This window comes from Cervus canadensis, chromosome 14, assembly GCF_019320065.1.
Source record: "Cervus canadensis isolate Bull #8, Minnesota chromosome 14, ASM1932006v1, whole genome shotgun sequence".
NCBI classification, from domain to species: domain Eukaryota; kingdom Metazoa; phylum Chordata; class Mammalia; order Artiodactyla; family Cervidae; genus Cervus; species Cervus canadensis.
This window is the reverse complement of record NC_057399.1, coordinates 58,093,049-58,237,227: the sequence shown is the minus strand read 5'-3', so window position 1 is coordinate 58,237,227 and position 144,179 is coordinate 58,093,049.

The window sequence follows — 144,179 nt, the reverse complement described above, 5'->3', positions numbered from 1 at the left end:
GTGTGTATATATATATATATATATATATATATATATATAATGATTCTCCAAAATGCTGAGCTTTATTTCTTAGGATGAAGTAGCTATAATTCTTCCAAGCTTCTGACATACAGAGTTAGAAACTAGAAATCCCTTTTGATTCTTTAAATATTATTTCCTTCAGTTATTTGAAAATTGTTAAAAATAGATGGTTAAATTTTTTTTTATAATTTCACTAATAAGTTTCGTCAGAGATAATCTTGATTAATTACTTTTTTGTCTGTATGTGTCATGCTTTCCTGTTGCTTTGTGTTTCTCATGTATATATATATATATATATATGTATATGAACATATATACATTTATCTTTTTATATATATCGATTTTTATGAAATGACATTTTGAATAGTATAATGTTTCAGTTTTAGAAATCTGATTCCCACCTACTTAGAGTTTCTTTTTGTTATAGTTTATTGTCATTAACATTCATTTAGTGAATTTGCTGAACTAGTTCTTAAAGATCGATATTCCTTCTCCTGTGATTTGCAAACTGTCTTAGTTTTCACCTCCTGCTTGACCATGTCCTTGAATTCAGTCAGAGGGAAGAGCTTCGGGCCTTTGCCTATGTTTCCTGGGCACACATATAGCCCTATGCACGTGGATTTCCACATCCCCTGGAATATGTCAGAGCTTATCAAATTCCCTGTTCTCATTCACCAGTTTTCTCTTTTTTTTTTTTGATTCTTTGATAAGACATTTGACCCACCTGGTCTCACTACCTCAGGCAACTGTTTGGTTAACAGATGCCCCAGATTGATTTCAACAAATACCTTGGAGATTAGACTGTTAATAAGCAAGTTCTGAGTCAGGTCAAATAAAAACAAATTCTATGAATGGCACCTTTTCAGGAATCTTCCAGGCAATAGAAAACAGTCTCTGGGAGAAGATATTTACAAATCATATATCCCATGAGTTAATATACAAAATATATAAACAACTCATACAATTCAACACAACAAAAACCAAACAACCTGATTAAAAAATGGGCAGAGAGGCTAAATAGACATTTTTCCAAAGAAATACAGATGGACAGTAGATACATGAAAATATGTTCAACATCACTAATCATCTGTGAAATGCAGATCAAAACCACAATTAGATATCACCTCATGCCTGTTAGATTGGCTATTATCAGAAATGCAAGAAATAATAAGGTGAGGATGTGGAGAAAAAAGAACATTCTTCCACTATTTATGGGTATGTAAATTGGTGCAACCACTACAGAAAATAGCATGGAGATTCCTCAAAAAAATAAAAATAAAACTACCATATGATCCAGCAATTCCACTTCTGGGTATTAATCCAAAGAATATGAAAACACTAATTCAAAAGCATATATGTACCCCTATGATCATTGCAGCATTGTTAACAATAGCCAAGATATGGAAACAACCTGAAACAATATGAATGGATAAAAATGATGTGATAAACACACACACACATTGGAATACTACTTAGCCATTAAGAAGATAAAATCTTGTCATTTGCAACAATGTGGATGAAACTTGAGAGTACTGTGCTAAGTGGAATAAGTCAGGTGGAGGAAGACAAATACCATATGCTTTCACTCATGTGGTCTATAAAAAGCAACCAAGCAAGCAAACAAAAACCTCAAATAAATGAACAGACCAAACAAAAATAAGCGTGTAGATACAGAGAACAGAGCAGTGTAAATTATCAAAGGGGGGAGGAATAGGACAAACACTAAATGGGTAAAAAGTTATCAACATTACTAACTGTGCAGTAATGAATGGAAATTAAATTTTTGGTGATGTGCACCCTGTAGTATATACAGAAGTAGAAATATAGGGTTATACACATGAAATTTATATAATGTCATAAACCAGTTTTACCTCAATAAAAAACAGTAAATTTTTAGGAGGTGGACTTTTGGCGGAAGTCCCAAACCTGTTCTGTCTCTTATGGTGGCTCCTGGGTAGCTAGTATGTAACTATTATAGTTGTGAGGTTATTTTTCAAGGCTTCTGTGAAGCTGGGGCTTCCCAGATAGCACTAGTGATAAAGAACCTGCTTGCCAATACAGGAGACATAAAAGACCTGTGTTCTATCCCTGGGTTGGGAAGATCCCCTGAAGGTGGAATTGGCTACCCACTCTGGTATTCTTGCCTGGAAAAGTCCATGGAAGAGGAGCCTGGCAGGCTATAGTCCATAGGGTTACAAACAGTTGGATTCAGCTGAAGTGACTTAACATGAACACACATGGAATTGGGGAACAGGGATGAGAATGCACAATGGTGCACATTAAATGCTATGAAGCTCTCTGTTCTTGTAAAACTCAGTCATTTTTCTGATGTGTTCAATGGGAGACCATGGGTGTAAGAGTTTGAACAGATTGTTCCTTGGATTGCTGCCTTTGGTTAATTTACAGAATTTTGAAAAAGTTGATTTTAATCATTTATGCCAGCATTCTCATTACTTTTATAGATGAAGTGAATTTTGGACATCTTTACTCTGCTGTCCCAGTAGGGCCTCAGTGTGTGCATGTTCTTATGGACCACTGCTTTTATTTCTGTGGGTTAGAATTCTAAAAGCAGGATTGCTGGGTTGAGGGATATAACTGTATTTAGTTACATTAATTATTACAATTTTCTTTGTACAGTAGCTCCAAAAATTCACATTTTATGAAAAACATTGAGGCTAATATTGTCCTCTTTTTGTTTTAATCTAAGAGATTCAAAGTCTTATTGAATTTATTGAAATTAAAAGTCTTTTCACAGGTTCATTGAATATTTGGGTTTGAGTCATCATAGTTTTCTTTTGCCTATTCATCTAGTAAACTGTCTATTTTAATGCATATTAAATACTTTGAAATTAAATATCTATCTGTGTTTATCTATGCTAGTGGATTAGAGGGAAATTTTTTATAGTGAAAGAATTTCATATGCTTATACATTTCATGGAATTTTTCTAACAAAAGAAGATAGGGCATGTGGAAGGAGGTCCAGGAGAGAGGGGATATATGAATCCAGATAACTGATTTACTTCATCACACAGGAGAAACTAACATAACACTGTACAGCCATTATACTTCAATTAAAAAAAGAGTAACTGTTAAAAAAGCTGGTGAGGATACAACTTGGTATGGAGAAGAAAATAAACACAAGAAAGAAAATTACATGATGTTAATTTCAGAGCAGCTTTCTCTCACAATAAAGTGTTTAAAATGCAATGTGTTTTATTTCTACTCCATTCTCTGAGTTGCAGAGAAAGTTCCAGAAACTCATTTTTTTCTCTACCCTTCAATACCTACTGCCTTGAACTTACCAGAATAAATGCCACTATGTCATATCAGACAGTAAAGGATACCTGGATTTTCTGGTCACCCTTCTCTTACTGTGGCCTAATCTCCATAAAGTACTATAGATCTCCTATTCTTTCTACACGTCCCACTAACTCCTTGCACTGTCCTCTGAAATTATTTGTTACCAAAAAATACTCTGTATCTTCAACCTATGTCTGGAATTTACCTTCTCTTTCCTTCTAGGGAAGTTCCCTTACAGCCTTGGCCCTCCTTTGAAGACATCGCTTCCCCTAGCACTCTCTCGTGATGGCTGTTTCTTCCTCTGTCCTTATTTCAGTGTCTTCCCTGACACCTTCAGAACATTCTCTTTCTCGTTACATCCCTAGCTTTGAATCTTAAGCATCAGATTTGATCACACACTCTGTGTTCCATCAACCCCTGTGTTCCATCAGCTGTCTATTGTAGTAGCTCCTGGTTCCCCATCTCTCTCTCTCCAGTGATCATCTCTTGAGTGATCTTGCCTTCTACCCTACCTCCTGCCTACATACTCCTCTGAATACCACCTCCTGACTTCTAGCTTACTCTGTTTAGTACCCTAGCTCTTATAATCCATTGGCTTTTTCCAGGATTTCCAATGCACTGGTCCTAACACCTTTTTACTTTTCCTTGCAACCAAAATGTCCTCCTTTCCCTCTAGGCCCAGAGTAAATCTCATGATGAATCACGATAAAAGCAATCTATGTATACCTCAACTCTCTTTTCCCATGATCCTTCATTATATTTGCTCTTGGAAAAACAATATAAGGTTCCTCAAAAAATTAAAAATAGAACTGTCATATGATCTAGCCATCCACTTCTGAATATATATCCAAAAGAACTGAAATCAAGGTCTCAAAGAGAAATTAATTTAATTTTCTTAAGAGACTGAATTTAATTTCTTGAATTGTCTGGTTAAAGACAACCATCCACCTTTAGTCTACCTTTATACTTGTGAAGCTAAATACTGCTAGAAAAGAACATACCATCAAACTGACTAATCATTCACAAGATAGATTTAGTGCTATCAGGTATTCATACATTCCCCCTTCCATTTGACTGGTTGATTAATTTCTATGTATCCCTAAGTTCACAATGCTTTTTCTTCCATCCTTACTCCCACTTGATGGTTGATCTGTATTTCAACTTAACTGAGAAAAATGTTTGAAATCAGCAGAAAACATCCACATACAGACCTATCAATGTCTGACCACAACATTTTTTTCTGTTTTCCTGCCTATTACCAGAGACAGGTTGTTGATGGCTCTATCTGAAGCCAATTACAGCACTCATATAGTAGATACTTCCCTGCTTTCCTGTACAAGGTTGCTATTCCAGAAAGCCTTTTCTCTCCTATGTGGTTCTACTGCATTCATGTGGGCCATTAACAATCTCATCTTCCTAAAAAAAAATTCAAAAAATCTATCTTGACCCACTTCCAATGCCTACAAGTCTGTTCTATCATTTGTGAAAAAATTCCTGTAAACATTTTCAACACTTTAAATCCTATTCCACTTGTTCATACTTTTCCTGTCAATACCTGGCCCCCTAAATTCCCCAGAATGTTTCCATTCACATATAATGAATACCGTCATGCAAAACCCAATGACTATTTTTGGCTTTAACATTACTTAACCTATCAGAAGTGTTTTAAAAAAGTTTATCACTCATTTCTATTTTATGTAATTTACTCACTTGGTTTATATTACATAGCAGTCTCAGTTTACTTATGATTGCTGATTATTTCTTTTTCTCTTCTCCTGGCTCCTTCACAAATCCTTGGCTTCATGATGTTAGGATGCCAATGGTCCCTTACTTAGCCTTTGCACATCTTTATCTGCACAGACCACATTGGTGATATTATTCAGTTTCATGCTTTAAGTACCTGTATATCAGCTCCATGTAGATAATTTCTTAATTTATATCTCCAGCTTAGACATCTCTCCCAAGCTCCATATATATGTGTGTGTTTGTATGTATATGCTTGCAAACACATGCACACATACGTGCATCTTCCTGTTCAACACCTCCGTTGAAATGTCTAATACCACGGCAGTAGACATGTCTGTGGAACATGGGAAGATATGCAGTTTCATATAGTCCCTGAGTTAGAAAGAATAATTAAGCCGAGGGCAGGTGTGATGAGATGGTGGAAAACATTTGGTTTGGTCAATCATTACCAACCCAGTTGGGCAGGAATTTGTAAATATCGATAACAACAGATTCTTACCAAAGGAAGAACCAGTTACCTCTTCCCTCATCACTTATCCCTAAACTCAAAGTATAGCATTCTTAGGATGAGTTCAGCTATTGATGGAAGTTTTATAATTACCCCTTTGAGATAAGAATTTAATTGCATCAAAACCACTTATTCCTCCAGAATGGAATATGCCTCAGTACCTCTTAGCAAGAAGAATGTATTTGTGGTCCCACTGAGTGGCCAGCATTTAGTCACCGCATTTTGTGTGTTACACACCTTTTGTTCACCATCCTAACCAGCCCCTAATCATATACTCATTTCTCAAAGTGCAAATCATCAAAAGTAGTACCTGATTTTCAGGGAACTATCCCCCTTGAGGTTAACACATCCAATTGACTATTTATTAATTGAAATTCAAATGTATTAGTAGTGGTGGACAAATGATTGTTGCCTAAGAATCTTTCTCTTGTTTATGGCTCAAAATTTATTTATATTAGATGTTGAAAGATTTTTATAGTTAGATTGGCTGACCTGCATAACTTCTCATTTCTAGGAATGGAGAAGGGGAGGGAGGGAAATCTATACACACTATATTGTACGGCACATCTCTAGAACTTATTCATTTGGCATAACAAACTTTCTGCATTTTGGGCAATAGCTCTCCATTTTCTCCTCCCCTGAGCCCCTGGAAACCACCATTATACTCTCTGCTTCTATAAGTTTGACAATTTTAAGTACCCAATATCATGAGTTGGGCTACCTAGGTAGCTCAATGGTAAAGAATCTGCCTGCCAATGCAGGAGACACAGGTTCAATCCCTGGGTTGGCAAAATCCCCTGAAGAAGGGAATGACTACCCATTCTAGTATTCTTGCCTGGGAAATCCCATGGACAGAGGAGCCTGGTGGGCTACTGTCTGTGGTGTCGCAAAGAGTTGGACATGACTGAGAGACTGAGAACCATTATGCATATGTCACATTTTCTTTATTCGCTCATTTACTGATGTATATTTAGATTGTTTCTTTATCTTGGTTATTTGTGAATAGTGCTGAAGTAAATATGGGATTTCAGATTTGGGCATTGCAGTGACTTTTTGGGTATGACATCAAAGCATCAGAAACAGTTAGGTAAGTAGAGCTACATCCAACTAAAAAAAAATAAAAGCTTCTGCCTAGCAAACAAAACAAAAGAAACAAAACGAAACTGGAAACCCTATCAACAAAACTAAGAGGCAACCTATAGAACAGGAGAAAATATGTCTAAACCATATGTCTTATATAGAGATTAATGTACAAAACATATAGGAAACTCCTATGTCAGTAACAAAAACAAAACAAAAGACCTGATTAAGAAAATAGACAAAGGACTTGAATAGCATTTCTCTAAAGAAAATATGCAAATGATCAACATGTACATGGAAAATACAAATCAAATCCACAATGAGATATCACCTGATATATATCAGGTTGCTCCTGCTGCTGCTAAGTTGCTTCAGTCATGTCCAACTCTACGCGACCCCATAGACGGCAGCCCACCAGGCTCCCCCGTCCCTGGGGTTCTCCAGGGAAGAATACTGGAGTGGGTTGCCATTTCCTTCTCCAGTGCATGAAAGTAAAAAGTGAAAGTGAAGTCGCTCAGTCTTCTCCAACTCTTCGCGACGCCATGGACTGCAGCCTACCAGGCTCCTCCATCCATAGGATTTTCCAGGCAAGATTAGTGGAGTGGGGTGCCATTGCCTTCTCCGACATATTAGGTTAGCTAGTCTCAAAGATTAAAAAGTAAAAATTACACATTGGTGTAATTGGTGATGACTGGAGAAATTGAAACCGTGTGCACTGGTGACTCAGACAGTAAAGAATCTGCCTGCAATGGGGGAGACCTGAGTTCAATCCCTGGGTTGAGAAGGTTCCTTGGAGGAGGGCATGGCAACCCACTCCAGTTTTCTTGCTTGGAGAATCCCTATGGACAGAGGAGCCTTGCTGGCTACAGTCCACAGAACTGCAGAGTCAGACACGACTGAGCAGCTAAGCACAGCACAGCACTGTTGGTGGGAATGTAAAATGTCGCAGCTGCTGTGGAAAACAGTATAGAGGTTTCTCAAAAAATTAAAAAGAGGACTACCTATGATCTAGTCATCCACTTCTGAATATATATCCAAAAGAAATGAAATTAAGGTCTCAAAGAGAAAAGTAATTTAATTTCCTTAAGAGACTGAATTTAATTTCTTGAGTTGCCAGATTACCAGGGAGGAAAGCAAGATACTCTTTTGAGAGATGCCCCTGGAGCTGATATCAAACTATACTTTCCAAGAACCAGTGTGTATAGCACAGCTCATGCTCTATATGGGTGGCAAAGATAAGATTTCTTCAGTAGCGTCTGCAGATACCTGAGATGTACATATTCATTAAGATCTCTGTGTATATATCATTATGCTTTGGTTTTGCTTTTGCCTTTTGGCGGTACATTTGTTTATTTTCAACATGTTAATTAGTAGAGCTAGCACTATATTTGAAATAAAAGAGAATATATATAGTTAAAACATAATTGTACATTTAGAGAGATATTCAATAAAATATTAATACAGATATTGAAATTATGGATTAGTTTTCATTTGTCTGTGTTTTTTGTGTTATTCTAGTTTTTATAGTCAGCATGTACAATTTATATAAACATATAGTATGAAAAATTGTTTATACTAATGAGACATTTACATAGGTGGTAAGAAAAAACAGATTAACTGGAAGACTTAATCCCACTCTCAGAAAACTCCCTTGATACAGTAGCATTCCATAAATTTGACTAGAAACAGAATGATAATTTCAAGGTTAATTTCACTCATTTAGATTGATAGGGTTATTTGGAATATGGAATTCAGTGCATACGGCACATCTTTCAGCAGATTATTTCTGACAATATCCCTAAAGACTTGATTGGGAAGTGCTGGCAGGATTTCAGTGTGTTTAGGTGGAGTCATAGTTTTTAAATGATCACCAGAAAGTAGGTAGATTGATGTTTAATGTCAACCCAAGGGAGGGTCTGTGGCAGAGTTCTAAATCTGACTATATTTTATTTAACAATTTCATTAGTGAAAACAGATGACATGATTATCATAATTTAAATAATAAGGTACCCAACCAGCTGACATCAGACCAAAGAAGACAAGGTCTGATGTCTAACAAGCATTATGTGGTTTTAGATAGAGCAAGAAGTTGAAAAGTGATTGTATTTCTCTGAATTTGTAGACATGGGTATTAAAAGTTGTGGCCCAACAAAAAAGTTGTTGGCTTCAAGTCTAGGACAGTTAGTTGCTTATAAAGACAATAAGGAGGTGATGTCAGAAAACTTGATGTATAATGGATAAAGTCAACAAATCATGTATACATGGACATAAAATATATAAAACCTGACATGTCTTGAGTATGAGTTTTTCTAAGAACAGTTAGGAACCCATTTTAAGTCTACACAGTTCATGTTGTGTGTGTGTTTACATTTCTGAGTCTCAATGTGACTTAACAGTGAGATGTGTGGATTATTTCTGCAAGTGTCCTTCTTGCCAAATACTCATAAATTGTGTGTAGGTTCACTGAGAGGCTTCTGTATAAATTTATGGGCTATCAATTTTCTGGTTAATTGATCTTGTATTTGATGATTCCAAACATGTTCAGCTCCATTAAATGCAATGTCACTCTTTTCCCAGGGGCCAGTTGATGTCAGTGTCGATAAAAGGTTGCTATATAAAAAAAGCAAGTTTTTCTATAATGCTTTACTCTACTACCACACACAAATTACAAAAAGTCATATCATCTCGGGAGTAGGAATTTTGTTTCAAAGCATGACACAAAGCCTATGGATCATAAAGGGATAAAAAAGCAAATGCACTTTGTAACACATACACATGCACACAATAAATAAAGCAATAAGGGAAAATGTATTTGCAAGACATTTGAAAAAGGGCTAATATTGTCTATAAACACTGATGTGATCTGTAAAAGGAAAACTGGAAAGGTATAGACAAAATGATTCTCAAGAATTATGCAAAGAGAAACAAATATTTGACTTTTACTTCCTACACTTTCATATTTTTAGCAAATCATTTGCATTATTTTGCAATAAAATGCACTTTCAGGCTGAAATCTTGTCACCCTCTGTACATTTTTTTGGTCTATTTACTCTTTCTCTATTTTAACAATTTATAAAGAAGAAAACAACCTATATGGAAAAATGTTCTATCTATTCATGTGATTCCTCAGGGAATGTGCTTATCTGTGAGCATTTTGTGGGGATTGTTTTTATTTCCTGTTTTCCTATTGCACACTTACTCCATGCATGGATATCTTAAAATAAAGAAAATATTTATTGGCCCTAGATCAAGAACCCAGAGACTTGCTTGACCCTGCAGAAGATTTCCAGCACAGAAATGGGTGAGAATGGGGGTGGAAATATTCAGATGTGAGAAAAGACAGTGACCATGTGTCTGTTCACCCTGATGGGTGATAGACATCACTGATCAGAGGCCACAAGACTAGGGTGTTCTGGGGTCAGCATACTTCCTTTGGAATATCGGTCACATGGACCAGTATCTAGATTACAAGAAGAAGAGGTTAGAAAAGGTATTCACAGCTGGAGGGTGTGTCCTGCAAAACCCTGTGGGCAAGAGAATGCAAATGCTACTGAAATGCATGTGGCAAGCAGAGGATGTGGGTGGGCAGTGATGGCAGCAGATGGGGTTAGAGCAGAGGAAGCAAATCATGGTGTGACTCAGGGGCTGAGGTGTCTCCTGTAGGCTCACTGGGTGCTGGCTGCTGTTCTTGGAGAGTTCCTCACATCCGAAGAATGTTCAGTTATGTTCTTCACTTTTTTTTTTTAAATTGTTATTGAAGTATAGTAGCTTTACAATGTAGTGCTAGTTTCTGGGGTACAGCAAAGCAAATCAGCCATATGTATACATATATCCCCTGTTTCTTGGATTTCCTTTCCATTTAGGTCACTACAGAGGATTGAGCAGAGATTCCTGTGCTATACAGTAGGTTCTCATGAGTTATTTATCTCATACATAGTACTGTGTGTGTGTGTGTGTGTGTGTGTGTGTGTGTGTGTCTGTAGGCTTCCCAGGTGGCAGAGTGGTAAAGAACCCACCTGCCAATGTGTGAGACACAAGAGACCTGGGTTCCATTCCTGGGTGGAGAAGATCTCCTGGAGGAGGAACTGGCAATCCACTCCAGTATTCTTGCCTGGAGAATCCCACGGACAGAGGCGCCTGGCGGGCTACAGGCCATGGGGTTGCAAGGAGTTGGACACTGTTGAGCATGAATGCAAATGAGCATAAATGCATCAATCCCAGCCTCCTGATTCATCTCACCTCCTCTCCCCGCTTTGTATCCATACGTTTGCTCTTTACATCTGTGTCTCTATTTCTGCTTTGCAAATAGGTTCATCTGTATCATTTTTCCTAGATTCTACATAATCACGTTTAACCTGCAATATTTGAGTAATAAGAGGAAGTGACATCACAGCTAGAAGAGCAAGAGGGCAGTCTGGGTGTCCGTTTATGAGTGATTTATTTCACTCTGCATAAAGCTTTCCAAGTTTATCCACAGGTAGCAAGGAGGCACACTCGTTTCCTCATTCTTGCAGTATCTTCATTGACGAAAACAAAGACTCACTCTTATCTGAGAACTTCTTCAATCGGTTGAACTTCTCAATTCTTCTGGCCCTCAGTGTAGCTGATGGAACGGATTGAAGAAGTTCACCTTTTTACACTGTTCCAAATCACCATCCAAAGACAAACAACAACAAAAATGCATAATTCCTTTCTCTTCCTTTTAAAAGAAATCATATGAGAAATTATTTTTATTATAATTTTGTTGATAACATAATTATTTTTAAAAACTCCATTTAGAGATAGTTCCACAAGAAAAATTTGCTTTGTATTCAATTCTTGGCCTTTTCTGATGATGCTAACAATAATAGAAATGGAAAGTCTATAGAAAATTCAAAATACCTGTTTTCTGGTAAGTTGAGATTGCTGAGGTAGGAGATGTGATCTGGGTGTGTTGGGATAAGTGAAATGTGTTCATATTCAAAAGGGTGCTTTGGAGAATAAAAGAAGTATAGAAGTATTCAGTGTTTAGGAAAAAGTACAGAACAGTGTATTGGATAAGATACCAATTTTGGAAAGAGGAAAAGCTACCTCTACAAACATATCTTGCGTGTGTGTGTGTGTGTGTGTGTCTGTGTGTGTAGAGAGAGAGTGTGTGTGTATATACACATACATATGTGTGTATGTATGTACAAAACTGACATAAATCTATTTTCTCTGGGAAATAAGATAGTACTACTGGGGGCAAGAGATGAGTTCATGATTTATTTATAACTGTATGATTTTAATTTATCTTTAAAAAGTGCCTTTATTTCACTATTATGGAGGAAAAGTGTATGTAATAAATTTGTGCTATGACAAGTGAAAGCACAAATTTATTAAACACATTTTTAATACTTGAAAATATACTTGGTAGCTGAGTTTTCAGGGAGAAATATTATTAAAATGAAATATTAAATCTTAAGGAAGCATTCATATACTATTGACAGCAATGTAAGCATGTATAGGGTTCTGGGAAAATAGTTTGATGTTAAATATTAAACACTTAAAATTTTTTAAATTGTTCTAGATCCTCCTTCTGAGGAGACTAAATAGAAAGTTCCCCAAACATATATGTAGTTGGTGTGAATGCTAGGATTTAAATTCAGAAGTCATAAATATTTCCTGTAGTATTATTTATAATAACCAAAGGTGTAAACAATCAAAATTTCCTGCAGCAGGTATATGGTTAAATAAATTGTAGCTAAGTGCTCACAATGTCTTTTAAACCAATATTTATTAATATAGGAATGTGGTCATGATATAGCAATTTTGTTTTTCACAAACTTGCAAATGGAATTCACAAAATGTTACATTTTATAAATATATACTCATATATAGGAAAATAAGAGAAGAATATATAATAAATTGCTACTTGATCTTATCCCTGGGTGATGAGGCCTTGTATATGGTTTTTAATTTTGTTTGAAAAGAAATGTATACTCTCTAATTGAAGAAAATGAGATTGCGTTTCCTTTGTCATAAAAAATGAAATGAGAGAGGAATATGTTTTAAAAGGGGAAATTATATTTCCTATAGGATTTATTTTCAATTCATAAAGATTAATGAGGCTTTCTAAGTTGTTTATTGGCCTTGAGTTTCCGGCAGTTCTTAAAGATAGATATTATTTTTCATATTTATCAAGAAGATGAATGCTGTGAGTAATAATATTTATGTAGAAAAATAATTTTTCTTTACTATTTAGCAAAGAGGAGCTATTTCTCACCATCCACAGAAGAGAAGGACAGTAAATCTCTAGTATTTTACAACGATCAGGTCAATTCAGCACATTTTTCTATCAAAGAACGTGCCAAACTGTGAGGATGTATAATCCTTGCAAATGCTTCTATAGAAAAATGCCAATAGCTTCTCCCCATAAACAGAGAGAGAACGATGCTGTGTCATGAATGATGAGGAGAGGAAAGCACTATGTCAATAAAGTGACATTTTTAGAATTTCAACTGCATGAAAAAAGAGATGTCAGGGTGAATTTTTTTGGTCATGTTGTTAAGAATTTATAGTCTTAGATGTCACTTATATATTGCTATTATTTTACTATACTAATTCTTTCAAGCCCATTCGTATAATCAGAAACCATTTAGTGATACTTATTAAATAACTGCCTGTGCCAGGCACTGTTCTTAACCTTGGGAATACAAATTTAATTGGCTCCAGAGAAACTCACAGTTAAGAAGATCTCATTGCACCTACATCCAAAAAGGATTTGAAGCAATTACAGAGAAAATGCAAGACAATTATAATGCCTGTGCCTGCCTTTGTTACCAGGAAACAATTAGATTTAAAGCATCATAAATATCCCCATATCCTGGATCAGGTCCCATTCCTTCTCCTTTCATTTAATCTGGTATCTTGATGTACACAGATTTGTTGACACAAAACCATAAGCACGTTAAACTTAATTTGGTAGCTGGTATGTGAAGCAGGCAATTCCCATTTCACCCATCCAAATATTGGAATATCCATCACCTCAATCATAAATGTTCGAAGAGTGGGCTCCATGGGTGACTTATTGACTTAACAGCATGCCCATTTAAAACCTGCCTCAAGGGAGCATAGTGGAATCTCATTTAATATCAATTATGATTATTGCAATATTTACTGTCAATTCTTTTTACCAATTTACAGAGAAACAACTATACATTATCAATAAATGCAATGAAATTTTTCTCTAGCCCTTAAATCAAAAAATAAAGCAAAATGAGATTATAAACATCTTAGTGAACATTTAAAACATTTATATCCAGTTTACATGAAGATAGGAGAATTGTTAACTCTCATTTGCAAATTTATACAAGTTTTCTTTTTTTTTTTTTGCAGAGCAATTTGACAGGGGCTCTCATGTTAAGGTGGAAATTCTACCCTCTCTACCACTGGGTACCTACCATAAAAGCCTTTTTTTCCTTTCTCTTTCCTCTTCTCTTTCGTCCTTGCTATTCTGCCTGCCTCACTTCTTTCAGTGGCCAAAGAGTTGACAACTTCCTTATTTATCCATGAAGGACAGAGTACATTTAATAACATTTGCTTGGAGGAAGACAATGCAACCCATTCCAGTGTTCTTGCCTAGAGAATACCGTGGACAGAGGAGCCTGGCAGGCTATAGTCCATAGGGTCGCCAAGAGTCAGACATGACTGAAGCAACTTAGCACACATACGTAATATATTATTGGATGGGCCAAAAAGGTTGTTCAGGTTTTTCCATAACATCTTACGAAAAAACATATTTTGGGTCTGATCCACTACAATATTTATTGTATATACAAAAAAACCCCAAAAACCCAAACAAAACTTTTGCTGCTGGAGTAGCTTTCCTCACAACAGGATATTATGGATCTCCATCATTTGGAGCATATTCAGAGTGTCTCTTATATTATCTCTTTATATACCAAATGATGTACTTGGAGTCTATTTCCTATGTATATCATGCATATATTTCTGCTATTCTTTACCATGGTTATATTAGATTTCAGTGGGAGAAAGAGTCTTTTCTTATCTCCAGCCCTAGGCCATTTTGGTGCTTCAAAGATGAGACACTGACATTACCATACTTGGTCCCAGGTTTAGGCTGAAGTTATTTCCTGTGTGACATGGTCCTTCTACATCTGATATCTGAACCTCCATCTTCATGTTAGGAAGTCCTTACAGAGAATGGGGGTTAGAATGAGTCGTCTGCTCTAAGACTTTGCTGTACTATTGGTCAGAATGCTTCTGTGTTTGTGAGCACCTGCAGAAAGAAAGAAATTCAATACTTCATGGAAAGAGAATCTAGCAGACCCCTGAGGACTAGCAATAAATAATCCAAGGTAAAGAGGAATAATCAAATCCAGCACATTTACTGAGGGAGGTCCCAGAGTATCCTTGGCTGAGACTATGAGATCAGACTTATGATCTGATCTCATATGTGGAGTAATATAAATACAGGGGAACACAGTAATGGTATTTAGAAACAAAGAGTACATTTCTCTGAATGCTTTTCAGGAAACTATCTTGTGATAAAGATGGATCTAACTGGTAATAACAGAGGGGCAGATGTAATTTTGACAATCTCTAAATTGCATCAAAGATAAAAGCATTATTCATTATTATGGTGACGTTTGTATGCAAACTTGGTATCATTAAAAGTCAAAGACTGTTTTTTAGTCAATCTTGGTTAAGTGAGCTAGATCATTTTAAGTAAACCTAAGGACTATTACTTACTACCAAGGGATCAAGTAGTTCCTCTATGTTCTGGTATGTTCTATCTCTGAGAAACACTATTATTAAAAGGTACTGACATAGTTCTTTATGAAAGTGAGAGTGAAAAATTTGGGTTAAAACTCAACATCCAGAAAACTAAGATCATGGCATCTGGTCTCATCACTTCATGGAAAACATGGGGAAACAATGGAAACAATGACAGACTGTTTTTTGGGCTCTCAAATCACTGCAGATGGTGACTGCAGCCATGAAATTAAAAGACCCTTGCTCCTTAGAAGAAGAGTTATGACCAACCTAGACAAAATATTAAAAAGTAGAGACATTACTTTGCCAACAAAGGTCCATCTAGTCAAAGCTATGGTTTTTGCAATAGTCATGTATGGATGTGAGAGTTGGACTATAAAGAAAGCTGAGAGCTGAAGAATTGATGCTTTTGAACTGCAGTGTTGGAGAAGACTCTTGAGAGTCTCTTAGACTGCAAGGAGATCCAACCAGTCCACCCTAAAGGAAATCAGTCCTGAATATTCATTGGAAGGACTGATGCTGAAGCTGAAACTCCAATACTTTGGCCACCTGATGCGAAGAACTGACTCATTTGAAAAGACTCTGATGCCGGGAAAGACTGAAAGCAGGGGAAGGGGATGATAGAGGATAAGATGGTTGGATGGCATCACTGAGTCAATGGACATGAGTTTTGGTAAACTCCAGGAGTTGGTGATAGACAGGGAGGTCTGGTGTGCTGCAGTCCATGGGGTTGCAAAGAGTTGGACACAACTGAGCAACTGAACTGAACTGAACTGATACACATGCACACATATATCTACAGAAGAGAACTGTGACACACAGTTGATAATCTCAGGGGTTTTCTCTACATATACACAAAATCTAATCTAGTCTACACTTATTTTTGTTACAGTTCAACAGTTTCTCTTTGGCAAAATAACTTTAGTTTAGACATATATATATATATATATAATTTCTCACATCCCCTTTATCCTTTACCTATTGATGAACACTTAGGTGGTTTCCTTATCTTGATTATTAAAAATAAAGCTACTAAGAATATTGGCGTGCCTATATTTTTTTTGAGTTAGTATTTTTTTGTTTGTTTGTTTGTTCAGATTTGTACCGAGAGTGGAATTGCTGGATCATATTATATTTTTAAATTTTGGAGGAATCTCCATACTGTTTTCCATAATGTCTGTACCAATTTACATTTCTACCAACAGTATACAGGGTTTCCTTTTCTCCACATTCTCACCAACAGTTATTATTTTGTCTTTTTGGTGAAAGCCATCTGGCATCTGCAAGGTGACATTTCATCATGGTTTTGATTTTCATTTTCCTGATGATTAGTGACATTGACCATATTTTCATGTGCATGTTGACCATCTGTATGTATTTGGAAAAAAGTCTAGTCAAGTCTTCTGCCTATTTTTTTAGGTTATTGTTTATATTGTTTGATATTCAGTTGTATGAGCTCTTTATGTATTTTGAATATTAATCCCTTGTCAGACATATCATTTGCAAATATCTTCTCCCATTCAGTAGGCTATCTATTTTGTTGGTTTCCTTCACTGTGCAAAAGCTTTTAACTTTAATTATATCCCATTTGTTTATTTATTTATTTTTGTGTCCCTTGCCTGAGTAGACAAATCCAAAAAAGCATTAATAAGGCTGATGTCAAAGAGGGTACTGCCTATGTTTTATTTTAGGAGTTCTAAGGTTTCTGGTCTTACATTTAGGTCTGTAGTCCATTTTGAGTTTATTTTTGAATGTGGTAGGAGAAAATGTTCTAATCTCATTCTTTTGCATATAGATGTCTTGTTTTTCCAGCCACTTATTGAAGAACCTGTTGTTTCCCCATTGTATACTTTTGCCTCCTTTGTTATAGATTGATTGACCATATGTGTGTAGGTTTATTTCTGGGCTTTCTATTCTGTTCCACTAAGCTATGTGTCTGTTTTTGTACCAACACTGTGCTGTTTTGATTAATGTAGCTTTGTAGTATGGTCTGAAGTCAGGAAGTGTGATACCCCCAGCTTTGTTCTTTTTCTCAAGATTGCTTTGACTATTTGGAGTCGTTTGTGGTTCCATACAAACTTTAGGATTGTTTGTCCTAGTTCTATTTAAAAAAAAAGTCTGGGTATTTTGATAGGAATTACATTGACTCTGTAGATTGCTTTGAGCGGTATGGACATTTAACAAAATGGATTCTTCTAATCCTTGAACATGAGCTATCTTTCCATTTGTTTGTTTTGTCTTCAACTGCCCTTATCAATGTCTTAGAGTTTTCAAGTCTTTCACCTCCTTGATTCAGTTTACTCCTAAGTATTCTTTTTGATGTTTGATATGATTGTAAATGGGGTTGTTTTCTTGCTTTCTCTCTCTGCTAGTTCATTATCAGTGTGTAGAAAAACAAAATACTTCTGTATGTTAATCTTTTGTTCTGTAACTTGACTGAATCCATTTACTAATGGGGGAGACTGTGGGGTTTTCTGTATGCAATATCATGTCATCTGCAAATAGTGACAGTTTTACTTCTTCCTTTCTAACTTGGATGCCTTTTATTTCTTTTTCTTCTGTGATTGCTGTGGCTAGGACTTCCTACACTGTTAAATATAGATGATGAGAGTGGGAATCCTTCCTAATTTTAGAGGAAAAGCTTCCAGTTTTTTACCATTGATAATGGTATTTTAAAATGATATACTCAGTTTGCTATGTAGTTCCTGTTTAAAAACTCTAAAAGATACACGTGAGCACTGGGAAAGAAAGGGTCAAAAGATTTAGCTTCCCTCAAAAAGACACAAGAGTAGCACATGATTCATTGTCTTTTTCAAGTTTTTGTGACAACTGAAATATATTTCAATTTTTCCCCAACTTTCAGACCTGGTCATCATCAACTGTGTGTTTTTCAGCAACTACATTAAAATTTGTGCTGCTAAAATTGCCACCTTTAGCTTGAGTCAAATTTTATGAAAAGCTTAATTGTCTTTGTTTTGACTTTTCCATGCTTATTTAAATTTATGAAGATATTTTTTATTCTCTCATATTATCAAAGTCCAAACAACAATTTTTCTAAAGAGGAATGCCTCAGGGTCAGTTGTTACAGCAATTATCAATTACATTTGGCTTCATTTAATTGTTTGCAAAATTAGCTTTTGAAAGTACCATTTAATTTTCTTTCCAGTCTCGCTTCTCAAGAAGGTAATTAATGGACTAACTCTAATTAAACATGAATGATAAAGCACAGGGAACTTTTAAATTAAATCATCATTGAACTTCTTCTGTGCTATCTATCAGTTGGTACTCAGGTACTGAGGGCGTTGAATACATTAGAGAATTCAGTGCTCTCCTACTCACACTACCCCATCCAATTTTATCACTGCTTGTAGTTATATGTCTAATTTATTAATGTAATCAGAATGTCCCATGTGAGTTCATTTCTTAAATCTGTGAGCTCTCAGAAATGTATTTAAAAATACTCTAGTAGGAGTTGCAAAAAATAATGTCAACATTGATCTGTCTAATCCCTGTGAAATAAATAACTATGTCCCTGATGCTTAGGCCCTGGTAAGAAAAATATGTCCTGCTGCAAAAATATGTGAGCATCCATTTTATACTGTAGGTGGGAGCTATACCTGCAGCCTGCACCTCCTATCTCATGTTGAGGTATACAACTGAGAAGTACAAAAAGGAACTTCTCGTCAGAAAACTTTGGGGCAACCCACTAAAAATATCTCTGAATCTCATTTTTGGAAGGGTATAGATATATAAGGAGAAGGCAATGGCACCCCACTCCAGTACTCTTGCCTGGGAAATCCCATGGATGGAGGAGCCTGGTAGGCTGCAGTCCACTGGGTCGCTGCAAGTCAGATATGACTGAGCAATTTCACTTTCACTTTTCACTTTCACACATTGGAGAAGGAAATGGCAACCCACTCCAGTGTTCTTGCCTTGAGAATCCCAGGGATGGGGGAGCCTGGTGGGCTGCCATCTGTGGGGTTGCATAGGGTCGGACACGACTGCAGTGACTTAGCAGCCCAGCAGCATAGATATATAAAATAATGTCTGTTACCTTGATTGTGGTAATGTTTTCACAGGTATATGCATATCTTCAAACCAGTATATATTTAAATATGGACAGTTTTCTGTATGCCAGTTTATACCTTGATAAAGCTGTTTAAAAAATAGAATTAGTCTTGAAGTGGTTCTTCATTTCCTGTCCTTTTGAATACATTACCACAAGTTTGGCACCTTAGGACCAAACTCCTTTATTAACTCACAGTGTGGTCGGGCAGACACCTGGGCTGAGGTGGCTGGGTTCCCTGCTCAGGTGCTTGTAAGGCTGAAACCTGTGTGCTCTCATTCAGATTCCAAGGCTCTACGTTGGGTTGGGTCAGGATTCACTTCCTTGCAGTTATAGAACTAGCATTCCTGTTCCCTTGATGGCTGTCAGCTGGAGGCCACTGTCCATGTTCCCCTGTTGTGTGACCCTCTCAGTCTTCAAAACATTCCATGGAAAATCTTTTGACTCTGCTTGGGATGCCACAATGAAAGCACCGCAGGCTAGGTCGCTTAAACAACAGAAATTCATTTTCTCACTGCTCTGGAGGCTATAAGTCCAAGACCAAGGTGCTTTCTGGGTTGGTTTCTGGTGAGAGACTCTCTTCCTGATTCACAGATGTCTGCCCTCTTGTTGTGGCCTCTATGTGTGTGCAGAAAAGGGACTGGACTCTGGTGTCTCTGCCTCTTACAAAGACACTAGTTATATTGCATTAAGCCCCCACACTATGACCTCACCTAACATTCATTGCCTTCTTACAGGCCTTGTCTCTAAATACAGTCACGCTGGGGGTTAGGGTCTCACCATATACATTTTGGTGGAAAACCATTCAGTCTGTGATACTTCCTCCTATCAAATTCTCTCATGTTTTGAAACTTTCTCACCAGGGAAAGTCTTGCATCTTTTAAGGGCTCATATGGTCCAATCAGTCCATCCTAAAGCAAATCAGTCCTGGGTGTTCATTGGAAGGACTGATGCTGAAGCTGAAATTCCAATACTTTGGCCACCTCATGGGAAGAGTTGACTTGTTGGAAAAGACCCTGATGCTGGGAGGGGCTGGGGGCAGGAGGAGAAGGGGATGACAGAGGATGAGATGGCTGGATGGCATCACCAACTCGATGGATATGGGTTTGAGTAAACTCCAGGAGTTTGGTGATGGACAGGGAGGCCTGGCGTGCTGCGATTCATGGGGTTGCGAAGAGTCAGGCACGACTGAGTGACTGAATTGAACTGAACTGAACTGATGGTCATATCAGATCCACGATAATCTCTGTCTCTGAAAGTCAGTTGATTTGGGACCTTATTTACTTCTGGAATACTCCTTCAGAGCACTGCCTAGACTTTAGTTTTAAACAGAATAATGCAAAATTCATGGGGTGAATCGAAAAGGTGTGTCATACTGGGGGTGAGAATCTTGGGGTCGATCTTAGAATGGGCCAGCCCCACATGAGTCAAAGCCCCACATGATGAATATTGCCATATAGCACTGGTGTAGTATTTTATTTATTTTTAAAATTTCTTTATTTTTGGCTGCACTGGGTCTTTTGTTGTTGTGGACAGGCTATCTCTAGTTGCGGTGAGCCGGGGTTACACTTTGCTGGCGGTGCTGGGACTTCTCATTGTGGCGGCTTCTCTTGTTGCTGAGCATGGGCTCTGGGCTCATAGGCTTTAGTCGTCACAGCGTGTGGGCTCCGTAGTTGTGGCTGGCAGGCTCTCAAGTGCATACGCAGGAGTTGTTGCACATGGGATTAGTTGCTCCATGGCATATGGAATCTTCCTGGACCAGGGATCGAACCTGTGTCCTCTGCATTGGCAGGCAGATTCTTATCCACTGTACCACCAGGGAAGTCCCTGGAGTGGCATTTTAAGACTGGGGGTAGACTGGACAGTGAATATTAGCCCTGCTACTGACTGACTGGGAAAGTCATGTTACCTCTCTGGGCTTTAGTTTTCTTGCCTGAAAAAAGAGACTAATGACCCCTGTTGTTTTAATTTGACTTGATATGTTGGGTTTTTTTTTTTTTCTTTTCTATTTATTTTTGGTCTTTGTTGCAGAGCGCAGGCTTCTCACTGCCGTGGCCTCTCTCACTGTGGAGCATGGGCTCTAGATTGAGGGTTTTAGAGTTGTGGCCTGTGGGCTTAACTGCCCCATGGCATGCGGAATTATCCTGGACCAGGAATTGAGCCTGTGTCTCCTGAATTGGCAGGCAGATCTTAACCACTGGACCACCATGGAAGTCCTGACCTGATACGTTAATTTTTAGGAGGCAAGAATTACCATTTTGTTCTGCTTAGCAGCTTTCCTTTCTTTTGCATTTTGTCTAAACTTGTCCATTTTGCTGTGCACTGACAACAGTGATGATTTCCTCAAAGTTTAAGATGGAATAACGTCACAAAGGTGAACAAAAGTATAGCTTAACTCTCCCCTTCTAAAAAGCCTCATGATGCAGAGCATTCCCAGGGCGCTTTAGATAGCCTCCTGACTTGTAATCTGCCCCTGTGGCTCCTTTAGATGGTAGTAGCTCATGTCCACGAAGCTATATTTCAACACCGGATGACAGACATTTGGAGAGATTTTAGTATTTTTCCGTTTTGCCCTTGTCATTTAACAGGCTCCTTCAAAAGAGTGGTGCACAGCATGGTGGTACAGAGTTCTGTGCTGTGAATGTCTGATCTCCTGCTTTCGCATTGCATGACTACCACCTAACTCCTGAGGATTCATGATGCTTATTTTCCCATACTAATTTATCAGCACCACCTCTGCTTTTCTCTTCAGGGCTTCCACTCCCCTGTGGCGCTCACCAATGCATTGTCAACAGCCTTTCTTGAATTTACACAGTGCTGCCAGTCATCGTGACTGCCCAAAGCAAAAGAAGAAGGAATTCACTTCCATCTTCATTCTTTGTCAGCTTCTAGCAATTCCTGTTAAACAACAACAAACCTCTTAAGCTCTTCAAACAGAATGGATGTGAATCATCCATTGTTTTATGTTGTCCGCTTGTATATTTACATAAGTTCTTCAAGGAATACAGGGTGTTTGCATACTATTTCAGTGGTCCTTGAGTACTTGTCCCTGTTTGCAATCAATGCAGAGAAGTGTTAGTGATGCGTAACTGGCTCTATTCTTTGAGATAATGGCGGTTGATTATCCTAGTGGACAGCTATAATTTCCATCTTAATATTGCATTATAGGCCTGGTTTACCTCCACCCATGTAGCAGGTGATGATGATGGTGGTGTCTGCTAACTTCTGAGGGCATTTCCTTGGTGTCCGGTGCTGGACTAAGTACTTTATATATCTTACTCTACATATATTACATACTCCTCATAAAACTACAATTAAGTAGGTATTGTGATTATTCTGTTACATATGAAGAAATTGAATTCAGAGAGCCGAAGTAATCATGTCCAGTCACAGAAACAATGGATTGCAAATATAGTGGATGGACCAATTATTTCTTAAACCACAGATTATTCTCTGTTGGACCACATCATAAAATATTCTAACAGGTTTTAAAACCTTTTGCCTAGAAACATAATCTGGTAGGCCAGCCAGAGCAAAGGTTAAGGAGCCACACAGAACTGAATTCAAATTCCATTCCAGTCATTTACTAATTTTATGTCTGTGTCTAAAGTATTTACTCTTTATACTTTGGTTTCCTTATTTCTCAAAGAGGAAATAAAACATTTCATGATGAGTGTATATATATATTTTTATTTCACATGTCATACACAGAGATGGGAATACCAGACCATTTTACCTGTCTCCTGAGAGACCTGCTTATGCGGGTCAATAAGCAACAGTTAGAACCTGTATGGAACAACTGATTAGATCAGCATTGAGAAAGGAGTACAACAAGGCTGTCTGTTGTTACCCTGTTTATTTAACTTACATGCTGAGCACATCATGAGAAATGCTGGGGTGGATGAGTTATAAGCTGGGGTCAAGATAGGTGGGAGAAACATCAACAACCTCAGATAGGCGAATGTTACCACTTTAATGGCAGAAAGTGAAGAGGAACTAAAGAACCTCTTGATGAGGGTAAAGGAGGAGAGTAAAAAAGCTGCCCTAAAAACTAAATATTAAAAAAAATTTAAGATCATGGTATCCAGCCCCATTGCTTCATGGCAAATAGAAGGGGAAAAAGTGAAAATAGTGACAGATTTCCTCTTCTTGGGCTCTAAAATCACTGCAGATGGTGACTGAAGCCATAAAATCAGAAGACTATTACTTCTTGGCAGAAAGCAATGACAAATCTAGACAGTGTGTTGAAAAGCAGAAACGTTACTCTGCTGACAAAAGTCTGTGTAGTCAAGGCTATGGTCTTCCCAGTGGTCACATATAGTTTTGACAGCTGGATGGTAAAGAAGGCAGAGGGGCAAAAAATTAATACCTTGGAACTGTGGTGCTGGAGAAGAATCCTGAGAGTCCCTTGGACAGCGAGGAGATCAAACCAGTCAATCTTAAAGGAAATTAACCCTGAATACTCACTGGAAGGACTAATGCTGAAGCTGAAGCTCCAGTATCTTGGTCGCCTGATGTGAACAACCGACTCATTGGAAAAGTCTCTGATGCTGGGAATGATGGAGGGCAGAAGAAGAAGAGGGTATCAGAGGATGAGATGGCTTGATGGCTTCACTAATGCAATGGACACAAATTTGGACAAATTCCAGGAGATGGTAAGGGACAGGGAGGCCTGACGTGCTATAGTCCATTGGGTTGCAAATAGTTGGACATGACAGAATGACTGATAAACAACAACATGTAGTCAATTAAGAATGGCTAATGGATGCTGTTGCCATTTCAATAGGAAACTATTGTGATGAATTCATGGTCAGCAAATACTTAGTTCTTTAGAGTCACCATGGATACTCCATATTGGCTTTCCCTAGGTTAGTACATAATGGAACCTAAGAGGTAAGAGATAAGGGTTCCCTTTTCCTATTATCAAGTTTTCTAATTCTGCAACTGTATATTTAGAATGCAATTCCGCATTTAAGCTTTTGTTCATTGTCTAACATTGAGTGAGCTGCTATGTGAAATAAGATATGATCACTGGGTTTTAATAGTTCATGTTTAAGTCTAATTGTAGGATGGAAGAAGAAAGAAAAAAAAAGGCAGAAAGCAGCTAACTTTGCTTGGGTACCAAGCAAATTTTATGTACCACAAAAGTGCAAAAATTCTCTATTTTATATCAGAGTAATTACTTGCACCATAAGTCTAGAACTTTCATGGGAATTAGTAGGTAAAATGTCAGCAGCACCAAAGCATAATCTGACAGGTTAAAATTATTTTGCTTTCCTCTTTATAGTCTCAGCATATGTAAACTCTATAACACCTGCCTTCCCCTAATTTTTTTTTTAAATTATTTATTTGGCTGCATGGGGTCTTGGGTGCAGTGCACGGAATCTTTACTGGATCACGTGGAATCTTTGGTTGCGGCTCATGGATCCTCTAGTTGCGGCACACAGGCTCAAAGTTGCTGCCCGTCAGCTGGCTCCAGAGCACATAGGTTTCAGTAGAGTGCATGGGCTCTCAGGCTGTGGCACATGGGCTCTCGAGTTGTGGGGCATGGGCTCCAGAGCAAGCAGATTTAGCAGTTAGGGTACACAGGCTGAGCTGCTCCACAACATGTGAGATCTACTTCCTGGACCAAGGATCGAAGCCTCATCACCTTAACCACTGGACCACCAGGGAAGTCCCCCGTTCCCCTAATTTGTTTCCCTAGATGCTGTCCTATCTCAAATCCCTGACCCATTATACCTGAGCAGATAATGTCCTAGAGAAAGACTCAGACAAAAGCACTCCTGAGTAAATACTTGTAGGTGATTTCATGTCATTTGTCTCCAGGTCCAGACTGGCCCTAAAATAGGCATCAGTCTTCCCAGTGGCTCAGTGGTAAAGACTTCTGCAATGCAGGAGACCCAGGTTGGATCCTTGGGCTGGGAAGATCCCCATGGGAAGGAAATGGCAACCCACTCCAGTATTCTTGTCTGGGAAATCCCGTAGATAGAGGAGCCTGGTGGGCTACAGACTATGGGGTCGCAAAGAGTCAGACACAACTTGAACGCATCAGAGTACTCTCGAACTTGATATTGCGGGGCACTTCTTGGTGCTATGATTAGCCATGTGCAGCTCCCAGAGTCCTAGGAGGACTGCTGATGTAGACGGGCTGAGACTGAACTACATTTCCCAGCATCCTCCAGAAGTGATCGCATAGCTGATGCCCCTCAGAACCCAATACCCCGTTTGCCATCTCCTCGCCCTGGTGTGCCTGGGAACCAGTTCAACCTTCTTTTCTCAGATGTGACTTTTTTAAGGGACATTAAGTTCATTGGGTGAACGTTCATGGGCTAGATGGAAAAGGTCACATTCTAGACCTCAAATATCTTAGGAAAAGAAGGTATTGCCTTTCCTTCAAACTAGTATTTTATTTCCAAATACTATTTGGGGACTAGATGTCCTTGCATGTCTTTAGTGGTTTAACATAACCAGAGGTACACAGGTGGATAAATTATCATTCACTGACTTTGGGAGCATTTGGTTCATAGCCCTTATTAGAACTATTAATTTTAGCTCTTCACTTACGAGCTTGATGAAGTAAGTTGGCTCTGAAGCCAAGGAATGCATGTGCCTAAGTGTGAAATTGACCCTTGAGCAACACAGGGGGCTAAAGTGTCAACTCTCCACACAGTCAAAAATCTTCTTGTTACTTAATAATCAGTCCTTTGTATCCAAGGCTCCTCTGTATCTCCAGTTCCCTCTGTGGATTAAGTCAAGTGGGGATAGTTTATAGTTTAGTACTGTTGTACGTACTACTGAAAGATCTTCACATATAGGTGGACCCATGCAGTTTAAACCCATGTTGTTCAAAGGTCAACTGTATATGTGCATGTGTTTCATACAGTCTTTACCTAACCTATCTGGCTTCCTGTTGGGTATCTTTGTTCTTAGAGGCTCAGCAGGTTCTGTTATATTTGGGCTGTTTAATGGGAGGGAATCATGACTATGACTTTCTGCTTTAGTTTACATTAATTATGAACATAGATATATTGACTTCTTCTGTAACTTTTATAATTTTGTGAATGACTGCATTCATTTAGCATTTTCAGAGAAACTGGGTGTCTTTCAAAATCTCTGTTCTTCACTATCATGTCTAAATAATGATTACCTTCTTCTTCAAAGACAGAGGAATAAGATAGCTTGGCTCTCCTGGAAATATCCAACCCTGATAAGATCTTGCTGCTGCTGCTAAGTCACGTCAGTGGTGTCTGACTCTATGCGACCCCATAGACGGCAGCCCACCAGGCTCCCGTCCCTGGGATTCTCAAGGCAAGAATACTGGAGTGGGTTGCCATTTCCTTCTCCAGTGCATGAAAGGGAAAAGTGAAAATGAAGTCACTCAGCCGTGTCCGACAGTTAGCAACCCCATGGACTGTAGCCTACCAGGCTCCTCCATCCATGGGATTTCCCAGGTAAGAGTACTGGAGTGGGGTGCCACTGCCTTCTCCTAAGATCTTGCTAGCTTTTATCTTTCCCAAACTATGTATTGGGCTTACCCAATAGCTCAGCAGTGAAGAGTCCACCTGCAATGCAGGAGACATAGGATAAATGCACAAGATACAAGTCCGATCCCCGAGTTGGGAAGATCCTCTGGAGGAGGAAATGGCAATCCACTCCAGTATTGTTGCCTGAAAAATCCTGTGGATGTAGGAGCCTGATGGGCTGCAATCCAAAGCATCTCAAAGAGTCAGACATGACTGGGAGTGCATGAGCTATGCATTACTTGAGTCTAACATAAAAGTACCAATATTTTCACTTCAAGATGATTCAATCACATACACAAAATATATATTAACAATCTGATTATGCTTAGAATAATTTTTCCTAACTTTTAGGCTTTAATGTAATTAGCAAATTTCATTAGTCAAATATTTATGCACTTCAATATATGTGCCAGTCTCTGCTCTAAGCATTAGAGATACTATGTAAGTAGCACACTCACATAAACACACACAGTCACTCACTGTTGAGCTGCCTGTTTTTATTGCTACACTAACAAATTACCACAAGCTTTGTGGCTTAAAATACATTCATTATCTCACAGTTTGTTTGAGCAAGGATATGGTGTGGCTCAGTTAGTTCTTAGAATTTTTCAAGGTCAATTTAAGATGTCAGCTAGAGTACTTTCCTATCTGGAGGTTCTGTGGGAGAATCTTCTTTCCAAGCTCATTCAGATTGTTGACCAAACTTGATTCCATGCTGATCTCATCTTCTGGGAACTGCTGGCATTCCTTGGTTCATGGTCCTCCTCAAAGCCAAAAAAGGCAGAGAATCAGATTTCTAACTTTACCTCCTACCTCGTTCTGCTGTCTCTCTGACTCTATCCTTTTTCTTCTACATTTGAGGGCTCGTGTGATTATATTATAGCTTCCCAGGTGGCGCTAGTGGTAAAGAACCCACCTGCCGATGCAGGTAAACTGGGTCCCTGGGTCCGGAAGATCCCCTGGAGGAGGGCATGGAAGCTCCCTCCAGTATTCTCTGCTGCAGAATCCCATGGACAGAGAAGCCTGGGGAGCTGCAGTCCATAGCGTTGCAGAGTTGGATGCAACTGAAGCGACTTAGCCATCATCACATGATTATATTAACACATCTGGATCCAGGATAGTCTTTTTAAAGGTCAGCTGATTAGTGGCCTTAATCTCATCTACAGAGTCCCTTACAGCAGTATCTAGCTTACTATTCGATTAAATCATCAGGGCATCAGAATCTTGGAAGGCCATCAGACTTCTGTCTACCACCTACCTTTTCTCTATGGCATTTCTGAAGTTTTGTTTTGAGACAGTAGTTCAATTTATAGCCTACAAAAGTGCAGGTAACAATGAGAAGTGAGAAGCAGTCTGTTTTCATTGCCATTTTTCAGTCATCAGCAAGTATCTTAGAGGGTCACTTGTGTTTCCTTGTAACAAGTATACCAATGATGGAGCTGTCAAAGCAAACTTGTCTTTTATTTTATTTTGTTCTCGATAATAATAGTGAGAAGCGCATAACAGAGAGTCAGCTTTCAAAAAATTAAAAGATAATGAATAAATACTGGAAATGCAATTTGCTGTAAAGTGATATCTGACTCAGACTGAGTCTTATTGTTCCAAAAGTTTTCCAAGAGAAATTTTATTTGAATTGAATTGAAGAATATTTGGGGAAGGCAAGAAAAGTATCCTGAATCATTGGAGAAGATATTTGACATAATCTCTCAGATATTCCTCTACTTCTTTAGAGTCAGAGGTTAGGAGGGTCATTATCCCAATTCTGCCGAAAATGATCTCAAACTGTTCAAAATATTGTATGTCTGGTCATATGAGTAATCTTGACATCCTTGATAAGTCAGATTCTGACTTATCTTTTCTATAAACTTATATTTGAGGGTACATTGGGGTGGTGGAAGGGGCAGTGGTGATCATCAATGAGAGTGAAAGGGAAGGAAGATATTCATGCTGTTTGTGTGTGTATGTATTAGAATCTATATGTAATGAAATATTAGGATATTAGAAATGGAAAATATTTTGGATAAACCACTTAATTTTGATGCGTAAGTTATTTAAATTGTATTGTTATTTATTTCTAGTGGCTCAAATCAGTACGTGGTTGATTCTTTTTAATATTTTTATTAGTTTCACATAAAATAATCTGTATTTTATAGTTTATAAAATGATACTATCTCTTGTGTCAAGGAAAACATGGATGCTAAATGCAGTTTCCTTTAAAGTATATTCTTAGCTCTGTGACTATTCTTTCTCCTTTTAAAGCAGTAATATTCAAGATTAAAAATAATTTTCATGTGTCCACAAAATTTGTTACTGTCATTTAAGATTTCTAGTAATGATGTCAGTATTGTGAAACAACCATTCAAAAGGGCCAGTTTGTAGAAATAACATAAATAATTGAAATTTAGCCTGCTCTTTTTGTAAATTACATAGAAAATAACCTGTGAGAGACAGGGATGTGTGTGTGTGTGTGTCAAGGTGAACCTAATATTTCAAATCAAATTACATACCTATTCAACATTTAAGATAAGTTATCAAGTATCCAAAATGCACTCAGTGTATAGGTGTAGGGGAAATCATTTTGAAAGGGAGACATAATCCTGACCTTTCAGAATTAAATTTTAACTGGGCAAAAACTGGTTTAAAAAATCGAAAAACCTGGGGGAGGATGTGTATGTGAAAGTTTATAAAATGAGCATTATAGCTTAATAAAAAATAGCTTCACAGTGCTCTTCCCCTTCATTTTTATTGTTTAGTTGCCTTTTATTTTCCCTTAAATGTAAGAAGAGAGTCTAAAATTCTTTGTAGGTGCTTGTTTATAGGGAGGATACTCACACACACACACACACACACACACACACACACACACATACATGCACACACATGAAATAAATCCATTTACAGATGACCTTCAATTATTTTAACCAAGGCAATTATTTCAATTTACTTTTGAACAAATGTGCAATGGTGATGAAACCCAACAATGGTCTGTGCCGATGAAAGTTTCATTTGGTATTGGGAGATAATAATGAGAATCTGACTGAATGAGAATGTAAAAGCCACCAGTTCATTACAGTCCACCTACAAGTCCTTCTAGTTCTGTGCCTTCTGTGTTTATCTAGTCTCTATGATGAGTAGAACTTCTAACAAAAATAATGTGAATTAGTACAGAAGCTTAGATTGAATTAGCATCATAAAATTTTCCACTGATGAGCTTTCTAAGGAAAAAAAAGAGAATGTGACACAAACAGCTTTAAGAATATCGTTTTCAGTTCCAATACTGAAATTCTGAGGGTAGATTCACATTATTTTCTCAAGCTTTAATGTCAAGAAGGGAAAATAACTCATACTTGGAGATGGATTGGGAACATTTGAAGGACCCAAAATAAATGCATATCCTTTCATTGTATTTATGTAGAATTGCAGATTACAGAATTGTAATGCAAGATTAGCAAAGACCAATTGTCTACTGAAATTCTTTATTCCCTTATTTGAAAAGACAATATATACTTCCAAGGCTCCTTTGCTGTTAGGTGTGGCCATATATCTAAGTTCTCATCAGTGAGGGTGAATGCTAGTAATCTGAATCTCTCTCCTGCCTGGACCATAAAACACTGTGATGGACTGTCCCTCATACTTTTCCTCCTCTGCCAACTGGATCCAGAGGGAGATGGGGCCAAGGAGATGGCACAGCCAGAGATAGAAGAAAGTTGGATCCCTGAATTATTTTAGGGAGAAAGGCCCCCCTACTGAAGAAAATATACACAAAATTGTTACATGAGCAAAATAATGATTTTATTTGTTTTTAAACCACTGAAGTTTTAGAGTCTATTTGCTGTCAATGGAATATGACAAAATAGACTACCATCACTCAATCCAGAAAAGTGTCCCTTTTTTGAGGTCAATATTTATTATTTCTATTATATCCTGAGATGGAGTCTTCACAAGATCCCAAAATCAGTAATCAAAAAGCAGCTCTAAATGATGAGGAACTTTTTATTTAGTTAAGCCTAGATTTGCCTATTTGTAATAGTCACATTGGTTCCAAGTGAAACAATCAATACAAATTGCTGTGATTAATTCAAAGTGATTCTTTTCCTTGTCTATCTAGCCCTGCTTTCAGGCAGAACAGTATTTAACTCTTTACCCATCAATTTATCTACTTTGAGCAGGTTTTGTACTAAGTGCTAGAAGCACAGATGACCAAGGCAAGCACACCTCTATGATAAGGTTTGCATCCCTATAGGAGAAAGAAATTAAAGCAAGTAATTCCTATTTGTTCTATAGGAATCATACACAAAGAATGGTTAGGTTTCTAAAAGTACCTGCTCTCACCACAATAAAATCATAGGTTACACAGACTGGAAAGTAATACATATTATCTAATCAACTACTGCAATTCATAAGTGAGGGAACTGTAGCCTAATAAAGGTACTGGTTACCCTATATTCACTTATATTGTTAATCTTTCACTGAAAACTATATTTATACAATGAAATCGCACTGCCAAAGTTACATCAATAGGAAAACTTGGATATGCTTAATTGAAGCATGTATTTTATTTGAACTCTGTTTTATTAACATTGAGAATTTCTCTGTTCCTTAATAATACCTAAATTTTATTAAAAACTTGGTTATAACATATCTATTGAAATATCAAATATGTGGGATTTGACTCATAGTGGTCAAAATTGATTGGATAGTCCCTTGTTAACCAACTGGCTTTATCATCAGGCTGATATAGGTCTGGCATTAATTGGTCTTGTTATTTTAGCCAATATAGATAACTTCTCTATGATTAGTTTTATTTTATTAATAATCTAGGCAGATATAAATTGCATCCATTAGAAATGATTCAGATGAAAACAGAGAAATTTAGAAGTCAGCTCAAGGAAGAGGAGGCCTATTTATTTAGCTCACATACAGGAAGGTTGAGGTAACTGACTGCTGGCATCAGATCTGCATCACCAGCAGTGAAGTTATGGCCAGCATGTCCCTGATTACCTTCCTACCCCCATGCTCCAATACTTTGGCCACCTGATGCAAAGAGTCGACTTATTAGAAAAGACCCTGATGCTGGGAAAGATTGAAGGCAGGAGAAGAAGGGAACAGCAGAGGATGAGGTGGTTGGATGGCATCACTGACTCAATGGACATGAGTTTGAGCAAGCTCTGGGAGATGGTGAAGGACAAGGAAGCCTGGAGTGCTGCAGCCCATGGGGTTGCAAATAGTTCGACATGACTGAGTGACTGAACAACCCCTGATAACCATTGTATCACTTGATGTTATTTCTGCCTTCCATAGAAAGATGAGAGGAGAGTGAATGGCTTTGCCTTATTTATTTATATATTTTTTAAGGGGTGCTATTTTCAGAGAATTCCCCATACCATAGTTTAGCCTGAAGTTTTTCACCTGACTCCAAATAGTTATTATATAAGGATAATGTAAGCTTTATATACTGTTATCCCAGATGAAATCTCAGTTCTATAAATCACATCAGTATTGAGGGAATGGATGTTGGAAAGGCAAGTAGCAGTGTATGATAGAGCAGGGTACCTGCCACACAGACCAATATGAGAATTTGCTGAGATGACGGGATCAAAGCCCTCACCAGAGTGCCCTGAACAGAGTAATCTAACAGTACAGCAAGCTATTAGGTATTGTGATCTACCCAGGATCACTGAGCTTATCAAAATGCTATGTGTTTTAATATTATGTGTTAATATATAATATTGATATAAAATACAAGCTTCTTTTTTTTTTAAATACAAGCTTCTAAGTATCCCTTGTAGCACATGATAGGACTATACTTCCCTGTTCTCTTGCAATATGATCAATGAAATATGAGCAGAAGTAACTTGTGCTATGTCTAGATTGAAACTTTATTTTTTACTTTTTTTTAATTGGAAGGTAATTGCTTTACAATGCTGTATTAGTTTCTGCCGTACAACAAAGTGAAGCAGCTTCATGTATACATATATCCCTTCCCTCTTGAACCTCCCTCCCACCGCACTAGGTCATCACAGAGCACTGAGTTCCCTGTGCTATTCAGCAGCCTCCCACTAGCTATCTAGTCTACACTTGGGAGTATGTATGTATGTCAGTGTTACTTTAAAGTCAATATGCAACTCGCCAGGTTTCCATTTCCTTCCTTGGCAGGCTGGCAGTGTCCCAGGTGGATTTGTGAGCCTGGGTCCTGGAGCGTTATGGTGGAGCAGAGTGGGCAGTCGGCCAGCCAAACCTGAAGCTTGACTGGAGAATCAAGTGTGCAGTTTTAAGCCACAAATGTTTTGGAGTTGGTAATTGGCCATAGCATAGCTTGGAATGTCCTGATTGACACATATTTCATTAAATTCTCCTGCTAAATAGGCCTTGCTGTTTTTGTCAACTGCAAGTGGGTTTACAGAGTCAGAGGTTAATGATCTGCCATGAATCACACAACTAGCAAGCAATAGAATCCAGAATTGTACTCTAGTTTTCATGTTTTCATAGGTCATTCTGGTGAGCACTGCTGGCTGGCTTCAGGACAGTAATTGAAATGGAAGAGATGGCTTTAGTATATGAATTCTTACTTTGTAGCCTTTTATCAGGATTTTTATCAGTCATGGACTCAATGTTTCATTTTGTCACTGACAATTTTATGGTGACAAGGACCTTTTCTATTGAACAGTAAGATAAAAATAATGAGAAATAAGTCAGCTTAGGATTTATGGTATTTTACAATAATTTTCTTTAAACTTTTTCTATATTTTCTTACCTAAAAATTACGGGCTCTAGTTCTTAATAGGCTTTCACAAAGTACTTTGAGAATATCATATTAATGAGTTATGTCAAATAAAATATTTTCTTAAGTTTACACCTATTATTCTAATTTTTAAGTTATATCCAAACATTAACTATTATGTTCAAATAAATTATAGAACTAAAAAAAATCCCACTACATCTAAATAATCAAGTGTTACTTCTATAATCATCTTCCTTGGTGGCTCAGAGGTGAAGAATCTGCCTGCCACTGCAGGAGATGTGGGTTCAATCCCTGGGTGGGAAAGATGCCCTGGAGAAGGGACTGGCGACCCACTCCAGTATTCTTGCCTGGGAAATCCCATGGACAGAGGAGCCTGGTGGGCTACAGTTCATGGGGCTGCAAGAGTCAGACACAACTTAGTGACTGAACCACCACTATTTCTATAATATTAAAGGTCAGGGAGAAAATAGCAAAAGCAGGATTTAGTTTCTATGCAAACAGAATATATGTTTACCTTTTCAGATGAATAGGAACATTTACTGGGTTTGAATACCTTGTTGTCTTTCAAGGGGTTGAATGTTTACTGTATTCTCAATCAAACTACCTTTTGTCATATCTGATTCAGAACATATTTTCTAGTTTCAATCAAAGTTTATAGAGCATATCTGATGCCTATGTCCTTAAAGAAAGAGGGAAATTTTTTTACCTTTTATTGCAAAGGTATCTCTCCTTGAACAACATTCTCCAGGAAAAGAGAAAAATGGATTACTCATTTAACAAACATGTCAAGAGCCTTCTGTGTGCCAAAGATTGTCCTAGATACTGAATGTGTAAACAAAAGTATGAAGCGGCTTGTGCCCTGAAGTGTAGTAGTGGGGAATAATAGGCCAAATTATAGTTATCACAGTTATACTGTCTTAAGGGCCCCATGGAAGTACATGCTTAGGTAAAACAGGAATACTCACCTAGGCTTTACTGAGTCATGGGAAGCTCTATGAAAAAGAAAGCATGAGCCACCCTTTCAGGAATTATGTTGGTTGCCAATGGACATGAAAAGGAAGGCCATTCAGGAAGAGGTGTGCATCATGGATTAAGGATTGGTGGTATATTAAAATGCCATGTTCAAGGAAATCTAAGAAGTAGTTGTAGATGGCTCTTAGAATTCATTTAGAGGACTTATTGTAAGTGAAAAATATTTAAGAGAGTGACTGGCAAATATAAGGTACTCAGATCATGGAAGGCATATTCTGTTAAATCTGAATGGGTGCAATTCTTCCTACACTCAGTGGGTATGCATGCTTTTACACACTGTTCCTATGAACAGATTTATCTTTCAGAAACTTTACCTGAGCATCAGTATGAAAGTTGGATTTGTAGAGAATAAGGACCAGATTCTGTGGGACCATTTGAATACTGTTTCAAAACTTCAGAAGAGATATAATGAGGGTAGACCAGAGAATATAGAGAAGAATTGTGAATTGGAGACATAGGTAAGAAATATAATTGAAAGAAATTCATATTTTTTTCATGGAGAATAAAGGAGAGGTTAAAGAGGAATCACAGCTTTCTGATTTAGGAGATAAGGTAAGTGTTAAGCCATCTACCAGCACAGGAAATACAGAACAAGTCACATGTTGGGGCAAAGAAGAATGAGTTAAATTTGACATATATTGCAATTGACATTCCTGCTACAAATAATGTGAAGTTAACACAGGTTTGGTTATAATATAGGTCAGATTGTAATAGTCTGGTGAGTACATAGGAGATTTATTGTTTTAAAGGTGGCAGAAGAATCCCTGAATTTGCATATGGTAACCAGTACAATGAGAAGGGAAAATATGGGGAAAACATATTTCAAGCAATATAAAGAGAGAGATGATATAGAAGAGTGAGGAGGGTTATACAGACAGGGAAAGAATTAAGGCAAGTTAATGTTAAGTCATTGGAAAGCTATGTAGTTTCAACAGTGTTATTTTATATTTTATTTTTAATCGAAAGGACTTAAGCTTGCATATATGTGAAAGAAAGAAACCAGGAAAGTATTTGGACCATGTTAGTATTGTTGGTACAGCAAGAAAAATGCTGACTTAGGAGGGGATAGGATCTAGCACTTAGGTAAAAGAATGTGAAGATAGAGAAAGAGGTAGAATGTAGATGGAAACAGGTAATGGTGGTGACAGAACATTTCAGAATGAAAGCATTATTACCTTCAGTGATTTTATCTATAAAAGCAAAAAAAAAAAATAGTCATAGACTAATATTAACTCCAATTGTATTCAGACCTAAATTTATATCTGAAAATTATACAAATTCTAGAAGAACGTTGGAGAAAGTCTTTTTGACGTGAGGTTAAGCAAAGATTTCACAGCTGCACCAACTGCATGATCCATAAAAGAATAAATTGATAAACTGACATTTCTGAAATCACAATTTTCTGCTTTGTGAATGACACTAAGAAGAGAATAAAAAGATAAGACACAGACCAGGAGGACACATTTGCAAATCACCAATTTGATTTAAAAAAAGACTCATACTCAGAATGTAAAAAGAGCTCTCAAAATTCAGTAAAAAGAAAACAAGCAGCCCAATACAAAGTGCAAAAAACAAACTGAGTAGACACTTCGCCCAAGAAGACACACTTTTGGCAAATAAGCACATGAGAATATGCTCAATGCTGCTGTCTTAATATAATGACGATTAAAAAACACTGTGACATGCTACTGTATATCTATTATGAAAACTAAAATTTTTCAAGATTGACAACACCAATTTTGAATATGAGGCAACAGGAACTCTCAAAGACTTCTGGTGGGAATTTAAAATGCAATAGTCTTGGAAAACAGTTTAGCAGTTTCTTAAAAAGATAAACATGCACAGATCATATTATCCAGCCTTTCTAGTCCTAGATATTCACAGAAGATTAAAACACACACACACACATCTCCATGAAAAGACTTGTAAATAAATGTCCATATAAGCTTTATTTGTAGTAGTCCCAACCAGAGAACAACACAAATGTCTCGCATTAGGTGAATGGATGAATAAATTGAGGTATACACACTCAATGGAATATTGCTCAGGAATGAAAAAGAATGTGTTGATACAGCACACCATAGATGTATCTCAAAGAAGTAATGCTGAGTGAAAAAAATCCAGACCAAAGAGAGTACATTTCTATAGAACTCTAGAAAACTGAACCTGGGGTTCAGTGGCAAAGAACTTTCCCTGGTTGTTCAGTGGCAAAGAAGCCACCTGCCAATGCAGGAGACACAGGTTTGATCCCTGGGTTGGGAAGATGCCCTGGAGAAGGGAATGGCAGCCCACTCCAGTATTCGTGCCTGGGAAGTCCCATGGATAGCAGAGCCTAGGGGGCTACGGTCTATCATAGAGTCAGAGAGGGTCAGACACGACTTAGCGACTGAGCGCACACACGCTTGCAGAAAATTCAACCTAATCTGTAGTGACAGAAAGATAGTTGTGGCCTTGTTTGCTAGGGCTGTCCTAACAAAATACCACAGACTGGGTGGTTTAAACAATACAAATTCATTTTCTCACCATTCTGAGGACCGGAAGTCTGAGGTCAGGTTTCCGGCAAGGTTCATTTCATTCTGAGGCGTCTGTCTTTCGTTCGCAGAGGTCTACTTCTCCTGTGTCCTCACGTGGTCGTTCCTCTGTGCACACGTGGCCTTCCTGTCTCCTTGTGCGTCTGAATTTCTCCTTATTGTAAGAACACCAGTCAGGTGGATTAGGGTCCACCTTAATGACCTTAACTTAATCACCTCTTTAAAGACCTTGTGTCCAAGTGGAGTTATACTCTGTGGTACTGCGAGTTAGAGCTTCAACATACAGGTTTGAGGAGTGGGCTTCCCTGGTGATTCAGACAGTGAAGAATCTGCTGCCAATGCAAGAGACTCCGGTTTGATCTTTGGGTCAGGAAGATCTGCTGAAAAAGGGAATGGCAACCCACTTGCCTAGAAAATCCCACAGACAGAGGAGCCAGATGGGTTACAGTCCATGGAGTCTCAAAGAGTTGGAAGGGGGGCCACAATTCATCCTGTAACATCTGGGATGGAAAGCAGAGAGCAAGACTCCACAAGGACGGGAGGAAACTTGGGGGGACAACAGATACGTTCATCGTCTTGGTTATAATGATGGATTCATGGTAGCATATATATATGTGTGTGTTTTAAAAATGATTACATTGTGCATTTTAAATACATACAGCTTATTGTGTCAACTATATCTTAATAAAGCTGTGGAAATATGTTAGAAGAGATCTGACTTAGGCAATGTAAAATGTGTTATAGCACAAGAGTAAATTCTATCTGTACCATTTTAACATAGCAGGATATATTCCAAGCTGGATGCCAGATATCAGCTATTTTGGGGGTGACTTCTTTGGGCAAACCTTTGTCTGTTGAAGGAATACAAATCCCTTTCTCGAATCAGAGATCTCATGATCTGATTGTGAAGACATTCCATGATGTGTAAAAAGATGACGTAAGCAGTATTATCATAAATCTGTCCAAAATATTTACTGGGTGCCCAATCAATGTAAGCAATTGCTAGAGCTTTCATTGTTAGGAGAGATAAATTATAAAGAAAGGTCTCTGACATTCAGGAATCCTATGGTATAAACATGACTCCCTGTTACAAGTTCCACGTAGGTGACTTCACTGAAGTTTAGATGAAATACTTCCAGAGATACATGACTTCCTAGAGCAGCTCAGCCCAACTTGGAGAAATATCAACTTTTAGACTGCCGTGAAGGACAGAAAGCAAGAATCAGTGAAAAAAACCTTAGCACAGATGATACAAACAAGGATGAGTAACTGCTGAATTTACCACTGATAATTTTGCTGAGTGATATTACTATGGTCCAAGAGAGCCTCAATCCAACAGTCACACTGTTAAGAAATACCACTTTAGTAATGTGATGGGTTATTATTTGTGGGCTCAGCCTCAACAGCAAAATGGAAAACTATTAGATACTGACATAAAATGTACTGAGGTGACTGGTAAAATTTTTTGGACAAGTTTGGTTCAAAAATTAATAAAAGAGGAGAGGCAGAGAGTGCTCATGCTAGACAGCACTTTTATTAATATTTCTCAGATTATTTTATAAAGAGGGTGCAGGTTTTGTTTTACACTATTTTCTTCATTTTGATTTAGTCTAGATTCTTCTCCACGTTAGTAGAGACTGTGCTTAGCTGACACTAGATGGTATTGTGGCTCCTTCAATTCAAATGGCTTCTTGAGTGAGAGGCACTTTCTGTCCTCTGTGATTGGTGTGCTGTGTATGTATTTAATGTGAGATCAGGGCCTCCTAGAAAAAATAATCGCTCTTTGTTTATAAAAGATGGTTTAAGAAAATACAGGACCAGTCACCTTTCTAGTTTTAAACATAAACAAAATGGGTTTGTGACACGCACAGTGCATATTCTCAAATAACTAAATTTGTACTTTGTCAGTAAAATACTGTTGAAGAATATAAGAAACAAGGAACCAAAAAAAAAAAAAGAAACAAGGAACCTGGTAGGGCAAAGGAGAAAAGACAGTATGCTGCCTATTGTTGTTACGTTTAAATGCTACTGAAGCAGGTTAATCTGTCTCTGAGATAATACCATGGAAAGATCTATTATCCATTTATTTCTTTTTTTTTTTTAATGTAGTGAGGTGAGGTCTTCAAATTAGAATTTTTTTCTTAAAATGATCAACTATTAGTTAAATATAGTGCCAATGTTTGAATGCATGACTGACCAAATAATTTTATTACTGACCTAGATAACTGTCATAACATTTGCAATAACAATATATCCAGAAGTTAGTAACACCAAACGATAGTATTTAGTCTGGATACTTGGCTTACTAGTTTGTTCTCTTTATCAAGAAAACTCTTTTTCTTTTCTGCTTCAAAAACTATCTGCCCATATTTCAAAGTCATGTTAATGTTGCTTTCCCAGTGAACGCATTTGGATCATCCGGTCTGAGTTAACATCTCATGCTCTCATCACGCAAAATTTACTTCTTGCAGAACTTAAGAGCAGCCTGTTTTGTCACAGTTATCTTGGGGGATATGCATCTTCTCTATAAACATAAACATTTTGGAGCTAGGGAAATACTTTGCTCCCTGTTTTATTCATTGTCCTTGTTTTCTCAGTCATTCAGTCATGTCCGACTCTTTGAGACCCCATGGACTGTAGCCCTCCTGGCTCCTCTGTCCATGGAATTTTCCAGGCAAGAATACTGGAGCAGGTTGCCATTTCCTAATCCAGGGGTCTTCCTGACCCAGAGATCCAACCCACATCTCTTACATCTCTTGAACTGGCAGGTGGATTCTTTACCACTAGCACCACCTGGGAAGCCCATTCATTTTCCTTAAGGCAGAATGAAGACAAAGCCTTTAATGAATGTTCATAAAGTGATCCTTTTACCTAAAAAAAAAGACACATAAAGACAGAAATCTTGAATCAAACTCATATTTACTATTCTATGAATAGACTTTGAGAGTATAAAAATTACATCCACTCCATATATGTTGGTATTTTTTTATGATGAAGAATCTGTGGTTTATTAGAGAAGAATAATTTATAACCAAACTCTTCAATATATTTAGATAGTAAGTTCCCAGAGTACAGGACTATTTTGGCTCCATTTAAGACTCCTACATATTTCCATATGGTATGTTTTATTCTTGTCTGAGAAAGCCTTTTTCAAAGGCAATTAAATGTAGCCATTTTCCAAGTGTAGCAAAAACAACATATAGGAGATCCAGTTAGGGAACTAATTAACCTTCGGGTATAAATTAATTCAGTTAGCTAAAGTCTAAAAGGGAAAGGGGGAGCAGTTTTGCCATTAAAAAAATGAATAATACAGACAATTGTACAATTGCCTTTCTGGATTAGATGTTTCAGAGGAATGGGGTTGAGGAGAATTAGACCAATCCCATGGCCAGCTGCTGTGATAATTAACCAGAAACACTGAAAGGTGAGGAAAACTAGAAGTCTTGGGTGAATGTCTCAGAAATGCCTAATATTAGTATAAAGGGAACAGGAGTCAGCAAATGTTGCCAGAGAGGACCAGGAGTAAATATTTTTAGATTTGCTGGCCACATGGTTTCAGTTATGTTATTCAAATATGTCACTATCCTAAAATATACTTCAATAGTAAATAAATGGGGTGGCCAAATTTGGCCTTTGGTCTATATTTTGCTATGCCCTGAATAGTGTATAAGTAAACATAATATTTTTAGCAGGTCTGTATGAAAGAATAGATTTAAACAAGTTCTTAGATACTAAGTTTTAGTTAGAAATTGACCATATTTAACTTAAGCAATTGTATATTTCATTTATTTCAACTCTTACTAAAACTTCATGAAGCTTTTTAAAACTTTCCAGAATAAAGTAGTCTCCCCTCCTTTTCCCCAGTCATCTCATGTATCCTATTCCACAGTGTGTTTTTTACTGGTGTCCGTTTCATAAAGGTACTTTTCCTTCACTAAAATGTGAACTTCTTTAAATCAAGGATTATGTATTATTCACATTTGTTTCAAAACTTCAAAATATAAAGGCCATATTTTAATATCAAAATGTTCTATGGAATCTCAGATACATGAAATTGCATTTTAGTATCCATTGAAGAATGCCTAATAATAAAAAGCTATGAATTTAGAAATAGTTAAAACACATTATATTTAATTAGTTGTATTATCTAGATATATTTTTAAAAGGCATAAATTATCTAGGAAGCGTTATGTATTTAGTTCATAAATAGTACTTGGTGCAATTATGGGTTACGTGAAGTTTGCAAAGCTTCAAAATTCTTCAGGAGTAAACCAGGCCTACTCTTAAGCATTAATTTTAAATTGAGTAACTTCTTCAGTGATGGTGTGAATGTATCTCTGTAACACAATTTGTCATAATACATATTTATATTAAGTACAATCTTATGGATAAATATTACTGATTGAAAGTGTTAGTTGCTCAGTCATGTCTAACTCTTTGTGACCCATGGACTGAAGCTCACCAGGCTTCTCTGTCCATGGATTCTCCAGGCAAGAATCCTGGAGTGAGTTGCTATTTCATCCCCAGGGGATCTTCCTAACCCAAAGATTGAACCTGGGTCTTCTGCATTGTAGGCAGATTCTTTGTTGTCTGAACAATAAAGAACAATTAGAGGGCAGCCCTCTAATCAAAATAAATAATTTAAAAGGAGGCAATATACATATTATATTTAACAAATATAATAGCAATAGATTATATTTAATAATTATGTTTAAATTAAATTTGTCAGTCACCAACCTGATGGACACGAGTTTGAGTAAGCTCCAGGAGTTGGTGATGGACAGGGAAGCCTGGTGTGCTGTGGTCCATGGGGTCACAAAGAGTCAGACATGACTGAGCGACTGAACTGAACTGAATATACAGATACAAATGTGCTTTCCTAGTAATGAAAAATTGGAAATATTAGAAATATCTAGCTAAAGCCACTATAAGTGAGTACAGAGTGTTAAAGTAAGAGCCAAGGATATGGGCAAAAACTTGATTTAAAAAAAGAAAAAGTTATTAAAATGTCACAGATTGTGGCTGAGAAGCCAAGAAGAATGTAGAAGGAATTCAGAATTCAATTCATCAGCAAAGAAATGAGTTGAACTCAATGTGGATGGAACTGTAAATAAAGTCCAAGTAAATCATGTACCTAATTTGGACAATGAGGAATTGGATACTAGGGGTTTTCTGAGATGTAGGAGATATAAAATCTACTCAGTATGTCTACCTGAGGGCTGGGTAGGGACTGAAAACTGTTGCTTAGAGGTCAAAATAATTTTAGACCATCTGAGAGAGTAATTGTGTTAAGTGTATGAAAGAAAGTAAAAATGTTAGTCACTCAGTCATGTCCAACTCTTTGCGACCCTACGGACCATAGCCCACCAGGCTCCTCTGTGGAATTCTCCAGGCAAGAACACTAGAGTAGCCATTTCTTTCTTCAGTGTATCTTCCTGACCTAGGTATCAAACCCAGGTCTCCCTCATTGCAGACATATTCTTTACCATCTGAGACATCAGGGAAGCCCTCTTAAGTGTATAAGGGGTAAAGATTTGAGTATAGAGTTGGAATGATAACTAAAGTAAATATTCAGTTCAGTTCAGTCACTCAGTCACGTCTGACTCTTTGCAACCCCATGGACTGCCACACACCAGGCTTCCCTGTCCATCACCAACTCCCGAAGCTTACTCAAACTCACGTCCATCGAGTCAGTGATGCCATCCAACCATCTTATCCTCTGTCATCCCCTTCTCCTCCCGCCTTCAGTCTTTCCCAGGATTAGGGTCTTTTTCAATGAGTCAGTTCTTCACATCAGGTGGCCAAAGTATTGGAGTTTCAGCTTCAGCATCAGCCCTTCCAATGAATATTCAGGACTGATATCTTTTAAGATTGACTGTTTGGATCTCCTTACAGTCCAAGAGACTCTCAAGAGTCTTCTCCAACACCACAGTTCAAAAGCATCAATTCTTTGGCGCTCTGCTTTCTTTATAGTCCAATTCTCACATTCTTATATCTTATAAAAGTAAATATTAAATTTGTGTAAATTTGGGATAACGTGTCTTTAAAGTTACAATTCTGCTGTTTAGAGAATTCAGCATTTTAACTTTGGAGTTTCAGTTTGCAGGTCATCATTGATATTAAGCTTGTGATGTTAAGTTAGAAAAGATAAAGAAATCCTGATTATATATAAATTATTTGAATGTTTAAAATCAATTGATTTACTATATGTTTAATTTATTAGATTTATTCTATTAAAAGGTCACAAATATTTTGCTTCTTTGGGTTATATATTGGCAGGCACTCAAAGAGAAAATATATTAAATCTATAATTAAAATAATTTAAAGGAAGAAAAATTAAGGAAATTTGCCCAATTTTATAAATGGAGCTAAACATTTGAGGAAATTTAGTCTTTGTAATGTGAGACATTTAACATTGTTTAAAGAATAAGCTAAATGCTCTTTCTGTACAGAAATTGCTAAATTTTAGAAGTAGACAAGATTTATAGATTGAAGTCTTAAGAAAAATGAAGTTTATAAAGTTTTTGAAAGAAGACATACAGATAGCCAATAAACATGTGAAAAGATGTTCAACATAACTCATAATTAGAGAAATGCAAATCAAAACTACAATGAGGTATTACTTCACACCAGCCAGAATGGCCATCATCAAAAATTCTACACACAATAAATGCTGGAAATAAATTTAGAAACAGGGAACCTTCTTGCCCTGTTGGTGTGAATATAAATTGATATAGCCACTGTGGAGTACAGGATGGAAATTCCTTAAAATATTAGCGAAAAGACTACCATATAACACAGTGATCCCCCTAGTTGGCATATGCCCTGAGAAAACCACAATCAAAAAGACACACGTACCCCAATGTTCACTGAAGCACTATTTACAATAGCCAAGACATGGAAGCAACTTAGATGTCCATCAGTAGATGAAGGGATAAAGAAGCTGTAATATATGTATATGGTGGAATATACCCATATCCTACATATAATTATGACTGATTTGTGTTGTTGTATGGCAGAAAGCAATGCAACATTGTAAAACAACTATCCTCCAATTAAAAATAAAACAGAAATGTTTCAGTTTGCAACTTTAAAAAAAATCACTGTTAATTTTAAAATGAAGTTGGTCTATAGAGACTCCTCTCAACAAAATCTCTTTGGTTGCCAAGGGCTGGGGACGGGAGAAATGAGATGATGTTGGTCAAAGGATACATATTTTCATTTAAAAAGTAAATAAATTCTGAGGGTCAAATCATCACTCAGTTGTGTCTGACTCTTTGAGACCCCATAGACTGCAGCACACCAGTTTTCCCTGTCTATCACCAACTCCTGGAACTTGCTCAAACTCATGTCCATTGAGTCAGTGATGCCGTCCAGACATGTCATCCTCTGTTGTCCCCTTCTCCTCCTGCTCTCAATCTTCCCCAGCATCAGGGTCTTTTCCAATGAGTCAGTTCTTCACATCAGGTGGCCAAAGTATTGGAGTTTCAGCTTCAGCATCAGTCCTTCCAGTGAACAACCAGGACTGATCTCCTTTAGGATGGACTGGTTGGATCTCCTTGCAGTCCAAGGGACTCTCAAGAGTCTTCTCCAACACCACAGTTCAAAAGCATCAGTTCTTGAGTTCCAAAGCACAGATATGAATAATTGCTAATCGGGACAAGGAGGGGTTGCAACGAGAAGGAAGAAGCTGTCACAAAACCACCTGAGGCCAGTTTCTAGGAACCAGAGAAGGTCATCAAGATTAGCAGACCATCTGAGACCAGACCCTGCACACACCCTAATCTCATCAGCAGCCCCATCCTTGAACTACTGCTATAAAACCCCTCACCAAATCCTCCTAGATTCAGATACACAGCTTTTGAGGGCAGGAGTCTGCTGTGTCACCATTTGCCTGGCAAAGCAATAAAGCTATTCTTTTCTACTTCACCTAAAACTCTGTCTCCAAGATTCAATTGGGCACCAGTGTACAGAGGCCAAGTCAAAGAGCATCAATAGCTGTTTGAGAGATATCAAAGTGAAAAGAGATATGAGTCCTGTCTTCATTAAACTTATCATCTAGTGGAGCAAGATAGACATGATGCATTTAATAATACAGGGCAGAATACTGTTAATTTTGCAATGAGTAAGCAGTGGTTCTAGAAAAAACATCACAGGGTGATGGATTCCATCTTTAGAGAATGAGTCACTTTTTGGAAAAAGGTGTCTTGGAGCTAAGCTATTTGAAATTGTTTGAGTTTTACTTGGCAGAGAAAGTCAGACTGTTTTAGCTACAATTTTTCATCTGGAAAATATAGATAGCAGTATTTGTCTTTTTTACCAAAACAAACAAGCTAGTGGTTCACAGGATTACTCAAGGTAAGCTTCTAATTAAGTTACTAAACCACCTTGGTAATAGAAAGAGGAAAAATAACCTATTGATGAAGCCAGAGATGTAAGTATTGTTCTGCTGTATTACACAACGAGAGTTTAATGATGATCTTATGTCAACCTATCAACTCAAGCATGGTGTCTATTTTGCTAAAATAATAAATTATTTTTGTTGTTTAGTCACTAAGTTGTGTCCAACTCTCTGTGATTGTATGGACTGTAGCCTGCAAGTTTCCTCTGTCCATGTGATTTCCCAGGCAAGAATACAGGAGTGGTTTGCCATTTCCTACTCCAGGGGATCTCCCCCACACAGGGACTGAACCGGGATCTCCCACATTGCAGGCAGATTCTTCAGAGTCTGAACCACCTGAGTAAATACTGTCACAATTGATTTAAATTGTAGGACACTCAGCTAATACCAGAGAAAGGCTTGGTAAAGCAGGGAACCCTCCTCCCACACACACACTGGAACTGGGGACAGAAGCCTTTCCTGTGGTTTCATCTAGGGACCTTGGCTGCTCTGTAACCATTTGGCCTGTTCTAGTAGATAAGAGAGGTTGCCACATACTTTCAGATTGGAGAAATTAACCAAGGCTATAGATCTGATTCTCAAAAAGGGTCTCTTGAGGCTAGGGTCTACCATGACCACTGAGAAATCCCAGGAGGTTTCATTTCTCCACACACAATTAAACAAAGGATTTTTTCTTTAAAAGAATTAATACTTATAAATATGATTGTTCATGTATAATTTTATAATCAGCACAATATGGGAGCTTATAAATGAAAGATTTTACCTACATAAAACAGATTCATCAAAGTGAAGTTTTAAACCTTAAAGGACAATACTGGATTATTAACTCTACAAATAAACCCTACAAAAATTCCAAAAGATAAAAGAAATATATAATTTTAGTAGTTTTATTGAGTGTTGCTAGCATCAATATTAAAGAAAAATGATTGGTATCATAAAAACAAACTCATCATTGAATGTTATACCTTGTGCTTTAGGGACTCTGCAAATCACATTTCTCCTTTGCTGACTAGTCTCCTGTTGGATTCTGCCCACAGAGCGCACTAGAAAGAGACCAAAAGACTATAGGGGGAAGAATGGGCTTGCACCCACTTGCCTGTTGTTACAGTCAGCATCACCCCAGCAGTGTCCCTTTATTCTAGCAGCTGCAGTCAGCTCCTATAGCAGCAGATCACTCCAATTTCCAATGTTCTCTTAGACTCCCCCAGAGAGCCTCATGATACCCTTTCAAATATATGATTACTAGCCAGATAGCATCCAGCCTTACAGGTTTGAGAGCCAGGTTCTGACCTTCTGAGGCAAGATTCAGGCTTCTTTCTCAGGAGTCTGGACCCTAGCTTTGTTCTTTTAGCCTAAGGAGTGGTTAATTTTTCTTGCTGTTGCTTCTGTAACCCATTTTTCCCAGTTGAATATCCAGCATATGTTTAAGCATCTTCCTATATTAATTTTTTTCTTTAAAATAACTGGTATAGTTTCCATTTTCTGCTGTAACAATAATCTGTAGAGTTAAAAATTGGAGGGACCGCCTAGAGGAATAATGTGAACTTCAAAGTCAGCAAGATGAAGATTCAAGACTTGTAACCAAAACAGATGGAGAAGGAAATGGCAACCCACTTCAGTATACTTGCCTGGAAAATTCCATGGATGGGGGATCCTGGTGGGCTACAGTCCATGGTGTTGCAAAGAGTTGGTCAAAACTGAGTGACTTCACTTTCTTTCTTTCTATAGCTCCTTTTGGAGAAGGAAATGGCAACCCACTCCAGTGTTCTTGCCTGGAGAATCCCATGGATGGAGGGGCCTTGTGGGCTGCCGTTTATAGGGCTGCTAAGAGTCGGACATGACTAAGCAACTAACACACACACACACACAAGCAAGACAGATCCATAATAGAATCAAGATTTTATTTCTTAACTCTGAGCCTCAAAACATATGGATTTTAGTGTTAAGTAACCCAGGATCTGATGATGACTGGGATCAAATGGTTTAAATAATTTAGGACCCCTCTACTTGTTGTGAAATATTTGGACAAGAATATTTATTCATATTTAGCTCCAAAATTCCATTACACTTATTGAAAAATCTTTAAGGCTATGCTAAAATATAGTCACGTGTGAAAACATTTCTAATCAAAAGAGGTTTAACTTCAGGAGCAGCAGCATCACATCTAGTACACACACACACACACACACACACACACACACACACACACACGTACACACACGGACTCAGACTTTATGAGACTGAAAAGCACTCAGGAGTTAACAGATCTGGAACAATTAGAGTTAACCATATTCTTCACTCATCATAAGACAATTTATATGAAGCTCTTTTCTCTTCCCAACTGGAATTCCAAGAGAAAAATGAAAATACATCATACATACTTCACACATATGTGATGCAGTTATAATGAAATCTTTGCTTTTTGAAATTTTCACTTCTTATAAAAGACTTTCCTCATATATTTTCCTTAAAATATATTAAAATTAAGATAAAGGAGGTTCCTTTCCATCTTTATTTAACCTGTTTGGGAATTTATGTTTTTATATGTTACAATGTATTGATTTGGTGAATTGTCTTGCTCAATTATTGTGTTCCCTAAATGCTGATTCAGGCCAATTTTACATACAATTTGTCTTTGATAAGAGGTAACAGCAGGTAAAATAAAATATACAGAAGTACCAAAGCCACCTTCAACAATAAGTTATATACAATGTTGTACAGTGCATTCTGACAGCAGATTAATTTTTCTCTTTCCATAATCTTTATTTCCAAGGTGTCCCTTTTAAATGAATATTTCCAGACTAATAAATATCATGATAATTTAAAGTCAACAATTGCTTGGGGCTTTCATTTTGGCCATGTCTCAACAGACCCTGCATCAGTTTTCCATTAAAAATGAAGAATCTAAGGCATGTTCAAATCTTGCCTAACATAAAAGGAGTCTCTCCATTCTGCTTAAAGTTTCTGTCATTCACCTTTTCATTGGTGGATAGCCTGGTTTTTCTTGAAAGAAGCATTCATGCACTTGCCTGGGATGTTTAAATTTCTCATGAATTTTTTTTGTTGTTGTTATTGAATACTGGACACTTACATAATGTGGCTACCCTTTAAATCAGACTCTCCAAGCCTCAGGTTTTTGTGTAGCTGATATTTGTTGTTGTTATTAATAATGCTGTTTGTTAATTGGCTTTCCTGAACCAATTCCATTAAGTCTCTATTCTCGGTAATGTATGGCCAATGAAATCCTCACTTGGTTGGCTTAGTAGTCTACTAATGACTAGACAGAGATTTCATTAAACGTCTTGTTTCTGTTGGCCGCTCACCCTTGCTAAGGGGCTGTGTGTATCTTGGGAAAAACGTTTAATGCTCCGGCAGGCAGTTCATTTCTCTGCCTCACCTTCATTTCCACTTCTGCTAATGGAGAATTCATTCATGTTTTCCAGAATCTTTTCTAATAATTGTCTTTAATTCCACCTTTTCTCATTTTACTTGAACAAAATATTCATATAATCGAGATTATTTACCAGATCTCACTGTTGCTATGAATAAACATGTGCTCAATTTGGAGAGTGTTCAAATGAAACTGATCTTTGGGGGAAAACAGGAATGACTTACTAGGAAAAATATCCATGTAGCAGAAGTATGTATTTTTAAGATTTTTTCTCTTTTGCTACTGTAGTGGGATTGGGTAAACAGCATTATTGATCTTGTCTGTTTCTTACATTTGTCAGAGAACTCTGGGAACTCAATAAACACTTGTTGACTGATGACTTGGAAGTTCTTACTCTGTCTCAGGGGAGCCAAACAACCATTGTACATCATCTTTATTCATAGGACTATGCAGTGTCTTTATTTGTGTTCTGTTTATAAATCGATTTTGGAGGCAAATATATTAGTATGTACACACATATTTAGCTATGATTTCTCATATTTATATGTATGGGAATCAACTGTAATGTGTGTTTCTGTTTGTATCTATGTAATATTGTGAGTGAGATGGAGAAGAGAGAAAGGGGATGTCATGATTTATTCCTTAGGACACTATATGTGAATCTGCTTTTAAAATACGATGTTGCCTATACAGTTCTCATCAGTAATGAGTATCTGAGGAGGTAGATACTCTTTTAAATGCAGAAGGAATTGTTCATTCATTCTAGGTTATTAATTCCTTAAATATAAAATTATTTCAGATGAATCACCTATAGGTAATCTGTAAATCTCCACAAGACAAACCCAATACCAAGACAGCGTTACTGACAATCAATTCAGTTCAGTTGCGTCCAACTCTTTGTGACCCCATGGACTGCAGTACGCCAGTCTTCCCTGTCCACCAGCAACTCCTGGACCTTACTCAAACTCATGTCCATCGAGTTGGTGATGCCATCCAACCATCTCATCCTCTGTCATCCTCTTCTCCTCCTGACCTCAATCTTTCCCAGCATCAGGGTCTTTTCCAATGAGTCAGTTCTTTGCATTAGGTTGCCAAAGTATTGAAGTTTCAGCTTCAGCATCAGGCCTCTCAATGAATATTCAGGACTGATTTCCTTTGGGATTGACTGGTTGGATCTCCTTCCAGTCCAAGGGGCTCTCAAGAGTCTTCTCCAACACTGCAGTTCAAAAGCATCAATTCTTTGGCCCTCAGCCTTCCTTATGTTCCAAATCTCACATCAATATATGACTACTGGAAAAACCATAGCTTTGACTTGAAGGACCTTTGACAATAAGCCAACATAAATACTGTTACTGCACAGCTAAATTTAAACCCATAGCCACATCTACAAATTCACTGTTAGATACATTTGCATGTTTTGTCCACTGTTGTTTAATTTGCAACCACACGGACTGTAGCCCACCAGGCTCCTTTGCCCATGGAATTCTCCAGACAGGAATACTAGAGTGAGGCTGGAGTCTGTTTCCAACAAAGAAGAAATGGGAGCAGACAGGCTTCTATGCCCAGGAGCCCCACAAGGTTCTGCCACTCAGTCTAGGGGTTCACATCTATAGGCTGGTTGCAAAATCACAAATGTTAGTGACTTCTCTGGTGGTACAATGATTAAGACTATGTGCTTCCACCAAAGGTGGTTTCCACCCCTGGTCAGGGAACTAAGATCCTGCATGCCACATAGGGTGGTCAAAAAATATAAATAAATCATGAAGTTTCATATTAACTCCTTTTCCTTTTGCATTCATTCTGTGATAATCCCATACCTACCATCCCTTCTCCAGTCCAAAACATTACAACACCACACTCAAGCAAATCTGTTTAACTAGATGGAAGTATGCAGAAGGGAAACGGAGGAAGTCTTATCCCTGTGTGCAACACTTTCCCTCTGTAAATGGTGCAGTGAAGAGATGGATAAATGGGCACTGTGCACTGCTCTCAGAAATAATCCCTTCTTTATGTTTCTCACTAGAATTTTCTCTTTTATCTTTTCTATTTTGAAAAAAAAAAATGAACTGATGATTTACCTTTTCAGTTCAGTTCAGTTCAGTCACTTAGTCGTGTCCAACTCTTTGCAACTCTATGGACTGCAACACGCCAGGCTTCCCTGTCCATCACCAACTCCTGGTGCTTGCTCAAACTCATGTCCATCAGTCAGTAATGCCACCAACCACCTCATCCTCTGTCATCGCCTCCTCCTCCTGCCTTCAGTATTTCCCAATATCAGGGTCTTTTCCAATGAGTCAGTTCTTTTCATCAGGTGGCCAAAGTATTGGAGCTTCAGCTTCAGCATCAGTCCTTCCAATGAATATTCTGAACTGATTTCCTTTAGGATTGATTGGTTTGATCACCTTGCAGTCTAAAGGACTCTCAAGAGTCTTCTCCAACACCACAGCTCAGAAGTATCAATTCTTCGGCACTCAGCTTTCTTTATAGTCCAACTCTCACATCCATACATGACTAATGGAAAAACCAGAGCTTCGACTAGATGGACCTTTATCAGCAAAGTAATGTCTCTGCTTTTTATAATGCTATCTAGGTTGGTCATAGATTTTCTTCCAAGGATTAAGGATCTTTTATGTTCATGGCTGCAGTCACCATCTGCAGTGATTTTGGAGCCCAAAAACATAAAGTCTGTCACTGTTTCCATTGTTTCTCCATCTATTTCTCATGAAGAAATGGGACCAAATGACATGATCTTGGTTTTTGGAATGTTGAGTTTTAAGCCAGCTTTTTTACTCTTCTCTTTCAATTTCATCAAGAGGCTCTTTGGTTCTATCTCTTTAGTCCCTTAACAATCACCCCTCTTAGTTCAGGAATTTGTCTGCTAGCTCTTCTCCTCCAGGTAATCCTCTCATTCTTTTTTACATCCTCCTTAGTATGGGGAGAAACTACATATTTCTTACCAGACTGGAATTCCTTTACATTTAGGAAAACAGTCTATCCTAATGGAGTCATTGCAAAAGGCATGGTCTAATATTCCCTCTATTCATGGGGCCCATGCCTGCATTTTTTACCCTGACCTCAATTATAAGAATATTCAAACTACAAAATGCTCAAACTGCCAAAGAATGTTCAAACTATTGCATGAGTGCACTCATCTCACATGCTAGCAAAGGAATGCTCAAAATTATCCAATCCAGGCGTGAACTGTGAACTTCCAGATGTTCAAGCTGAATTTAGAAAAGGCAGAGGAACCAGAGATCAAATTGCCAACATCCACAGGATCATTGAAAAAGCAAAGAGAGTTCTAGAAAAACATCTTCTGCTTTATGGACTATGCCAATGCCTTTGACAGTATGGATCACAACAAAATGTGGAAAATTCTCTAAGAGATGGGAATACAAGACCACCTTACCTGCCTCCTGAGAAATCTGTATGCAGGTCAAAAGCAACAGTTAGAGCCAGACATGGAACAAGGGACCAAATTGGGATAGGAGTATATCAAGGGTGTTATATTGTCACCCTGCTTATTTAATTTATATACAGAGTACATTATGTGAAATGCCAGGCTGGATGAAGTGCAAGTTGAAATCAAAATTGCTAGGAGAAACATCAATAACCTCAGATACACAGATGACACCAGCCTTACGGCAGAAAGCAAAGAAGAACTAAAGAGCCTCTTGATGAAAGTGAAAGAGGAGAGTGAAAAAGCTGGTTTAAAACTCAACATTTAAAAAACCAAGATCATGGCATCTGGTCCCATCACTTCATGGCAAATAGATGGGGAAACAATGGAAACAGTGAGAGACTTTCTTTTTTTAGACTCTAAAATCACTCAGATTCTGACTGCAACCATGAAATTAAAAGATGTTTGCTCTTTCGAAGAAAATCTATGACCAAACTAGAAAGCATAATAAAAAACAGAGATGTTACTTCGCTGATGAGATGAAGGTCCATCTCATCAAAAAGCTATGGTTTTTCCAGTAGTCATGTATGGATGTGAGAGTTGGATTATAAAGAAATCTGAGTGCTAAAGAATTGATGGTTTTGAACTGTGGTGTTGGAGAAGACTCTTGAGTCCCTTGGACTGCAAGGAGATCGAACCAGTCAATCCTAAAGGAAATCAGTCCAGGATATTCATTGGAAGGACTGATGCTGAAGCTGAAACTCTAATACTTTGGCCACCTGATGAGAACTGACTCATTGGAAAAGACCCTGATGCTGGGAAATATTGAAGGCAGGAGGAGAAGGGGATGACAGAAGATGACATGGTTGAATGGTATTACCGACTTGATGGACATGAGTTTGAACAAGCTCCGGGAGTTGGTGATGGACAGGGAAGCCTGGCGTGCTGCAGTCCATGGAGTTGCAAAGAGTTGGACACAAGCGAGTGACTGAACTGAACTTTATTATGAGAAAACACATGCTGTGGACTGAATTGTGTGACACCCATTGCCCAAATGTATATGTTGAAGCCTTAACATCCAACAGTATAGTATTTGCAGATGTACCTTTGGGAGTTAATTCGACTTCATAAGGTCATGAGGGTGGGCCCTCATGATGGGATTAGTGCCCTTTAAGAAGAGACATCAGAGCGCTTGCTCTCTCTCTCTCTCTCTCCATATGGACACACTGAGGAAATGTTACGTGGACACTGTGAGAAAGAGCTGTCTGTAAGCCAGGAAGTGGATCTTCACTAGAACTTGATCATGCTGGCACCTGAAATCAGACTTCAGTCTTCAGAGCTGTGAGAAAGTAAGTTTCTGTTGCTTAAGCCATTACATGGTAATTGCCATAATATGGTAATCCACACAGATACTCCAGTACCCAATACCTTCACAGGTTATGTAGTTTTACATAATTTTCAAATTCTAGCTCTAAGTAAAGCATTTAAATGCATAGATACATTGGCACATTTTACCTTTAATAATTTTTAAATATGATATATTGATGTCCTTATTAAATATACTTTGCCATTAAATACATACTTATGCTCACTCATGTCCAACTCTTTGTGACCCTATGGACTCTAGCCTACCTACCAAGTTCCTCTGTCCATGGGATTCTCCAGGCAAGAATACCGGAGTGGGTTGCCACTTCCTCCTCCAGGAGATCTTCCCCACCCAGGGACCAAACTCACATCCCCTGAGTCTCCTGCATTGCAGGCAGGTTCTTTACCACTGAGCCATCACAGAAATCTCATAAAAGTCAATGCCTAAGATAGTGGAACTTTTGATTGTTTTATCTGTTTTGCATTCACTTTCTCACAAGTCATATTAATATGATCTTTTAAGTAGATAATTTTTTTCTTTTAAATGTTATTTTAGTATTAAACAAATGCTCATTGCAAAAAATATTTTGATGGTGCCAAGTATGATATACATGCTCAGTCATGTCCTACTTTGCAACCCCATGGACTGTTGCTGGCCCAGCTCCTCTGTCCATGAAATTTTCCTGGTGGGAATCCTGGAGTGAGTTTCCTCCTTCAGGGGATCTTTCTGACTAAAGGATCAAACCCTCATCTCTTGAGTCTCCTGCATTGGCAGGCAGGTTCTTTACCAGTGCTCCACCTGGGAAACCCCATTTCCAAGTTTACTCACTAACTGCAACATTTATTTTATGCTAGAAACTGAAATTAACTTACTTGCTAATACCCCCACTCAAATGAAAATTTTAATTTGAAAGCACAAATATTTATCTAATTTTTTTAAACTTGTGGTGTCTTAATACTGCTCTCATTATTATTTCTGTACTTCTTGTTGTTCTTACTTAAACAGAATCTTATGTATCAAACACTTAATCATTTAAGTAATTTAAAAATGATAAGCACATCAACATACTGTAGTAGATTGGGCAATCCTGACATTTTGTAGTATAACATAATCACTTGAATTCATAGAACTTTAAAAAAATTAATTATTACAGCATTGCTTCCTTAATATAATTCAGCACAAGTTTATTTTACACTTCTGCAATAGACTGAAACATCCAGAACATTTCACCACATATCTGGGCACTGGGTCCCAGCTAAGCTGACATATAAACTAGCCATCCAAAATTTGTCTGCTTTCTGTTATCCATCACAACTGACTCTTCAGATTGTATGTGATTATGTATATGGTCATTGGTGATATGGGGAACTGCAAAATGAAACGATCACTGAAGGTTGGCATATCTGGTAAGGGAGTCATTGATTTGTGTGATTTTCAAATTTAAAGTTACCGTGCAGAAGAATAAGAATTTACACCTCATCCCTGTGACAGCCACACTCATTCTGTAACCACAGCATGACTTGTCTCTCACATCACATCACTTCAAACAATTCACTATTGCACTTAGTAAAGTTAAACTTGCCCATCTTTGTAAATATCAAAGGAAGAAACAGGCTACTAGGCTGCACGGTATCTCTTCTGACCCTTCAGCTTCAGTGAGGCAGAATTCTAGGGACATATGTAGAGAGAAGTAGATGGCAGTAGAAAACTCACAAAGCTTGGTGAGGCTTCTCTGATCAAGCCTGGGTCCAGATTTAGCAGGGTGCCTGTCACATGGAAAATGTCTAATATAAAAATACCACACTGTTCTGTCTCCCAAGGGGCACAGACATCTAATATTTTAAGTTTTTCCAGCATCTCTCCCTCTCGCCCTACTAAAAAAGGTTTTGACTTATGTTGGGAGATCCCGAGAGCCGGAAACTAAACTGGGTGCTCTGGAAATGTGCATAAGTTCCTGAGATAATGACTAGGAAGGAACCCTCCCATCCATGACAAGTGGGGAAGATGGATAATTTTTAAGGCATATAGAATCATGGAAAATGTTAAGAGAGAGCAAGCTGATAAAGGAAAAATTACCATCATTTTATTGTTTAAAATGATGATGGGTTTTGGTGTCTTCATTGGTTTGTCGGATTTCTAAGATTACCCTTTTAGGTACATGAAAAGGTACATATATTTAAGATGCATGTTAATATTCTTTTTAATGGGCTCATGCTATATAGTCAACATAGTCATGCTTTCATTTTTAAAGCCAAAAACTCACAAAGAAATCTGTGCTTAATGTACTAATATTAGAATAAATATTTGACAGAATTCTGAAAGGTATTTACTCTTATTTGTCATTGTGAAGCTCTGATCATAATTATGCTAAAATACACATTTTACAATGGAATTTTCACTCTGTTTTGATGTCTGAAAGGACAGTGTTTAATATCCAGTATAAAACAATATTATTAAAGCTTTGTTGTCAGGGTACTATTGAAAATCTAGTGAATATTTTCTCAGAATATATGGACACTTGGAGCCTAGGTATAAGAATTTTAGTTGATGACTGAAAAATTTCTATTTTCATAATTTCCCAACAGAACACATCTCCAGAAGGCATATTCCAATTGGGTAACAAAAGTTCCTTGTTAAGAGAGACCATAAGGAAGCACTATATTTTAAATGATTTTGCATAAGACCACATGCAACTTCTGAAATTGCTGATGTTATAGAAATAATTCCAAAATAAGGGAGATATATGTTAAAACATAGAGGATCTTTAGTAATTATTAATAAAAGAAGGATATAGGATGGAAATTAGGCCAAGCATGGCTTTACTCACCATCTGTCTATATACTCATTTCAGTGAAATTTATATTAAGAGTAACAGGTGCTTTTGTGAATTATATTTTCTGTATAGAAGTATCAGAAGCCGAATGAAATTTGATGTTAAAAAAGTAACAACCAGTGTTTTTCAAAGCATGCTTTTTATAATATAGCCATTAGTTCAAAAGAGTGAGGTAACGTTACACTAAGGCAATAGAAAGTTGTGGTCATCTATTCAGGCTGCAGTATGTCTAATGTACTTTGTTCTGTTATTTGAAATGATCCAAAAATGCCATTAATGCTAGAAGAAGAGGAAGTAGAAGAGTGTGTTGAGTTACAGCTGTGTCTTCTTTAGCCCAAAAGAAGCTTTGTACCATCTAGAATCCTTGTGAATCACTCACCTATTCATTCCTAAGCGTCAAGAAATTCCAACTCATCTTTTACATACATTTAACATTAACAAAGAAAATCATGTTATTTTGCTCACATTTATGAATTTTGATCCCAAACTGGCCTTCAATGTATGCGCTCTATCTATCCTTTCAGCACCCAACTCCCTTTTTCCATCTTCTTTTCTATTGTTTGATCATTCAGTGTTGCAAGCAAATTTAAGGTTGCAAAATTCAAAGTTGAAATGATAGGTAAGAAGTGAATATATTTATAGAGAAACACACTTCACAGACAGAGTGTGGACCATCTCAGAAAGTGAGAGAGAAAGTCCTGAAATATGGCATGGTTAGTTTTTATGGGTTGGGTAATTTCATAGCCTTCCCTTGTAGCTCAGATAGTAAAGCATCCGCCTGCAATGCAGGAGACCCAGGTTTGATCTCTGGGTCAGGAAGATCCCCTGGAGAAGAAAATGGCAACCCAGTCCAATATTCTTGCCTGGAGAATTACATGGACAGAGGAGCCTAGTGGGCTGGCTACAGGCACACGACAATGAGTGGGAGGATTATTCCAGTTATATGGGGGAAGGAGCGGGGATTTCTACAAACTAGGCCACCTCCCACTTTTTGGCCTATTATGATTAGCCTCAGAACTGTCATGGCCTCGGTCAGTATGTCATTAGCATATGCTAATGTATTATGCCAAAGAATTGATGCTTTTGAGCTGTGGCACTGAAGAAGACTCTTGAGAATCCCTTGGACAGCAAGGAGATTAAACCAATCAATCCTAAAGGAAATTGATAGCATTCCTTACACAGTTTGACAGGAAATCCATTGGGCCCAGTCATGTAGTCACCTATGTCTTGGAATTTTGGCCATTTGGAATCTATGGCTCGTTCCTCACAACAGAAGTGAGGGCTGGGAAACTGGTTAGTTTATAATAAAGGAGCCATAGGAATTATGTTGTCAGGAGACCAAACTTCGTTACAATAACTAAAGGAAACAAACTGACCTAATGTTAACTGTCCAGTCCTATACAAAAGCTGTTTTTAGTAACAGGTCAAAAGGTATATAATCAGATGTCTTGAAGACTGCAGTTGGGTCTCTCCCCACCCTCTTCTGGTGTCTGCCAGAAGCTGTCTCTGTTACTTTCTGACTTTAAATAAAGCTGTAAATACCTGAGCAATTACATTCCTTTGGTCCCAGAGTGAATTCTTTCCTATGGAGATCATGAATTTGTAGCCAACACCAAACATCGTGAAACAAAATCAACCCTGAGTATTCATTGGAAGGACTGATGCTGAAGCTGCAGCTCCAATACTTTTCCACCTGATGCAAAGAGCCAGCTCATTGGAAAAGACCCTGATGCTGGGAAAGATTGAGGGCAGGAGGGGAAGGGGATGACTGAGGATGAGATGGTTGGATGCCATCATTGATTCGATGGACATGAGTCTGAGCAAACTCAGGGAGATAGTGAAGGACAGGGAAGCCTGGCATGCTGCAGTCCCTTGTGGCACAGAGTTGGACACGACTGAGCAAGTGAACCACAACAGTGTATTACAATGAGCATCTGATAAGGCTCAAGGTCTAGTGGAAGTCGAATCTTCCACCATCTTGCACCTCGTTGGTTCTAGTTAGTTTTTATCATGGCCTACAGCCATGCCATTCTTTTGAAAGTTGTTTAAAAGAACTTCCCTGTTCCTTCCTGTTTCATAAGTAAAAGTCACCTTTCTATCATTCATTCTTGAAGTGTGAGTTCTTCTCAGAAGCACTGTCAACTCTTATGCTTAAAAAAAAAATTGTGATTATGGGCTTCAAACCCCATTTTTCTCACCTTCCCTGTGATGGCTTTCTAAGCCTAAACTGTTTCTCTATGTTGCCCTCAGCATGGACTTCAGTAATGTTTCCCACTCCACTTACTCTTGTCTGCCACTCATCAGGTCATCCTGCAGCCCCATGCCAAACCTTCATCCAAGGAATCACTCACATGTGCTCTCAGACTGCCCCTGTCAGGGACCATATGGCTTCTGTCAGACATGGCTTTTGTTGCCTATGCAGGGAAATGTCTGCCCACCAGGCAACTCTGCCTCTTCTGGGCACCAGTATCATAGCCACTTGTGCACTGTTGCTTTGGCAATGTGTCAGCATGACCGCCAGTCATTTTTCCTGCTTTCGTTCAACACCACCACGTCTGCCAAGCCTTGCTGACATCACCTGCCAGGCACAACAGAGGACCACCTGGCCCTGTGGCTTCTGCCATCTCTTTCCAAGAGCTGCTGGAAAAGAAGGCTCAAAATTGAAACCTATCAAGTGGTCTGTGATAACGCTGGGGAACAAGGACCCCACTCCATCTCTTCATATGATACTCTGAAAAGGAGTCTTAAAGCACCCTTCTGTTTCTCACTGAGATTTACTGAAGTGTGTTCATTTCTTACTCAACGCCCTGTTTTGCCTAAGTCTTACAAAAGAGTCCTTGGGAGTTTGGAGATGCTCAGATTTGAATACCATAACTGTCGATGGTGATTTGTTGTATGAAGTGTGATGAGAAACAAGTGAATAAATTCATTAATGCTTACTTTGCGTCCGTTTTCCTCGGAGACCCTGAAACAAGGATTTCTGAGCAAATAGTGAATTAATTAAATGTCCATGGGAAAAAGCAATAAGGGAAGGCAGAAGCAGAACCTAGACAGGAAGAGGCCAAACAAAGGTGTGATTAGGTAAAATCTCAGCCCCAGTCTGATCCAGTGGGGAGCTCTGATGTGCAAATTAGGTTTCATCAGCATTTCTTCTCAGAGGACCTGGGTTCTCATACTTCCCGTTAGTCATTGGCTGAGGCTACCCTAGCGTGGGCATGATAGAGTTAACGCCTAGGCACTTTGAGCTGCCTGAATAGGTAAAGTGGTTCCAGCAACCGGGGAAGCCATTTGAGAGCAGCCACAGATGCTGGTCATTAGAAGCAGAAAATCCCAAGGCACATAAAATTCAAGGCAGGTGTGGACAGACAGGGTTACTGGTATCCATGGGCATCATGGCAACAGGATTCTGACTGGTCCACTATGCTGTCTTGGCTGCCTAGTATGAGAACAAAACTGTTCTGGGACTAATAGAGTTGAAGGGGCCTAGAACTGTCAGAATTTCACATGCATTAGAGTTCAAAAGATCATTTTTGTTCTTTGGCAAACTAAACTTGACCTAAAGAATTTTCTAAGATTTATTTCATCAAATCATCTATTTTTGAAGCTGAAGGCACCTTAGTGACTATGGACAATCTCACACTGGTTGGTTTTCCCCACCTGCAAATACCTAGATAACACCTAAATAAGTTAAAATGTTAACTTCAAGATGTTAAGTAAATCACTAATACAACAGTTATAGCAGGTGTCTTTGTTAGTATCTTATACATTATTTTTCTAATGGTTATTTAACTAGCAAAATTTTTCAAACATATAGAAAGAACAGGAAATAACAGATACCCATTCTCTCATTATTAGTTTAGGTACACAATAATATTAGGTTAAAATTGGTTGAGCTGTTTTCATATCAAAAAAGAAAATGTTGTAAATTCACCTAGAGTGTCAGACTCCATTTTCACCAGTATTCCCAGTAATTACTTTGCCTCTGGAAAGAACCGGTGTCTGAAGAAGTCATGTATTATTCCTTAGCTTTTTTGTGTATAATTTTGCTATATTATATGTAGAGGCCATACACACATGAGTATTATCACACTGCCTGTGTCTATTTGCTGATAATTTTTTTCACATAACATTTTTTTTTTTTAGATTTATTCTTTTGACACTTTTACATCTAATTTACTTGTTTGGGCGGTATATTAGATGCTGAGTGTTTCATAACATTTCCTAAGTAAGGTACAGATTTATGTTGTATTCCTATTTGATTATTACTCAAAACAGTGCCATTTGAATTTTGTACCTGCTGTACACCCGAACAGTTTTCCCGTAGCAAATATGGCTTTGCTAGGTTGTACTGTATTCATATTTCCACCTTTCTAGGATTATTTTTTATAAGTTTATTCTTTGAAAACCTCACAAAAATAATTTATGGATTCTTTAAAAAATGTTTTATTTTAAAACAATTCATTACTTAATGTTTCTGAAGCATTACCCTTAAAATAGCAGACAGCTATGATGTGGTGATAACCACTACATCTAAAGGGTTAGTCGTTAGTTATTTCTCTTGTTTTGCAGATGAGAAGATTGAGGCTCATAGAAATTAGATCATTTATCTAAGACCAGAGAACTTGGTTCCTGGTTCAGCGAATTCACGCCTGATATTTACAGCTTAATATAGCTTGGCAGCATTTATTTTTTGAGAATTATGTGACAACAAAACTTGTTGATATTCACTGAGAACATAAATAGGATCTTCAGTTTTCCCTCCAGTTTCTAATATTATGTCAGCAATTTTGACCCTGGAATGGGATTCAGCTGGAATTCTAATTTTGTCATCTTCCTTATTTTCTGTTCTTCTTAGGGAAAGTCATGTTGCTGAGACAGGATTTAAAAACAGCCATGTTACAGCCTATCTAGAGACAATACAGTGTGGGATCCAGACTCCAGATTCAGTTATGAGCTCTGCCATTATTATTAATATGATCACACACAAATTACTTAAATTTAATTTCCTCATCTATAAAATGGGGATTGTAATAGCACTCAATTCACATTATTGTGATGATTAAATAGGTCACAGAGTGCCAGGGAAAAGTACCTGTCATGTAGGAGGCGTTAGATGCTTGTGTGTGTGTGTGTGATGTCTGACTCTTTGTGCCCCCATGGACTGTAACCCACCAGTCTCCTCTGTCCATGGGATTTCCCAGACAATAAAACCAGGGTGGACTGCCATTTCCTTCTGACCCAGGGATCAAACTGATGCTTCCTGTGTCTCCTGCATTGTCAGGCTGATTCTTTACCCCTGAGCCACCTGAGAAGCCCATATGTTTGTTTAATATTACTATTATTCCAACTTGGGAATATGGTACTTAGTGCATATTCAGCATTAGGTTCCCCAGGAGGTGATGTTTTTCTGCCCTCTTCAGTCAGTATACCAGGATCATGTTTATAAAAGAGCTGTCAAGTCTTCCCCAAAAGCTTCTTTTTCATGGACATTTTTAAAGATTTTATTGAAGTATAGTTGATTTGCAACAAGATGTTAATTTCCAGTCCAACAAAGTAACTCAATTATTGCATATAGTTCCCTGTACTGTATAGTAGGAACTTGTTGTTTATCCATCTATACAAGTTTGAATCTGCTAATTCCAAGCTCCCAATCCTTACCACTTGGTAATCACAAGTCTATTCTCTATGTCTTTGGGTCTGTTTATGTTTTATAGATACATTCATTTATGTCATATTTTAGAATCCACATATAAGTGATATTATATGGTATTTGTCTTTGTCTGGCTTACTTCACCTACTATGATAATCAATCTCTAGCTCTATCCGTGTTACTGCAAATGACATTATTTCATTCTTTTATGGCTAAATAGTATTCCATTACACACACACATGCACACGCACAGAACATCTTCTTTATCCATTCACCTGTCAATGGATATTTAGATCGCGTCTGTCTTGGCTTTTGTAAATAGAACTGCTGTGAACACAGGGGTGCATTTATCTTTTCAAATGACAGTTTTGACTGTCTAGGAGTGGGATTGCAGTATCATGTGGTAGCTGTTTTTAGTTTTCTGAGGAAACTCCATACTGTTCTGCATAGTGGTTGCACCAATTTACATTCCCACTGAGGGTAAGGGAGGTGCCTTTCTCCACACCCACTTTCATGGATTTTATTAAAGCAAACAAGTTGTAGGGTTGAGTATGACATTTATGATACAAGAATATGAACAAAATGGGGTTTTTCAAATAGTCACCCCAAGTTAAAGCAATATCTAGTAAACACAAATAGCCCTCCAGAGTGACTGCAGTGTGATTCTGCTCTGAGGAACCAGTAAAATGCTTAATACCATAGGGCTGTAGCAGCTACCTGTTATGTGGCTGTCTCTGTAAGAAATGGATTAAAACAACTGGTGAATTTCCAGGGAAATGCAGATGGAATCTCATTTTCATGTATCATTTAATAATAAAGATAATAATAAAATGCATCTAATCATGTTTTCCTATAAACTTTCATTTCTTCACATACAAGCCACTGTGCTTCCTTCATCATTTCTTGTCCTCCACCCATTTTCCTGAAATTTGGCTTCTTTCTTTAGGGCTCTTTTTATTAAAACACAAAACAAAACAGCTCAGGAAGCATTAACATCTGAACCGCACTGGCTAATCATTTCAGTAACTGATTTTAGCTGTAATGAAGGGATAGCCACCACACAGTTAAAACAATGAGCCGTTTCTGTCTCATTTACTCATGCTTTTGGTGTCTTTACGCATAGCTGGCCGTTCTCATTGGTAGGGTTCTCTGGCTACCCATTTTATCTTATTTGAAACTTCATCTTCATCTGCCTAACAAAGTATTCTGTTCACTTCCATTTTTCTTATCCCTTCCCTTATCATAATAACTTCAATGGCTTCATCTACCTCCCAAATTTAAATACCATTTCTCTGCTGATAACTGTGAAATAGATGTCTTCAGTCTCAACTGGAACAGAAACCAATGTGAGTTTGTCCTGGAAATACAAGTTGAGCTTTACATGTTGAGAAATCCTTAAAATTTTAGCTTAAGAAATAATTATTTCTGATTTGTCTTTGTGTCTGAATTGTCTTTTTATGTCTGCAACATGTACACATTCTTCTGATGTTAAGGATTTAGGTGGTAGTCGATACATCTTAAATGAATGAATGTCTTAAATTCTTATAAAATGCAAAAGCAGCTGCTCTATTTGCCTGTTTGAATTACCAAGTGTAAAGGTATTAATGCTAAGTGTAAATTTTAAGGAAAGGCATCTCTTCATAAACAGAAAAGTTTTCATCATCGTTTATAAAATTCAGCAAGAGAGTTCTGTGTGGCTCTGAAGACCATGTCACATGTTCCTAACAAGTTCTCAGAGCTGCAGTTCATTATTCAGCTGTTCTGTGGTTTATGAAAATTACTTTTCCTGAAAGAACTTACAGCTATAATCAATCACTCACTCAAAGATCAGTTAGTGCAGTTGAGTTGACAATGTAAAGTCAACATTCCCCAACATCTTCCCTTTGCATTACTGATCTGTGATTTAACAGTGATTTCATGTTTGCTGTGTCTTGTTTTTGCTCTTTTAAGATAAAGTCTTAACTGATATTACAAAGACTACATTAAGACCTACATTTCTAGGAAATAGAGAAATTATATTGATAAATAAATTATATGATTTAAGATGATCTGACTCTAGTAAATTATGAACTCAAGGGATTTTATCAGTTTGGTGACAAGGATATGCTAAGTGATTTCTCAGGTATTTCTCCCTAATTCCTAACAACAAGTTAATGAAAGGTATTATTATCCTTGTTTTGAAAGTGAGGAAACCACACAAGGAGTCTGAGAAAGAATGAAAAGAACCAAGGGAGAGTGTGTAAGTAGTGATGCTAGTGGGAAAGAGAGGAGAACCAGAATAAAGTGGTTTCAGGAATGTTGGATTAAAGAGTTTTTTGAGAGAACTGGTCCATTAAGGTAAATATCAGAGAGAATTATGTAAGTTGAGATGGGGAAGTGGTAATTACATTTGAGAGTTAGAGAGTTCTGGTGGACTTGGTAAAACTTTAGTGCAAAGGCAGAGAAGGGGACCAGAGTGCTTGAGGTAGAAGAATGAATGGGAGGTGAGAAGCTGACCAGAAAATGTGCATCATCTGGGAAAACTTGATGCAAAGGGAAGACATGGACAGAGTAATTGCTCAAGAAAGTATCTCAAGAGGGTTTTCATTTTCATTGTGATTGCTGTTATTTTGCTCTTTTTTTGTTATTGTTGTTAATTTAAAAAGTGATATTGACTAAAAAACATATAAGATGATTACAAGCAGGAACCAAGAGAGGGAGCAAACTGAAAGCCCGGTAAGTAGGTGTGATGATAGAGAAGGACACTAAGGTGATGGGAAGGTACCAAAGCTCAGATGCAGAGCTCAGTTTCAGTCAGGAGTAACAAGCAAAGTATTGAATGTCAGGGGAAGACTAAGGCAACTATTTTTAAAAGTGAGTTGAGGGTAAATTGCAAAGCCAACTTCTCTTAGGGACAAAGCAGAAGACCCTCTCCCCTGGAACCCCATGACCCCAAGGCTTAGGGTCTGATGAATCTGATCAGACAGTCACTCAGTCATATCTGACTCTTTATGATCCTGTGGACTGTCGCCCACCAGGCTCCTCTGTCCATGGAATTTTCCAGGCAAGAACACTGGAGCGAGTAGTCATTTCCCTTTTCCAGGGGATCTTCCCAACCCAAGGATCAAACCCAGGTCTCCCTTACTGCAGGCAGATTCTTAGCCACCAAGAAAACTCCTGATGAATTTGATCAGACCTTCAGCAAACAAGGATACTACAGGCTCTGCAGCAGGATATTTCAGATAATCAGGGAAAATTCCAAGCCTGTTAGGTGCACACATGGCAAGCAAGTTATTCCAGAAAGGGTTAACCGATAGTTCTGGTTTGCTGAAAACTTTCCCATTGCAAAGAAAGGCCTTTCTCTAGAACTAGCCCCTGGCTGTCTCCTGGGAGATAAGCTTTGAGCCCTCAGAATATGCTGTCTAAGAAGAGTGTTTTCATGTGACCAGGTGAGTTTATCCTAACAATGGGATCTGTGGATCACACCTGTTTTTGTTCTCAGGGAATGAGGCTTGAGAATCTGAGGCCAGTCACGTGGGGGCCACCTGCACCCCCAATAAAAATCCTAGACATGGAGGCCTGAGTAGCTTCCTTCGTGTGGTAACTTGTCAACCATGTTGCCACACACCCCTTCTGGAAAAAGCAAATGTGTTCTCATGTGATTCCACTGAGAGAGGTCACCTGGAAATTTGCTCCTGGCACCTCATGGACGTCACTCCATGCACCTTTTTGCTTTGCTGATTTTAATCTCTTTCCTTTCACTGTGACAAAAACGTGGCCATTAGTACAATAGCTATCCTGAGGCCCATGAGTTCTTCTAGCAAATCATCGAACCCGAAGATGATTTTGGGGATCCTGTCCCACAGGTCAGTGTTATTTACTACTCTTTAGAAAGTGTCTGCCCTTATAGTTTAGTCATCTGTTTGTTTACAAACATGGGATGCCCACTGTGGTCCAGGCATGGGGCGCCCACTGTGGTCCAGGTAGTGTACTAGGCAGAGAACATGTAATGGTGAGCCTTGTCCTACAGGGTAGCCTCATAGAGCTCAGAAGAACTAAAGAGCAAACTAACAATCCCAGGGATGACAAGTGCTAATCATTAAATACAAACAAATTCACCAAGAGACAGACTGGCTGAGAGAGTGAGAGTGGTGGGCAATGTAGATGGTGTGGTGTCCATAGGAAGAGATGCTTTCTGGAAGGAGTATAAAGGAATACAGGTAGAAGAAAAGTAAATGTAAAGGCCTTGGTGGTGGGAATGAGTTGAGCATTTTCTTTTGAATAAAAAAACTACATTGACTGTAGAATAAATGAACAAGAAAAAAGTTGGAAAGAGTTGAAATCAGAGCTTGGAGGATATGATATATTATCTAAAAATATTTTTTCTTGATATTCTGTGTTCACATGGATAATCTCTCTGACTTTGACATATGGAAATTTTTTACTTTAATTTTGTCTTTATTCTCATATGTATTTTACTTGATGTTTTGATATAGCAAGCTATTTGATTTGATAAAGCAATTATTAATCATTGATACCATGTTAACCAATTGTGTTTGCATTTGAACCAAAAACACATGGAGAGTATAAATGCTTTGGACACGTGTCTTAATCTTTATATTTTGTAGTGTAGCAAAGATGATTTGAATTTGTAATACAGTTTTCCACAGAATTATAATAATATTTCTCAAAATCTCTATGGTACATACTTCCTATCCAATTGAAAGCAATTAAGGGATATATAAATAGGATATAAGAAATCATCTATAAGCTTTTCACATTGAATTACTGTCTTGTTTAAATACTTCTTGATATAGACACTCATTAATGACATTCCTCTTTCCTCAAGCACCTGTTCCTGGTAAAAACAAGGGCTATATTGATTTGCTGCAATTTATCTTCTCCCAGGATTTTTGTCTTGACAGTGTGAGAAGATTAATTGGAATTAATGGCATTTGCACAGCTAATTAAAGTCACTCTTCCTAAAGTCAAATCAATTCCTTTAATCAGAGGAGTGACAAAGCTTTGCTTGCTTTTACAGTCTGCATGTAAATGTTCCCTGGATGAATCAGAATCTTTGCAAGCATTAGGCATAGAATACAGTAACAACTTGGGTTGCCAGGAATTTCTCTGGCATTTAGTAATTTACAAAACATCGCTATGCCACTTACATATACACTATGGATGTTCTGAACCATATGCAATTCAACAGAATTAATTTACATGTGTTTTACATATAGCTTATTATGAAGCTTCTTACAGTGGTTGGCATCCATATGCATAGATTCCCAGGATAATTCCTAGCCAAGTTCACATAATATGAGAGGAAGCAGAGGGTTAGTAATTATTGGGTTAATTTAGGCATCAAATTGATGTTTGATTTGCTTTTCTGATTTTACCAAATTCTATCAACTCCTTACTTACCAAAGTCTATCACATAGACTATGTATTTCTAGGAAATGTGTTTATCAGGGACTGAATAATTCAGACAAGAAGAGGACACATTTCTAAGAGAAAGTTTAGAGAGATGCATCAACATTTTTGTCTTGTTTTGCTGGTCAGTGTCCATGTGACAGTGATATGGGAGGGGAGTGTGGGGTTGGGGACCTGTACATTCTCTTCCCCCATTTTGTTATGAAAGTAGTCTTTGGTCTGTGATGGTATGAATGGTCAAGTATCTACCACATGTCCATGGCTCTGTTTTTGTATTGGATACTTACTAGACAAAACCTACTGGCCGGGTCACTGAGCCCAGTCAAAGCTACAGTGTTCCCTACAGGCTTCAACATCTTTAATCTAAGCTGCTGCTGTTGCTGCTAAGTCGCTTCAGTCATGTCCGACTCTGCGACCCCATTGATGGCAGCCCACCAGGCTCCTCTGTCCCTGGGGTTCTCCAGGCGAGAATACTGGCACCTTGCCTCAAATATGCAGAAAGCCTCATGTTGCCCTTCAAGAAGTTTCTCTGAAAAAGTGCTCATGCACTCACGAATATGTGACTCTAAAATTCAGGGAACTACTGCCTCATGGATCAACTCTTAAACCACAGGTGACAGGAAGTGATATATAAATCTATAACACATTCCACAGGCTCTTAAGAGGTCCTGTTAATAACAGTAACTTAACCAAGTATATTTTAAAGATCTAATTGGCTTTTATTCAGTGATTCATAGATCAGACACCATCCCATCTAACAAGCAGAAGAGAGCTGCAAAGGCTACAGAAAGGGAGAAGTTTTCTAAGACAAGATAAGGATGTCATAAACAAACCAAAAAAAATGACTTCAGATGAGGTCATCTCCCTTTGAGGAAGACATGATTGCATTGCAGCCATAATTAGTCTCCATCATGTTGCATTGTTATCTTTTCTTTTTAGTGGTTGGAATAATTCAATTCTAGTTTCTTATCAAGTTTGATTAGAGTGTAATGTTGTTGTCCATATTCATTATACCGTGCATTAGATCTCTAGGGCTTATTTACTATTCACTGAAAGTTCATGCCTTGAACAACATGTATCCTGTCACCTCAACCCCAACCCCTGCTAACCACCTGCTAACTGTTTTACAAGTTTGGCTCTTTTAGATTCCATGTACAAGTAATATCATACAGTACTTGTCATTTGCTGTCTGATTTATCTCACTTAGCATTGTGCACACAAGATACACATCCCTGTTGTTGCAAATGCAGGATGTTCTTTTTCATTATGGAATAATATTCCATTATATGTATGGAAGGGGGGCTGAATACTTTTGCACTGAATCATGATTTGCAGGTGAAAAGGTACTGGTTAATGCCTTCATGTGGAATGAGGTTTAAGGGAGTTTGGGAAATGAGATCCCAGAGATTACTTGTGGAAATTTAGGAAAGAAAGAGATAGAAACCCCATTAGACACTGTTGACCTGAATAGACTATCTGATATTTTTCCAGCAAAGATGAGTTTATTTAGGATCAGCAGAGTATTGCTTTTTGGGGCCTGCAGCCATGTCAGGCTAAGGGCAGGTCCCCTATACAGTAAGGGAAGGAGAATTTTTTATAAAGGGTAAAAGGAAGTTGGGAAGGCCAAAATAAACCAAGTCCATGACTGTTTATTGACTAATCCTTGCCAGAAAGGAAGAAGAGTATTACTTTTTCCTGCTGGGTTCTGCTATGGCCTAGGGCATGAGAACTCCGTACCTACATATGGTCTCCCAACTCTATTCAATTAATACTTCTGTTTATTAATTTTTTTATAGTACCCAGGCTATTTGCTTATATTTCTTAAGGAGATAGTAATCTGAGGCCAATTTGGGGAGGATCATTTACCATTGGTGAAATAAAGTTACAAAGCTATAGATATGCTCAAAAAAATAATTTTTAAAAGTACAACTCAATTTTAAATGTATATACATATATATTTAATTTTTTAGGAAACCATGACCCATCTATAAAATTCTGTCTGCCTAGATGATATAACATTCCTCACCTCCTATCCCAGTTCTTCTAATAACCAGAGTGAATTTGCTACCTTTTATTTCTCTTACTTTCTATCCATTTTTGGTAAGAATTCTTCATTTTTCTCTCAGATCAAAACTCAGAAAATCTGTATGTGTGTATAAATGCTAACCAAATACTTTTATATTTATACTGTGATTCTTCATGGTAGAGAAGAGATTTTATTTCTCTTATTTTTCTTCCAGATTATCTGAGGATGTAAAGAGGAATTTATTCTACCATAATTATAAGAATTCTGTAGCTCTTTCTTTGCAGGAAATAAAGCTTGGGGAAAACAGACAAACAAAAAACAAACCAAAAAAAAAAAAAAAATGAAGACAATGACATAGCTTTAATACACTGACCCACAGATATTCCCTTTCTTGTTTCTCTTCATATAAAATCCTTTAAGCCAGTGATGTGTGTGCTTTGTTTTGCTTTTTACTACTTATTCACTTTTGCAGCTTCCTGTGTTTCTTATTAGAAATTATAATCCATCAAATGGATAACTAATTCAGAAAGAGCAGTCCCAACAGCAGTTTAGGGGAGCTAAAATACTCTATTCTTTCCATTGTGTAGAAGCATATTTTCCCTCTGCCTTTTAGTGGTGGGGTCCCTGGTTTTGAGATAGCAAGGTGAGCGAGTGTATGAATGTCTCTCACTTCCTGCCTCTCTGGCCTTATTGTTCTGAAATTAACCACTGGTACTTCCATTAGTAGAAAAGGCTCCTGAGGTTTTATGGATATTTCTACACTGATGAAACTTTCAATCTCTTACTTTTTAAAGAATGTTTAAATGGGAAGTTCAAGTAAAATTAATGAAGCACTGGAAGTTTAATAAGCATCTTATGGGGAAGCCCAACTTTGCTCTATGTATCCTCTACCTGATTATGACCAGGTAATTATCTGAAGCCCACTCTACTTTAAAGAGTAGCTAAGCAGTGTGAGGAAGACTCATGGAACCCAGGATGCTATTTCCTGTCATAATCCAGAGAAGATACAAAACAGATTACATTATATTATGTTATGTTATATTTTATTATATCATAAATCCAGTTTCTTGCTTACTTCCATGTGTACTAAATATAGGCTGGGATTTGAAGTGGACCTTAAGCTAAGATAAAGGTTTGATTAAAAAGGATGGAAAGAAAGTGTATATAAAGCACTCCATATCAAATTCTAAGAGCTCTTGTAAGTGTTGATTCTTACTATTAAGAATATTGATTGTTCCAGAACTATGAAGATAATAAATAAATGCAAATATCAAGGTATGATAGTGATAGGAATATAGAGTTTAAAATCAGCATTTCCTGAGTTGAAATATCATTTTTTCACTGTGAGGTATATGACCTTTATCTGCAAATTAAAGCCATTAACTGATTTGAGCAAATTAGTGGTAATTAAAGTAAAAAAAAATAGGCTATGATTTATAACCTACTTTGGAGTCAAGAGACGTGAAAGCAGAGTAGAGTATAGCAGCCATGATAATAGCTTCTTAGGTTAGGTGTTGGTCCTGGTGGTATCAAAGATGGATGGAAAACAAGATATGAAATAGTGAAATGAAATACTTTATGGAAACTTCAGGGGAAGACAAAGCCAATGCTTCTCACTTACCACTACCTTCACCCAAAAGTTTGATAATGTCATCTTTATAATGAAAACTATCATTGTGTAGTAGATTATAATGATACGTAGGATTTTCTTACTTTGGTCATTTGTATATTCTGTAACATGTTTCACCTTCAAGAAAAAGAGACCCTTAATTTCCCTAATAAAAAAAATTGTCCCCATACTTTTCCATACTTTCCCAGGTAGTATTTCATCCAAATTTATAATCAATTCAGTGGATTAATTTGTATTTCATTCCTTGGGAAATTGGACATAGCGACTCTTGTTAAGAAGTCTTCTTTTACCTAACTCATTCTAAATTTACTTTCCCTTCATCATCTTGTTTGATTCTCTTATGCTCTCTTATCTCCCAGAAAAAGTGGTTCCTAATGTTCTCCCAGTGAAACTACTGGTAAATCAGAATATGCCATTTGCCAATTATTCTCACCATCCTCCACAAAAAGAATTGTACTTATGAGATTTTTTTTCTAGGTGGCTATCCATCTGAGAAAACAGAGTCGCCCATATATAATTGCATCATGATGGATCCCATCAGTTGTTTCAACTGAAATGAGTATTCTGCTGCTATTAAGCCTTTAGCACTTCACTTCCATAGTGCTTATGTTTCAATATAAATTCACATTTAATTTGTTTCCCATTAACACTCCCAGGAATCATTCAATAGTAATGTTTTCTATCTTCTCTGCTCATTGAATATCTATTACTATTTATGCATCCCTGGAGATATTCGTTTGCATCCTTCCAGACAGAATTATATCTTGTTATTTTGGGCTCAGAGTTCTGAGACTTTTGCATATATTTCAACTGTATTTCTCTCAATTACAGATTTTTCAACAGTTTCTGACTTAATATTGTTGAAAACACCAACGCATACCATGTATTCCCTCCTACAACTCGTTAAAGTGATGACACAGGACCAAAGGGAATGCAACCTGCAGGCTTTGTTCAGAGGTCTCCTGAGTGTACAATCTTTTAATTACCATCACCATTTTTTCCTTAAGAGTTTTGGATAGTTCAAGTTTCTGCTTTAATGCTATGTGAACAGATGTTGAATGAAAAGTAATAGATGGAAATAAAGATGTAGATGATGTTTTGGGGTGATCACGGTAGCTAATATTGATACTGATAACATGCATGCATTGAGGTCATAACAAGGTGCTTTATACGTATTACTTCAGTTCAGGCTCACAATACTTCCATAAGTTAGTGACTCTTCTCATCCCTCTTTTTACAGACAGGTAAATTGAGCTTCTGAAAGTTTCAGTAACTTCTGAAAGATCACAGAGCCAGTAAATGAGAAATCAACATGCTGTTCTTCTTTCATTGGATTGTTTATTGTTACTATATGTTTATAAAAAAATAAAATACAAAACTCAAAATCACTACCTACCCACCCGTATAGTGGGGGGAAATAAACAATAAAAAGAAACAATGGCTTTTATATAGTTTTCAGTCTTTGGACCCTACTAGAAGAAGAAAAAAAGCAACAGTTTACATATTGGTCCCAATATTTGCTGCTTTTTCCAGTTTTTATATTTATTTCTTAATATACTCTTCACTTTGTGACTTTTTTGTTTCTATATTGACAGTTTTGCAAAATCACACTTCCCCCAGTTTAAATTTAAAATGTTGTTTATAATTAATACACTACAGTTATCTTTAAGTGATGCCATTAAATATGAATATGGGATTTTATGAAAAATAAAGTATCTGATAGTTCATTAATTATCATGTACTGATCATCAGCAGAAAGATATTTTCTTGCACTGTTGAATATAAATTATTATGAATGAAAAAAATTATTACAGTGTGACAATCATGAAACTCAGTAAGCTTTATATTCAGCTCCCTTTCAAATCATATGATTTGCTCTGTGGTCAGTATAAAAGCAACTATCTGGGTAAATCTTCATTTGTTTAATAGTTACTTCAGTGTTATGATTCAGTGGTAACATAGCAATTGTGAAAGGCCTGATTTTTGGTAATTTTGTTCATTTTTAATTTATTTTCTTCTTTTTATTTTTTTTTTTTTGCTCTGGTATTTTATGACATATTCTAAATGCTGTCTAGTTTGGATTAATATTTAATGATATAATTTATAGTAGTATTTATTGTGAAACTTCTCCCATGTTTGGAAAAAAGCAACATTTATAAGGATTAGAAAAACATGCAAGAAATGAGCACTCATTTTTCTTTTAAGAAGAGAAATAGCACTGATATGATCATGAACTAGAATTAGATTATGTTAACATCTGGACACATGCCAGCCTCTGATTATCAGTATCAAATGCTTTTTCATTTTCTTGTGATCACTCTCATTTTTAACCAATTTTAAACTCAATTTTGCGATTTACCAAAGTAGACAAGCATGAAATGGATTTTTCATGGGAAAGAGATATTCTTGGTGAATAATAATGCTGTGCGATGGTGTCAGTTCTCTAGATCTTTCACTTCTTGGCTATGTAGCCTCTGTCTTTGATGACCAAAGTGTGTATCTCTTGCTCTTGTTCTCAGAGCTACATGTTTCCTCAACCTCTTGATGTTAGGTGGGGCCATAGGACCGAACTTAGGCCAATGAAATGTGGGTATATAGAGGGTGAGTCTTCAATTGAAACGGGCCACTGGACATCTCACCTCTCCTCCCACTCTTGCACATATTCACACACACACACACACACACCCTGGACGTTAGACTGTGATGTGAATGGGCAATAATGTTTCTGTATTAAGTCACTGCGACTTGGGATGTTAGAGCAAGAAGTCTGCCCTGAATAATAGCATTACTCCAGGTGAAATACAGGCATGGTTGGTGGTTAAGAGCACACATTTTGTGTGAGATATATCTGAATCCATACTCCAGCTTTCCTTTTAATTGTGTGGTTAATTGATGAATCTTTCTGAGTCTCAATCCCTTTGTCTGTAACATGAGGATAATAATAGCTACTTCACAGGTTTAAGTGTTGCGCAATACACGTTATTTAGTATAGTGTGTAATAAATAGTAGAATTTGATAAATCTAAGCTTTTAGAAACCTTTTTCTGTAAGAACTGCTGTTCATTTAGGTCATGCTCCATCTTAAGTTTACAGAGAACATTTCTCCACTTTATTCCTGATTACTACAATAAAACTTCGGATTTCCCTCTAAATCTCTGTTACTTTCTTTACCTGGGGCTTTGTCGCCAACCTCTCAGGCCTCAGGGAGTTTTAGGTTTTTAGATGGTGAGGAAGACCATTGTTCAGTGTCCATGACCTGGTGCTTCTCCCGGTCATTCAGGGCATTCTCAGGCCTCCCCCTCCCTGTAATTACTGTCAGTGCAGCATGTAAAACCCCGTGCCTTCCCAATGCTACCAAGATGATCATATTCACTCTTCTTGTATCCCCCACAATCCTTGAATGCAGAGTAAAGAACTCCTTTAACAGGACATCTCAGCTCTGATATTTACAGATAACAGTGTGATATACTTTGTAACCTTTAACTTTATATTGGAGTATAGCTGATTAACAACATGTCAGTTTCAGGAATACAGCAAAAGTTAATTATGCATATTCTTTTCACAATTAGGTTGTTACATAAAATTGAGCGGAGTTCCCTGTGCTTGTTTGTTATCCATTTTAAATATAGTGGTGTGTACATAGGTTATGGTTTCTTCAGTGGTCATGTATGGATGTGAGAGTTGGACTGTGAGGAAAGCTGAGTGCCGAAAAATTGATGTTTTTGAACTGTGGTGTTGGAGAAGACTCTTGAGAGTCCCTTGGACTGTAAGGAGATCCAACCAGTCCATCCTAAAGGAGATCAGTCCTGGGTGTTCATTGGAAGGACTGATGCTGAAGCTGAAACTCCAATACTTTGGCCACCTGATGTGAAGAACTGACTCATTGGAAAAGACCCTGATGCTGGGGAAGATTGAAGGCAGGAGGAGAAGCGGACGACAGAGGATGAGATGGCTGGATGGCATCACCGACTCGATGGGCATGAGTTTCAGTAAACTCCGGGAGTTGGTGATGGACAGGGAGGCCTGGCGTGCTGCGATTCATGGGGTCTCAAAGAGTCAGACACGATTGAGTGACTGAACTGAACTGAACTGAACATGTACATAGACAGCAGTTTAAAGACATTTGGTTATCCTAAGGATGATCGCTTTTCCTAAAGTCCTTCATGATTCTTAGCCCATAGACCGGATTCAGGAAATCTGTAGTGGGTGCTACTTTTCTTCCGTAGAGGACAAGCTCAAGGATTTGCATATGCGAACAAGACAAATACCCCCCTCAGATTAGGAATGCAAATTCAGATCCGTTCTTTTTACCATTGGAAGCTGTCCCATTCAGTATAAAAATTTAATTCAACCTCTTAAGGTTTGTTGAGGGCAAATCTAGACAAAGGAACATGGGCGTTAGAGGATAGGTGAGCAGTTCACGATGCCTGGAAGTTACTGCAGTGGAGAATGAACTAGGAAGAGTGGAAAACTATATAGCAGAGAGGATATGGATATCTCATGTTCTTTAAGGCTTTGCTGTAGAAACAATGGGGGTTCTTTGAACAACTTTTAGAGGAGGGTTGAAGTTCAGAAGTTACAGAAAGATTGCTTCTCATCTCCGTTTACTCACCTATTTAAATACCAAAGATTTGTGATATTTTAGAAATAGGAGGATTTTAGAAATATTATTCATTTCCTCCACTTATATAGGAAGAAACAAAAGGCCCCAGATGCTCAGAAACTTGCCCCATGCTTAGATCATTCTATTAAAAATTGCCTCTTCTTCTTACTTCTCTCCCCAGAGTTTTATATTTGCATCATCTCTTTTCAAAATCAGCTATGTGTATGTAAATAGTGTCACTTTTTGAATTTTTCATAATTGTAGTCAAATTTTTAAAGTGTACAAATATGAAAAAAGGGCTCACTTACTTTTCATGTATGGAAATGGGGTCTATTATTCGCTGATTCACTGTAACCTAGTTTGTTGGCTATTTAACACGTTCAACATGTCCTAATCCAACCATCTTTAAAATGTCATGATTTAGAAAATTACATAGCATTATAGTCAGAGAAGATGCTTGAACTGATTTCAGTTTTCTAAAATTTACCAAGTCTTAATTTGTGGCCCAAGATATGATCTATCCTGGAGAATATTCCATGTGCACTTGGGAAAAAAAATGAAATCTATTGCTTTTGGATGAAATGCCCTGTAGATATCAGTTAGGTACAACTGGTCCAATGTGTTGTTTAAAGCCTGTGTTTCCTTTTCTGTCTGGATGACCTGTCCATTGGTGAAAGTGGGGTGTTAAATTCTCCCACTATTATTATATTACTGTTGATTTCCCCTTTTATGCCTGTTAGTGTTTGCCTTACATATTGAGATGCCCCTATGTTGGGTGCATAAATATTTACAATTGTTATGTCTTCTTGGATGCTCAGCATCCCTCATTGTTCAGTTCAGTTCAGTTCAGTCGCTCAGTCGTGTCCGACTCTTTGCGACCCCATGAATCGCAGCACACCAGGCCTCCCTGTCCATCACCAACTCCCGGAGTTTACTCATGCTCATGTCCATCGAGTCGGTGATGCCATCCAGCCATCTCATCCTCTGTTGTCCCCTTCTCATCCTGCCCCCAATCCCTCATTGTTAGAGAAATGCAAATCAAAACTACCATGAGGTAGAATGGTCATCATCAAAATATCTGCAAACAATAAATACTGGAGAGGATGTGTAGAAAAAGGAACCCCCTTGCACTGTTGGTGGGAATGAAGATTGATATAGCCACTGTGAAGAACAAAGATTCCTTTAAAAACTAGGGATAAAACTATCATATGACTCAGTAACCCCATAAATGGACATATACCCTGAGAAAACCATAATTAAAAAAGACACATGTACTCCAATGTTCATTCCAGCACTATTTATAATAGCTAGTATGTGGAAGCAGCCTAGATGCCCATCATCAGATGAATGGATAATTAGATTGGGTTACATATATACAATGAAATATTACTCAGCCATAAAAAGGAATGGATTTGAGTCAGTTCAACTGCAGTGGATGAACCTAGAGCCTGTTTTACAGAGTGAAGTAAGTCAGAAAGGGGAAAAAAAAAACAGATATCATATGTTAATCAAATGTATGGTATCAAATATCATATATTAATATATGTGTATAGAATGTAGAAAAATGGTACTGATGAGCCTATTTGCAGGGAAGGAATGGAGACAGAGACTTAGAGCACGTACTTGTGGACACAGGGGGGGAGGGGGCAGGTGGGGCAACTTGAGAGAGTAGCATTGAGACAGATGTACTATCATTTGTAAAATAGGTAGTGATGGGAAGCTGCTGTACACACCAACACGGGGGGCTCAGCTTGCTGCTTTGTGACAACCTAGGAGATAAGAGAGGCGGGAGAGAGGGTCAGGAGGGAGGGGATATATGTGTACTTGTGGCTGAGTCACGTTGTTATATGGCAGAATCAGTACAACATTGTAAAGCAGTTATCCTTCAGTTAAAAATAAATTTTAAAAGAGAAAAATTATATAAAGGCTTATCTCATAGCCGTGCCCAAAGCCAAACCCAAATACACACCTGTCAGGTTTTTCCCCATTATTCAGAACACTAGTAGTAGATTTTCTTATTCTTTTTCTATTGCAGTGAGGATATCATAGTACCTCATTTAAAAAAAAAATTGTTATCTCTTCTTTCATACTTTATCTATGCTATAAAGGAGACACTACTAATCTGAATGAGCAGAAATCCAGTTCCCTTCTGGGCCAAGTTCCCAGTTTATATCAGTTTGAGAAAAAAAATCATTAATTCATACCTGGCTCACTCTCTTTCACTCTCCCCCTACCTGCTGGGGGCTCTGCTGGCTAGCACCATGCACTCGGGGCTCGATGTTGGGTGCGAGGATCACGTTCTTATTCTGCACAAACAACCAAAGGGTCGAAGCTCTGCTTAGATTTCCTTTTTAGGGATTTAAAACCCATTTTTACAGAGCTCTATATTGGGATAATGATAATTTGGTTTTAAAAATAACTTGGTATTTTATTTTCAAGGGTGACTATTTTTCCTTACACCTATCCACATTGTCAACATTATAAGTGGAGAGATACAACGATATGGGTAGGGTAGAGTTTGGATAGACGTGGACCTTTCTGACAATTTTCTATCTCAATCTAATGACACTGACTAAATGAGATGCATGGCAATAATGGTGAAGAATGACAGCCACTTAGAACATAGTGGCAGCTGTGTGTTCCACCTCTGGACAGCTGGCTTACAAGTGAGAAGAATAAGTTTTATTTTGTTTTCTACTTGTTTTTCTAATTGGAGTCATAAAATCCCAGAGTAGGAAAAACAGTCACTAGTTTCAATGATGGTTCATTTTATATGTCAACTTGTTAGGTTATCATGCTCACTAGTCAATCAAACACTATTCTTGGTGTTACTGTAAAGGTAGTTTGTAAATGTGGTTAACATCCATATTAAATCAACTTTAAGTATAGGGGATTATCCTTGATAGTGTGGGTAGGTCTCATCTGCTCAGATGAAAGGCCTTAAGAGTGAAACTGGAGTTTCCACAAAGACGACATTCTGTCTCAAGACTGAGGCATTAGTTTCTGCCTTTGCCTGAGACTTTAAAAGCTCTTATCCTGTCCTATAGAATTCAGACTTGCTCATTCAAACAATTGCATAAGCAAATTCCTTAAAATAAACCTCTTTTTCTCTGCCCATCCATCCATGACCCTAGATAATCTATCTGTGGATCTACCTGTCTATATGTATTTTTACACGTAGATCTATGGATCTAAATGTCTATACCTACCTATCTATCTATCATCTGTTACTTATCATTAGAATCTTACTGATTCTTCTGATTTGATTTCCTCTGGAAAAGCCTGTTTCTACTGTCTAGTCTGATTTCTTACTCAATGCCAACATTTATTTTACATATATGACAAAATTCCTCCATTTATTGAGTATATTTATTTATTTTGCATTGTTGTATTGATTGAATTATTTCAATATTCTACATTTTAAGCTTCATAATAAAACTTTATACTAAAATCATCACTCCAGATTAATTTTCTTGTGATCTTTAAAATTTATTTAAATATGCTTAGGGTTTCTTTTTTGTTCATTAGATTTTATGATGTCCATTGGACAAATTAGCACAACTCCTTATATATAGTATACAGTGTATTAACCTTCCATGTAAATACATTTTCCTTCTAATGTATAAGTACCTGGTGGAGACAAAAACTGTGAAGGACTATACCATGTTCATATGATTATCTTTGTGCCTCTCTTAGGTATTCAAAATCACTGTTGAATTTGGTGTGAATCTTGGGATCAGTGAAATCTGCCTCACCATTACTCATACCTGTTAGTCCTCTCTTTTCTTTCTACTGCATTGGCTATCACTCCTGGCTTCAGGTCAGAATATCTTTCAAAAGCACCCAAAAAACATTTAAAACAATCTCTCTAGGATTGGTCCCAGGTATGAGGGTTTGGTCATAACTTTCCTTCCAAGGAGTAAGTGTCTTTTAATTTCATGGCTGCAATCACCATCTGCAGTGATTTTGGAGCCCAAAAAAATAAAGTCAGTCACTGTTTTCCCATCTATTTGCCATGAAGTAATGGGACCAGATGCCATGATCTTAGGCTTCTGAATGTTGAGCTTTAAGCCAACTTTTTCACTCTCCTCTTTCACTTTCATCAAGAGGCTTTTTAGTTCCTCTTCACTCTCTGCCATAAGGATGGTGTCATCTGCATATCTGAGATTATTGATATTTCTCCTGGGAATCTTGTTTCCAGCTAGTGCTTCCTCTAGCCCAGCGTTTCTCATGATGTACTCTGCATATAAGTTAAATAAGCAGGGTGACAATATATAGCCTTGACGTACTCCTTTTCCTATTTGGAACCAGTCTGTTGTTCCATGTCCAGTTCTAACTGTTGCTTCCTGACCTGCATACAGGTTTCTCAAGAGGCAGGTCAGGTGGTCTGGTATTCCCATCACTTTCAGAATTTTCCACAGTTTATTGTGATCCACACAGTCAAAGGCGTTTGGCAGAGTCAATAAAGCAGAAATAGATGTTTTTTCTGGAACTCTCTTGCTTTTTTGATGATCCAGCAGATGTTGGCAATTTGATCTCTGGTTCCTCTGCCTTTTCTAAAACCAGCTTGAACATCCAGAAGTTCACGGTTCATGTATTGCTGAAGCCTGGCTTGGAGAATTTTGAGCATTACTTTACTAGCGTGTGAGATGAGTGCAACTGTGTGGTAGTTTGAGCATTCTTTGGGATTGCCTTTCTTAGGGATTGGAATGAACACTGACCTTTTCCAGTCCTGTGGCCACAGCTGAGTTTTCCAAATTTGCTGGCATATTTACTGCAGCACTTTCACAGAAGAATTTTTCAGAATTTGAAATAGCTCAACTGGAATTCCATCACCTCCACTAGCTTTTTTCGTAGTGATGCTTTCTAAGGCCGCAAGGAGATCCAACCAGTCCATCCTAAAGGAGATCAGTCCCGGGTGTTCATTGGAGGGACTGATGCTGAAGCTGAAACTCCAATACTTTGGCCACCTCATGCAAAGAGTTGACTCACTGGAAAAGACCCTGATGCTGGGAAAGATTGAAGGCAGGAGGAGAAGGGGACAACAGAGGATGAGATGGCTGGATGGCATCACCCACTCAATGGACATGAGTTTGAGTAAACTCTGGGAGTTGGTGATGGACAGGGAGGCCTGGCGTGCTGCGATTCATGGGGTCGCAAAGAGTCGGACACGACTGAGCGACTGAACTGAACTGATGAGGGTTTGGGGGCTTCCCAGGTGGCTCTAGTAGTAAAGAACATGCCTGCTAATGCAGGAGACTCTGAGAAGCGGGTTCAATTCCTGGGCGGGGAAGATGCCCTGGAGGAGGAAATGGCAACCCACTCCAGAATTCTTGCCTGCAGAAGCCTGTGGACAGAGGAGCCTGGCGGGCTACAGTCCATAAGGTCACAAAGAGTTGGGGACGACTGAAACAACTTAGCATGGAGAGTTTTTAAAGGGCTCCTCAGATGACTCTAGTCCTTACCAGGGTGAGAAAACATTGCTACAGAATCACATAGAACTCCTTCCCTTTCCTCACAGCACCACTCTAATATTCTGAAGACATTTTTCATATTTCCTTATCTCTTTCCCGAATGAAACACTGTATTTATAACTCATATCATTATGACTGCTTCTCTAGAATGTGCACCATGCAGTCTGACTTCCTCTGGGGCTCCCATTAACTGATCAGAACCTGCGTTAAATGCAGCATTCTCAGCATGGAGCTTCTGTGAACCTTTTGGAGATTATTAGCCTCCTAGCTGAGATTCGGAATATATGAGATAAAAGCTCTGTTTTCATGGACTCAGTTTTTGTTTCGCTTATTTGCAAGTGATGCTCAGAGTAGCTGCCAGTGGCTGCTCTGCCTTATTACTGATTCCAAATTTACTGTTTAATAACCCTTGTTTTATTTATTCCTCTTATAAATCAGTAGCAGCCTGAAAGTATAGAAAAAAGAAAACACAGGCTTTGAAATCTGAAACACCATGAATTGGTTTCTGGTTTCATCACATAATAATGGATGGGTCACTTGGGAAAAGCAGTGTTAGTTGGGAGAGATTTGCTTTCCTCATCTGTAAAAGGGGTCAATGCAGTTGTGTTCTCTTGGCATGATAGTGAAGATAAATAACAGTTGTAAAGGATAGAATCTGGCATTTGCAAAGTATCTATTAAATTGTTTTCATTTTTATAACTTACATGGATTTAAAGTGCCCATGCCTCTTCTATCTTGATATTCAATGAACTGTGCTATAACTGTTTTATACTAATATCTATAGTTTTAGTATGATAAGTATTTATAGTATGCTGTTTTGAAAGGTAGAGGTCTAAAAGGCACATGGGCTGCAGGTCTCATCTCTGTAGAACCCATTTAACACTTCCTGCCTGGTTCAGGCACAGAGATTGTGGTTATGGACCCACCCCTGATGGTATTGGTAAACCAGCAGAGCCTTGGTGCTCAGATTGGGTATTGGACAAGACTGGGTGTACAAACCTACTTGTCAGTATCCTGCAAGGTAGATCCCATCTTGTTCCCTACTTGCTGCACTTTCAGTTAGAGCCAAAGTTCACATCACATAGCGTGGATTAAAGAAGGCTCAGGTAGAATGGAAAATGTATTTAAGTCTGAGTCAGTAAGAAAATAAAATGAGGCATACATTCCGCATCTCTTATTATCTGACTTAATGGCACAGTGGGGGTGAGGGCACCATTCTCTATCTCAAATTTGAATCTATATTCTGGAAGAAGAATCCTTTATCCCCATGAGTTCCATTTTCTTTTCTTTTGGAGAGGTGGGGTAGGAATTAGAGTTAAAAAAAAAAAAATCAACCTTGTTCATGGGGGAATATTCAGATGATTTTGACTCCTAGAAGTCAGAAGCTGGGAGCCAGCTGTTTACAGGGGTTATCTGAGAAATGTACTCAGAGTCCTGGGGGATGCTCTTCAGAGGGAAAACCTCATTTTCTGCCAGAGTATTTTTCTTGGAGCAGTTCATTCTATTTGGAGAATGGCTGCCTACATTTCCAGCAACTCTAGCAACCCAGAGTAAGCTGTTGGAAGCTTATACATCCTCTTCCACTTGGTTTCATCACCTAAAAAATAAGAGTTAATTAAAACCATGTCTTAAACTTGCTGAATGTCTTAAGTTAAAACCTTATTATGTGGTTCGGCATAGAGATTGTCCTGAGTATAATGGTAGCTATTATCGCATTCCAGACGCAATCACTCAGAAGTTGAACAGCACTGGGGTATATATTAAAGCATATTATAATATAAATAATAGATTTTATCTCTAAGTAACTTCTAGCACACTTGCCTTTTCATTAAGATCCCAATTGCTTCCTTTATAGATGGGTCCTTAAAAACTGCTAGTTTACTTCGCCCGAGAGTCAAAACCATATTTAAAAGAATGCTTATGCAGAGGAGCTCAACTCCTATCTTGTCCCCATTTTCCGGGAAAGAGAACTATTTTTTTAAAAAATATCTCTAGTATGTTATTATACTTCCAGTGTTTTGAAGGCAAATGCAAACTATTATATCTATATATGCCAGGTGGCTCAATAGTGAAGAATCTGCATGCCAATGTGGGTTTGATCCCTGGGTTGGGAAGATCCTCTGGAGAAAGAAATGGCAACCCACTCCAGTGTTCTTTCCTGGAGAATCTCATGGACAGAAGAGCCTGGTGGGCTACAGTCCATGGGGTTGCAAAAGAGTAGACATGACTTAGAGACTAAAAAACAAATGTTCAAGTGAACCCTTCTTATGTAAAAAATAACATACTGTATACAGAGTCCTGTTAAGGTTTTTAATGACTTCTGATACTGCTCTCACTGGAAGTGGAAGTAAGGAGGGAGGAGAGAGCAGGAGGTTTTTCTCTTTACTACTGGCCTGCTCTCATATTTAGTTTTCCATCAGTGGTCTTGCTTTCTGTGTCTTATGCTCACCTCATCGCATTCTCCATTACCAACCTCGGTGCAAATGGTGACCACTCTTCCACTCCAGGGCCTGGCACACAGCTGGGCACGTAGAAGGAAGTGGTAATAATAACAGTTGTTGAGTGAGAAAATAAATATCTCAGGGTCTGTGACATAGGTTTGTGTGTCACACTGTGGTGCTCCCACCAAAACATCCCTCGCTGTTGCAAATTAGCATGTCTTAAGAATTTCTATAGCTCTATGGAGATAGCATTTAGTATGTCAGTGAAGTATGAAAAAGTGTATTTTTCCTTGCTATGAGACAGTTTCAGGTGCTCATAATTGTGCTGTGCACTCAGCCCGTTTTAAAATATATTAAAAAATGATTCATGATGAGTTAGGCAAAGTACATTATGCAAATTATATACCTAAAGTATAGTTTAACTCCAAAGCCTTAGTTCTTCTCACACTTTAAATATTAATCATTTGCTTTGAACGTCTGATTTTTGCTAAAAAAAAAAAAAAAAAAAAAAGCACCAATTTTCCAGTACTCAGTTGTATCCTAATACATTTCTATCTAGCTGGAATTTTAGATAAGTAATTGAGAAAAGATATTGGGTTATTTTATGGAAGAGGATATAGAGTCTATGATGACAGCTTAATAGAATTTCCATTAAACAGAAACTGAACTGAAATTCAATCACTTGGTTAAAATGATAATTGTCCACTTAGAGTTTGAAATACTGAAGTTAAATGATGGTAGCATGCATTTAGACTTTTATACTCAATTCTGTTGAAAAATAAAGTTTTGGAATTTTGTAACACTCTGTATAGAAAAGTAACCCCTCTGCAGTGAAAACAGAATGGGGTTTTACACTGTTTTACCAAATTCTTTCTCAAAACTAGTTCCTACTCATGGGATCAGAACAAATAGAAGTAGATTTTATTTTGCTGTATTCCCATTTCATTAAGAGTTTAAAATCCCATGTTTAAGTTATGGATATATTTTGATTTGTTGCATTGCTATGAAGCAACTATGCTATGAGGTCAAATAGCTTGCACAAATATGACCATCCCAACACTTAAATTTATCATGAGTATCATTAATTTAATCCTTAAAAGGAAAAGAATAATCAAATGGCAGCTTTATTGCCATTTTAAAATCAAAGGAAAAAAGGCAACATTTCTGATGAAGATTGTTTATAGATTCTTATATTTTAGGATCTCATGGAATAGCTAGCTGAGTATCTTATGACACATGCCATTGATTGGCTCATTTACATTTATGAAATATAGATATAAATAAATTAAGAATATTTTATTCCATATGACTTATAACTAGTAGAAAAAGCCTAGAGGTCTAATGCACAATAGTGTAAGTAAGTGTTAGTCATTCAGTCGTGCCCGATTCTTTGCGACCCCATGGACTGCAGCCCACCTGGCTCCTCTGTCCGTGAGATATTCCAGGCAAGGATACTGGAGTAGGTTGCCATTTCCTTCTGCAGGGGATCTTCCCAACCCAGGAATTGAACCTGGGTCTGTACTGAAGGCAGATTCTTTACCAACTGAGCTACAAGGGAAGCCCTAAATGCACAAGAGAGTGAATACAAACAACAGTATTGTTTTTATAATCATCAAACTTGGTAAATGATTAAGTCTTGGTTATTCCCACAACAAATAAGAAATGATAGTTATGTGACAGAGGTGCTGACAATAGCTACAGTGGCAGTCATGTTAAAATATATAGATGTATCAAACCAACATATGATACACTTCAAGTTTATACAATATTTGTCAAATATATTAAAAATGTTGCCAACCATTAAAAAATTAAGAAAAATAAAAATTTTGAAATGTAGAATGATTTCCTAAGATTTTCATAAAGAACATCATTGATTCCGTCTGTTTCTGTTTGTAAACAAAACATTTGCCCTGAAAGCAAGAGAAATTCATAAAATTCCTACTGTAGCAGTTGTTGTTATTGTTTAGCCATTCAGTCGTGTCTTACTCTTTGGTGACCCCATGGACTGTAGTTTGCCAGGCGCCTCTGTCCATGGGATTTCCCCAACAAGAATACTTAGAGTGGGTTGCATTTCTTTCTCCAGAGGGATCTTCCTGACGCTGGGATTGAACCCATGTCTCCTGCATTGGCAGGCAGATTCTTTACTGCTGAACCACCTGGGAAGCTCATATAAGACACTCTTTATTTTGCAGTTAGTTCAAGTGCTTGTTTGTTTTAACATACATAGAGTATTAAATTGTATCTACAATTCACCATTTTGATCCATTCAAACTGACATTTAAATTAAGATAAATATGAATACACACTATAAGTAACAAACAGTTAAAAAGTGAAATTCCAATGACTTGAAAATATAATGTTGGTGGTGGGTCATTGCTCTGAGAATCAGAATTCCTGATGCAGTGTGTGATCTTAAGCAAACTAACCCCCATTGTTTGCTTGGATTGGGGAGGTTTGCTTGGATTGGGGGAGGTGCTCAGCTTCCCTCTGTAAAATGTAGGCATTGAATTTTATCATCTCTGACTGATCTTCAAATTTCTACTTGTTTATGATTGTGTGAAAGCATGATCTGGCCTCAAGATTTTTCTGTAATTGCTCTGATAAAAGTTCTTTCTATCTCCTTAAGTTTTTGAAAGAAAAATTATTTACCCTTTTTATGAGAGCACCATTTTTCACTCTTTAAAACAGTCAAAACTAGATTTCCTTGTAAGCAGAAGAAAGCAGTATTGATAAGATCCTCACTGATTTCAGAGTTGCTAAAATAAGTGAGTACCCAGTGGTCTTTACCTTACCTGATCTCAAGCTTTAACCTGGGAAGGCTCTTTCCTTCCTGAAACTGCTACCTCCTTTGGCTTTTTGATATCACTCTTCCCTGATTTTTCTCTTCCTTTAGTGGGTGGTCATAAAAGTATAGTAAATTTAGTAAAATTGGAACTAGATCAACAAATTTGATCATTTTCTTCCATTTTGAATGGTGTTACCACACACCAAATTGTAAACATCAGAAATTTTAAAATTTGGAGGCTGAAAAAAACACGCCTGTGCTTAGCTCATCAGGCAGTGTACCTTGGTGTAGAGTTTCACCTACCATGAAGAAGGGACAGAGTTTTCATCATACAAAGATAAATTTGCTCATCAAATCTGTGAAATCTGTGTACTACTTGAGCAGACAAAAGGTAGTATTTGCCCTGCACACATTTCCCTTCTTCAGCCTATTGTCAACTGTGATAGTATGCAGTAGTATTTATCAGTTTATTTCACTCTATTTTTATCCAGATCTAGGCAGTAAATAGATGCAGAGTTAAATTGGGTAATTTGGGGTGAAGTTAGAGGACTATTTACAAAAATAAGAGCAGAGTGTAAAAAAGCCTCAGATACGAAGGATAGTAACTATAGGGTGTCATCACTTCCATAGACAGAATAACAGAGGAGCAGTGTGGTGAATTCAAGATAGAGTTTTATGTGGAGAGTGACACTGAACAGTAGCTAGGGCCTTCCACTAAGAGTTTGATGGAAGGATACAGCCTGCCTGCTATTACCTTCTTTCTTTCTAAGGATGGAAACTGATTAAATACTCCAGTATATCTTTCATCCCTCCCCTTGACTTTCTACCATTGCTATCTTTTGGTGAAGTTGAATCAAGAAGCCATAGGACAAGTTCAGTTCAGTCACTCAGTCGTGTCCAACTCCTTGTAACCCCATGGACTGCAGCACGCCAACCTTCCCTGTCCACCACAAACTCTTAAAGCTTGCTCAAACTCATGTCCATTGAGTCAGTGATGCCATCCAACCATCTCATCCTCTGTCATCCCCTTCTCCCCCCACCTTCAATCTTTCCAAGCATCAGGGTCTTTTCCAATGAGTCAGTTCTTTGCATCACGTGGTCAAAATATTTGAATTTCAGCATCAGTCCTTGCAATGAATATTCAGGACTGATCTCCTTTAGGATGGACTGGTTGGATCTCCTTGCAGTCCAAGGGACTCAAGAGTCTTCTCCAACACCACAGTTCAAAAGCATCAATTTTTCGGCACTCAGCTTTCTTTATAGTCCAACTCTCATATCCATACATGACTACTGGAAAAACCATAGCTTTGACTAGATGGACCTTTGTTGGCAAAGTAGTATCTTTGCTTTTTAATATGCTGTCTAGGTTGGTCATAGCTTTTCTTTGAAGGAACAAGTGTCGTTTAATTTCATGGCTGCAATCACCATCTGCAGTGATTTTGGAGCCCAGAAAAATAGTCTGTCACTGCTTTCATTGTGTCCCCATCTATTTGCCATGAAGTGATGGGACTGGATGACATGATCTTGGTTTTTAAATGTTGAGTTTTAAGCCATATTTTCACTCTCCTCTTTCAGTTTCATCAAGAGGCTCTTTAGTTCTCTTTGCTTTCTGCCATAAGGGTGGTGTCATCTGCGTATCTGAGGTTATTGATAGTTCTGCTGGGTAATCTTGATTCCAGTTTGTGCTTCATCCAGCCTGGCATTTTGCTTGATGTACTCTGCATATAAGTTAAATAAGTAGGGTAACAATATGCAACTTTGACATACTCCTTTCATGATTTGGAACCAGTCTGTTGTTCCATGTCCAGTTCTAGCTGTTGTTTCTTGACCTGCATACAGATTTCTCAGGAGGTAGATTAGGTGGTCTGGTATTCCCATCTCTTTCAGAATTTTCCACAGTTTGTTGTGATCCAAACCATCAAAGACTTTGGCATAATCAATAAAGCAGAAATAGGTGTTTTCTTGTTTTCTTTTTCTTTTAATTCTCTTGCTTTTTCAGTGATCCAATGGATGCTGACAATTTGCTGGAAAAGTGATGCCTAAAATATCTGAATATTACAGTAGTCTGTCCTAATATCATCCTGGCTCCATGCTCAAACACTTTTTAAGTGGAGTAATCCCTGAGCAGACCAAACAGTAGAGACTGACAACTGCAGCTAGAAATCTTAGGTTTGAATTATCTAGAATTGTATCCCTGTGCTCAAACTTGTAAACTAAAATGCAATCACAGGTCAGTTCAACTATCCCTAGTATTTTTCACCTTATCTGGGAAACTTAAGAAAGAACTTCTATTCTTTAAGGAAAATATATAATATTATTATCCAATCAGCACTACTCCTATCTATACCATATGTAGTGTATACTGAAAGAATACAAATTATACAGAGAAGCAAGAATCTAGAACCTATGTTTTAGCAAAATTTATTCAACAGAACCAACTCAGAGATGACCTGGATATTAGATGTAGAAAGCAACATTACAATAATTATTATTAATATGTTCAAATTATTACAGGAAATATGGCAAAATGAGTTAATGAACATGGACATGTAAATCATAAAACAGAAACCATAGAAATTTTAGATCTGAAAAATATAGAATAACTGAAATATAAAACTTTGGAAGATTTGGCAGGATAATGACTACTACTGAAGAAATAATTAGTGTGAAGACAGGCCAAACTAATGCACAAAATTGAGGCAAGGGAGGGCACTCTCCATTCCCCTTCTGATGTCTATGTCAGAAGCTTTCTCTGTCACTTTTACACTTTAATAAAACTCTGCTACATAAAAGCTCTTGTTTGATCAAACCTGGTCCCTGGTCCCGAAGCTAAATCTTCTTCAGAGATCACCAATCTGACATTGTTCACTGTAAGCTATCATCTTGGGGGCTCGTCTTGGATCTTTAGGACAAGGTAAGAACACTCAGCGCTCTAGCCTCTCTGCTTTCTCAGAATACACGTTTTCTGCTGTGCTTGACTAATTCTATGGCGAGCTTGTGTGTGTGATTGATTAAAAGAGACACCTGCACGAACCAAGTGCTGTGTCCTAATCTGCGGTTCTGAGGTGACCTCATAAGGCTTATGGCAGAAACCCTCTAGAGGGATTATACCGACCTGCCTATGCCAAGAGACACCCAACGTCCCTGCAAGGGGAACACCCAGAAATGGGCAAAGCGTTCTCATTACCTTTTCCTGGTCTCTTTGACCATTTTGTAATTTGTGGGGAATTAGAACTACTAACCTAATCTTTTGGATCACTGACTTTCAAGGGACTTGTGATCCATGCTGTTATTGTGTATTTTTACTTAGACCCCCCTGTATGGAAGTGCTTAGCCTTGCTAGACTAGGAGCACGTATGGAGCGAGGTGGAACTCTAGTTCCAGAAACGTCTCTCAGGCTAGTGGGCTTGGCTGACTGCCTCAGCAGCCAGCAACATAAAAGTGAGTCTTTGTCATGGCTGTGTCTCCTATCTATATGGATAGAAGCACTGCTGGTGACCATGAGGTTTTTGAGGACAGAGATTGGGAATTGTAAGATGTGGTCATATTGGAAGTGATATGGGCTTCTTTTGGTATTACTAGCTCTTAGCGGACCAGAGGAGGCTCTCTGGTGGCTTTTAACTCCTTAGATATTTCTTTCTGTGGAATCTGTGGAAATGAACTGGAAGGATTGGTCCTAGTAGCTTGAGGACAAAAATCACTTTTTCCTCACTGGCCAGCCCTCCACTTCTTTTGCTATCATGTATACTGGCGTGGTGACACTCAGTAGGGACATCCTGGTTGTTGCTCATCCCTTTAATGACTCACCATTCCTACCATGGTCAGGACTGTACTCAGGAGTGTGCATGGGCACATGTAAGAGATGCTTCCCCAATAGTCTTAGCTTGGGAAACATTCCAAAAAGCTACTCTGCTCCACCCCGGGTAGCATCAGAGAAAACAGCAAATCAAACAAAGGTCTTGGTGGTATGGAACTAAGTCAACCTGGGATGCCATCAAGTCTATCCCTGGTGTATCTCCACCTCACCTCAGTGGTAGAACCAGGAGGGATGAGTAAGATGCCTTCGTCAGTAAGGGACAGAAAAAGTCCAACTGGGGAAGGAAAGCTTCGGTGGAAGGCCTGTCTACACACACATCTAGAGCAGGGAGGGATGCCTCCAGTGGAAAGAAGCCATGGCTGTGAATGCCATTTGTCTCTCTCTTACAGATGGGAGCTAGAAATTCTGGAATCACTCCTTTAAAATGTATTTTAAAAACAAGCTGGGACAAGATTGATCCCCAGAATTTATGAAGACATGCCTGATCTTTTTCTGTTATACTGAATGGCCATGGTATCCTTTGGAAGACAGGGAACGATGGCCTGTTAAAGGGTCTCTCAATAACAATACTGTTTTTGTTATTTAAATTTATTTATTTTAGTTGGAGGCTAATTACTTTACAATATTGTAGTGCTTTTTGTCATGCATTGACATGTATCAGCCATGGGTGTACATGTGTCCCCCATCCTGACCCTCCCTCCCACCTCCCTTCCCATCCCATCCCTCAGGGTCATCCCAGTGCACTGGCCCTGAGCGCCCTATCTCATGCATCGAACCTGGACTGGCAATCTAATTCACATATGGTAATATACATATTTCAATGCTATTCTCTCAGATCATCCCACCCTTGACTTCTCTCACAGAGTCCAAAAGTCTGTTCTTTATATCTGTGTCTCTTTTGCTGTCTTGCATATAGGGTCATCACTACCATCTTTCTAACTTCCATATATATGCATGAATATACTGTATTGGTGTTGTTCTTTCTGACTTACTTCACTCTGTATAATAGGCTCCAGTTTCATCCACCTCCTTAGAACTGATTCAAATGCATTCTTGTTAATAGCTGAGTAATACTCCATTGTGTATATGTGCCACAGCGTTCTTATCCATTCCTCTGCCAATGGACATCTAGATTGCTTCCATGTCCGAGCTATTGTAAACAGTGCTGCGATGAATATTGGGGTAAACATGTCTCTTTCAATTCTGGTTTTCTTAGTGTGTATGCCCAGCAGTGGGATTGCTGGGTCGTATGGCAGTTCTATTTCCAGTTTTTTAGGGAATCTCCACACTGTTCTCCATAGTTGCTGTACTAGTTTGCATTCCCACCAACAGTGTAAGAGGGTCCTCTTTTCTCAGCACCCTCTCCAGTGCTTATTGTTTGTAGACTTTTTGACAGCAGCCATTCTGACTGGTGTGAGATGGTACCTCATTGTGGTTTTGATTTGCATTTCTCTGATAACAAGGGATGTTGAGCATCTTTTCATGTGCTTGTTAGCCATCTGTATGTCTTCTTTGGAGAAATGTCTGTTTAGTTCTTTGGCCCATTTTTTGATTGGGTCTTTTTTTTCTGGAATTGAGCTGCATGTATATTTTTGAGATTAATTCTTTGTCAGTTGCTTCATTTGCTATTATTTTCTCCCATTCTGAAGGCTGTCTTTTCACCTTGCTTACAGTTTCCTTCATTGTGCAAAAGCTTCTAAGTTTAATTAGGTCCCATTTGTTTATTTTTGCTTTTATTTCCAATATTCTGGGAGGTGGGTCATAGAGGATCCTGCTGTGGTTTATGTCAGAGAGTGTTTTGCCTATGTTTTCCTCTAGGAGTTTTATAGTTTCTGGTCTTACATTTAGATCTTTAATCTAAGATCTGTGGTGTTAGAAAATGTTCTAGTTTCATTCTTTTACAAGTGGTTGACCAGTTTTCCCAGCACCACTTGTAAAAGAGGTTGTCTTTTCTCCATTGTATTTTCTTGCCTCCTTTGTCAAAGATAAGCGTCCAAAGTGCATGGATTTATCTCTGGGCTTTCTATTTTGTTTCATTGATCTATATTTCTGTCTTTGTGCCAATACCATACTGTCTTGATGACTCTAGCTTTGTAGTATAGCGTGAAGTCAGGCAGGTTGATTCTTCCAGTTCCATTCTTCTTTCTCAAGACAGCTTTGACTATTCGAGGTTTTTTGTATTTCAATACAAATTTTGAAATTATTTGTTCTAGTTCTCTGAAAAATACAGTTGGTAGCTTGATAGGGATTGCATTGAATCTATAGATTCCTTTGTTTAGTATACTCATTTTCACTGTATTGATGCTTTTGGCCCATGAACATGGTATATTTCTCCATCTATTTGTGTCCTCTTTGATTTCTTTCACCAGTGTTTTATAGTTTTCTATATATAGGTCTTTTTTTTTTTCTTTAGGTAGATATATTCCTAAGTATTTTATTCTTTTCACTGCAATGGTGAATGGAATTATTTCCTTAATTTCTGTTTTCTCATTGTTAGTGTATAGGAATGCAAGGGATTACTATGTGTTAATTTTATATCCTGCAACTTTACTATATTCATTGATTAGCTCTAGTAATTTTCTGGTGGAGTCTTTAGGGTTTTCTATGTAAAGGATCATGTCATTTGCAAACAGTGAGAGTTTTACTTCTTTTTTCCCAATTTCCATTCCTTTTATTTCTTTTTCTGCTCTGATTGCTATGGCCAAAACTTCCAACACTATGTTGAACAGTAGTGGTGAGAGTGGGCACCCTTGTTTTGTTCCTGACTTTAGGGGAAATGCTTCCAATTTTTCACCATTGAGGATAATGTTTGCTGTGGGTTTATCATATATGGCTTTTATTATGTTGAGGTATGTTCCTTCTATGCCTGCTTTCTGGAGGATTTTTATCATAAATGGATGCTGAATTTTGTCAAAGGCTTTCTCTGCATCTATTGAGATAATCATGTGTTTTTTATCTTTCAATTTGTTAATATTGTGTATCACATTGATTGATTTGCAAATACTGAAGAATACTTGCATCCCTGGGATAAAGCCTACTTGGTCATGATGTATGATCTTTTTAATATGTTGTTGGATTCTGGTTGCTAGAATTTTGTTAAGGATTTTTGCATCTATGTTCATCAGTGATATTGGTCTGTAGTTTTCTTTTTTTGTGGCATCTTTGTCTGGTTTTTGTATTATGGTGATGGTGGCCTCATAGAATGAGTTTAGCAGTTACCTTCCTCTGCAATTTTCTGGAAGAGTTTGAGTAGGATAGGTGTTAGCTCTTGTCTAAATATTTGGTAGAATTCACCTGTGAATCCATCTGGTCCTGGGCTTTTGTTTGTTGGAATATTTTTTATTACAATTTCAATTTCCATGTTTGTGATGGGTCTGTTAAGATTTTCTATTTCTTCCTGGTTCAATTTTGGAAGGTTATACTTTTCTAAGAATTTGTCCATTTCTTTCAAGTTGTCCACTTTATTGGCATATGGTTGCTGATAGTAGTCTTTTATGATCCTTTGTATTTCTGTGTTGTAATTATAATACTGTTTTACAACTAGACTAATTCTGTAGAAAACAAGAGAAACAGGTAGAAGTTTCATCTGTGTTGTTCTTTATCTCTCTGTAAGGTCAATAATTACTTCAAATGTAAGTGGATTAAATGTTCCAACCAAAAGGCACAGACTGGCTGAATGGATACAAAAACAAGACACATATATATGCTTTCTACAAGAAACCCACGTTAGACCTCAAGACACATCTAGACTGAAAGTGAGAGGACAAAAGTACCTAAAGAAAATCTTGAATTGAACCAATGATCCCAGAGCAATATCAAGCATTCTAATAGATGTAGAGTTTGAATCTCAGAGAAGACAGAATAGGGCAAAAAATACATTAGAAGAAATATTGGACAAACCTACTCAATTTGGTAAAAACTTTAATCTATTGATCTAAGGACCACAAATAACAAACAGAATAAATGTTCAGAAATTCACATCTAGGCATATCACTTTCAAACTACAGTATACTAAAGACAAAAAAGTAGATTCTAACACTACCGCAGGTTAGAAGTTATGTATTTAATACAAGGAAAAACAATTGAATTTTTATTCTGCAGTGCAAGCTAGACAACAATAAAGTGATATCTGTTATGAGACAGCTGGCTTTGTCTTTGAGGAATAAGCTAAGACAAGGTAAAGGAAACCTTTCAAGTTCTGCTTAAGGATATAGGTGAGGTTGTGGATACTATTGCAGGAGGTATATAAGGCACAGAAACAAATGACAGGTTGAGTCATAAGCAAAGATGTACAAAAATCATAACAAGATTAAAGATAGATGAACAAAGAATTAAGTGAAGTTACCCAGGATATAGACTTACACATGTATTGGGGTGGTCAAACAGTTCATTCGAGTTTTTCCATATGCTGCTGTGGAGAAACCTGAAAAAACTTTTTGGTCAACCCAGTACAAATAATTTTTAACAAAGGCACCAGTATAATTCAATGGGGGAAGAGAAAGCTTTTAAACAACTGATATTGGACCAGTTGAATATCTGTATGGGATGAATTGAAATATGATTTATACCTCACATTATACACACAATTACAATACAAAAAATAACTCAAAGTAGATTTACAGATTTGATGTAAACTAAATTTAAAAGTTCATAGAAGAAAGCAATTGCAACATGAATCAGGTTTTGGATTTCTCAGAGAGAATACATAAAGCATTAACTGCACTTCAGCAAAGTTAAAAAACTTTTACTCATCAAAATACACAGCAAGTGACAAGCAAACCACAGACTGGGTAATCAGATTCTCAGTACATATATTTACTGAAGGAATAATACATTATGTAAGGAGCTCTTGTAAATCAATAACAAAAAGGACAACAACTCAGTAAAAAGTGGGCAAATACTTTCTCAGGCACTTCCTAAAAGAGAATAGACAAATATGTAAAATAAACACATGCAAAACATCTCAGCATTATCTCTCATCAGGGACATGCACATTAAATCAAAATAAGATGCCACCACTCACTAAAGTGGTTAATATTTTAAAAAGACTAACCAGTCAAATGTTGGGGAGGAAGGGGAAAAAATGTATCTCATATATTGCTGGGAGGAATGTATAAAAGTACAACCTCTGTGGAAAAATGCTTGTAGTCTCTTACACAATTAAACACACACTTTTATCTTATCTACCATTTCCATTTCTGGTATTTACTTAAAAGGTATGATGCACAAATGACATGTACAAAATATTGGTCATACTCTATCCATTATGGAAAAAACCTGGGAACTTTCCCATGTTTATCAGCTAAAGAATGAGTAAAAGATGGTGATATAATCATAAAATGTCATTATATTCAGCATTTGACAGGAGCAAATAAAAAGGAATCTATACATGAAACAGCATGAATGACTTGCAAAACAAAACAGAATAGAACAAAACAAAACAAAAGAACCCGCTTCAACCTCCTCCTTGATTAGATTTCCATCTTTCATGAAGTGAAAGAATTAGATAAGTAGATTACCTTGTATTTTATTGCAAACTTTCTTGATATTATTCTATCAGATATATTTTGTTACTGTGTAGTTTTTTCCCATGTTGAATTGTAAATGTAGGACATGTTTGCTTGTAATGACAAAAAAACGAATCTGTTTTTTAACCGTACTGTTTGGTGATCAGAAAGTGATATTTTAATCATTTTACCTCTTAATGAGAAATTATAGGCAGCTTACTTTGGTTATATTTTAGAAAATTAAATGGAGATTTGAAGCAATAATACAATGTAGTATAATTTTTTCCTTTAATTAATATAATGGAAATGACCTTGCCTGGTGGCCTATACAGTAGAGAATCTGCCTGCAATGCTGGAGACCTGGGTTTGATCCCTGGGTTGGGAAGATCCCCTGGAAGAGGGCATGGCAACCCACTCCAGTAGTCTTGGCTGGAGAATCCCCATGGACAGAGGAGCCTGATGGGCTACAGTCCAAGCGGTCGCAAAGAGTCGGATGTGACTGAGTGACACAACACAGCAAGCTCCAAGTTTGTGTTTTTTGGAAGACTGTTTGTTATGAGCAGTTTACTGATATTAAGCAAGAGATACCTTTGTTTGATTTGACCTTTGTTTGTCCTTACTTAATCCCAGTAAGTGTCCCTATGACATCTCTGTGAGAAGGACATGAGCAGGAGATAATGCTGCAGAAATCCAAGTAACGGTTAAAAATTTTATAGATAGAGTTGAGATGTGTGTGCTTTGCAACCCCATGGACAGACTGTAGCCCACCAGGCTCTTCATGAATCAAACTCTCCTCTCCTGTGTTTCCTGCACTGCAGGTGGATCCTTTACCACTGAGCCCATCGGGGAAGCCATAGTTGATATAGATATAGATATAGATGATATAGATATAGATAATATAGATATATGCCTGTTTTTTTCCCTCAAATATCAATGCAGATATTTCTTCTGAACTGGAGTTGTAAACATACAGGGTTTCTCTTCCACCTTTCTTAGCTACTTAGCATCATGGTTGTGCTATACTGTGGTCTGCACTATGAGCCTTGAGGTAAGAGGTGTCAAGAAAGCTGAACTGGCTTCCTCTATAATTGAAAGTTGGCTTTAGACTTTCAATTGGCTGATCTAGCAGCCAAAAGAAAAAACCAGAAAGAAAGGACTACTTTTCTTTATTTGATTCTCCACCTCCAATTATACACACCTACCTTGACCAAGTGGAGAAAGAAATGGCAACCCACGCCAGAATTCTTGACTGGAGAATCCCATGGAGAGAGAAGCCTGGTTAGGCTACAGTCCATGGGGTCGCAAAGAGTCAGACCCGACTGAGCGACTTCACTCACTCACTCACCATGACCAAGAAAGTTCATCAGGACAGACTGTACAGTGAATGCTGTAGGATACTACAATACATAATGGGATGCTGATGTTTATATTGGAGAAGGAAATGACAACCCACTCCAGTATTCTTGCCTGGAAAATTCCCGTGGACAGAGGAGCCTTGTAGGCTATAGTCAGTCCGTGGGGTTGCAAAAAGGGAGGTTAAACCCATTTCCACAGAGAAGTTCAACAAGCAAACAAGCAAAACTTTTCATTTTAAATATATTTTAAGGTACTACAAAATGTAATGAATATGTCAAATGAGTTTTACATATCCTCTCTTCAATTTTGGTGCTTCCCTGGTGGCGCTAGTGGTAAAGAACCCGCCTGCCAATACAGGAGACATAAGGTGCTGGCTCCATCCCTGGATTGGGAAGATCCCCTGGAGGAGGGCATGGGAACCCACTCCAGTATTCTTGCCTGGAGAATCCCATGGACAGAAGAGCCTGGCAGCTACAGTCCACAGGGTTGAAAAGAGTTGGACACAACTGAAACTACTTAGCACACATTCATGTACTCAAGGAGTATTTTTTAAACATTTCCTCAAGAGAATCTGCCTGCAATGTGGGAGACCTGGGTTCGATCCCTGAGTTGGGAAAATTCCCTGGAGAAGGGAAAGGCTACCCACTCCAGTATTCTGGCCTGGAGAATTCCATGGACTATACAGTCCAAGGGGTGGCAAAGAGTTGGACATGACTGAGCAACTTTCACTTTCACTTTTCAAGTTCTTTGGTCTGCTAAGTTTTATGTATTGACTGATTTTTTCATGATCTCAAAAGCCTTAAGTTGACACATGAAATATAGTCTTAAATTCATCAGCACATTCACTCAGGAAGCGTGCCAACTGTGTTTTGTGCCTGGAGTCAGTGTCACAGGTTATTGTGGTTGTCTTTTGTTAAATGGAGGAATGCATCTCTTGCAAAATGTCTGTCTGTTGTAGACAAAAGTAAAATAACATATTTTATAAATGTTCAAGTTTCTCATATTTCCTTCAAGATTGTTTAAAACCATTTTGTTTACTGATTTAATTTGCTTCTAAAGTACAAATGCCATCATTACCTTTACAGGTATTATAATTTTCACTTAATGATGACAGCATAATCAAAAATTTTAAATTATCATCTAAAATCTGCACCCTTGCTTATTTCTGCAAAAGTAGGAGCAATGCTATTTTTCGGAAATGTTGGTGAAAGATACAAACATAAAAAAATATTTCCAGGAGTCTAATTTTATAAATGAGAAAAAAAAAATCATAACCCTGATAACAAATCTGATGAAGTGTAGTGAAAATTGGAGTCAGAGCATCCTTTCACTGTGTGTGTGTGCATGTGTGTGTGTGCATGTGTGTGTGTTTGGAACGTAAACAGATGTTACAAACCCTGTGATTATCTCTTGTCTACCTATTTCTTAAAAATAAAATATTTGCAATATTCTTGTTCTTAAGTCCAATCTTTTCAGGGAAAAGATCAAATGGAACAGAAAGAAATCATTTTGAAATGTTTATCTGCTCCTGATCCATTTAATCCTGAGCTCAGCTTCCCAGCAGCACTTTTCCCTTAAATCTGATTATCAGTAGGAAAACACTTCTTGTCAAACTACAAAGAAAATCTTTCTAAATCCATGCTCCTGTGAGGTCCTCTTGTTTTTAGTAAGTCAGAGAACTGGTATGATATATTTGTTTGATGTAGGATAGAGTTGTGATTTTTGTTGCTCTATTTTGTTCATGTTGTGTTTATTCTCTGGAAAACAGAAGTTCTTAAATCAGTCTATGAAACTCATAATTGTTTTAGATAAGCTCCATGGAGGCTTTTACTTAAAAGAGCTTCCCATTGAGTAAAGAGAAATATTATTTCTTCATGTGTTCTTCATACAGAGTCATTTCAAAATGGTTTTCTATCAACAGTGAAAAGTGTGTGATGATCCGTGTATCTTTGGGCCACTATCTTTCTTGCAAACCACACTTATTTGCAAAACAGCTGGAGTTTCAGGCTTTATCAACTACCTTGGAATAGTCTGGAACACCAGAAGACAGCTCTTGCCTTTTCTGACAGCCTGCGAGGGGAGACTCACATATGAATATTTCAGGACAAAAGCAAATCTTATGACCAGACTGGGGACTAAACCCATAGCCAGTTTTCAACCTTTGTTAAATGATCCACATTGCAAAATAGTTTATTGAAGTGCTAAAAGAAACCCCCAAATCAATATCTAAATGAGTTTTAGTTTAGACAACACTGGTATCCTCTCTGTTTATGACATGGGTCATTGCATCTAGACTCTTGGACCTTCATTTGTTGTTTGCAAGAAGAAGGGGTGCTTTTAAATTCTGCTCCTAAAATTCCTAGCATTCCTCCCCATATAATTATGAGCATTCATATTTCTTTTCCCCAGCCAAGTTATCAAAGTGTTTCAATGAAAAATACTGCTGCCATGTTACGTCTATGTGATCTTCACAATAGCTCAAGATGAATAGAGCTTTTTCCACTTTATCAAAGGGAGAACTGTGTTTTTTAAATACCTGATTTTTAAGCAGTGTACTTGATTGATGTTTTTGAATGGATACTTTCAGTATCTTGCTAAAAACAGGATTGCATTACATCTGAGAGGAGCTCATCTAACAGCTCGTCTAACAGCTCTACAAATGTGAAGCTTTCCATTTTTAGATAGAAAATGTCTGTCCTAGACCCTTGTTTTTTTCATCCTCACTGTGGGTCATTTGCACCACTCCTAGTAATATTATCTCACGCAACAGCTTTTCATTAAATGAGGAAGTGAATTTGTCAGTGTTCTCATAGAGGGCTATATTTATATTTATCAGGGGTAGCTTTTACATGTTACAGACTTCCTGCTGTATTGGGAAAGCCAGGGTGAGCTGTCAGTCATCTATGCATGCTTTTGCCTATTGAATTCAAACAGCTCAGAAATGGCATTGGCCCAACATAGAAACCAAGCGTCACAAAGCAGTTTCATTTTCTTTGTAAGGGTCAAGTCCATGCTGATAATTTTCTAGAGTTTGTGTTTTATTACTAGCTGAAAACCAGTAGGATATAGAAAGAGAAAATGCATCTATTTGTCATTCAGTTCAGTCAGTTCAGTCACTCATTTGTGTCTGATTCTTTGTGACCCCATGAACTGCAGCACGCCAGGCCTCCCTGTCCATCACCAACTCCTTAGTAGATGAATTTTCATGTAAAGATAATTGTCACTGTATTTTCACATTTAATCTCTGTGCGTTTACTTGTCTGGTAGAAATTCATCGCTTACTAAGGAGAAGAGATTTCATTATGCCAAGATTCAATCTGTGTTTGCTAGTCTTGCTAATGATTCCTGCTTTACCATTTGTTACACATTCTGCTCATCATACTTGAGAAATTTGCAGTCAAGTTCAAGTTATCTTAAATATTTGAGACACTCATAGAATTCTATATTGTTTTCTCCCATGTTATGATATCAAAAGTTTTTGATAAAATTCGCTCCTATAAAATTTCTGCAAATACACTGAGCAAAGGCTATGTGGTCTTTGTTGTGGTTGTTTAGTCTCTAAGTTGTGTCCAACTCTTTTGCAACCCCTTGGACTGTAGCCCGCCAGTTACTCTGTCCCTGGGATTTCCCAGGCAAGAATAGTGGGGTGAGTTACCATTTTCTTCTCCAGGGGATCTTCCTGACCCAGGGATCAAACCCACATCTCCTGCATTGCAGGTGAATTCTTTACTACTGAACCACCAGGGAAGCTCTCTGTGTTCTATATGCCTTATAAAATCAAATAAAGTCCTTTAAAGTATATTAAAATGATATGTTCTTCACCATCAGGGATTAGATTCCTTGTAAACTCAGCTCTTCTTTCCTATTTATTGGTTCGCTATTGGTTTCATTCAGCAGGAGTGTGCTAAGTGACATGGATAAGATATATTCATTGTCCTTTAGGAGTTTATTATACTATGGAATCTAAAATTTTCATGAATTTATTCTCAATCTCCATAAACATATTGAAGTAACTATTGCATCAAGGGAGAAGATACTGGGAAATATATAGATTGATGTTTCATGAAGGAGACATAAACTTATAGGAAAAGTAATGGTATTGAAATCAAGACAGGATTTCTTTCAAATCAAAACTGCAATGGGGTATCACCTCACACTGATCAAAATGGCCATGATTAAAAATTAAAGCTGGAGAGGGTGTGGAGAAAAGGGCACCTTTCTATACCCTTGGTGGGATGTAGATTGGTATAGCCACTATGGAGGACAGTATGCTGCTGCTGCTGCTGCTAAGTCGCTTCAGTTGTGTCTGACTCTGTGCAACCCCAGAGATGGCAGCCCAGTGGGCTCCCCTGTCCCTGGGATTCTCCAGGCAAGAACACTGGAGTGGGTTGCCATTTCCTTCTCCAGGAGAACAGTATAGAGGTTCCTTAAAACACTGAAAATAGAATTGCCATATTATCCAGCAACCCCACTCCTGAGCATATGTACTGGAAAAGATTAAAACTCTAATTTGAAAAGACACATGCATCCCAAAGTTCATAGCAGCACTATTTACAGTAGCCAAGACCTGGAAGCAACCTAAGTGTTCATGGTCAGATGAATGGATAAAGAAGATGTGGTACATATATACAATAGAATACTACTCGCCATTAAAAAATGATATAATGCTGTTTGCAGTAACATGGATGGACCTAGAGATTATCATACTAAGTGAAATGAGTCAGGCAGAGAAAGAGAAATATCATGTAATATCACTTATATGTAGAATCTAAAATATGAAACAAATGAAGTTACTTACAAAACAGAAACAGACTCACAGGTATAGAAAACAAACTTACAGTTAGCAAAGAGGGAAGAGAGTATCAGGAGGGATAAATTAGGAGTCTGGGATTAGCAGGTACAAACTACTATATGTAAAATAGATATATAACAAGGTCCTGTGTATAGCACAGGGAATTATATTCAATTTCCATGATAAAATATAATGGAAAAGAATATGTGTATGTGTAAAGTATGTCCCCTATATACAAATCTTTAAGTTGTGAACTTTTAAAGATATGAGTGTGCATGCCTATATGCCTGCTGTTGTACTGAACTGCTATAGTTTCAAGGCACTTTCTGTGAAATTAAGATGTTTTCTTTATTTTTTATGTTTGATTTTATGTGTTATTTCTGTGAAAATTATTATAAACCTATTATAGTACAGTAGTACTATTTAGCTGATTGTGTTAGTTGGGTACCTGGGCTAAATTTGTTGGACTTATGAACAAATTGGACTTATGAACTGCTCTTGGATTGGAACTCATTCATATGTAGGGGGCTTACTGTAAAATTGAATCAGTTTGCTTTACACCAGAAACTAAGAACATGGCAAATCAATGATACTTCTAAAGAAGAAAAAGAAAGAGACTTTCTGACTAGCCTTGCCCTTGCATGCAATGAATTTAGATAAGTCACTAAAATCTCTAGATCATGATGTCGTCAGTTTTGCACAATGGGAAGAGCATATTTAATTTTTGGAACAAGTGATATATATATATCAAGTGATATAGAGGGTCAAACATTTGGCATATATTTTGCCTTTATTAAAATTAGCAGAAATCATAATTGGATACCATCATTGCCACATAAATCAAAAGGGAAGAGGAACCAAGAACTGTGTTTAAAGAGAAACTAATAACTTGCCTCTCAAAAGCAACTTTTAAGCTATTTTTACCATCTTCTCTACTATTCTAGTAGCTGCTGGACTAATTCCTAACAAGGTTGATTTTTTAATTCTTTTTTTCCCCTTTGTTAATTTTAGGATAGACTAAAAGAGAGTAACAGAAAAATGTAATTATCAGAAATGGGGCAGGGGGAATTGGAGTTTTTATAAAGCAAAGGAACTCTACACAAATTATTTCTGTGATTCAAAGTCAAAACAGTGTTTTGCACATAGTTCACAATAAAACTTTGTTTAAATTAAAATAAGCAAAAATACCTGATGCTTCTACTTTAATAGGTATAGTATATATAAATATACTTTATTTTGTGGATGATGGAAAAAACTTCAGGAACCATAGCTGATATCAAATGTCAAACTGCTCATAGTAACTTCAATTTGTTCTGCTACTTTAAATAACACAGAAAGGAAACCAGGATTCAGAGAAATTATGTTTAAGTGGAACAAAAAAGCATACTATAATGATAGGTAATTATTATGAGCTAACATTATGGATACTAGAAAATACAATATAATGTTGGTAAAATACCTAAAATACAATAACAATGATAATTATAATGATTTTATTTCTAGAGCAAATCCAATATTATGTATCAGGTACTATTTAATATATTTATATATGTATTATTATTATTATTTATATGTAAATATTGCAATAAATACCTGTATTGTTATTTTCAATTAAAGGTGAGGAAACCAAAGTACTTGGAAGTTTGGTACTTGGTCCAAAGTTTTGCTGCTCTTACAGGCTTTCCTGGTGGTTCAGACAGTATAGAACCTGCCTGCAATGCAGGAGACCTGGGTTCAGTCCCTGGGTTGGGAAGATCCCCTGGAGAAGGGAACGGCTACCTACTCCAGTATTCTTGCCTGGAGAATTCCATGGACAGAGGAACCTGGTGGGCTACAGTCCATGAGGTCCCAAAAGGGTCAGACACGACTGAGTGACTTTCTCTACTACTACTACTATGCTACTCTTACACAGAAGAACTAGAATTTGAACCCATGCAGTCTGACTTCAGGGTCTATAACTATAATCATTATATAGTAAAATGGTGAAAGCAGCGGAATGCACTTGTGTTTGTCTTACAGTTTGCATCTAATTCTAAAAAAGACAATAAAGAAATTGACAAATATCCTTTTGGTGGTCGATCCAAATCAATTTCAGCTACTCACTACAAGATAAACCTTGCCACTATTGTGTACACTCCCTAACCCTCCGCCCAGCACATACACTCACTACAAATAATCTGACCCATATAATATTAACATTCAGAACCATCTTTAAACATATCTGTTCAAGCTTGAAAAATAAGATCCCTACTCAATCATTTTTATTGTCAACAGAAATAAACACAAGCCTTCTGGTAGTTAGAGCGTTGCCTAATTAACTTTTGTGTTAATCATGCACTGGCTGCACTCCGAGCTTTTCTACAACAAACTTGATATCATAAACTTCTAACCCTAGAAAGTCTTAAATATTTAAGAAGGATGTTAGAATGAGGAGCTTGAGTGATGTCTGATGAATATGTATTTGTAGTCTCCCATCCTCCCACTTAAGGTAACTTACATCAAAATGTCTATCACAGAGCCTGCATTCCTGTATTAATCTCACCATTTGCTAAACATGTTACTTTATTTTAGATTCTAAATAGTTTTACATCTAAAGAGCAATATACTTGGACTGAGAAAACCTAGACTCTTGTCCTGGCTTTTGAGTGACCTTGGAGAGGACTTTTCTGGATTATGACCCTGCACATTGCAGAAGGGTTCTGATCCTGGCTAGCCCCCTAACACCCTCTTTCTCTCTTCTCCTTGTCCTCACTACTCTTCAGCCTACTTTAAAAAAAATAGCTTTGTTAAGGAGTAGTTAATAAAAGAAAAACTATACATATTTCCTTGGATGACTTGTCTGTTCTGAAACCTATTTAGTACTTTATATTTTTAGGGCATTTATCTGGGAAAATCCCCTTAAACCTACCCACCCAGATCTTCTGCTTGACTTCTCTCCATTCTGGTTCTCATCTTAAATAACTCCTTTTCATAGGAAGTTTTCACTGGTTACCCTGTGTAAACGTGACTCAGCCCGCAACCTTACTGGCTTCTTAACAATCATTATTATCTGAAATTATCTTTTGGTTACACTTTGCATGCTGTTGTCTGTTCATCCCTGACAAAATGATATTTCTATGAAAGCACAGGACTTGTCCACCCTTTTCAATGCATTATCAGTTAGTTCAGATATTGTAAGAAGTGTGTAACGTATTATTTTACTGTTCTTTTTCACATAGAAGAAAGTGTTTATCAGTCATAAGTTCAGTTCAGTCACTCAGTCATGTCCGATTCTTTGTGACCCCATGACTGCAGCATGCCAGGCTTCCCTGTCCATCACCAACTCCCAGAACTTGCTCAAATTCATGCCCATCAAATCAGTGATGCCATCCAACCATTTTATCCACTGTCGTCCCCTTCTCCTCCTGCCTTCAATCTTTCCCAGCATCAGGATCTTTTCCAGTGAGTAAGTTCTTCACATCAGGTGGCCAAAGTATTGTAGCTTTAGTCAGCCTTATATCCTGACACAAAGTAGATGGTCAATAAACATAGATTTAATGGAGAGAAAAAATTACTACCATATCATTCTGCAACAAATAAGGTAAAAGTTATCATGAGGACAAATAAGGTAACAGAGATGAACACATCTCCTGAACTGTAAAGTACATGGCAAATTACTATTATTGGTTAGATCTTAGCACTTTTATGTGACTTTTCCCTAGTTATAAGAGCTATTATGTAAAACTAGACACTGAACCCAGACAGTCTGACTCAAAGGCCTATAATTGTGGTCATTTACCAGCAGTCACACACATGCAGCTACAGAAACTAAGCAAGATGGTGATGGCCAACTACTGCAAACCAAACGATTCTTTCTTTATAAGCTCAAAACATTTCAGTAAATCAGGGCTTCCAGTAGAGTCCAACATGAGTTGGGAAACTTTGTAACTCATTTTAGGAACTTGGTATGGACCATTTAATTTTTTGCTAATGTTTAAGATCTCTTGGATTGCCATAGCTGGTTGGGATTGCCACAGTGAACTATTCTTCCCTTTTTTACCTTACTTTGAAATGACTAAGGACATGCCAAGTAAGGGCTCATTGGTGAAAAGAGTAGCAGGGAAGTAGCTTCATGAAGTTGGTAACTTTCAACCCACTTTTGCATGACCTCCAGAGAGAAGCAAGGCTATATTGAGTCTGATTTCAGTATTAAAACATATTTGCCTGGTGTGAACTCTCGGGATTTAATTCACAGCTGTTAGAAAGAAAATGACTTAAGCAAAGCCATATGTGCTTATTTTATAATTGTTTCAGGCATTGCTTGACAAAATTGAGGGGTTTTTTTTTAACCTTAAAATATTTTTTATATAACTTGCTTATAGGAGTGCCAGTCCTAGAGCCTTTTTCATGATATAAACAGGACATTATGTGAGTATGAGTTTTGTCCTTTTCTTCTATCAGTGTCATTTTATGCTCATTTGATTTGCCTCTATAGTTCTTATGCAATGGTGAATAAGTATTTCTTTTAGACTTAGAGCAAACTTATATTTTGTCCTCTTCATAAGTTTCTTTGTACAATTTGCCCGGGAGATATAGCTCTGAATTACTGATATTCCATCAAGAAAACAATGATGATATATATATTAGAGGAGTTAAACACTAAAAAAATTCAAATGTTTTAAAGTTTACATTTGGTCAAATATGGTAACTAATGAAAATGAGAAAAACTGCATTATAGGAGAATCCTGATAAATATCTTTGAAAATGAAACATTTAGGTTTTATGTAACAAACATTGAAAGGAGTACTGGCAAAGCAGAAAAATCAGAATGCTGAGCAAGCTCAAAAGTATATCATACATCACAAAGGAAATAGGATATTTTCAACCTAGGAAAGGGGAGATTGCAAAAAGACTTATTATTGCTATCAAATATTGGAAGAAACATGTATTGAAGAGCCATGGGAGCACATATTGTTAATAACACATTCTTTGAACCACTCTTTCGAAAGCAAGTGTTATATTAGTAGGTGATAAGTTTTCCATAACTGTGATAGATGACTATTGACTGAAGATGTTATAGGTGAAAATCGATTTTTCAGATTGACAAAATAAACTTCAGAATTTTTTCAAGTCCTGTGTGTTTGAGGAATGAAAATTTATTGGCAAGATCAGAACCTAGATGTCAAAAGACCTGAGATGTATAACTGGTTCTCTCACTGACTTTTGGCCACATCACTTAAGCACAGTTTTAATATATTTAGTAACTCTTTTATGTCCAGCCAAGTGCTCAGATGGAACTGTACTTTGGAGTACCTTTGTTGAAAATTTTAAGTCTTTCTCAGTTACCTGGGACCAGTCAGGGCTGACGGTGTTCAGCAGGCTGCCCCAAACCAGTGCCAGGACCTGTGTGAGTCCCACCTTCCAATATCCTTCTGGATACTCCTAACGCTGCTGCGTTCAAGGGGTTGACCAGATGCCTCAATAATCTCCAGAATTGACAGCATCTAAGGGTTCCTGGTGATGGACAGGGAGGCCTGGCATGCTGTGATCCATGGGATCACAAAGAGTCAGACACGACTGAGCGCCTGAACTGAACTGAACTGAACTGAAGGTTCCCATCTTTGAGTCCAAGCCTGGCGAGTTAATTGCTCCTACTGACCAGCATGGCATTTCTTTCCAGATTGCGTGAGACTGGTTTAACATGCTGAATCTGACTGATCTTTGCTCATGTTAGTCACAGGATAAATTCAGGATGACCAGTGCTCCACTGTTAAACTCTGGACTGAAGCCATGTATGTAACTTCATATGTAAGTTTTTATTCATCTGTGTTCAAATCTTAATGAAGTCTCTGGTGTTTAGCAACTGAGGGCAACAGGACAAACACCAGAGAAACTTTACCTTGTACACTTACTGCCATCGACACTCATAGTGGTCACCTATACATTCTCTGTGATATAGTCTCTGGTAGGAGCAGAACCTATTTCTTCTCAGGACTTTCATGGCTTTGCTCCTCTAAAACAGTGAGGTCTTTTATCTGATGTCTTCTCTGGATCCAATCAATGCAGTGACATTGTGCTTCCCCAGGTCAGTAAGCCACCCTGGATAAAGAACAGACATTCCTTGTGTGAATGAAACCACCTATGACTCTGCTCATGGATTTTTTGTCTATCCTTCCACTGCTGGTTTAGGGTGGAAAACAATTATGACCAATAGTGAAATAAATTACCTGGTAATTTACCGTGTTAGGTGACCCCATGATTCTGGGAGTGCTTATTTTATACACTTTAAACTAGAGTCTGGGGAGGAAAGAAAGTCTTTGCTGAAGGGCTTTCCTCATTACCATAACCAAGGTCACACAGTTAGTCAGTTGATTTATTGGTGCACAATTCAACACACTGGCTGGTTCCTCAGGCAGGTCTGACTATAGGCTACTCTCTGTTCAAAATAAGTGTCCCTTACATTAAAAAAAAAAAAAAAAGTACAATTAAAATCAGGGTATATTTCAAAAATTCAAACTGCTCAGATTTTTAGGGCTTTGTAAACACATGTAACAAGTTATATCCACATCTTCAATCAGGGAATGATGGATTTGATTAGTCTTTAATGTGAGGACTCTTGATACCATAATGTCTTTATCCTTGAAAGACTGAGCATAATGTGGTTCAAGGGCAGAAGTGGCCATGAGTGTTGTTATTAAGTCTAGAGCAAAAAAAAAGTCTAGAACAGAATCTGGGGAACTGTAAGATGCTTGGGGGAGAAAAGTTGATAAAGGAGCTCCAAAGATATAACAAAACTTATTTGCCAACTTTCATACTGAAATGGATAAAGAAGTGAAAGTGGTAAAGAATCTGCCTGCTAGTGCAAGAGACATGAGAAGCGAGTTTGATCTGTGGGTTGGAAAGATCTCCTGGAAAAGGAAATAGCAACCCACTCCAGTATTCTTGCCTGGAGAATCCTATGGACAGAGGAGCCTAGCAGGCTACAGTCCATGGGGTCTCAAGGAGTTGGATACAACTGAAGCAACTTCGCTTCAACTTCATACTGAAATGGGAGGAACCAGGGATTCAAAGATTGCACGGCATAGTGGATGCATATATGTTTTGGTGTCAGATAACTTGACTTTAGAACTCATTTGTTATTTGATAGTGTCATATTGAACAGAGCCACTGTGTTGGTTGTGTAAGTTATATACGGCCCAAGTTCTCCAAACCAGTAGATTTAGTCAATGATTTCCAGGAGACACTCAGAACTGTTTCTACCTGGAAATAAGGAAGCCTTTTTTTCATTGCCACAAGGCATTTTGTGTCCTGAGGATGCTCGTTAACCTCTCTGAGACTCAGTTTCTTCATCTTAAACATGTACATAATGCTATTTACCTTATGGGCTTGTTATGACCATTACAGAGAATGTACGTGGAGCGCCTTCCACAGTACAGACACCTGATTAGAGGCTATTAGAATAATAGGACTATTGCTTTGTGCTTAGCTCTATGTATGAACAATTTTATGCCTTGTATAATGTCTTCTGGGAGATTATGAATTATTTGTGGAAAAGATAATGTGCACATGAACCATATTGATTAGGAAAGGATCAGGGTGGTCAGGAGAATAAAGTTTCATGGCAGAGGCTGGGGCATTTTACTGTGTGACTTACAAATTATATCTCCTTGAGGAAATGTTTTTACGAAGTCTTTTGTTTAGGAAAAATGCATATTCATCATGAATAGTAATATGCAAAGTGTCCCTTGAAAAGAAGCCTTAGATGAAATACACCAACATGTTAATAGCATAGAAGGAGCACAGTGAGTGGGCTAGAGTTACAGAGTTAATCATTTAGACTCTTTCTCTGCTGTTTATCAACTTCATGCTCTTTAACAAGTTATTCGCTGAGCTCCTGTTTCCTCAGGAGAAGAACCTAACACTATAGAAGAACCTAATAAAATAGAACCTAACACTTCTGCTGTGAGTCAACTGAGATCATGAATTAAATAACTATAAACTATGAAAGCATTATTTTCATCATTGAGCAGGAGCACCAAAGGTGACTGACTTCATTCATTTCTGAATTTTCAGCTTTTCTGTAATGAACATGAATTATATATGTAACAGAAAAATATAAACTTAAGTATAAAAACATTCCTGTAAAAGGAAAACTGATTATATGAAAGAAAGCAAGTATGTTTCAGAATCAAAAGCAATGAAAATTTATCTGGCTTATGTTAAATGGAGGAGAGAGAAGTACTTTCTTATGCATAACTTTTTTTCAAGTTATACTTGGTACCTCTATTGAACCACAGAATACTTCTATGGAAATATCTTCCATGTTCCCACTGAGCTAGTATAAAAGGTGCCAAAAAAAGAGAAGGAGTGAGTGATCCTGGGTCAGATTTAGAAAGAAAATATAAGAACATGCAGTTACATTTGAACTTTAGATAAAAAATGAATGTAATTTTTTAGTGTCTTTATAGCAGCAAATACCCTATATGATATTTGAGTAATACTTGAGTATAAATACTCAACTAGTTTTCATTGCTTTTATGAAATAAAAATTTAACTGGGCATTTTGAATTCTATCTGTGAAGGCTTCACAAGGGTTCAGTAATTGCAAAACTTACATCTCTTATCTTTCCTGAGGCAATGAAGCTCTCTCAGATTTGCAGAGTTAACTTATCCCTAGGCTACCAGAAGAGGGAACAGAGTGAACCACCAATACAGTCTAGATCTTTCTTTACTCAAGGGCTAATTAGGGTTTAAAAAAAAAAACAGAAAAAAGAAAAAGGGAAAAACCTGACCAGAGATGTTTTGGAGGATAGCCAGATGGCATCACAAGGACTCAGCATAAAATACAGAGGAAATGATGGAACCAGGAGGTATTTTAAATGTAGTATAGCAAGACTAGCTATAGTCTTTGGAACAGTCTTGGAATAGTCTTTCAAATCAACTTTTTCAAGGCAATCATTGATTCACTTCACCTGAAGAGACCAAGGTATGAGAGGAATAATTTTTCAAATTTATAAAGCTGTCCAACTCTTTTAAAAAAAATTATTGATTTGGCAGTTGCCAGGTCTGAGGCACATGGGATCTTCAATCCTTATTGCAGTACGTGAAATCTTTGGTTGTGGCATGTGGGATCTAATTCCCTGACTAGGGTTTGAACCCACACCCCTTGCATTGGGAGTGTGGAGTCTTAGCCACTGGACCACTAGGGATGTCCCAGAAACCTGTGCAACTGTACTGATGTGGGAAATTAGGATTCGAAAGTGCTCTGGAAACTGGGGCTAGAAGCTGTCAACACTTGGGATCTCACATGAGAGGTACACGAATCTGGAGTGCATGTGGGACCAGCAGCCCTAAGTGCCATCAGGAAGATGTGTATGCACTTGCCTTTCAGAGAGTTCCACAAGGTTTGTAAAAGGGTCACATCTAATATACTGAGCCTAAGCTAGTTTTATATAACTGAAGATTTGAACAGTAAAAGAACTATTCATATTCAAGATTACCTGTGGGAGGAACTGATAACACATGATTAGAATGTTCATTTGTTAATTGAAAAAAAAAAACACATTATGAAAAAATGGAAGAGCATTCCCATTCTACTTTTTATCATCAACATTTTCCATTTGGGTAAAGGAAAATCTAGCTTGAGAATCCCTATTGCTTTATTTATTTTATGTTAATTATGAAAGCATTACTTCAAACACATTAGGGAGGATTGTTTATGTAAAACTTTTGCAAATTATTGTGTAGTTTGGTTATGAAAGTCTAATATTTAATATTTCTACTTCTTTAAAAAAATTCTACTTCTTTGAAAAAAAAATCATTTTCTTTGATGTGATAAGGAAAGTGTTTTAGTGTGTATTCATTAGCAGAAGATTTTGCCTCTTAGTATATTTTGGTGAGAAGAAGTTTTTAGAGCAATTAATAATGCATTAACTGACAAGTTATCATTGCTTTTTTTTAATCAAATGTCTCACCACACCACTTTGTAATTTTACTCCTCAGCCATCTGCCAAGCTAGGTACTTTAACCACGTTTTATTTTATACATGTGGCCTACTTTGAAAGTTTCAACATTTGTCTGGCTTTGTTTTCAACAGACACCAAATTCAAATAACTGAATGTGTGAATGTTCCACATTTTTATACAAATATAAGCACCACAGAAAATATACATACTATTATTACTTGAGAAATATTTCTTGTTAAACTGTATTTAGTTAAGTGCTTACTTCTCAATAAAGTAATCTGAACATTTCTCTTTTGGTTAAAAGAATACTTTTCTGATGGCTGGAAAAGAAAAAAGCCTTCAAAATTTTCTTGACTTTTGGTTATCCTCAGACTTAGTGAAAAAATAATTTTTTTCTGCACCCATTGCTGGTAGACCAGTCCCACAGATATGGCTTCAAGCAGTGAAGAGGATAAAGTTCTAGTTCTTTATGTCCACATGGTAGACATGAATAGAATAATCCATATTCAATAGATCATATATATGACAAAGAAAGCTTCCTAATGTTTACTGAGCACAGCAGTAGGCTGAAAAATGCCCCCAGTCAACGAAAAGATATGCCCATGTCCTAATCCCTAGATCATATAAATGTCACCTTATTTGGTCAAAGGGTCTTTTCAGATATGACAAAGGATGTTGAGATGAGGAGGTCATCCTGAATTACCTGGGTGAGCCTTGAATGCTATCAAAAGTGTCATAGAGAAAAGAGTAGACACACACACATAAAAGAAGGCTTTGTGAAGAAAAGGGCAGAGATCAGAATGATGTGGATGCCAGCAGAAGAAGGTTGGGACCCACCAGAGCTGGAAGAGGCAAGGAGCATATTCTTGATTTTGGCTCATTGGAAATGTTGTACTTTTGACCTCCAGAAATGTGAGAAAATAAACTTCTCATTTTAAGCCATCAAATTTGTGGTAATATGTTAAGGCAACCACAGGAAACTAATATACCAGCCCACTATGGTCAAGGCCTAAATATATGGTTCAGTTCAGTTCAGTTGCTCAGTCCTATCCGACTCTTTGCGACCCCATGATTCGCAGCACGCCAGGCCTCCCTGTCCATCACCAACTCCTGGAGCTTACTCAAACTTATGTCCATCGAGTCGGTGATGCCATCCAGCCATCTCATGCTCTGTCGTCCCCTTCTCCTCCTGCCCCCAATCCCTCCCAGTTGACTCTTTTCCAATGAGTCAACTCTTCACATGAGGTGGCCAAAGTACTGGAGTTTCAGCTTCAGCATCAGTCCTTCCAATGAACACCCAGGACTGATCTCCTTTAGGATGGACTGGTGGATCTCCTGGTGTTCTTATTATGTTATCCTACTTATTCTTCGGGATTATCTATAGATTTGATGCCAAAAGCTGTGCCTCTGTGCACTCGTGCCAAATTGACTCTCTTTTGGAGACCGAGTTTTGGGTTAAGTAGAAAAGAATAGCTTTATTGCTTTGCCAGGCAAAGGGGAACACAGTGGGCTCCCACTCCCCCAAAACCATGTGTCCCAACCAGGGAGGATTTGGTGAGGAGTTTTATAGCAATAGTTCAAGGGTGGGGGTTACTGACAAGATTAGGGTGCGTGCAGGTCCTGTATTCCTCCAATGTGGTCTCAACTAATCTTCTTAATGTGCTTGATGTGTTCTGGTTCCTTTAGTGTACCCTCAAGAGGTCTTTCATTGCCATGAAGAATGCTGACAACTTATAGATCTTAAAGACATTGTCATATATATATATATATCCCTTGAGGTGGAATCAGAACCCTTCTCCAAGGCTGCACTATTGATTCTTGGCTGCCCCTGTCTAGTCTTTGCATCCCTTCTCTTACAACTGTTTGAATTGGACCTTTGGAATTCAGGGAAATTCATGGAAGCCAAAGTCTGTATCCTACAAGAAAACTGACAAGGGACTGAAAGGCTTCTGTGCCCAGAAACCCCACAGAGTTTTGTTAGGTTTCAGTTTTTGGAAGATTATATTTATCCCAGGGCTTCCCAGGTGGCACCAGTGGTAAAGAATCTGCCTGCCAATGCAGGAGACATAAGAGATGTGGGTTTGAACCCTGGGTCGGGAAGATCCCCTTGAGAAGGAAATGGCAATCCACTCCAGTATTCTTGCCTAGAGAATCCCATGGACAGAGGAGCCTGGCAGGCTATAGTCCATAGGGTCGCAAAGAGCTGGACATGATGGAAGCATCTTAACACACACAGATTTATCTTAATTGTACAAAGGAGGAAAATGAGGGAATTTACCCAGTGTCCCACAATTGCAGTGTAGCATGGAAACATGCAATAATTCATCTAAGTGATCCCAAAACTTATGGTGCATTTGCCTACTCATGTTTGCACACTAATGTATCATTCTTTTAAATACCACCCTAAACACTGATGGTGTCTCATTTAAATGTTGCTTAGGTAGGTAGTAATGACATGAAGAGACAGCTGCTGTCTTTTTTTTTTTTTTTAGTATATCTTTATTTGGCTGTGCTGTGTCTTATTTGAGGGATGCAGGATCTTTGATCTTTATTGCAGCATGTGCGATCTTTAGTTGCAGCATGCAAACTTGTTAGTTGTGGTGCGTGGAGTGTAGTTCCCTGAACAGGGATAGAACTCCAGCCCCTTGCACTAGCAACACAGAATCTCAATCACTGGACCACCAGGGAAGTCCCAACCATTGTCTTAAATAAAGCTTTCACTGGTAATTGCTAGGGAAGGAATAATCATTATCTATTTCCAGTATTTTTCTACTCTTTTTCATCATGATAGTTATTTTTACACAAACCTGGCCAGCTGAAGACAGAATGGTTAGGTAGACTTAAAATTGGTAGTGAGCCTCAGAGTCTTGAGCTGGAGTTTCTCTTCATGAAAATCTTAGCTTTACTCACAAGACCAAGTCTGAGAAAGCCTGTTACTCAAGGAAATGATAGATTTTCATTTATGTTACCAAAGAAAAGAATAAAATCAGAGGGGAAGTGATAAGCAACATGAACACATTAAATGTGTTTGTTAAAAAGTGACTACATGAATGCATTTATGACACAAATGGTTTCCTGTTTTCACTTCAGTCAGTTCAGTCGCTCAGTCGTGTCCGACTCTTTGCGACCCCATGAACCAAAGCACTCCAGGCCTCCCTGTTCATCACCAACTCCTGGAGTCCACCCAAACCCATGTCCATTGAGTTGGTGATGCCATCAAACCATCTCACCTCTGTCATCCTCTTCTCCTTCCACCCTCAATCTTTCCCAGCATCAGGGTCTTTTCAAATGAGTCAGCTCTTCACATCAGGTGGCCAAAGTATTGGAGTTTCAGCTTCAGCATCAGTCCTTCCCATAAATATTCAGGACTGATCTCCTTTAGGATGGACTGGTTGGAACTCCTTGCAGTCCAAGGGACTCTCAAGAGTCTTCTCCAACACCACAGTTCAAAAGCATCAATTCTTCTGTGCTCAGCTTTCTTTATACTCCAACTCTCATATCCATACATGGCCACTGGAAAAACCATAGCCTTGACTAGACAAATCTTTGTAGGCAAAGTAATGTCTCTGCTTTTCAATATGCTGTCTAGGTTGGTCATAATTTTCCTTCCAAGGAGTAAGCGTCTTTTAATTTCATGGCTGCAGTCACCATCTGCAGTGATTTTGGAGCCCCAAAAAATAAAGTCAGCCACTGTTTCCACTGTTTCCCCATCTATTTGCCATGAAGTGATGGGACCGGATGCCATAATCTTAGTTTTCTGAATGTTGAGCTTTAAGCCAACTTTTTCAGTCTCTTCTTTCACTTTCATCAAGAGGCTCTTTAGTTCTTCTTCGTTTTCTGCCACAAGGGTGGTGTCATCTGCATATCTGAGGTTATTGATATTTCTCCCAGCAATCTTGATTCCAGCTAGTGCTTCCTCTAGCCCAGCGTTTGTCATGATGTACTCTGCATATAAGTTAAATAATCAGGATGATAATATATAGCCCTGACGTACTCCTTTTCCTATTTGGAACCAGTCTGTTGTTCCATGTCCAGTTCTAACTGTTGCTTCCTGACCTGCATACAGGTTTCTCAAGAGGCAGGTCAGGTGGTCTGGTATTCCCATCTCTTTCAAAATTTTCCACAGTTTATTGTGATCCACACAGTCAAAGGCTTTGGCATAACCAATAAAGCAGAAATCATTTTTTTTTTTTCTGGAACTCTCTTGCTTTCTCAGTAATCTAGCGGATGTTGGCAATTTGATCTCTGGTTCCTCTGCCTTTACTGAAACCAGCTTGATCATCTGGAAGTTCACGGTTTATGTATTGCTGAAGCCTGGCTTGGAGAATTTTAAGCATTACTTTACTAGCATGTGAGATGAGTGCAATTGTACAGTTATTTGAGCATTCTTTGGGATTGCCTTTCTTTGGGATTGGAATGAAAACTGACCTTTTCCAGTCCTGTGGCCACTGCTGAGTTTTCCAAATTTGCTGGCATATTGAGTGAAGCACTTTCACAGCATCATCTTTCAGGATTTGAAATAGCTCAACTGGAATTCCATCACCTCCCCTAGCTTTGTTGTAGTGATGCTTCCTAAGGCCCACTTGACTTCACATTCCAGGATGTCTGGCTCTAGGTGAGTGATCACACCATCGTGATTATCTGGGTCATGAAGATCTTTTTTGTACAGTTCTTCTGTGTATTCTTGCCACCTCTTCTTAATATCTTCTGCTTCTGTTAGGTCCCTACCATTTCTGTCCTTTATTGAGCCCATCGTTGCATGAAATGTTCCCTTGGTATCTCTAATTTTCTTGAATGCATTTATGACACAAATGGTTTCCTGTTTTCACTTAATTTGATAGAAAAATACACTGTGTTTCTCTTCCCCATCATTGTATTTCACTTGTAACATGCTAACAAAATACATTCTAACCTAAATCTGATTTTGTTACTTATATCTTATAAAATCAGGTGTAGAGGTGACCAAGGTTGTCGCTAAATTATAAATCTGTCCTCAAATTACTTTCTTCTTGTTCACTGGTCTATCTTACTGCTTTTAGATTCAGTCTTACTCTCATTCTCAGGTCAGAATAGATTGCTGGGAGGAAGAACTGTGTTTGGTGATCTGAAGAGTAATCTTTAGCGCAATCAGATAGAATCAATAGGTCAGATAATCCCAGTATAGGTACTGCAACAATGACTGGAAGTGTTCTTTAATTGTAGGTGTTATCCAAAATATTAATTGGAATAAAATGAAGCCATTCAAAAGAATACAAAGAGAATGTTTCATTATATAATTATTTCATTATATTTCAATATAATGAAATTTTTCATTATATTTCAATATAATGAAATGTAATATAATTTCATTATATTGAAATATATTTCATTATATAAAATTAAGGTTTTATTCACATGAACATAAATCTATCCATGAATACATGGCCCATTGTTATTAAAGACACAATGATTCTCCTTAACTTGCTGTTGTTGTTCAGACACCAAGTCATGTCCAAGTCTTTGCCATTCCATAGACTGCAGCACTCCAGGCTTCCCTGTCCTTCACCATCTCCTGGAGTTTCCTTGAACTCATGTCCATTGTGTCTATGATGCCATCAAACAATCTCATCTTCTGGCATCCCCTTCTCCTCCTGCCCTGCATCTTTCCCAGCATCAGGGTCTTTTCCAGTGAGTCAGCTCTTAGCATCAGCTCTTTGCATCAGATGGCCTAAGTATTGGAGCTTCACCTTCAACATCAGTCCTTCCAATGAATATTCAGGATTGATTTCCTTTAGGATTGATTGGTTTGATATACTTGCTGCCCCAGGGACTCTCAAGAGTCTTCTCCACAGCCTGCTAGGCTTCTCTGTCCATGGGATTCTCCAGGCAAAAATACTAAAATGGGTAGCCATTCCCTTCTACAGGGCATCTTCCCGACCCCAGGATTGAACCTGGGTCTCCCGCATTGCAGGCAGATTCTTTAGCATCTGAGCCATCAGACAAGCCCCCTTAACCCACTAGGTTAAGTCATAGTCTTTGCTCTTGATGAGGCTGGACATACATTTTTCTTAGGCTGCATCCACTGAACTGACTTATTTTTTTCTGAGTCCTGTGAAATCTGATCATCTGTCATTTGCCATTAGGATACTGTTGCCTCATTTCATGACTTGAATTGTGATTTCACTTAGGTCATTTATGTAGTTTCTCTACATATTCAAGGTTCACTCTGTGTTCAGTCTTTGGAGTGGTTTGTCTGATCTCCTTATGTTGTACACAAAACAGGTGCCTTCTCTGCTGGCTAATTTTGTCAATCTGCTTGGCTTGGCTGCTTTCTCTCTTTCTGGAGCATGCTTGCCTCCTCCATCAGCATCCTCCTCTAGTTTTCTGTGGCAGTAACAATTATAGAGTATTTTCCTCTTGGCAGAAAAAGTTACTTTTTAACTAAAAATAGATTCTTCCATGAAAACTGCCATGACACTTGCTGACAACATCGCTTTGGCAGCAGTATCTTTTTATCTGTGAGGTCAGTTTATATACAGTAAAATGTACATATCTTAAGTTCACAGCTTGACAAATGTTGACATCAAGATACAGAATTTTTTCACCACCTAATGTAGGTCCCTTATTCCCTTTGCTATCAACCCATCCCCTTCCCCAGGCAATCACTATTCTAATTTTATCACATTGATTGGTGTTGCCTGAGTTTGAACTTCATATGAATGGAATAATGTATCATACATTGTTAATACATCATACATGCATAATGAGTCTTTTGTGCCTAGCTTATATTGCTCATTATAATGTTTTTGACATTTATCCATATCTTTACACTCATTAACATCTGAATTTTGTTAATGGATGAATGGCCTTCTATTCTGTGAATATACTACAGTTAATTCTTCTATTGATAGACATTTGGACTGTTTTCAGTTTGGGGCTGCCATGAATAAAATTGGCTTGACAGTTCTTGCACAGGAACATACCTAAAAACAGAATTGCTGTGTTGCAGATCAGTGTTTGTTTAAATTCATGAGGAATTGCAACATCAGTATTGTAAGGACAGTTAAAATATTTTATGGCCACTTTGGACAGGAAATAAGAGTTCAAATCCCCATAAAAACACAAAATCAACGAACTGACTTTTATTTCTAAATGTTTGAGACTGAGTGTTGAACTTTTAATAGAGAACAAAAAGCAGGAGTGTCATATGCCTGACCCTAGAAACTCAGGTTGCCTCATTACAGGTAGACTATAAGCAAGGATGCTTTTCTTAACAGGAGGAGCTTTTCTTACACAAATGACTTTCCTTGACACCAAATACGTGTCTAATGCCATGTCCCTACCTTCCTCCAGTCTACTCTGTCTTCATGCAAATATACTGCAATGTCTAGTAGTTAATTCCTCAATTTTGACAAGAGTAAATCTATGAAAGGGCTGCCCAGGTGGCACTAGTGATAAAGAATCTGCTTGCCAATGCAGGAGATGTAAGAGATCCAGGTTTTGTCCCTGGGTTGGGAAGATCCCCTGGAAAAGAGAATAGCAACCCATTCCAGTATTCTAACCTGGAAAGTCCCAATGAAGAGCAGAGCCTGGCAGGTTACAGTCCATAGGACTGCAAAGAGTCAGACACAAGTGAAGCAACTTAGCATGCATGCATGCACAGTTCTATAAAAAAAAAATTGAAGAAGCTGATTGAATCCTTCTTTACCTTATTTGTGGCAGATAATCTGTTTGAGAAACTTGCTCTGGTACCTTCCCATGGACTTAACAGGAAAGGATGACATTTGTTGCCTCTTTTTCCCTAAGGACTCTTTTCCCCTTACTCTCACTGAATAGATAAGAGTCTTAAGGAAATAAATGATGGACTGAGACTGATTGAATTCTAGGTTTTGAAAAAATAGAGATGACTCTGAGAACATATCTATTCCCTAAATCTTGTAAATTGGGTGCTTTGAGTTTTGAAACAAACCTGCACTCCCAATTTCCACATTGACCCAGAGGTGGTAGGAACATATAAATAAATATTTAGACTGGAGACTGAAATATAAGTTGTAGAACTGTGGGAATCATAGCAATGAAAATTCTAGGTGTTGGTTCAGAGAATCAACAATAAGGCCTTTGAATGGTCCATTCAGTCTCAGGCAGTGAACATCTTTGTGGAGACCACGGCATAGAGATCTATGGTTTTTCTTCAAGCTTTCCTAAGTTATTAAGTATGGAATCCTGCATGACTCTAAGGAAGGGAAAGGATCTCCTGAAAAATGACTGACTGAATTTCTCATTAAACATTTAAGGAGAGGTCAGAGGTAAAGAAGTCCAAAGTCAAACTGAACTCAATTTGGAACATAGAAGGAGAGTTTATGCACTCAGGTGTTGAGAATCAGGCTTCCCTGGTGACTCAGATGGTAAAGAATCTGCCTGCAATGCAGGAGACCAAGATTTGATCCCTGGGTCAGGAAGATCCCCTGGAGAAGGAAATGGCTACCAACTCCATTATTCTTTCCTGGATAATTCCATGGAGAGGAGCCTGGTGGGCTACAGTCCATGGGGTCGCAAGGAGTTGGGCACAACCGAACAACCAACACTCATTTCACTTTACATTTTACAGTGTTGACTCTGTTAGATTTTGACCATGTGCACTTATGGAGATAGACCATCCATCTTGACTTTATATCACTTTATCTTTTTTATTTTTCTTCATGACACTTAATACTATCTGATGTAACGCCAGTCATATGTTTCTTTACTGCTTTTCTCTCTTACTAGTTTTAAGCTCCATGAAGGAAGAAGCTTTTTCTTTCTTATTCACTGCTGTGTTTGTTGTTGTTCAGTCACCAAGTCGTGTCTGGCTCTTTGAGACCCCATGGACTGCAGCACACCAGGCTTCCTGGTCCCTCACCATCTCCCAGAGTTTGCCCAAGTTCATGTCCATTGAATCAGTGATTCCATCCAACCATGTCATCCTCTGTTGTTCTCTATAGCCCATATTTAAAATAGTGCTTGGTATATCATTGGCACAGAATAAACACTTAATGATTGAATGAACAGTATTCAGAAATTCTCATAGTAAGTAGATAGAAGTAGTCATGATGTCAAAATGTTTAGTATTGAAATATTGGCAAGATGTAGCTCTCTTTGAAATAAAAAATAATTTCCTGGACTTCTTCAAAATAGTGCTATATGGTCATTTTATATTTTGCTTTAATATTCTCTTCAATTTATTTAATACCTTTGCTTTCCTTTACTGGCTTATCTGTGTTCAGAGATGACCCTTCTGGAGTGTATCAGCAGCTGGGAAGGTGTATGATTTTATCAGTTTACTTCTTTTATAATCTTAGACTTCTAGTCAGTCTGAAGTGATCTTGTTTATGTACCTCTTTCCATATTGCTAATATACCTTGCTATTTTTAGTATATCTTGATGTATATACTTTTTATCCTCCCCATTTCTGATTTTCCAAAGTAATAATAGATCATTTTTGTTTGTTTGCTTTTCCCTTTTTTAATTTTTTAAATCATGAAAGTATGATAACACATTTACAGGACACTTGGAATATACAGGCCAAGTTACATATAGTTCCGCTATATATTAAAATTATTTTTAAGTAGCTAAATTAAAATTTTTAGTTGGAGTTTCAATAGCAAACTCTCAAAAATTAATAGAATAAATATACAGAAAAGTAGCAGGATAGGAGATCTGAAAAGCACTATGGACCAATTCACCATAATTAAGATTTATACAATTTTTACACTACAGTAGGATAACAGTTCTCTTCAAGATCCCATAGACTGTAAACTTGGAAACACTGGAACATATCCAGGAACGTAAAACAAGGTGCAAAAATTTAATGGTCTAAAGGTATTGAAATCATACAATATATTATCTTTATCACTGTAGAATCATGTTAGAAATCAATACCAAAAGATATTTGAAAATAATCCATGTATTTTCAGGTACAATGTGACTTTTACCAAAAGAAATATTTGTGGTAGATATTTAATATTCTTTACATCTATAGTCTATGTGATATATTTACATTGATATCGACATGGCATTTTTAATGAACTTTGAAGCATATGATTCATGCTAAAGGGATTAAGACAGCTCTCTTTATTTGTTTAGAATAAAAAAAAATGTGAGGTGTGAGAAAATTGTGAGAATTTAAGAGAAGGAGAGTCCAGCATATCTGGAGCCAGATTCCACCAGATTCTTCCCAGCAACACATACTGTCTAAAGAAGAGAGAAAATCATTGAGCTGTATGACTTTTCTTTACCATGAAATCTCACCAGGTCATGTGTCTCTCAAATGGGATATATTCTCCTTCTTTTGTTATTGAGTGTGTGCATGCTGTTACTTCAGTCATGTCCAACTCTTTGTGACCCTTTGAATTATAGCCTGCCAGGCTCCTCTGTCCAAGGGATTCTCCAGGCAAGAATGCCCTCCTCCAGGGGATCTTCCCGACCCAGGGATCAAACCCGCATCTCTTATGTCTCCTTCATTGGCAGGTGGGTTCTTTACTACGGAGCCGTCAGGAGAGCCCCTAGGTATCCAGTGCTTAGTAACAAATCTTCCAAGTATGAATGTCTTAATCCAACTATAACGATTTGATATCTTTCACATTTTCTCTGGGTCAGGGATGTGAAGGTGACTTGGCTGGGAATTTTTGGCTCAGGGTCTCCCCTGAGTTTAAATGCAGCCAGATACCAGCTAGGCTACAGCCACCTGAAAGTTTCATTAGACCTGAAGGGTCCACTTTTAGGAGAAGATTCTGTTACAAAGCTGGCATATTGGTGCTGGGCATTATGAAGAGGCTTTGGTTCCTTTGTGCACAGGCGTCTCTGTGGGGCTGCTTGAAATCCTGACATCATGCTGAGTTTTCCAGAGTTAAGTGATCCAAAAAAAAAAAAAAACAACCCCACAAAAAACAAAAAACCTAAGCAGAAACTGCAATGCCATTTATGGTATAGCCTTGGAAATCACACTTTTACTATGTTTCTCGGCCCCTCTTGTTTCAATGTGGAAAGAAAGTAGACAAAATATTATTACAAGGAGACAATAAATATTAGAGTCCATCTTGTGGACTGACTTCTTCAATTTTCATAACTAAAACTGTCTCTGGGTAGAATTAAGGAGAGAGGAAGCAGAAACTTAGCTCACTTTATTAGTCTTAATGGTATTTTTCTGCTCTCTGAACTGCTAATCAAAATCTACAATATCTAACCATATGATACCTTGAGAGAATTCAAATGATATTCAAATAGACATGAAGGAGACCTAAATATAAAACACTAAAGTACTTTTTCTTTATTTCTCCCTTTAAATTTTTTTTTCAAATATCAATATTGGTAAAATTCACCTATTCTCATTTAATATTATAAAGGGGAGAAATAATAGAGCAATAATTGTACCACATTTTCTTAGTTAATTTTCTCTTTTTCTCTCTTAAATTATTATTTTCTGTCTTAACTTTCCTCAAATCTCTAAGGCTCTTATCTTCTCACTGTCAGATGATGACCTTGTCTCTTAGTTCCTTAACAATGAAACCCACTTTTAAATTAATTTTCCTACGTTTTGCACTCATTATTAGAAAATTAATGGCATATTGGTGCTGGGTATTATGGCATATTAGGTGCTGGGTATTATACTCCCATTATTAGAAAGAAAAGAAAAAAAAAGGTCTGTGCTTTAGCTACCGTCAGCCCTTCCCCTCATGTACTAGAATGCATAATCTTTTACTCATGGAATCTTCTCTAGAATCTGGTTTCTTTCTTTCCTCCATTTTCAAGTTTTTCTTTTTGGGGTCATTCTTCTCAGTTTAAGAACATACCATTAATTTTCCCATTTTATTACATTTTACTTGACCTCACACTCATCTCCAGATGTTGCCCTTTTTTCTTTTCCCTTTTAAGAAAGTTCTCCAAGAGTATATTAATACTTGACATCTCCAATTACTCCTGTTACATTCTCTCTTGAACTAACTTCTTTCAAGCTTTTTATTCTCATGGTTTCACTGAAACAGCTTTTGGTAAGGCTGGCAATGACCATCATATTGCTATGTTTAAAGGTCAGTTCTAAGTCCTCTTTTTACCTGACTAATCAGTAACATTTGACACAACCAATCACATCCTCCTCCTCAAAATATTGTATCCATTTAGCTCCCAGGCACCAAATACACTCCCACATTTTCTACCTGTCACAAAGGCTGCTTGTCTTCAGTTTGTGTTGTTCCTTCTTTCTCATCTATCTGAATTTCTTCACAACAGTATATAACGAAAACAATTACAGTCTCAAGAGTTTATAGAATTGAAGTCTATATAGAAAAAAAAAACTTGAAAATTGGAGAATTTAATATGCTCTCATTTCATGACAAGGAAAAAAAAAGGGTATCAAAATATATGGGTAACACGATTATAATCTTAAATAATATAGCTAAAAACAAGCCCTGGCTGACATTTACTGAGAAAGATCTCCAGACTCCCATGCTGGGACATAAAACTGATGAGTTGCCACATCCATGCTCTAAAAGAGCCATCTTTCTACCAGTGTATAACTGTTCACATCCCTTACAACCTTACTCATAGACAGGATCTTGTGGATTTGTTTACATTATTTTGTTTTCATTGTTTCTGTTAGAAGAAAATAATAGGAAAAAACCAGAAGAGCAAACATTTCTGCTGCCACTAGTGTCTAAAGATTTCCCTGTGGGCCTTCAGTGTCGGATATGTGTTATGAGTGAGGAAAACTAAAGGAGAAAGAGATTAACAGTAGGTCATGATGATGTAGGATCTAGCCTTTTAGGTGAAATTACTGGACAACTGTGGGCTAGGAGAGAAAAACAAACTCACTAACAAAGTTTTTGGTTGTAGGTAAGATGTGTGAAAATTTATGTTTGGGGTTTGCCAGAAATTCTGACTGTCAATAAATGGTATATACACTTCAATCTTTAAAATGTAAATTTACTGTTAATTATTTTAATATGGTAGACAATGCCAGTAGTAAAGAATTAAGAATATGCTATAATTTTTCTATGTGGGGAATGTGAGTATAAGAGTCAAACTCTTGATCAAATAAAAAAAAACACAAGAGTTTTATAGCACACAGATCAAGACTTGCCTTAGCAAGAATGATGTGACTCTCAGCTAGTTACTTACTTTATAGCCCTTGGTTAGGTTTCATTGTTATTTCAAAGATGAGTAAGTACCAGTGTTATATTATTAGATGTAAAGGCATAATAGCAGTTCTTGTGAAAAACATCTGACCATTTTGCTTGTAGAATGTCCATTATCTTTAGCAATGCAAGTCCTCTGTGACATTTGCATTAAGTATTTGCATTATAATGTACTCTCTCATTCTTCATTTTTATCCCTAATTCATAATTGGGTCCCATTTTGCTTAGAAGAGGATTAGGATCATCATTATTATTAGGAAAACATTCCTTCCTATTTAAAGTCAATGAATTCATTAGAGATTTTGCCTGCATGATGATTACTTGATTAGGTACACCTGGAAAATCATAACAGGAAAGAGCCCAAACAAGAGGGGATCTTCTTATTTTTGCTGTTCAGACATGTGTAGGCATGTCTGAAGATACTAGGGATGCTCAGGCTATGGAAATCAACCTATTTAGTTAAAACATGAATCCATGACCCTCATTGACACTGGTGTTCCCATAGCAGAGACCTGAATCCTACTGCATTTAAACTGAAGAAGCTAGGGCTAAAATAATAAAAGAATAGGTAGGAAAGTAATTTTTAAAGTTGAAATGGATAGAGATTTTGATGTAAAACACCATACATATACAAACTACTCTGACAAGAAGTATTAAACCTATAGCAATTTTCTGGGGTGCAAATATAAAAAGTTAGGTTTTTTTATACCTAGGTTAACAATTACTTTTTTAAAAGCATTATAATAAATAAATATGATACTATTCCTGCTAAACATTTTACTGAAGCTAGTATTTGCAATAAATTAAAAGACTTAGGAGGACTATTATAAATGCTGGTGGTGGTTTAGTGGCTAAGTCGTGCCTGACTCTTGAAACCCCATGGACTATAGCCCACCAGGCTCCTCTGTCCATGGGATTCTCCAGGCAAGAATAGTGGAGTGGGTTGCCATTTCATTCTCCAGTTATAAATGCTAGTGAGAAGTATATATTAATAGGGTTATTAGGTAATTATGTTATAACTCATCATCTGAGGTATCAAAATTGTTTTGTTATTAAGCTATCATGATTTTCATCTTATGAATTCTTTGCATTTTAATTTGTAGGCTGTCTCTCACAAGAACAGCATTATTTATTTATCACATGAGTCTAGTAGCTTCCTTATTTAATTATTTTATAATACTAAAGAGCTAATATTATAAGACATGGCAATGATAGCATTGTTCTACAATGGAACATATATTCCTTGCAAATCTGGAATGGATATGGTAAGAGACACAATTTTTTCTGCAAAAACACACATAGTTTTAATCTATAAATTAATTCTGATAGAGTTAGGTAATATTTATTTTTTTATTCATAATTGGTAATATTTATTGTCTCTTCCTTGCTAAGAAAGGCTATGAATGTTGGCTTGAAACTAATTAGAGTGGGTTTTATTCCTTCGTTTCTTGATCTTTATGGTTTTTTCTGGTGGGTTATTTGAAAGCATGATGTGGTGGGAAGCATCTGTGAAGTCACTCAATGTCTGTTGCAGTAAGCTCTTGTGCTATTTTTGTTTTAAGGTAAAACCCTGTCAGATTAATCATATTTTATTATCATTGCTACTTAGTGGACTAATGGCTTCATAGATGAGTGTTTCATGTTGTTCTAGTGCCTGCACAGGCTGATTATCATCACTGCATATCAGAAAGGCCAGAAAAAGGCCAGGAAAGAAAGTCAAATTGTTAAAACTGAGATAATGGTTGGGCTTTGCCTCATATAGGGTGTAGCATATATGTTGAAAATCATGGGAATAAGTAAACAAAAGCACCTATGATAATAAATACTGCTTCTGTAGATAGATGTGGTAGAAATGAGCAACAACATAATATGTATCTTTTAGAATAATATATAATAATGAGTTAGATAATTCTTTTCATGGCTGTTCACAATAAGTAGGAAAATAAAGCCCATGGCTCAGAGTATAGCTGGTAATTATTAATTACTTCATTCTTATAGCTAGTCAAAGACTTTTACCTCTATTAGGATAATAATAATTATGGCAATAATTATAGTAGCAGAAATGATACAGGCTTGCATATCTATTTCAATACTTAGGGCATAATTATAATGTTGGGCATGTAGTATATATAATAAATGCTAAAATTCCAATTGGAATTTCCCAGTGCCTCAGACTATTTTTATGCAACTAAAGAAAATTTTACTGAAAAGTATGTTACAATACTTGAAATTATTCCAAAAATATGTTCTTGAGGATGTGTAATTAATCAGAATAAATGTTGATATTAAGCTAAGGTCTCTACCTCCTACAGAATCAAAAAATTCCATTTGGCTAACATAATCTCTGCTGCAATTATGGAAAGTATTACTACTAATAAAATAGCAATAATCAATAGAAATCAAAGTAGTTTCTGGTATTATTATGTAAAAGGTGGCATTATGTTAATTAGTTGCAATAATATATTAATGGTGCCTAACATTCTAACATTGATGACATCTCCTTCTTTAGATAAAGGGAATAGATAGTTAAATCTATTGCACCTACAGGTGTTAGATTGTCAGCTAATGAAAGGGCACATAGTTCACTTTGTTCTTGCTTTGACTTCTGCTGTTGATGATGCAAGTAGTAAAAGGAATCATGTGAGTAATAATCTATAGCCTATTTATTAATTATGATGCTATATCTGATGCAGTTATCATTACTGCTATTAATGAATTTCAAAACCTTCCAACCATGGTGACATTGCTATAAAGAATTATTACTAAGACCTGAACAATAATAATCAATGATAAATTTAAGTAGTTCCTAATAAAACCCTCATTTATTATAAGCAGCCTAAATTAGCTGTCTTGATTAGTCATCTCTACTATTCTATTCTAGTTTAAAAACCAAGTAGTCAATATACAGAGGTGACTAATTTGTGATTTACTGAGAATAGCCAAATGAATAAATTTATGTAAAATTGCTAATTATAAACTTTATAACAGATGTAAGGGCAGAGACTAATTCTTCATTTTACCAAGTTGGAATGTTTAACATATACTAAATTGCAAATTCCAAGAAGCAGTTAAATAAAACCTTGTCTTGGCTTCTCCTGCTTCTGTCTCTAAAAATTAAATGTAGATCAAAGCCAGTATTTAGGGAAGGTAGTTGTAAATAACACACATGCATATAGTTGTAATTATTATTACATATAACAGAATAATTACTAATGTGACCTCGTGTGGAAATTATGTTACACAGAGTGTTCTGACTAGGGTGTATTCTGAACTTAACTGATTATATAGCTAAGCTTGATATGGACAAATTAGTATTTTGAGGTTTAACTCTGTTAGTAGATATGGTCTTAGTGTGGACATTCAGATTACATATGCAAGGTCAGGACCATACTAGGTTATACAAATATTGATAAAGTTAGAGGTCAAAGTTGTTCTTTGATGTATCGTTTTATGACATTTGCAGTTGGTTAAAGTCCAGGAAGACCTGCAATATTTGATTCTTTCTGAAATATAATGTGACCTAAATTTTTTGTTGAAGCATTAAGAAGACCAAGCAAGTATAATAGAGAAAATTGATAAGTATTAATTAACTAAGAACTTGTTTGTTAAAATAAAAAAGTTGATCTCCTGAAAACAGTTTTAAATTTACATTACTGGATCCTATTACCTTGACGAGCCCAATTCTTGACTTATATAATGTCTAATATCTGTCTCTTTTGTGGAATCAACCTCATTTCTTAAGTCCTTTCATACTGTGAGACATCTTTGTTTAGAGAGGAACTAAATAGAAGTGCTCTGACTTGAACTCAGCTCCCATAGAATTTTTAATGATGGAATGAAAGAACCTTTTAAATAGAGGTTGCATCTTTAGAATGTCTGGACATAACAATAAAACCACAAACTTTAACATTGATTTGACCTTTAAAATGGGACCTTATTGTTTCTATTTGAGGAATCTGTTCCATTGGTAAGAATTTTGAGTAAATTAATAATAGTTACATATTTAGAATACTTAGTCTAGATTTGATCATCTGTTGGCCTTGCTGTACTGAGGTCACCTCAACCAAAATAATTAATTCAATTTATTAGTTACCTTGGCAACTAATTTTCATATTCAATTAATAACACTAAGTTTTATGGGTTGTTTTAGCAAGTAGAGGGAACTGAATATTTATGAAGATACTTTAACTTCTTTTAAGCTTTACTGCATTTACCTTTTAGGTTGTTGTTTAGTTGCTAAGTCACGTCTGACCCTTTGCGAGCCCATGGGCTGTGGTCTGCCAGGTTCCTTTGTCCATGGGATTTCCCAGGCAAGAATACTGGAATGGGTTGCCATTTCCTTCTCTGACTTTTTAGGTTCACAGTATATGAGACAGACACATTCAAAATTTTTCTTGATCTATTCTCTAGCAATAGCTTATTTATTTTGGCAAAGGGTTATGCAAAAAGTATTTCTTATTATTTATGTTAATCTTTTGTTCCTACATATATAGTTAACCCAATATGGTGTTAGGAGGTGGTTTTGCTTGTAGGTAGTTAGTATGGTTGGGCTGGTGTGCATATTTGATTGTGCTTCTCTTAAACCAATTATAATTTTACGAGTGATTACTGTCTGAGGAAGGTTTTATTCTGTTTCAAATGATTTGTACATCTTCTGAATAATGTTTAAATTGACACGGAATTGATTCTTCTTTAGGTAAATTCAAAGTTGAACTTAAATTCTGCTTTGGATAACCAGCCATCAGCTGGTTCAGTTTTGATTTTTTTTTTTTTTAACCTCTGCCTGTTAATTATTCTTATTATTTTGTCTCAGAGAAAAATTTTGCCATATTAATTACTTACTAGTAGCTTGTATGTTTTCCATTTGTGTTTTGAGTTAAAGTTCTCTGTTTTTTACGTTCTAGTTAATTCATTAATGCCTAAGTGTAAGAGTTACTCTTTTGTTCCTTTCCTGGTTTTTGACCTGTAATGATACTGCTGAACTCAAGAATACTGTGTTTGAATGTCACTGGGTCAAGAGTTGGGGACCGAGCTAGAACTAGCAAATAGGTTATACATAAAGAGACACATGATCATGGAATGAAAGCTGGTGCCTGGTGCTTATGTCTCAGTTTCTTATCACTCATGATGGGAGTCCTGCAGGCACTGGGAATAGGCATCTGCTCTCTGGGTACTGCAGGGTGCCCTCCAACACGTCCACCTCCAGCAGCACGTGGTGAATCTTCCTCAGATCTGCCTCATCAGGTTCCTGCTCGTGAATCAGCCCTTTGGTACTTTACCAGATGTGGCGGATCTGCTACCTCCAGAAGCACTGCTCACTCCACCTTGAGTATCACGCACTGAGAAGTTTGGGTTGATGCAGAACTTGTTGGCCTGGAGATGCAGAGGGAAGCCTTGGGTACCACTTCCAACTCTCCTTTCATCTGTGACCTCTGAGGATTACAAGTTTACTTTGGCAGCCAAGCCATCTTGTCAGGCTGAACAGGAAGGAGGTTGGAACTCCACCTTCCTCCCTTCCAGGATGTTCCACTTGCTATATCCTGTAGGATGGCTGGCAGGAGTAGAAGTGGGTGGCTTGCTGAAACTCTTTCCTCTTTTTAATATTGTTTATCTTTTGTTTTTTTTCTTTAACGTTGTGATACTGTCTTTAACATTTAAATTAGATTTTTTCTTACATGCTATACTTTTAGATAATTGGTATAATTATTAGTAATAGTTATATTTGCTTTATTATTAGTAACTATAATTTTAAATTTGAGCTAGGATTGGTTCAAAGTGGTTTCAAGTTTAGTTTAAATTCCCTAAATGCATGCTTGGTGTTTTTAAGTGTAAATTGCATTTTAGTTTGCCCAAGTGTCTTTCTAGTGTACTTGTTATTGCATAAATTTTTAGATAAATATGATTTATTTTTTATTCATATTATGTTTGGATTTTTATATGAGGACGATGAGCTATGTGCACTCTTTGAGGCCTGATTCAGTTGACTTTTTATTGTTAATTTGCTTTTAGCCTCTTAGTTTCCTAACAGTTCTGTTAATTGACTCAGAGAATGTAGCTCATTCTCTATATGTAGCATTGTTATGATAATTCTTGTTATTTTTTCAAAACCCTTCATAGTGTTTGCTGAAATGGCATTATCCTGGTTAAATCAGCAAGTGGTAATGAAGATTTACTGATTATAGAACAGGGTTCTGTAGAAGAGTTTAATGCATTGCACAACATTTTCAGTTTTGAGCTATAGCTTAGTAGTACTTGGGAGATTTTTTAAAATATGTAACAGTGTGTGTCCTAATGCTTATAGTTCAACTATTACAATTTATGAGAATGCTTTCAATATATAATGACAAAATATTTTTTAACATGTTTTTAGAGAATTTTATTTCAAAGTCAAAATAAGTTATTTTAAAATCTTACCTATAAGGTAAATTGAGAAAATTATTTTCCTTTAAAATATGTCTGTAGAAAAGATATAGGTATAAACATAACTTAATGTTGTTAAATATATTGTAAAACTCTCTGAAATTCAAATAAATAACTTTTAGGCCCTTTGGTTGAATATCCATTCCTAATAAAATGAGAAATAATCTCTATGCTGTTGGCATATTATAATTTTTTCAAGGTGTTGATCTTGAGTAGAACAATCTTATTCTCCTTTTGAAACTTGGAGAAAGAATAAGATAGCTTGTGAATGGATTAGTGAAAGTACACTTTATTCTACTTATTTGTTATATGGTTTCTTTTCTTTTAAAAATCAGTATTAATACATTCATTTAATTCTTTGATATTTTAATTCACATGTGCTTGCACATAGGAGGAAAGAAAGAATTCTAAAGAATGAGTAGGAAGTAGTCTTGGGAAAAGTGTAATTGAGGTTTTTCAAGCTCTGAGAACTGCTCCTGCCAAGATTCATAAAGTAGGAAGAATATACATCTTTCATGGGGCCGCATACTGTTTAGTAAACCAGGATGTATAACTTGACATGGACAGTGAGAAAGTGAAAAATGATGCTAGCAGCTCATTGCTAGAAGCTGATAGCGTAGTGGTAGTGTTTCCAACTAAACATAAACAACTTAGAGTACAATCACTACTCAGACGAGGTCACTCCATGACCACAATAGAATAAGACAGAGGAAAGGACACTTCATAACCATCTAGGATCTAGTGTTAGTCACTCAGTCGTGTCTGACTCTTTGAGACCCCATGGACTGTCACTTGCCAGACTCCTCTGTCCATGGGATTCTCCAGGCAAGAATACTGGGGTGAGTCACTATTCTCTTCTCCAGGGGATCTTCCCAATCCAGGGATCAAACCCGGGTCTCCTGCACTGCAGGGAGATTCTTCACCATCTGAGCCACCATGGACAGGTATTTTGGCACTCTACTTCCTACATAAGAACTATGAAGATACCCAGTGACTTGTCCCTGCTACCTGACAGCATTCTATACCTAATAGTCCACAGGTCTCCAAACCCTGCTTAAAATCTCTCAGCATGAATGCAAATATTACAAAAAGCTGCTCCTAACTCTTTTTTACAGAGGCACTTCAGTGATCTTCTGATGTGTGTTCTCCCTTGTTGTAAGAAGTTAAATAAACCTAAATTTGTTTGATTACAGATGTGTGGTGGTCATTGGTTGGCAAGCTTTGATAGTAGTGGCAGGAAATGGTGTTGCATTTTTAGGATAGAGTAAGATCATAAAGGGATACTAGGATGTATATTGTCAAGGAAATGGCCCTTTGCCTTTTCTGCTATGGATGGTCATTGGAAGGTGTAACACACAGGAAGGAACATAACAGAATTGTTTAAACAGTCATTTTGGTGGTAGCTTGGACTATCAATATGTGTAGGGGAAAGATTAAAATGAAATAATTGGGGAGACAATTGTAGCAATCTGGACAAGAGGTGCTGATGTGCTGTGCTTAGTCAGTCAGTTATGTCCGACTCTTTGCAACCCTTTGGACTGTAAGCTGTCAGGCTACTCTGTCTATGGGATTTTCCAGGCAAGAATACTGGAGTGGGTTGCCATTTCCTTCTCCAGGGGATCTTCCCGACCCAAGGATCGAACTAGTGTCTCCAGTGTCTCCTGCAGAGCATACTTCAAGACTGCCAGTGTGAATGTGAAGTCGGCAGACAGGAGGAGCACGGGCTCAGTAACTGATGGTAATGGTGCCTCGGGCTTTCCTGGTGGCTCAGATGATAAAGAATCTGTCCACAGTGCGGGAGACCTGGGTTCGAATCCTTGAGTTGGGACGATCCCCTGGAGAAGGGAATGGCTACCCACTCCATTATTCTGGCCTGGAGAATTACATGGACAGAGAAGCCTGGCAGGCTACAGTCCATGGGGACACAAAGAGTCAGACATGACTGAGTGACTTTCACGATGTGTGAGGAACAATTTTGGGGAGGGTTGGTTGTTTAACTGAGTAGGAGTTACTTGTGAGACCAGAGTTAGGTAGTCCAAGAGGCAACTCAGTCCACTGATCTGAAACTCAGGAGAGATATTTGGGTTGGAAAACAGATTTGGTTGCTACCAGCAGAGAGAAGCCAATTACAGCCATTTCATTTTTATGTGACATTTAGTTATACGCTGAATGAACCCAGAAGGCTCTGCTATTCTAGTTTTTGCTGTCTCCTTCTATCAACTAACTGATTGATGCATTCAATTGTAAAACATCATGTGAACGTTAATAGGATAATACTTACCTGCCTTAAGAAGGCAAATAAACTAGATGTAGACAATTTATAAATGCAGCTCAGCTATGAAGTAAGATAATAGACACTCTCTCCTATTCATGAATCCAGATTGCCAGGCAGGAATGCCCTCAGGAGTAGAGTTACTCAACTAATTTCTCAGATTCAACCAAGCCCATGGTCAAGGTGGGGATCAGATGAATAGATGCATAAGTGGAGGATTTCCCTGTGAAAAGAGTTTAATCCCTCTTGCTTTTCTGCGGGGTGACGACATATGATTGAGTGCGTTACGTGTGGGCGTGTACAGTCACTTCAGTCATGTCCGACTCCATGTGACCCTATGGATGGTAGCCCACCAGGCTCCTCTATCCATGGGATTCTTCGAGCAAGAATACTGGAGTAGGTTTCCATTCTCTCCTCCAGAGGATCTTCCCAACTAGGGATCAAATCCACATCTCTTACCTCTCCTGCATTGCAGGCGGGTTCGATGCCAGGCCGACTTCCCTGGTGGCTCAGCGGTAAAGGGTCTGCTTACAATGCGGCAGACCCAGGTTCGATCCCTGGGTCGGGAAGATCCTTTGGAGAAGGAAATGGTGACCCACTCCAGTGCTTTTGCCTGGAAAATCCAATGGACAGATGAGCGTGGTAGGCTACAGTCCATGGGGTCGCAAAGAGTTGGACAGGACTAAGTGACTTCACTTTCACTTTCTTTTCTTTCTTTACCACTAGTGCCACCTGGGAAGCCTCTGAAAGAGGAATAGTTGATTATTCCCAAAGGGTAGCTGTAGGGAGGAGAATGTTGGTAATTCATTGTCAGAGGATTTTCAGTAATTATTCATTTCCACATCCTTGTGACTCCAAAAAATTGTTTAAAGATAGCTTGTATCTTGAAGGGCATATAGATTCTTCCAGAATAAAACATTCTTAGTCCATGATTAGGCAAAGCCTTTCTCCCATCCAAGTACTAACCAGGCCCAACCCTGCTTAGCTTCCGAGATCAGATGAGATTGGGCGTGTTCAGCGTGGTATGGTCGTAGACAGACAAAGCCTTTTTTTTTTTTTCAAGCAAAGCCTTTCTATACCTGGATTTTGTTGTTGTTGTTTATGTGTTTGTCTCCAGTAGCTATAAACAATGAACATTTATTGTTTGAATTGCCTCGTTTTTTTCAGTCACAGCTTTGAACAACATGAGTGTATGTTATAGGTATAAAAAATATTGGACTTCCCTGCAGTAGATACCATACTACATACTTTACATACATTATCATATTTAATTGTTATCTCAATCTCATTGAGTTAGTTAACAATTTCATCCTGATTAGGGGGTTGGCACAACTGTGGTTTTAAGGAATTGTTCATTATGATATAGCATAGTAGGTCCAATACCTGCAATGTCTCCAGTGGTAGAATGCTCAAGTAGTACATTTTCATTGACATAGTATAAAAGTTAGTTCTCAGTGTTCTGATAAGGAAAAAATGTCACCAACCTAATCATTATATTGTTCTTACTTTATAGTAGCATTTATTATAGTTTGCTTCAAGGTTTTGATTGGTTTAAAACTATAATCATTGCCGAATTTCATATAGAATTGTCAACATTTTATATAGTATTGTGGTTTCCATTTCTCATTGAATGCAGTCTCATAATGAATCCATCCTCTCTCGTTATCACATCTTAAAACTGGAAAAATCCTTGTATTATCTATTATAATTAGTCTCCCTTTCAGGGATATACTCTTGAACAACAGAAAGCTTTGATATGGATGTATTAACCTTTTCATTTTCTACTGTTTATTTGGGTTTTATCTTGATAGCCTGAGGAAAGTTCTCTCTCATCTACAACCTCTACTTATCCTTAGGTCACATTTGACATTTTGCCTATGTTTTTAAAACTCAGTTTCCTGGACTCCACATTATTGAATCAGAGTCTCTAGGGATGAAGCCAGTGAATCTGGAATTTTATTAGGATTCTAAGTAAGTTTTATGTACACTCTAGTTGATGACCACAGCTCTAGGGAAAGATGAGTTTCTCAGCTGCGAATCTTTAACTGTTATGATGAAAATAACACAACATTTGTTTTTCTTCCCTCTGAAATTGCAAATAACACATTATTGCTCCACAGTCCTTATAATTATTACAAGATATTTTTGGTAGCACATAATTAGTACATGAATATAATCATATATATAAAGCTCAAGTATGAAAAGATGCACTTTATGCAACATATGATTCACTGTTGGAAGTCATTAACATGAGCTAACACTTTTAAAGAACAAAGAAGACCTCTAGCCATGGACACAGGGAATAAGTTTTATATTGAAAGGATGAAGGAGATGATACCAGGTATTTCTTACCATATTATCAGAAAAGAATAAAAAAAAAAAAGAATTTTTCTTTATTTCAGAGCTAGCCCAACTGAAAGGTGTGTGAGTGGGAGGTTGATTAAATAAATCAAAGGCATTTGTCAATTTCTTTAGAAGAAAATAAATAATTAGTCCTGCCACTTTAAAAACTAGTATAAACATAAAATTACTTATATTGAATAAAATGAATATAAAGAATGTATTTTTTCACAGGGGCTTCCCAGGTGATGCTAGAGGTAGAGAACCCTCCTGCTAATGCAGGAGACATAGGAGATACAGTTTCAATCCCTGGGTTCAGGAAGATCCCCTGGAGGAGGAAATGGCAGTTTTGGTTTTATATTGTATTTAGGTAAGGAAATGAAATGAAAAGGACATGTAGGTAACAAGCAGGAAAGGGAAGCCATAGAGAGAGAAAACAGCAGGACAAAGATAGGGAGGCTTATGTGTTTTGTTGTTGTTCAATAGCTAAGTGATGTCCAGCTCCTTGCGACCCCATGGACTGTAGCTCACCAGCCTCCTCTGTCCTACACTATTTCCTGGAGTTTGCTCAAATTCATGTCCAACCTGTGTGTTAGCAAGGGGAAAAACAGCAAACTTTTTCAGAGACTGATAATTGCTGGACAAGACCTATTTCCTCCCTCTTTTTCAGGAGCAGACCCTGAGAATTACTTGAGTACTCTCAGTATTCTGGTGGGCTACCCTGGTGGCGCCGGTCGTAAAGAACCTGCCTGCCAATGCAGGAGACATTAGAAATAAGGGTTTGGTCCCTGGGTAGGATCCCCTGGAGGCGGGCATGGTGATGTACTCCAATATTCTTCCCTAGAGAATCCCATGGACAGAGGAGTCTGGTGGGCTATAGTCCAAGGGGTTGCAAAGAGTCAGACACAACTGAAGCAGTTTCTCACACATGCATGCATGCATTCACTCAATATTCTCAGCTAAATGACAACACTTCCCATTTTCTTGTATCTGGATATAATATTGATATAAAATATGAGCCAGTATCATATAAGGAAGCCACAGATGTTGACTAATGGTGTCTCCCTGGTTTCTAGAAGCACTGTTTATTCCTCTGTTCTTCCTCTATCCTGTTGCCTGAGTCTGGGTGTGGTGGACACAGCTCCAGAAGCTCTCTTGTACCATGAAGTACACTTGGGCACAGATACCAAACCAGGCTGTGGCAGCAGCATGATAGGAAGAACTCTGCATCCTTGGTGATGCTCACACCCACCCCACACTGCCCATATCAGAGATTTTTATATGAAAGAGAAATTTTGTCTTTATTTGGCCTTTGTAGCTTTTGCAGCTTATTAGTTAGACAAAGCTGAAACAATTTGAGCCAAACAAAAAGTAGACTACAAGGAGTAAATACACAATTTTCATTTTAATTTTCCCCATCTCTTCATAAGGGTGCTACAACTTATCTTACTGAAACCAAAATCCTAACCAGAACTTTGGCTTTAAATTCAGTTGTTTGGCAATTCTAGTAGTAGGGGAAAGACATGTTACAGACTTGTATTCAGGGAAAGTTATCCTACTTTGGAGAGTCTATGAAAAGACTTGAAGAAGGGTGATACTTTAGAGTTTCTGCTTCCCAATTTAGTTCTTCCATTTAATGTCACTAATAATATTCTTGATTAATAGCTTTAATTCCCACAACAAACCAGTGCTAACTCATATCCAATACATAGTTGCTTGAGGATCCCAGACAAAATCCCACTGGTATAGGTCCTACTTTTCTTCATTGTACTTTTCGAGCTGCTTTTTTATAGTTTACCCTTACTAATCTGACCATGGTTTCTTACATTCTGAGAGTGCTATTTCAGGAAAAAGCAATGAGGAAAGGCCCCAAAGCAGTTAAATAAGGCTCCCAATCTTTTTTTTTTTTTAATTAATTTTTATTGGACTATAGTTGCTTTACAATGTTGTGTTAGTTTCTGCTGCAAAGTGAATGAGTTATACATATACACACATAACCTCTTTTTTGGATTCCCTTCCCATTTAGGTCAGCACAGAGCATTGAGTTTCCTGTACTATACAGTACCTTCTCATGAGTTATCTATGTTATACATAGTAGAGTATATATGTCAGTCCCAATTCATCCCACCTCACTTCCCTCCTTGGTATCCATTTGTTTCTTCTCTACCTCTGTGTCTCTATTTCTGCTTTGCAAATAAATTCATCTGTATCATTTTTCTAAATTCCATACATAAGCAATATTATATGATATTTGTTTTTCTCTTTCTGACTTACTTCATTTTGCATGACAGTCTCTAGACAATTTGGGAATCAGTTATTGATACATTAAGATACAAAGAACAAAGGAAACAGAATAAAAGTAACTATTAATTCAAGGAAACTATTATTTCTATATACAAAAGCAAATGAAATCATGGTATACTTCAGCAGTTGTTTTATTTACAGTCTAATGACATTGACATCACTCATTGACTTTAACAAATATTATGTTACTCTACTGGGAAGATGGAGGAATGGGAAGTGTATTGTGGGGTTTGTCATGTAAGAGGCCAGTTAAAGCCACACTGGATATTTTTAAAAACTGAAAAACAAGAAATAACAGGTTAAATATGTTATTTAGAAATATATAGCTATATAACAAATGATCAGTGAAAGGAATTGAAAGGGGTGGCCTCTGAGGAAGAGAAATAAATAGTGAGAGAGAGTAAATGGTTTTCATAAAAGTGTCTTGTAATTTTACTTAACATCTTAATCTATAGTATTTTCATTTACAATTCTAAATACAATCACAAGTATTAAAGAAAAAGATGTAAACACTCCTTTTGTGATTCCATTTTAAGCCTGTCTTGCCTTTGACTTTTGGAGTGCTCAGTATTATGAGCTACTTTCTAACATTGCTTTGTTCAGAGAAGTGGGAGCAAGGAAGCACAGAAAACTGTCTCTGGAGGAGATTGAAAGATGAAGACACAGCCATGCAGGTTTTATATTTTCTAGTTTACCCTTGTGTTTCTTAGGATTCTTATTTATTCAGTCAGTCAGTCAGTTCAGTCGCTCAGTCGTGTCCGACTCTTTGCGACCCCATGATCCGCAGCATGCCAGGCCTCCCTGTCCATCACCAACTCCCGGAGTTCACCCAAACCCACGTCCGTCGAGTCGGTGATGCCATCTAACTATCTTATCCTCTGTCGTCCCCTTCTCCTCCTGCCCTCAATCTTTCCTAGAATCAGACTTTTCAAATGAGTCAGCTCTTTACATCAGGTGGTCAAAGTATTGAAGTTGAGTAAAAGACCAAGTGTAATCCACTAAATTAAAAATACTAAGCCATTTTAGGAAAATTGCAAAATGCCAGAAAACACTGTAATCTCTCTAAAAGCTTATATATATATAATTTTATTATTAGGCAATATGCATTTCTTTTCTTTCATTTGACCATTGCACACTATACAAAGTGACCCAAAGTAGGATTCTAGCTTTCACAGTTACTTCAAATTATTCTGCACTAGGGCAGAATAATTTATTTATTATCATCAAGGCTTTTCTTAAAAAACTGGAAATAGAACTGCCATATGACCCAGCAATCCCACTTTTGGGCATATGCACTGAGGATACCTGATCTGAAAGAGACACATGCACCCCAATGTTCATCACAGCACTGTTTATAATAGCCAGGACATGGAAGCAACCTAGATGCCCATCAGCAGACGAATGGATAAGGAAGCTGTGGTACATATATACCATGGAATATTACTCAGCCATTAAAAAGAATTCATTTGAATCAGTTCCAAGGAGATGGATGAAACTGGAGCCCATTATACAGAGTGAAGTAAGCCAGAAAGATAAAGACCAATACAGTATACTAACGCATATATATGGAATTTAGAAAGATGGTAATGATAACCCTATATGCAAAACAGAAAAAGAGACACAGATGTACAGAACAGACTTTTAGACTCTGTGGGAGAAGGCGAGGGTGGGTGTTTCAGGAGAACAGCATTGAAACATGTATAATATCTAGGGTGAAACAGATCACCTGCCCAGGTTGGATGCATGAGACAAGTGCTTGGGGCTGGTGCACTGGGAAGACCCAGAGGGATTGGGTGGAGAGGGAGGCAGGAGGGGGGATCGGGATGGGGAATACATGTAAATCCATGGCTGATTCATGTCAATGTATGGCAAAAACCACTACAATATTGTAAAGTAATTAGCCTCCAATTAATAAAGATAAATGGAAAAAAAATCATGCCTATTCTATGTTACTATTCTTATCCACCTTCCTTTGGCACTCAGTATTAATGCTATTTCAAAACCTGATAGGAAAATCAATCTGAGAGTTATTTTTTTCAAGGGTTGCCTCCAGGGACCTGTTTATAAAGTTAAAAGTCTTCCCCTGGACTCTCTTATCTGGTGTGATTGAGTGGAGAGATTAATGAAGTCAAACAAACTTGTAAAAATCTTTTAAGAAAAAATTCTGTTATAGCCTAATTTTATAAAGCAGAAAAACCTTAATATTGTGTTAAAACAGGCCTTTTCCCTCTCTCTCTGTCCCCACCTCTCTCCTTCTTTCTGTTCATACACACGCATGCTAAGTCACTTTAGTCGTGTCCAACTCTTTGTGACCCTGTGCACTGTAGCCCACCAAGTTCCTCTGTTCATGGGATTCTCCAGGCAAGAATACTAGAGTAGATTGCCATGCCCTCCTCCATGGGATCTTCCTGACCCAGAGATTTACTTCCTGACCCAAGGATCAAACCCACTTCTCTTATGTCTCCTGCATTGGCAGGTGGCTTCTTCTTACCACTAGCACCACCTGGGACGCCCACATGCATAGACATGTTAATATAAGTAGCCTCTCTCTCACCACCCTATCTGTGTATAATTACATGTAGAAAAGTGTATGGAATTGACATGGCAACATATATTGTAAGAAGTGTGTAATTTATTACTTTATTGTTATTTTTCACATAGAAGAAAGTGTTTCTCAGCCACGTCTGACTCTTATTTTTCACATAATTCTGAACTAAATATGAATACATATGGAGCATGACTCCTAGCAGTCTTTAATCACCCAAAGCAAACAACATTCTTTAATCCAGTGTTTCTCAAAGAAGTACCATATATGAATGCCCTGGATATTTATTAAAGTTGCAGATTATCGAATCAATGTCTACAAAATTTCCATCTCTGAAAATAGAGCCCAAAATGTGCACTTTAAAAATGTTAGTTTCTCTGTAAAATTTTTTGAGAATTACTGACCCAGTCCTGGGTCTTTTCTTACATTTGCCATATATTTCTCCATCTGAAAAATTATCCTTTCCCATGAACATAATAGTCAGTATCTAAAATTTTGACTCAACTCACTGTACTATGAATGGATTTGAAAGTATAAAAATTACTATAAAGAAAATCTAGCTAGATTAAATCAGTAGCTACCTAAAGTGGACCTGTATACTAGCTGTATCAGAACCTCCTGGAGGTTCATATTTAAAATAGATTTAGAACAAATCCCACAACTGTAAGACCTCAACTTTTCCAGTGTGTTCTGGTAGCCAGTAAATGACAGTTGCTGCTAAGTCGCTTCAGTCATGTCCGACTCCATGCGACCCCCATAGACGGCAGCCCACCAGGACCTGCCTTCCCTTGGATTCTCCAGGCAAGAACACTGGAGTGGGTTGCCATTTCCTTTCCAGTGCATGAAAGTGAAAAGTCAAAGGGAAGCCGCTCAGTCGTGTCCGACTCCTAGCGACCCTATGGACTGCAGCCTACCAGGCTCTTCCGTCCATGGGATTTTCCAGGCAAGAGTACTGGAATGGGTTACCACTGCCTTTGGTCAGATAGCAGTTGAGATGTTTCAAACTACCTGCTTAGACTGAGATTATTTTTATCTTTAACACAGCCTTTGTGTATACTTAATTGTATAAACCCTGAGTAGTAACTGGGCTAATTAGTTCCAGTCACAGTTTTAAAGTCATTACTACATAAACCACAGCCTCAATGGCTGAAGGTAGATCTTCTCTAGAGATACACATTTAAAGCACAAGAAACCAGGAAAAAAATCATTGCTTTAATTTGTTCCTGAGTTTTGAGCTCTTGCCTCTTCTTTTGAAATACAAATTCATCCTTTAGGCTTTCGGGTTGTTTTTTCAAGCTTCATTTCACTTTCAGAACCGCTTATGAATGTCTCAGGGAACACATAGTTGAAAGCTTTTTCTCAAACAAGATATTAAGTCACATGTGTCATGAGGGAGCCAATGAAACTTCAGACACAGAGGCCCATATTTAATTGCCAGAGAACTTCAGGAAAAAATAATTTTATCAATAATAATGCATTAAAAAAAAGACTGGAAATAACCCAAATGTTAATAATAGTTAAAGGGACAATTTAATTTTTTTCTTCTTTATTGTATTCTTTTAACTTTCTGATAAAGATCATACATTACCATTATATTAAAAAAAAAAAGCAAACATAATTATACATGCTTTCTTTAATGACAAAACAATTAAGTTTTTTCGCAAGATTGCAAAGCTGGAAAGTGAGGGGGAATTAAAACTGTACAAATTCATCCTATACATTAGGAAGTCCCCTAGTTCATTTTGGGGTTTTGGATTTTCAGTTTGGGATTTGGGGGAATGGTGTGTCTCTAGGAATAAAGAACAGTCTGGGAAATAGTTATTATATGGGATAATATATTAAATTAAACTTATCTATCGTGTTACTTTAGGAGATAATGAGACTTTATCTCTGAAGGCTGCTAATGAAGATAACAGAAAATATCCAAGTAAAATTAGGACATTCGTCTCCTCTCTGTTGTGAGATTGTCAGAAAGACTATGATTTTAGTAAAGTTCAATATTTACTTTAGCTACAGACTTAGATAGATGTAGCTGTGAGTTTGACAATCCCATGTGATAATCTGTTTGTTAGATGTTGGTGCAGCTATTATTAAGTCGGAATTTGCTTATTGTAAAATAAATACTAAAATGTTAAATTATCTTAACAGTGTGGATATAAATATAGAGATGGTCGAGAAAACATTTTTTATAAAGAAACAGGATTATCAGATACTGACTAACATTTCTAGACTGGAATATTGATGAATGGTTTTCTGCTTGTGACAACTTGGCAAGTGTTGCTATAGAGAAGGACATTTGTTCAGAATAAGTTTGCAGGTCATGGTCTGAGAACTGTATTTCATTAAGAAGTCTAACTCTCTTTAATTTCCCATTTGAATCACACATGTGTAGCTAAATAAGAAGCTTCCAATTTATGCTCTGAAATTTGATACCCCTTCTTAATCTGAAAAGCAAGAACTTTTCAGAGTCATCTGAGAAAGGAACTAGGAAGCCCTTCTTGAGGGACGTGGAAGTATGGACAGATATCAGTTGCTTGGATATCTCCAAGTCTATTCCCTGATCAGTCACTGTACTTCATGTGAGTTAAAACAATGGCATGATCTCATATCCCATTGGTTGTAGAAGCTAAGCTGACCTTTCTTATAAAATTTAGGGAAAGGTTTCACTACTCCTAATCACCTCATCATGATTTACTCCTCTGTGTCTTCTTGTGATAAAACTCACTCAAGTGATTCATGCCTGCTCAAGCCATCGACTTATTCTTCCCACTACCAGGAACGTTCTTTCTCAAGATAGCCAAAATCATACCTTCTTGACAGCCTTCAAGTTTTGCATGATTGTCAACTGCTCAGGGGAAGCTTTTACTTTACCAACCTATTTAAAATTGCTACCCCCATCATTCCATAGCCTTCTTTCCTTGATTTATTTTTCTTTATAGAACTTTCCATCCTCTAACATAAAACGTATCAATTTTGTTCTCATGAATAAAATATAAACTTCATGCTGGGCATTTTTG